General features: G+C 41.6%; 3 protein-coding genes across 5 annotated transcripts in view; 1 reads left to right on the top strand and 2 right to left on the bottom strand.

Annotated features, from left to right (window-relative positions):
- The window catches only part of ntrk2b (neurotrophic tyrosine kinase, receptor, type 2b), a 50,780-nt gene extending 37,384 nt beyond the window's left edge, over positions 1 to 13,396 (top strand). The window contains exons 17-18 of the mRNA XM_060912237.1: positions 8,785 to 8,943; positions 12,880 to 13,396. Of these exons, the coding sequence (XP_060768220.1) occupies positions 8,785 to 8,943; positions 12,880 to 13,065 (345 nt within the window). The 3' untranslated portion in view covers positions 13,066 to 13,396. The remainder of the gene's footprint in view (positions 1 to 8,784; positions 8,944 to 12,879) is intronic.
- An 8,916-nt stretch (positions 13,397 to 22,312) lies between these two features.
- kcmf1 (potassium channel modulatory factor 1) lies at positions 22,313 to 72,106 on the bottom strand. Of its 3 annotated transcripts, none has more exons than XR_009651817.1 (8): positions 71,915 to 72,106; positions 41,756 to 41,923; positions 41,526 to 41,665; positions 39,904 to 40,005; positions 35,820 to 35,997; positions 34,337 to 34,622; positions 31,263 to 31,578; positions 22,313 to 22,385 (listed from the first exon to the last, which is right to left on the bottom strand). XR_009651817.1 is itself a non-coding variant. In XM_060912180.1 (7 exons), exons 1-7 carry the CDS (start codon positions 71,928 to 71,930, stop codon positions 31,317 to 31,319), a joined length of 1,152 nt encoding a protein of 383 aa, XP_060768163.1. In that variant the 5' UTR covers positions 71,931 to 72,106; the 3' UTR covers positions 30,805 to 31,316. The 3 variants fall into 3 exon arrangements, 1 of the variants encoding a protein (XP_060768163.1); XR_009651816.1 differs by lacking the exon at positions 22,313 to 22,385 and adding an exon at positions 30,805 to 30,991; XM_060912180.1 differs by lacking the exon at positions 22,313 to 22,385 and having other exon boundaries at positions 30,805 to 31,578.
- A 10,422-nt stretch (positions 72,107 to 82,528) lies between these two features.
- camk4 (calcium/calmodulin-dependent protein kinase IV) lies at positions 82,529 to 143,096 on the bottom strand. Its single transcript, XM_060913376.1, has 11 exons — positions 142,730 to 143,096; positions 121,236 to 121,314; positions 117,697 to 117,759; positions 115,320 to 115,402; positions 110,059 to 110,131; positions 94,766 to 94,856; positions 94,531 to 94,605; positions 91,787 to 91,862; positions 84,085 to 84,211; positions 83,776 to 83,928; positions 82,529 to 83,685 (listed from the first exon to the last, which is right to left on the bottom strand). Exons 1-11 carry the CDS (start codon positions 142,843 to 142,845, stop codon positions 83,530 to 83,532), a joined length of 1,092 nt encoding a protein of 363 aa, XP_060769359.1. The 5' UTR covers positions 142,846 to 143,096; the 3' UTR covers positions 82,529 to 83,529.
- Between the last annotated feature and the right edge of the window lie 1,083 nt (positions 143,097 to 144,179).

Here is a 144,179-nt window from a genome sequence, read left to right as displayed (position 1 = left end):
AATGTGAGTGTGAATGGTTGTCTGTGTCTATGTGTCAGCCCTGTGATGACCTGGCGACTTGTCCAGGGTGTACCCCGCCTTTCGCCCGTAGTCAGCTGGGATAGGCTCCAGCTTGCCTGCGACCCTGTAGAAGGATAAAGCGGCTAGAGATAATGAGATGAGATGAGCTCTCTCACCTCCTCATCTGTTCACTCTGCTCAAACAGATCCGCTTCCAAAACTTCCACTTTCATTCTGATATCTCCATCGACAGCAACGTGTTCAGTCATCTCTTAGATCGTTAACTTGCCTAGCCAAGTCCTTGCTATAACTGCACTGCATTCTCAAACTTTGAGTCCAACGTTTGCACGACTGTCTCCTCGACTTCTGTGTTCACGTTCTCATTAAAATGAAAACAAATGTACCTAGAAAATGATAAATAAGAAAAGAAGTTCTTGCTCTGTTGTTTTCACAACAAAATCTGATCATAATCACTTATGTCTAAGATCGTTGTGGAAATATTTTCGCCCATTGAACACTACTGTCAGTGAGCGAACGATAACAGTGTCCCATTGTGACATCAGTGAGGCATACAGCTGCTATTATTCTATCCGTATTCACTGGTTATGAGTAATCACGCCCTCTGATTGGCTACTCTACTACAAGGCTACTAGCTCATATACCGTGAGTAGAGAAAAACAAAATGGCGGAGCGTGTTCCTGAACCAACCGAGGACGAAATAAAAACTCTACTCGAAAACAAACCCCCCAAAAATACAAAAAAATCAACAAAATATGGAATGAAAGTATTTGATGGTAAGAATGTATCTTTTTTTATTTTTCAAGAATTATTATTATCGCATTTTTCACAAATTGCTCCCGTTATTTCGCCACTTTGTTTACATTCTAAGCGGAAATTATTTTGTCGGACGTTTTGTATAAAGTTTTTATTTATCGAATTTGCAAAAAATAAAAATGCTCTGTTTCTCAAAATCCAGTGAATGTGGAGAGAATAACAGTTATTCACTCACTCAATCTTGTCGTACATGGATTATAGCCGACTCGGTGCTACGCGCCTCATTGTCTATCAGCTCATGTACGATTCGATCTCATGGAATAACTGTTAAACATCTTATAGGAACAATGAAAATACGGCACCAAACACCAACCTTCATTTAAAAATGGACCCTTTTTACCGTTTTATCTTGTGCATGACTCATCAGTATCAATTCAAACACACAGTTCTTGCCTTTCCGAAGTCCTCCATTAAAATGCAACGATGTCTGATTATTGACTAGCGAAAAAAATCGAACCAATAGGACTGTAAACTAGTGTACTCATTTTCTAATGACCACTATTCACAGTCCAGGGGAAAACACTGGATATGTTTTTTTTCCACTGTTAATATCATTACATTCACTGCTACTCAAAAGTTTTTGAACCCCCTGATGTAATGTTTTTGTTTAAACCTCAGGAAGTAAATGCAAATGAAATTCTCTAGAAATAGAAAAAAATTAAGTGTGAAACTTAATATAACAGTGAACTGAGAAGTGTTTGTGACTTTATTTATTTATTTTTTTGGAAAGGAATTAGATCTCTCTAATTCGATACTTGAGTTACTATCACTAATATCAATTATCAGATAAATCTTGGCTATTAATAACGGTTTCACCAAACAAGATTTTTTTTTTTGAATAGTTGTTGAATTTTTTTCCCATTTTTACATTATAATTGCCAATAATGGGTAAACTGGAATAAAAACATAAACACTCCATGTGTTCCAACATAACACAGCTACAAATCTAAAGAGGTTTAAACTTTAACTTAAAATTTACTTAAGTTTAAATTTCTGTTGCTTTCAATTACATTTTTTGCACATGACTAAACTATAGTCTCACAGGAGTGCCATTAAAAAAAAAAAGAATAAATCTGCAAAATAATCAGAAAATAAATGTTGAATAAGAAAATTAATAAAAAATAAAAGAATATGAAAATAAATACAGAAATAAAAAAAATATTTTTTAATGATTTTCTTATTCTTTTTAAAATTATTTAAAAAAAGAATAAGAAATAAATTCTTTTTTAAAAATTTCTTGAAAAATATATTTTTCTTTAAGAATAAAAATTAAATATGAAAATCAATAAAAATAACTGAACAGAACATTTTTTAACTAATGACAATGTCAGTAATTATAAAAATTTATTTTTATACTACTACTGTTATTTTCATTTATTTTCTTATTCAACATATACACACAAATATATATATATATATATATATATATATATATATATATATATATATATATATGCTGGTCATATAATTAGAATATCATGAAAACGTTGATTTATTTCAGTAATTCCATTCAAAAAGTGAAACTTGTATATTATATTCATTCATTACACACAGACTGATATATTTCAAATGTTTATTTCTTTTAATTTTGATGATTATAACTGACAACTAATGAAAACCCCAAATTCAATACCTCAGAAAATTAGAATATTACTTAAGACCAATACAAAAAAGGATTTTTAGAAATGTTGGCCAACTGAAAAGTATGAACATGAAAAGTATGAGCATGTACAGCACTCAATACTTAGTTGGGGCTCCTTTTGCCTGAATTACTGCAGCAATGCGGCGTGGCATGGAGTCGATCAGTCTGTGGCACTGCTCAGGTGTTATGAGAGCCCAGGTTGATCTGATAGTGGCCTTCAGCTCTTCTGCATTGTTGGGTCTGGCGTATCGCATCTTCCTCTTCACAATACCCCATAGATTTTCTATGGGGTTAAGGTCAGGCGAGTTTGCTGGCCAATTAAGAACAGGGATACCATGGTCCTTAAACCAGGTACTGGTAGCTTTGGCACTGTGTGCAGGTGCCAAGTCCTGTTGGAAAATGAAATCTGCATCTCCATAAAGCTGGTCAGCAGCAGGAAGCATGAAGTGCTCTAAAACTTCCTGGTAGACGGCTGCGTTGACCTTGGACCTCAGAAAACACAGTGGACCAACACCAGCAGACGACATGGCACCCCAAACCATCACTGACTGTGGAAACTTTACACTGGACCTCAAGCAACGTGGATTCTGTGCCTCTCCTCTCTTCCTCCAGACTCTGGGACCTTGATTTCCAAAGGAAATGCAAAATTTACTTTCATCAGAGAACATAACTTTGGACCACTCAGCAGCAGTCCAGTCCTTTTTGTCTTTAGCCCAGGCGAGACGCTTCTGACGCTGTCTCTTGTTCAAGAGTGGCTTGACACAAGGAATGCGACAGGTGAAACCCATGTCTTGCATACGTCTGTGCGTGGTGGTTCTTGAAGCACTGACTCCAGCTGCAGTCCACTCTTTGTGAATCTCCCCTACATTCTTGAATGGGTTTTGTTTCGCAATCCTCTCCAGGGTGCGGTTATCCCTATTGCTTGTACACTTTTTTTTCTACCATATCTTTTCCTTCCCTTCGCCTCTCTATTAATGTGCTTGGACACAGAGCTCTGTGAACAGCCAGCCTCTTTAGTAATGGCCTTTTGTGTCTTGCCCTCCTTGTGCAAGGTGTCAATGGTCGTCTTTTGGACAACTGTCAAGTCAGCAGTCTTCCCCATGATTGTGTCGCCTACAGAACGAGACTGAGAGACCATTTAAAGGCCTTTGCAGATGTTTTGAGTTAATTAGCTGATTAGAGTGCGGCACCAGGTGTCTTCAATATTGAACCTTTTCACAATATTCTAATTTTCTGAGATACTGAATTTGGGGTTTTCATTCGTTGTCAGTTATAATCATCAAAATTAAAAGAAATAAACATTTGAAATATATCAGTCTGTGTGTAATGAATGAATATAATATACAAGTTTCACTTTTTGAATGGAATTACTGAAATAAATCAACGTTTTCATGATATTCTAATTATATGACCAGCACCCATATATATATATATATATATATATATATATATATATATATATATATATATATATATATACACAGTGGTGCTTGAAAGTTTGTGAACCCTTTAGAATTTTCTATATTTCTGCATAAATATGACCTAAAACATCATCAGATTTTCACACAAGTCTGAAAAGTAGATAAAGAGAACCCAGTTAAACAAATGAGACAAAAATATTATACTTGGTCATTTATTTATTGAGGAAAATGATCCAATATTACATATCTGTGAGTGGCAAAAGTATGTGAACCTCTGGGATTAGCAGTTAATTTGAAGGTGAAATTAGAGTCAGGTGTTTTCAATCAATGGGATGACAATCAGGTGTGAGTGGGCACCCTGTTTTATTTAAAGAACAGGGATCTATCAAAGTCTGATCGTCACAACACGTTTGTGGAAATGTATCATGGCACGAACAAAGGAGGTTTCTGAGGACCTCAGAAAAAGCATTGTTGATGCTCATCAGGCTGGAAAAGGTTACAAAACCATCTCTAAAGAGTTTGGACTCCACCAATCCACAGTCAGACAGATTGTGTACAAATGGAGGAAATTCAAGACCATTGTTACCCTCCCCAGGAGTGGTCGACCAACAAAGATCACTCCAAGAGTAAGGCGTGTAGTAGTCGGCGAGGTCACAAAGGACCCCAGGGTAACTTCTAAGCAACTGAAGGCCTCTCTCACATTGGCTAATGTTAATGTTCATGAGTCCACCATCAGGAGAACACTGAACAACAATGGTGTGCATGGCAGAGTTGCAAGGAGAAAGCCACTGCTCTCTAAAAAGAACATTGCTGCTTGTCTGCAGTTTGCTAAAGATCACGTGGACAAGCCAGAAGGCTACTGGAAAAATGTTCTGTGGATGGATGAGACCAAAATAGAATTCTGGTTTAAATGAGAAGCGTTATGTTTGCAGAAAGGAAACCACTGCATTACAGCATAAGAACCTTATCCCAGCTGTGAAACATGGTGGTGGTAGTATCATGGTTTGGGCCTGTTTTGCTGCATCTGGGCCAGGACGGCTTGCCATCATTGATGGAACAATGAATTCTGAATTATACCAGTGAATTCTAAAGGAAAATGTCAGGACATCTGTCCATGAACTGAATCTCAAGAGAAGGTGGGTCATGCAGCAAGACAATGACCCTAAACACATAAGTCGTTCTACCAAAGAATGGTTAAAGAAGAATAAAGTGAATGTTTTGGAATGGCCAAGTCAAAGTCCTGACCTTAATCCAATCGAAATGTTGTGGAAGGACCTGAAGTGAGCAGTTCATGTGAGGAAACCCACCAACATCTCAGAGTTGAAGCTGTTCTGTACGGAAGAATGGGCTAAAATTCCTCCAAGCCGGTGTGCAGGACTGATCAACAGTTACCGGAAATGTTTAGTTGCAGTTATTGCTGCACAAGGGGGTCACACCAGATACTGAAAGCAAAGGTTCCCATACTTTTGCCACTCACAGATATGTAATATTGGATCATTTTCCTCAATAAATAAATGACCAAGTCTAATATTTTTGTCTCATTTGTTTAACTGGGTTCTCTTTATCTACTTTTCAGACTTGTGTGAAAATCTGATGTTTTAGATCATATTTATGCAGAAATATAGAAAATTCTAAAGGGTTCACAAACTTTCAAGCACCACTGCATATATATATATATATATATATATATATATATATATATATATATATATATATATGAGTGATTCCACACTTATGGGTACTGAAATGGGGACATGAACTTTTTCACCTAAAACCATTTCTTTTTTTACCATCAGGTCACAAAACATGTAATCTTTAATGAATGATATGTTAAAAGATAACTTTAATTTTCTGAGATGTAATAAAAACATATTTATATGCCAAAGTCAAGCCTATGAGTTCCAAAATGATGTCTGTTACATTACTTCTGTTACGATTGTCCATCTCGCGTCTGTTACAAATTAATTACAATCTAGCTCTATACCATGTTAATCTTATTGAAAGAATGTGTATGTTTATTCTACTACACATGTTTATTAATTATATTTGCTAAAACATCACCTTCCTATGTTTCAAAAAGTAATTCTACATTGTTAAAATTGAGAATATACAGTGGTATGCAAAAGTTTGGGCATCCCCTGGTCAAAATTGCTCTTACTGTGAACAGTTAAGCAAGTTGAAGATGAAATGATCTCCAAAAGGCATAAAGTTAAAGATGACTCATTCCCTTTATATTTTAAGCAAAAACTTTTTTTTTTTTCATCTTTTACATTTTCAAAATGACAAAAAAGGAAAAGGGCCCCAAGCAAAAGTTTGGGCACCCTGCATGGTTAGTACCTAGTAACACCCTCTTTGGCAAGTATCACAGCTTGTAAACGCTTTTTGTGGCCAGCTAATAATCTTTCAGTTCTTACCTGGGGGATTTTCACACATTCGTCCTTGCAAAAGGCTTCCAGTTCTACAAGTTTCCTGGGCTGTCTTGCATGCGCTGCTCTTCTGAGATCTATCCACAGATTTTCAATGATGTTTAGGTCAGGGGACTGTGAGGGCCAGGGCAAAACCTTCAGCTTGTGCCTCTTGAGGTATTCCATTGTAGATTTTGTGGTGTGTTTTGGATCATCGTCTTATTGTAGGACCCATCCTCTTTTTAACTTCAACTTTTTTACAGATGGTGTGATGTTTGCTTCTAGAATTTGCTGGTATTTATTCGAATCCATGCTTCCCTCGACCAATGAAATGTGCCCTGTGCCACTGGCTGCAACACAACCCCAAAGCATGATCGATCCACACCCATGCTTCAGAGTTGGAGAGGTGTTCTTTTCCTGGAATTTGGCACCCTTTTTTCTCCAAACATACCTTTGCACATTGTGGCCAAAAAGTTCTATTTTGATTTCATCAGTCCACAGGACTTGTTTCCAAAATGCGTCAGGCTTATTTAGATGTTCATTTGCAAACTTCAGATGCTGAATTTTGTGGCTAGGACGCAGGAACGTTTTTCTTCTGATGACTCTCCCATGAAGGTCATATTTGTTCAGGTGTCGCTGCATAGTAGAACAGTGCACCACCACTCCAGGGTCTGCTAAATCTTTCTGAAGGTCTTTTGCAGTCAAACAGGGGTTTTTATTTGCCTTTCTAGCAATCCAATGAGCAGTTCTTTCAGAAAGTTTTCGTCATCTTCCAGACCTCACCTTGATCTCCACTGTTTCTGTTAACTGCCATTTCTTAATAACATTACAATCTGAGGAAACAGCTACCTGAAAACACTTTGCTACGTTCTTGTAGCCTTCTCCTGCTTTGTGAGCATCAATTATTTTATTATTCAGAATGCGAGGGAGTTGCTTAGAGGAGCCCATGGCTGTTGATTTTAGGGACAAGTTTGAGGAGTCAGAGAATTTATACAGCTTTGAAATCTGCATCATCTGACCTTTCCTAATGAAGAATTTGAACAAGCCACAGCTCAATAAGCTAATTAAGGTCTGGAAGCTTGGTAAAAGTTACCTGAGAACTCAAATGTATTGGGGTGCCCAAACTTTCGCATGGTGTTCCTTTTCTTTTTTCACTCTCCAATTGTACAAAACAAAAATAATACACAAATCTTGCAGAAAACGCTGAAAAGAAATGTCTCGTCTTTACCTTTATGCCTTTTGGTGATTAGTTCATCTTCTGCTCGCTTAACTATTCACAGTAACAGACATTTTCAGTAAGGGTGCCCAAACTTTTGCATGCCACTGTATATGTCCACAACACTTCTGTTACGTTCTGACTTTGGCATATAAATATGTTTTTATTACATCTCAGAAAATTAAAGTTATCTTTTAACATATCATTCATTAAAGATTACATGTTTTGTGACCTGATGGTAAAAAAAGAAATGGTTTTAGGTGAATTTTTAAAAATAAGTTCATGTCCCCATTTCAGTACCCATAAGCATGGAATCACTCATATATATATATATATATATATTTTTTTTTTTTTTTACAGCTCTCGTGTGACTCCATAGTAAACCTTAAAGTAGGAAACTTAAAAACACAAACTCTAAAATTAATTAGTTAATTAGTTAGCTAACTAGACACTTAGTCCTAGTTAACAATTTTCTGCTTTTTGTTTGTATTTTTTAACAGAAAAGGCTGTTATATGATGCTAAAACAGATGATTAATGCTGATGAATAATGAATGCGCGATTTAAAAAAATAAAAAAATAATCTCCTCCTGCAGTTAGTTGTTCCAAAAAAAGCTCAGACCATCTGACACTGAAGGGCTCTCCCAGATCTGCCCCATGCTAACACTGCCAGGAGCACACTGTGTTTTTTTTTGTGTGTGTGTGTCTCAGCCCTTAGACTACCAGCTCCCTCTCCTGTCAAATACCAGACACTAAAACAACACTTAAATATCTCATCTCATCTCATCTCATCATCTCTAGCCGCTTTATCCTGTTCTACAGGGTCGCAGGCAAGCTGGAGCCTATCCCAGCTGACTACGGGCGAAAGGCGGGGTACACCCTGGACAAGTCGCCAGGTCATCACAGGGCTGACACATAGACACAGACAACCATTCACACTCACATTCACACCTACGGTCAATTTAGAGTCACCAGTTAACCTAACCTGCATGTCTTTGGACTGTGGGGGAAACCGGAGCACCCGGAGGAAACCCACGCGGACACGGGGAGAACATGCAAACTCCACACAGAAAGGCCCTCGCCGGCCACGGGGCTCGAACCCGGACCTTCTTGCTGTGAGGCGACAGTGCTAACCACTACACCACCGTGCCGCCCACACTTAAATATGAGAGACGAATTGTTCAGTTTAAACAAGCTCTTGCATGCAATCCAAATATTACATTGAAATAAAGCCACAGTTGAACAATCTGGTCCTGTGTGTGCTCTCAGGTGGGTGGTCACACCATGCTGCCCATCCGCTGGATGCCTCCTGAGAGCATCATGTATCGGAGGTTCACCACAGAGAGTGACGTGTGGAGTTTGGGCGTGGTCCTATGGGAGATCTTCACCTACGGCAAGCAGCCCTGGTACCAGCTCTCCAATAACGAGGTCAGTCTGAGGGTCAATGATCAACTTGATACACCCATACATCCACCTGCAGCGGTTTGATGCAGTTCTCTAATCAGCCAATCCCTGGACAGCAGCACAATCATGCAGATCCAAATCAAGAGCTTCAGTTAATTAATGTTCAAACATCAGAACGGGAAAATCGTGATCTCAAAGTGTGACTTTCTTTCACTGTGGCATGGGTGTTGGTTTGAGCCAGATGGTTTGAGTATTTCAGAACCTGCTGATCTCCTGGGGTTTTCACACACAACAGTCTCTAGAGTTTACACAGAATGGTGCGAAAAACAAAAAACACAGTGACTGAGTGACAGTTCTGTGGGTGGAAACAGACGCCTTGTTGATAAGAGAGGTCAGAGGAAAACGGACAGATTCAAGGCGGTTCGAGCTGCTAGGAAGGACACATATAGTAACTCATATAATCACTCTTTACGACCGTGGTGAGCAGAAAAGCATCTCAGCATGCAACAGCAAAAAGAAGAGCACATTGGGTTCCGCTCCTGCAGCCAAGAACAGGAATCTTCGAATCAAGAACAAGTTCCTATTCAAGTGGCCAGTGAGTGTATAGATATAAATGCTATACATTCATAATATACACTCATTCATAAGATTTTTGGAAATGTGAACAGGTTTTTGATATCTGGTTTTCCTTGTTTATTGGTCTTGGCATTACAGTAATACGGCAATATTTTCAGATTATTTTCTGCCACAATCTCAACTTCTCAAATTCAGCTCCTACTTGATTTAACCAAAAATTATTTTCCTGAGAGCCGTTTTTATAATCAGGCTTCTCCAGACCCTAATCAGTTCCCAGCAAAACAAAATATGGAATGAAAGTATTTAATGGTAAGAAGGTAACTTTTTTATTTTTCAAGAATCATTATTATAGCGATTTTCACAAATTGCAACTGTCGTTTCACAGCTTTGTTTACATTCTAAGCGGAAATTATTTTGTCGGACGTTTTGTATAAAAGTTGTTATTTATCGAATTTGCAAAAAATAAGAATAAAAATGCTCAGTTTCTCAAAATCCAGTGAATGTGGCTAGAATAAAACAGGCCTCGTTGGCTGTTAGCTCATGTACAACTCAATTTCGTGGAATAACTTGTTTATTTATTTGTTTATTCATTCATTCGTCCATAATAGTCCAGAAATCAAACCTGAGATTTGTGTCTTTCTGCTGCCAAAAATTACCTTTTGAGATGGAAATGAACTGTGCAGAATTTCAGAGCTACAGGTCATAAACTGGGCGTGTTAGTTATGGTGAGAAGACACATATCTAGTCCTGTATTTCTAAAACTGACCACCTTTCTTATCGTCCACAAGAGTGAGGGATACAAAGTGAAACACTGTTGAAATATATGTGACGTACAGTATGTTAAGCACAAATTTTCAAGTCCTGTGAAGCGACGTTTGTACACGGTGGTGACTGTAATAGCAACTGAAGCAGGGATGATCCTTGTGGTTTTCTGGAGAGGACACTTTTTGATGGAATCATGTTTCAACCACATGTGAAGCTCCGCTGCAAATGTGTCTCACATCTCTTTCAAGTCCTGTTTTTTGTTTTACTGTGCAACAACAGAGTATTCTGCTTCAAAAGAGACAAACATTTTCTTTTAAAAATCATTTACAACCTCACTACATGGCGAGTGATTTCCGGAGAGGGCATTTTTTGACTGACAAAGGATTCTGTTTAGAAAAAAAAAGTAACTTCCAGTTAAATATCTTTCCATTGTGAATGAACATATATATGTATACATCCCAAAGTAAAACCTAGTGCTAAAAAATGCAGCTCTGAATTTAACCAGTAAAAGTGTTGAAATGTAATAATTAAAACAGAATTAAATTAAATGACCACAAGGTCAAAACTGAGCTATATTTGACTCTTAAACATATTTATAAGAACTTATAAGAGACATTAGTGCTGTCGGTAGGGCTGTAGGCGCATCCCTGTAAAATAAGGTGTGTGTATATATATATATATATATATATATATATATATATATATATATATATATATATACACACACACACACACAAAACCCCGATTACAAAAAAGTTGGGACAAAGTACAAATTGTAAATAAAAACAGAATGCAATGATGTGGAAGTTTCAAAATTCCATATTTTATTCAGAATAGAACATAGATGACATATCAAATGTTTAAACTGAGAAAATGTATCATTTAAAGAGAAAAATTAGGTGATTTTAAATTTCATGACAACAACACATCTCAAAAAAGTTGGGACAAGGCCATGTTTCCCACTGTGAGACATCCCCTTTTCTCTTTACAACAGTCTGTAAACGTCTGGGGACTGAGGAGACAAGTTGCTCAAGTTTAGGGATAGGAATGTTAACCCATTCTTGTCTAATGTAGGATTCTAGTTGCTCAACTGTCTTAGGTCTTTTTTGTCGTATCTTCCGTTTTATGATGCACCAAATGTTTTCTATGGGTGAAAGATCTGGACTGCAGGCTGGCCAGTTCAGTACCCGGACCCTTCTTCTACGCAGCCATGATGCTGTAATTGATGCAGTATGTGGTTTGGCATTGTCATGTTGGAAAATGCAAGGTCTTCCCTGAAAGAGACGTCGTCTGGATGGGAGCATATGTTGCTCTAGAACCTGGATATACCTTTCAGCATTGATGGTGTCTTCCCAGATGTGTAAACTGCCCATGCCACACGCACTAATGCAACCCCATACCATCAGAGATGCAGGCTTCTGAACTGAGCGCTGATAACAACTTGGGTCGTCCTTCTCCTCTTTAGTCCGAATGACACGACGTCCCTGATTTCCATAAAGAACTTCAAATTTTGATTCGTCTGACCACAGAACAGTTTTCCACTTTGCCACAGTCCATTTTAAATGAGCCTTGGCCCAGAGAAGACGTCTGCGCTTCTGGATCATGTTTAGATACGGCTTCTTCTTTGAACTATAGAGTTTTAGCTGGCAACGGCGGATGGCACGGTGAATTGTGTTCACAGATAATGTTCTCTGGAAATATTCCTGAGCCCATTTTGTGATTTCCAATACAGAAGCATGCCTGTATGTGATGCAGTGCCGTCTAAGGGCCCGAAGATCACGGGCACCCAGTATGGTTTTCCGGCCTTGACCCTTACGCATAGAGATTCTTCCAGATTCTCTGAATCTTTTGATGATATTATGCACTGTAGATGATGATATGTTTAAACTCTTTGCAATTTTACACTGTCGAACTCCTTTCTGATATTGCTCCACTATTTGTCGGCGCAGAATTAGGGGGATCGGTGATCCTCTTCCCATCTTTACTTCTGAGAGCCACTGCCACTCCAAGATGCTCTTTTTATACCCAGTCATGTTAATGACCTATTGCCAATTGACCTAATGAGTTGCAATTTGGTCCTCCAGCTGTTCCTTTTTTGTACCGTTAACTTTTCCAGCCTCTTATTGCCCCTGTCCCAACTTTTTTGAGATGTGTTGCTGTCATGAAATTTCAAATGAGCCAATATTTGGCATGAAATTTCAAAATGTCTCACTTTCGACATTTGATATGTTGTCTATATTCTATTGTGAATACAATATCAGTTTTTGAGATTTGTAAATTATTGCATTCCGTTTTTATTTACAATTTGTACTTTGTCCCAACTTTTTTGGAATCGGGGTTGTGTGTGTGTGTGTATATATATATATATATATATATATATATATATATACACACATACATACATACATACATACATAGAGTACCAGACCTAGTTGGTGTTCTTCAGAAAGACAACCATGATTGTGAAACAGCTTGTCTGTAGATAATAAACGCTGTATTTATGTACATACCTTATATATCGAGACAAGGTTTGAAACATGCTGTTTGTGTGAGCATCATGTGATCTTGTTGAATATACAGTCGAATAACATTGTCTGTATTCCATGACTCCCCCTGTAGGTGATCGAGTGTATCACACAGGGCCGGGTTCTGCAGAGGCCTCGTACCTGCCCCAAAGAGGTGTACGACCTGATGCTGGGCTGCTGGCAGCGTGAACCGTACATGAGACTCAACATTAAAGAGATTCACAATCTGCTCCAGAGCCTGGCCAAGGCCTCACCTGTTTATCTGGACATCCTGGGCTGAACGTCTACGTGTGCGTGCGTGTGCGTGTGTGTACAAAAAAAAAAAAATCAGGCTTAAATGTTCTTGCTTGTGCTTCTGCCTCTTTACCACATAGACTAAAGGCCTTAAAGTTGATCGCATACATTTCTGCAAATTTTTTGGGACATCTATAATCCTCCCTGCTTCAAATTGTGCTTTTTTGAGTTGTGTGAATTTCGACGGCAAACAAACACAATCAGGCCCATTGTTGTAAATACTCCTGGACATTTTAGGAGGTTTTCGTTTTTTGGGGTTTTTTTTTCCTCCTCATCGCAGTGACTGGAGGAACGGTTAGCCGAAGTGCAAGCAAAACTAAAAGCAAAAAAATAAATTTAAAAAAAAAATTACACACATTTATACAGAAAAGGCTTAAGTGTCAGAGATGATGGACATTTGTGAAACCTGGACAGTTTGGAAAAAAAGGGAAAACATTTTTGTAGAATTTAGCTTCATATGATCCTTTGTTGGCACCATGGTGCCATTCTTTTTTTTTCCTCCCTTTTGCTGATTTACACATCCAGGAAAAAAATTGAAAAATGGAGAAATCTCAATTTCGAGTCCTGAAAGACTCATTTATTAGCACAACTTTGTCGCTGTCTTGGGCACAAGTACGGACTGCAATACAACTGCTCAAGCTGGAAGGCCACCAGAATACATTCTTTAAAAAAAAAATATATCATTTGGATGAAGAAACAAATAATGAAGAAGAAAAAGTGAAGCTTTGTTTGTTTGGTTTTCTTGTATTTTTAATTGAAGCACAGTGGGAAAATGCTGAAAAGTGTGAGGAATTCTGGTTAACTGTCACCCGAAAAGCAGTTATCCAGATGTCAGGACGGTGATCATTGTCTTTTTCTTGTGGTTTCGGTGAGAGCACAGTGACAAAAGTCACCAGCAGTGGAACTCCATATGAATGGTGAAGGAACTGACCCTAAACACAAGGGCATTTTTTCCCCCCTGACTAAATCATGGTCGTGGTCCTGGTGGTTACGACAATGACACGATGGCCTTCTGAGTGGCAAAAAATGACCACGTTTATATTCATGGTGTTGCTTTTGATTTTAGGAGTCAGGGGAAGCCATGGCCTAATGGTTAGAGAAGCAGCTTTGGGACCAAAAGGTTGCTGGTTCAATTCCCTGGGCTGGCAGGAATAGCTGAAGTGTCCTTGAGCAAGGTACCTAACCCCCAACTGCTCCCAGGCTGCTCTGGGTTTGTTGGACGTCGCTCTGGATAAGAGCGTCTGCTAAACGCTTGCGATGCAATGAGTCGAGGTGAGTTTTGATGGATGACGGATGTGTCGAACAAACACAAGGCGATGGATTTCATTTGCACTTAGGATTATAATCAAAGAATTATCAGTTTTTATATATATGCTCTTATTTACGATGAAAAATAACCTGCTTTAAATGTTCCCTTTGTCGTGTATGTGGGTTTTTTGGTCATGATTTGAAAGCAGGCAGTTTGAAAATATTTGATTTTGGTGGGCACGGTGATGATGTGACACGAGCTGGCCTTCCCTGAGGTCGCCACCAGAACAAAGACCCTATGAAGGGAGCCAGGATCCAGTGTGTGTGTGTGTGAGAGAGAGAGAGAGAGAGAGTCCCACCTGCTTTGTGAAAAGAGATTATTTCCAGGAAGACTTACTAACCCTACTACTCTCGTAAATCGAAATGATTTCATTGGTTAGTTCTGAATAAATTCCGCCTCCTCCTGGTAATATTTCATGAACTCACAGTAAGTCCTCCTGTACACACATCATCTAATCTTCTCTAATTCGGTGGGCGTCCTCTCCGCTAGCGATGTGTGCAATCAAGATGTAAATGCTCATCAGCTACATTTACTGTCCTTTGTACTCTGATGTCGAACTATTTCTGGGCGATAAAAGTCGAATTTATTTTTTTCAGCACTGTAAAGAGAGAGAGATGCACAGAAAGAATGCTTCGTTTCATAATCAGGCGGATAATAATAATAATAATAATAATGAGCGCTTTATTTCAATATCATTCCTAAAATGTTTATTTTATCAACATTTGGATCTGTAAAGAAGTAAATAATGTCTAAAAGTCTATTACAAAATAAATAAATATTCCAGAACTATATTTGATCCAAATCTCCCATTTAAAGTTTTTATTTTTTAAGATTATTTAAGACGAATTTTAATTTTCTGTCCTAATATAGACACACAGTATACATCTGCTCTAACTAGCCAGCCTGTATTTCAGAGTCCATGCTGTACAGATGAAATCTTTGTCTATATGAATATGTTTTTTATCTTGTTTAAAAAGAGCTATCATGTCAAACGTGTGACACGGATCCTAAAAGGGGCCACAGGGGTGTAAATACAAATACATAAAAGTTCTGTCTGATAAAATGTACTGTACAACCTTCACAGTATCAGTGACCATAGCATCCGGGGCTCGTTTCTTTTTTCTCTTGTATCTGAAAAATCTAATTTCCATCCCTCATCACGTTGTGATGTGATGGTATTGTGAAGCAAGGTTGCCATGGAGATCAGCATCCACATCCAGGGTGATTTCCTCCATCTTCATCTTCCCTATATGACTTATGTCCTTATCTACAGCAAAAATATATATAACACACACACATTTTCTTTTCCAAATAAAGACTGTGACTGGGCACTACTGTATTACTTTTTCGTTGAATGTATTTAAACAGAATGGGGAGGGTGGTTTTTTTTTTTTAATTAATGTAACCCATCCTGGGTTCAATTTTATTTTCTTCCAAATTCTGGAAGTTTGCTATTTTTTATTTGGACTAATCTTTTTGAGAGAGAGAGAGAGAGAGAGAGAGAGAGAGAGAGAGAGAGAGAAAGGTGTGTGTGTCCTGGCAAAAAAAAAAAAAAAAAAAAGTGCATAGTACGTGCATGTATGAGAGTGTTAAATTGCCTCAGTTTCTTTTGCTCCTGGCAGATTCAATCTCACTGCTTCGATTCGATCAGTATTCTCTCCGCTTTGTGCATCCTGAGAGCAGCTTCTCTGCAGTCAGTGGAAATGTTCCTTGTACTACTGTGCATTTAATAAAAGTGGTATGTCTTACAGCACTGCGTTTATTTCTACAACCTACACCCAAGTATCGCAGCAGAGTTATTCAGTAAGACGAGATCCAACTGATTTACACGTGAATATCGAATTTTCAAATCATTCGAGCATGAATAAACAATGGAAAAAAAAACCCCACAACACTAATGTTCACAGAACTACGAAACTTTTATAAGCCCTTCACGACTTGTGCGTTTGCCAATTTTGGTGTCAAGCAACAGATTTATTTTTATTATTATTATTATTATATTTTTACTGACATGAGGTTCAGGTCATGGGACTTTTTCCTGATCCGAGTTACATGAGAACATCACGACAAACTGACTTAATTTCTTAAACCCAACAGACCCAGTACCGGGTCCAACAGAACGCTACTATAATTGCCTTCTGGTAAAAAGTTAAAAAAGTGCTAGTCTTACAAAAATGGCATCACAAAATCCCAGGTGTTCTGTGTGTGATATGCTCAAATAGGTTGTAAAGTTTACCGATCGATACATTTTTTAAAAAATGGTTCGAAAAAATTGTTTGCATCTGAATTCTCATCTCATCTCATTATCTCTAGCCGCTTTATCCTGTTCTACAGGGTCGCAGGCAAGCTGGAGCCTATCCCAGCTGACTACGGGCGAAAGGCGGGGTACACCCTGGACAAGTCGCCAGGTCATCACAGGGCTGACACATAGACACAGACAACCATTCACACTCACATTCACACCTACGGTCAATTTAGAGTCACCAGTTAACCTAACCTGCATGTCTTTGGACTGTGGGGGAAACCGGAGCACCCGGAGGAAACCCACGCGGACACGGGGAGAACATGCAAACTCCGCACAGAAAGGCCCTCGCCGGCCCCGGGGCTCGAACCCGGACCTTCTTGCTGTGAGGCGACAGTGCTAACCACTACACCACCGTGCCGCCCGCATCTGAATTCTGTTTAAAAAAAAAAAAAAAAAAAACACTAAAAGCTTGTCTGCCCTTAGATCGCAGTGATTTATTGGTCAGCGGCGCTGTATGTTTGACATCATATGCACCACTGCCTTCTTTTGTAAAGCTTTGTACGCAACTTTACGGCAACAAGGACGAAGTAGTAGTGACTCAGACTGAATAAGCATGCTTCGGTTTGCTTTTAGGTGACTAATTGTCCGTCGTCTATCTAAGAATTATATTTGGCCACATAGAAACTACCTTAGAACGTTATTGATCGGACTAAGGACCAAGGGAGTAACTTTGATTTTGACATTGGTGGGGACACAAAAGTGATCCAAGGCAGTTACCAATATTCGTCTGTAGGTGGCAGTAAAGGACCATGGATTTGTTGTATCTAGCCTAGCCTAGTAGTAGTAGTAGAAAGAGGTCTCTGTAAAACGGTGAACGCAGCAGACTCAGGCCCTGTTTACATTATTTCGAATCAGCGGATCATCAGATTAACGTTTTTAAAACGATTCGCGTGCACACAGCAATGCCAATACACGGATACGCTAATCACATGACTAATTAGATGGCACGTCACACGATCCCAGTGCATATCGGGCATGCGCAAGTCACTCACCACTTGCAAGTGGAAGGATGGCAAGCGAACACCTTCTCCAGCAGATAAACACACCTGGCTGTGATGTTCATGTTCTCACCGAGTTTAAGCGCCTGAAGGAGGTTGAAATGTGTAAATAAACCTCAGTGCGGTTCAGCGCTTCCTCCTGCGCTCCAAATCACTCCGCCCTGAACAGCGAGTGCCCTCTGGAGGGTGCGCACTCCGGCCCTGCGCAGCTCACAGAGCGCGCGAGTGAAGCGCACGAGCAGTGATTCGGGACTGAGCCGCTGTGTGTGTGATCCCAACGCCAGCGAATCAGGAAGGTGGATGTCACAGTGACGTTGTCCAATGACGTCAGCTAGAGCTCAGCACAGCGTATCCGCGTATCCTCAATGTTTACACAGCAACGGTTCAAATACGAACTGGGTTGAATACGTCGGCCCTGGCGGATTCCCGTTTCCCGGCGTTTTAATGTGAACGGACAGTGCATCCGCGAAGAAAACGAGACAGATACGGTCTAATGTAAACTTGGCCTCAGAGGCAGACTCAGCGGCTGTCACGCTGTTGATTCTGAAATGCAAGTCGCACATCTGCATGGCCATGCAGTAGCCTACATCTGACTACTTACATTCTGTAAAACCATTAGGTCTATAAATTTAACATTCATTCATCGAGGATATTATCTAACACCAAGTTACATTGCTCCAGCATTCCTTTTCTCTGCAGCTATGCAGTAGCCGAGCTCTGATGCGTCCTGTCACGTTGCTAAACCTGCCTAAGGAGCCGCAGCAATACTTTTATGAAGGGTTTCCATACATCAATAGGATTTCGTCGAGTTTTTAAAGCTCGACGGAAACCCTGCACTTACATTCTTGACTTTGAAGAAGAATGAACGAATGTCTCGTTTCTTGGGACGGGGGCCGTCGTCCATGATACTCAAGTCAGCATGCGAGTCGTAGGGCAAGCATGCACGGACATCGAAGTCCAGCTCAATTTGTAGGCTGACGGAGAGTGGGGGGTGCGTGGGGTAGGTCAGGTGTGTACGTGTGAGATACGGGGGGTTGATGGGCGGGTAGTCACGGCTGCTGTGGGAAGTGTGCTGCTTTTACAGCAGATGGAGTGACAGCTGGGATAGCCAACCATATAAGTTAGCGAGAAACAGGTAGCTAATCAGAGAATGATATCTACGTTAGAGGGGGGATTATTAGCAGTGTAACCCTTTGTGTGCCATATAATCATTGCTCAGGTTAGGACATCGGTTTTATTGATCGTGATTACACAGTAGCGGCTGAATATTGGTAGGGACACGTCCCTAGCGTCCCTGACCAAAATTACGCCCTAGCTAAGGACAATTAAGAAATTCAAGCAAGAGACGAAACAAGCTCGACCCTTCCTGTACGACGGTGCGCTCTTTGGGACGGTGCTTCTGACTTCTGTTTCCAGATCATAGGAACTGCTCTGCATCCCAGATGTCGTTCAAATCCTCCATGAATCTGCCTCACAAATTTATATCTTTTTCAGAACGTATGGAGCAGACACCAAACCGTCCTATCAGCTTGAAGTTAACGCTCTTTGCCTGTACAAATCAAACCCATTCATTCCGTAAGTGTCGTCCTGACTTTGGGCTGTAACGGATCGAAATTCCGGGGGTTTTTTTTGTTTTGTTTTTTAAAAATCAGCTACACTTGAACGACACACCTCTTAGGAGGCATGCTTCGGTTTTAATTTTGTTTTGGAATAAAAGAATTATTAAAGACGTGCTACATTTCGCAAAGCAGACAAAGCCAGAAATGCAGCGAACTTTCAAGCGTTGCACGTATGACGTCACTTCCTTTGAATTAACAATAACTTACCAGGAACGCGTTTGTGTAATGGCGAACTCAAAGAGCCAAACTTTACCAGCGAAATAGAACATGTTCCCGGTCTCGTATTAAAATACAATTTAGACAGTAAACTATTTAACATGTCTAGTTTTACAAGGTATAATTTCTAGCGGTGAGGTCATTTTCGTAAGACTAGCACTTAAAAAAAATAAAAAAATGCTGTTTTGCTAAGTTCAATACTTCGTAAAATTTTGTAGTACGCATGTATATATTTTATGGTATTTCTATGTTTTTTGGGTCCAGCTGTAGTCACATTGTTGCTGAATGAAAAAAAAAAAAGGCATCTCTATCCTTGAGCTCATGACCATCATGGTGTTATCCTTTGGTTTATATATTTCCGACACTGGAAATATATTCTCCGAGCTCTTATACATATCCATACAGACCAAACTGTATATTGACCTGATAATTATGGCACTATTTTTGATTAATTTTGGGTGTGTCGGTCTAGGTGAGCCACACCTCAGGGCTTAAAAGGTTAAAGGTCTTTACATGTACAGCATGACATGAAATGATGTGGGGGGAAAAAAAAAAGTGTCATTGAGAAATTTAACACCACATTAGTCTTCACGTTAAACGTGACACGATTATGAGAACTACTACTTCTACGGACATCATCTTCCACTTCTATGTGGGGTCGATGGATTTGCCAAGTCTCTTCGATACTTTCTAACCATCTTCATTTCAGTCTTCCTCTTTTCCTTTCCATACTCCTCCTCTCTCATCACATGACCATACCACTGCAACTTCCTGTCCTGTACTTTCTCGGATATCTTCCCCACTGGGCGGCACGGTGGTGTAGTGGTTAGCGCTGTCGCCTCACAGCAAGAAGGTCCGGGTTCGAGCCCCGTGGCCGGCGAGGGCCTTTCTGTGCGGAGTTTGCATGTTCTCCCTGTGTCCGCGTGGGTTTCCTCCGGTTTCCCCCACAGTCCAAAGACATGCAGGTTAGGTTAACTGGTGACTCTAAATTGACCGTAGGTGTGAATGTGAGTGTGAATGGTTGTCTGTGTCTATGTGTCAGCCCTGTGATGACCTGGCGACTTGTCCAGGGTGTACCCCGCCTTTCGCCCGTAGTCAGCTGGGATAGGCTCCAGCTTGCCTGCGACCCTGTAGAACAGGATAAAGCGGCTACAGATAATGAGATGAGATCTTCCCCACTTTCGTTATCCCTCTAGTTCTTTCGTTTCCAATCCTGTCCCTCCTCAGCATCCACATTTTCGCGACATCCAACAACTTCTCACGAACCTTCTTCACAGGCCATGCTTCTGCTGAATACGGCATCGCTGGTCTAATCACTGACTTGTACACTTGTCTGATTTTTTTTTTTTGTGTGATTATGAGAACATTCCACAAAAACAAAATCACATGGTGATGGAGGAGTCGACAAATGAAGATACACCATATCTTGAGAAGCAGGTAAGAACGTGAGGGGTTTCACGGCTCGGTTCAGGAGGCACTGAGACTGATGGGAAGCTTCACCACATCACAAAGTAGGCTCTGGAGCATGGGCTGTAAAACGTACATCACCGTTTTCACCTATTTATTTTCTTCTCTTCCCCAGACATCGTCTTTAAAGTCGTGATCTTGATCAGTTTTGCTTCTCTTCTTAAACATTGCTAGGTTTTGATACAAAGGTACCATTCGATTACTATTAAACGCCTACTGAGGATTCAGACACCCTACATACTGCTCTTTGTGTACTAATAGTATAGAAGTAGTAAGTGTGAGTATTCGGATGAGACTCCGCCGAGCCTGCAGCAGCGTCATGACGTTTCCAGAACCTTCACCCTGATTGGTTGAATGCGTTCCATTTGCAGACAAAATATTAGAAATATCAAACCTGCTGTGAAAAAAATAAAAAGCCACTTTTCACACACATTCACCTTCTCATCATCTGTAGCCGCTTTATCCTGTTCTACAGGGTCGCAGGCAAGCTGGAGCCTATCCCAGCTGACTACGGGCGAAAGGCGGGGTACACCCTGGACAAGTCGCCAGGTCATCACAGGGCTGACACATAGACACAGACAACCATTCACACTCACATTCACACCTACGGTCAATTTAGAGTCACCAGTTAACCTAACCTGCATGTCTTTGGACTGTGGGGGAAACCGGAGCACCCGGAGGAAACCCACGCGGACACGGGGAGAACATGCAAACTCCACACAGAAAGGCCCTCGCCGGCCACGGGGCTCGAACCCGGACCTTCTTGCTGTGAGGCGACAGCGCTAACCACTACACCACCGTGCCACCCACATTCACCTTATGTTTAAAAAAAAAAAAAGCTCATTTATGTGAGAGTTGTCCAAAGAAAAATTTGGGGACGAAAAAAAAAAAAAAACAATTCACACTGTATAAGTATAGACCTTCATGCTGGGATCAGATTACACAAACTCAACCCCATTTTAACACAGTTTTGTCGAGGCTGGCAATAGTAAAGCATCAGGCCTGAATATGAATGTCAGGATTGATGAATGACCGCCACACTACAAGACCCAAATCAATCAAAGAACAGCAGCGTGATTTCTGGGACGTCCAACACCACCCTGACGTAAAAAAGCTTTTTGCATTTTCTTGCCGAGTTTGAGAACTCCTCCTTTAGCTTTAGATTGACAATTTCTTGACCCTCCTCCTCAAAGACATGCAATGACATGAATGATGATTGGTCAAAGTCAAACTTAGAGCGTTTAATTGCCTAATCTGACATGGTGATCATCATGAAAGACAAAAACGTCAAGCGTCTCATGACCGTAATGATGCGATGGAGCCTGCTGTCTCATTAGAAACATGAACAAAAGGTGACATTTCCAAAATATTCTCGGAAGCATCTCAAGAACTCTGTGGGAAGAAACATAAAACCTGGTTTATAACACTGAAGGTTTCAACAGTCAGTTATATACCCACACACTTTCGAACAAGAAAATCCAGAGAGATTAATTTTTTTTTTTTTTTTTACCACAAACACCAGAGTGCATGTTGGTAACTCAAGCAACAGTAAGAAAATTGAGCTTAAAATTAAAAGTACTTACTAACCAGCAGCGCCTCCATTTAATCCCCCCACCCCAGACACTACAGTCCCACCCACTTGTTTTTTATTCGCTCAAGGGCAACACTCATGAAAATCAGTTACAAATTGACCTGAAACTTAAAGTGCCATTCCACCATTGGATGTATTCTTTGGCATAAAGTACAATATATTTTATGACATGACTAGACAGAGAAATCTTTTAGCTTCAAAATGATATATCAAACAATTTTTTGACAACGACAAGTATATTAATTTTGCGACCAAAGTCACCTACCCTTTTAATTTCCGCGCGGTAGTGAAACGTGATGTCATCGGCAGGTTCCCCTTCTTGTGTACCACGTGTCGGTCTATTTTTAGACCAGGAAACCCCCAAAGTGAGAGAGTCATTTCTCCTCGTATATGGGGGCCAAAAAAATTGCGAAAAATTGAGTTAATCTTTCAGTTAGCTAGATTTATTGGTATTAGCTAGATTTATTGGTATTATTTTTATCGCGTTCTATCCGCCATTGCTGATAATATGTGCCACGTCACACGGTACACAAGAAGGGGAACCTGCCGATGACATCACGCGCGGAAATTAAAAGGGTAGGTGACTTTGGTCGCAAAATTAATATACTTGTTAAAAAAATTATGTTTGATATATCATTTTGAAGCTAAAAGATTTCTCTATCTAGTGATACCATTTATATATGTTGTCAAAATATATTGTATTTTATGCCAAAGAATACATCCAATGGTGGAATGGCACTTTAAGGAAATGGCAGGCATGACAACAGCAAATTCTCATTTCAGCTGAAAGTGAGCCAGGGGTCTGGGGGGCCACAGAGGGGCCAAGCCTCCTGAAGCGCCGAGGTTTTAGGAAATTTTAAGGGCTTTCAAAACCTCCATTTTGAATAAAAATTTCATATTTCATGCAGATTTAAAATAAAAATAAAAATCTCACATACAGTACAAGAAAGTGACTCAACATCAAACCCACATTTTTAGAGTAGGTTATTCCCAAAATGATAAATTTTTCCATATTCATTAAGCACATTATCAAATACATTTTTAAAGTTTGTCTCAGATAGGTGATATTGCATGGAATCAAGCGATGCCCTTAACAGCGAGGCCGCTGATTGGTTCAAAGATTAAAAGATAGTTTGGGTCAGCCAATCGCTGCATGTTTTGCAAAATTTATGGCTTTCAGGAGGTTTCCCGGTTATGGAAAGAAGCGATTTGCGCCGAATGTTCCGCGGTTCACTTCTCCACTGAAACAGACTCAGTAAAAATAAATAAATAAAAATAAAGTAAACCCCGAACCTCACCCCTCCCCCTAAAATTCTGTCCTTGGATTTGGATGATTTATAAAAATTGGCCATTTGGCTAACAAAACCGCGGAAATCCATAGAAAATTGTCATCCCTGAATTGGTCTCATTACACATATTTAAAGCCATATTAAATGATTTGCAGACAGAACATCCAGCTGTAGACGTTTTGCCTGACTTTCTGGTACATGGATTTTTAATCAACTTTTGTTGATTACTTTTAAAATTCTCTCTTCCCTGTGGAACTTATTTTGTAAATTATTTAATGTCTGTATGGATGCACGTACTGGCTCTATGCTTTATTAACTGTGCTGCTGCCTGTCTTGGCCAAGACGCTCTTGTAAGAGAGAATTTTAATCTCCGTGAGTCTTTCCTGGTTAAATAAATAAAAATAAATAAATAAAAACTCAGGTCACCAGATAAATGCTGCTCTCGAGTCCTGTCAGAAACATCGTAATTATGACGTGAGCAGACTTGAACTCCATCACGTCGTAATTATTACTTGGGAACTCGTGAGTGGGACTCAACCGATAAATCGACATGCCGATATGAGCCAATTGCTGAAAAATGAGCATCAGCGTTTAGAAAAGGAAGATGGATCCTTTTATCATGTTGTCATTGTGCAGCTTGTCCACCAGAGGGCAGACTGCAACTCCACTGTTGGCACGACGCATTTCACAACAATCAGCTGACCCAAGCAGAGTTGAAAAAGTGTTTCAAACAGATGTTCAGCTATTAAATAAATAAATAAAATTTCGGCTTCAGTTGTACACAAATTCATGGCAGGCATGTACAACACGTATTTATTAGGTTTTTAATTTAATATTTTAAGTGTTCCAGGTACTGTAACATTGCATATATTCTATATTTCCAATGAAGATGGATGAACCTTTTTTCTAAGCAAGTAGGCTATACCTTAAAACACAATGATTCAGTGTTATAATATTGTTGGTATTAGTACCAACAATCCCTTATTTGAAGATAAAGCTGAAAAACCTTCTTGTCATCAAAGTAACAGCTACCAGAAGCTAATCTGCGTCTTTTGTCCACCGTCCTTTCCCCTTCAGTGAACTGTTTTTTGCTGAAGCAGCAGAACAGCGTAGTCATCATGCGGTTCCTGTATCACCATAGCAACAGGTTAATCATCATAAACGGTATAGCTAAACCAGAGATGTTAGCGTCTCTGTATTTATATTTTTTCATTCATTCATCTTTAGGACGAAACCAGAGAACCTGAAGGAGAAACCCACACAGACACTGGGAAAACAATAACCTGGGTATCGTGACGGTGTGCTAAAGAGGAATCAGTCGGGGGGGTTTGTACTAACAATCGTATGTCAACAAATCGTACGTCTACTCAACTGACTGAAGCATTATTGCAATAATACTGACAAAATATCTTGATGCTGGAATGCCGCTATAAACGTTTCTCTCGGCTTACATCGCTTGCTATGAAGGCTTTATGCAGATGATAATACTTCCTTTAAAGTAGTGCTGATTATAAAAAGATAGTGAAATGCATCTGAAGGTCATGTACAAGTCCAGGAGGGAGCAGGATTTAATGGCGAAGGCTGCGGAAGCTAAACCATGTACCGTTTGTTGAGACAGATTAACATTAATTCTGAAACATTTAGCAGTTATTCCACAAAATCAAGTCGTACATGAGCTGATAGCCGATGAGGCGCGTAGCACCGAGTTGGCTATAAGCCACGTACGACGAGATTGACTGGAATAATTGTTTTATTCTATCCACATTCACTGGATTTTGAGAAATGGAGCACTTTTATTTTTTGCAAATTCAATAAATAAAAACTTTATACAAAACACCCGACAAAATCATTTCCGCTCAGGCAGACTTCTTAAAAACCTATCGATGGCTGCATGAATTGACTTGTGGTGGTGTTGTTTTTTTTTTGTACTAAGTGCCGTCTTGCTGTTGTGTCGAGGTATAGAATAGCGCGAGACATTTATTTAATTCTTCCTTGGACATTTCAGTGTCTGTAATTCTCAAACTTTGAGCTTTTGAACCAGTCTTAAATAAATTTTAATGCTTAAAAGATGAATGTAAACAAACCAGTGGAATGACAGGAGCAATTTGTGAAAAATGCAATAATTAATAATAATAATTCTTGAAAAATAAAAAGATATGTTCTTATCAAATACTTTCATTCCATATTTTGTTGCTTTATTTTTGGGGGTTTTGTTTTCAAGTAGTTTTTATTTCATCCTCGATTGGTTCAGCAACACGCCGCCAATTTGTTTTTCTCTACTCACTGTATACGAGCTGATATCCTAATGGCAGAGTAGCCAATCTGAGCACGCGATTGCTCAGATCCAGTGAATGTGGATAGAATCAATACATTTATCCCTGTGAGAAACAGGAAATGTGATTATAGTTCTATAGTTACAGTGGCATGCAAAAGTTTGGGCACCCTTGCTGAAAATGTCTGTTACTGTGAATAGTTAAGCGAGCAGATGATGAACTGATCACCAAAAGCTATAAGGGTAAAGACGAGACATTTCTTTAATATTTTCCGCAAGATTACATTTTTATTTCCATCATTTACAGGTGTAAAATACAAAAAAAAAAAAAATGAAAAGGACCTGAAGCAAAAGTTTGGCCACCTGACATGGTCAGTACTTAGTAACACCCCCTTTGGCAAGAATCACAGCTTGGAAACACTTTTTGTAGCCAGCTAATAATCTTTCAGTTCTTACCTGGGGGATTTTCACACATTCATCCTTGCAAAAGGCTTCCAGTTCTACAAGTTTCTTGGGCTGTCTTGCATGCGCTGCTCTTCTGAGATCTATCCACAGATTTTCAATGATGTTTAGGTCAGGGGACTGTGAGGGCCCGGGCAAAACCTTCAGCTTGTGCCTCTTGAGGTATTCCATTGTAGATTTTGATTTTGTGCATTTTAGATCGTCTTATTGTAGGACCCATCCTCTTTTTAACTTCAACTTTTTTACAGATGGTGTGATGTTTGCTTCCAGAGTTTGCTGGTATTTATTCGAATCCATGCTTCCCTCGACCAATGAAATGTGCCCTGTGCCACTGGCTGCAACACAACCCCAAAGCATGATCGATCCACACCCATGCTTCAGAGTCGGAGAGGTGTTCTCTTCCTGGAATTTGGCACCCTTTTTTCTCCAAACATACCTTTGCACATTGTGGCCAAAAAGTTATATTTTGATTTCATCAGTCCACAGGACTTGTTTCCAAAACGCATCAGATGTTCATTTGCAAACTTCAGACGCTGAATTTTGTGGCTAGGGCGCAGGAACGGTTTTCTTCTGATAACTCTCTCATGGTGGTCATATTTGTTCAGGTGTCACTGCATAGTAGAACAGTGCACCACCACTCCAGGGTCTGCTAAAGCTTTCTGAAGGTCTTTTGCAGTCAAACAGGAGATTTTATTTGCCTTTCTAGCAATCCAACGAGCAGTTCTTTCAGAAAGTTTTCTTCATCTTCCAGACCTCACCTTGATCTCCACTGTTTCTGTTAACTGCCATTTCTTAATAACATTACGATCTGAGGAAACAGCTACCTGAAAACACTTTGCTACGTTCTTGTAGCCTTCTCCTGCTTTGTGAGCATCAATTATTTTATTATTCAGAATGCGAGGGAGTTGCTTAGAGGAGCCCATGGCTGTTGAATTTAGGGACAAGTTTGAGGAGTCAGAGAATTTATACAGCTTTGAAATCTGCATCATCTGACCTTTCCTAATGAAGAATTTGAACAAGCCACAGCTTGATAAGCTAATTAAGGTCTGGAAGCTTGGTAAAAGTTACCTGAGAACTCAAATGTATTGGGGTGCCCAAACTTTTGCATGGTGTTCCTTTTCTTTTTTCACTCTCCAATTGTACAAAACAAAAATACACAAATCCTGCATAAAACACTGAAAAGAAATGTCTCGTCTTTATCTTTATGCCTTTTGGTGATCAGTTCATCTTCTGCTCACTTAACTATTCACAGTAACAGACATTTTCAGCAAGGGTGCCCAAACTTTTGCATGCCATTGCATCTGTAAATTAGTGATTTAAATAACCTATAAATAAGTGATAAGTATGGAATACATTTCCGTATATAATAATAGGGCCATTAACTGGTTTACTTAAAGTCACTTACATGGGTACAAAAATAGGAAATGATAATCGTGCCACAAAGACTACGTTCAGACTGCACCCTGAAACGACCCATATCCGATTTTTTTGCCCATATGCGACCTGTATCCGATTTGTTATTGACAATCTGAACGACACAGATCCGATTTTTTTCACATGCGACCCAGGCCGCTTGGATATGTGGTTCTAATTCCGATGCATATCCGATATTTTCACATGCGACTGCAGTCTGACCGGACAGGTCGCATTCATGCGACCTACACGTCATCAACAAGAGACAAACGTCACTATTCTGCGTTGGCTAAACCCGCCTCTTTGGTGGAAAACAACATTTGTACAGTTTTCAGAATTTAAATAGACTTTTATAGAATTGATCAAGCTAATGGTGGATTTGGTAGGGACCTGGATGTTGATCTGTTAGCCTGATTAAATAAAACAGTTTCTATAACTGATTTATAACTTAAACCATCCTGTATTACAAGATTGTTCTGGAAATTTCCAGTAATTTGACACCTTCGGTCTCATTACTCTGCTGCCCACATTAATCAGATTATTGTGTGAGTTCCGCCGCCGCCACAAAAAGCACATCGCCAGGTCTCGCTTCATCTCCATAGCAAACTGCACTGGTGTTTCTGCACCTTGAGCCAGCGCTGAGAGAAGTTGCAGAATTCAGCTGGCTATAAACAATCTAAATAAACATTTATAAAAATGTAGAAAAAGTTTATTAATATGACGAAATAAATATGTGCAAATTATTAAGCCTGAATTAAGAGTTTGGTAATACAGCGGCCGTATCCCAAATGACTGCCTACTGAAGCTCGAGTGCACTATATAGAGTTTAAAAATCCATTACTTCCTAGTAACATGTAGTCCACTTATATAGAAATTAGAGAGACATGTTACACGTTTTCATTTCAGTTCAGAAACAAAAACACGAGACCTCACACTTTAACACTAACCAGATAATTAAACAAACAAACAAACAAACAAACAAACAAAAAAGAAATCATTAAACTTGAAGAGTGCGTTTTTTTGTTTGTTTGTTTACGTATTACGTAGATGTGCTTATTACGTGTCAATTTGCGCATGCGGGACACTTTTGGGTCGTTTTCCGTTCACATTGGAGATCGCATACAAGTCTCATATAATTGGTAATGTGAACGGCCTAACAAAAAAATCGGATTTCGCAACAAATCGGATATGGGTCGTTTCAGGTTGCAGTCTGAACGTAGTGAAAGATTTAAAATTTTATAATTCTGCTTTTTTGAGATTTACTCAATTTCATTTAAAAAAAAAAAAAAAAAAAAAAAAAAAAAACTCAGATATACAAAATTTGTGGCAACAACGCAGTTCAAATTCAGAAGCAAAGAAACACCAAGGCAGCACGGTACGATGAATCTGTACTTAATGCACCGAATTTGAAATGCATCGTGCCGCCATTTTGAATTTTGTTCATCAGTCAAAAATGTTTTTTTAAAACATTTAATAGAATTCAAAAGGCTTCACTACACATACACACTTCATAATCCTCACAAAAAAAAAAGATTTAAAAAGTTCAACTTGAAATCCTAGCAGCACAAATACCAGCTTCTCCTTCCTTCCTTCCTTCACGACTCTGCACATAGACCACAGCTACAAAGAGCGAGAGGACGATGGGTTCATTTTCATCAAAAGCTGTGCGCCGTTTTTATTGTAGTATTCTAAATTTACATTAAAAAAAAAAAAAGAAAGTCTGCCCATGTCCTAGAACCATTATGAAAGTTAACGCACAAATTCAATATACATCTCATTGTAATTTACATTGAGGCTAAAAGTATAGGCATGGAGGTGGCATGATTCAATCACAAGGCTTAAAAACGAAAAAAAAAAAAAACTCAAGAATTTAAAAAAAAAACCTGAATAAATAGAAGGTGCTCTCTTTCCCCCCCCTCATTTCATTTTAGCAGAGCAAAATTGAGATTTATTTTTTGCCATGTTGAATAAAAACTAAATGTTGCAAAGTCTCCTGCTCTCTTTCACCAACTGAAGAAAAGAAATTGAGCTTTAGGAGTAGGAAAGCTGATACAGGCGCAGATTCCTCCTGTGTACAGTGATTTTAATTGGCCAGGGAAGGAAGAAAAACAAAAACAAACAGATCGTCTATCTGTACTCCGGCTCAGAGGATTCGTTCAGGAGCAGCAGGCGCTACTGGAAGAAGCAGAGCAAGATGAAGCATGGAGAGGCTAACTGTACTGTACAGGTGCAAAAGTTAGAAAGTACATCTGGATGATTACACAGTTGTCACAAGAAAACATTGTCCTTTTAAAAAAACAAACAAACAAACAAAAAACAGGAGGCAGGTTATATTTTCGCCTGGATAGATTTTGTTTAGTTATTGGCAAAAATGAAAGACTATTGTATTAACTTGCAAATTTTTCCTTCCCCCCCCACCCTTTTCCGTTTTTTTCCTTTTCCTTTTTTTTTTTTTTGCAGCACTGGATGTTAGGTTATCATGGGTCGCCTGAAAGCGAGGGCAGATTGGAGCAGAGACAGAACGTTGCGTTGCTTTCTTATGAAGCTACTGCAGATTTCCAAATTTTCGCTTTTATTTCCTTTTATAAAATATTTAAATAAATTCTGATGATTCTATAATATTCCATAGATTCAAAACACTTTTTTTTTTTTTAAAGTTCAGCTCAAGTGTAATTTTTTTGTAAAAAAAAAAAATTTAAAGAAAGCTTTGGGATTTTTTTTTTTGCCATTTTAATGACAAGGTCATTAAAAATCATGCACACTGCAAATAACCTCATGCAGTAGTTATGGTAAACCATCCAAGCACTTTTTATTAATTACTATTCATAAATACACACAGCAGCTTCATTAGAGAAGGACTCTGTCTTCAGTTTTAGAATGTGGAGTATTTATAAGGAGAGCCTTTTGTTTTTTTTTTTCTTTTTTGTTAGACACAGGAAGCTGAAGGTCTGCCACAGCTACCTACGCTCACCTGCTAAAGGAAAAAAAATTAGTCATGTGGAACTGATTATCAACACACATACATCATACACTTTCATTGTCTCTTGCACGCTTGCTAACTTCTCACACACTTGTTCTTTTTTTTTTCTCTCTCACATTCGCTCTCGTTCTCATTCTTGCTCTTTATGGATTTTTACAATGTAACAGGTGACAGACCTGAAAAATCACAAAAAAAAAGAAAAAAAAAAAAGGAAAAAACCAAACAGAAAACCAAAAAAAGTGAGAGCTGTGTGTTTGCCCACCGTCATTGGCAGTTACAGCACAGAGGACATTGTCTGCGTGGTGGTGGGATATCATCAAAGAGGAGGAGGTGGAGGCTCTTTGCCTGCAGAGCTCTCCTTCAGGTTCAGGCTCTCCAGTGCCACGTCCAAAGGCATGATCTCCACACAGCCCATGGCCCCGAAGTCGGCGAAGTCTCGCCGCTCGTCCTCGTCAGAGGAGGAGCTCTCCTCGCGCATTAGCGTGGACAGCAGCAGCTCCTGCACGAACAGGCTCCGATCGGCACGCTCGCTCTCCAGAGCCTGACGCTCCGCCTCGGACATCTTCGGCTCGTTCAACCTGCCGCGCAGAGGAAAAGGAGGCAAATTTCACTGGGTCAGAAATGCATCATATGATATGACGTGCTCCAAAGAAACTCGGAGCGCGCCAGCAACCGACGATTTTCTCCGCCTACTTAACTGCAAGGGGACGACCCTTACCTTACAGTGTTCAAGCTATTTATATCATCTTTGCTGCCCATAATTTGTTGTAAATCCAATTATTTCACCACGAAACTGTCTTCAATTTTGGTCTAGGATGACCAGAAACACCATATTTGCTGATCGATTCTCAGGCTCTGATTGGCTGAGCCGGATCATGTGACCATGCTGTAGCAGACGACGGTTGGTTGCTGCAGATGATTTCACTTGATTTTCACAAAATATTTTAGAATGTAATTTACACATGCACCAAATCAGCTCACCATGTTACAGAGTCAGGCAGTGTACTACACAGGGTAACTGAGAAAGCCAAGCACGCGCGCACACGTATATATGAAATTTCCCTCCAGATATTTTGCAAGTATTTTACAGGGAAAAGTAATTTATTAGCCAAGAATGTACCAGAAGGCATGCAAATTTCAAAAATTTTCATGCCACCAGACATTGCTGCTACAAATTCCACAGCCACCTACTTTTTTTTTTTTTAAAGTGTTGGCTACTTCAGATTTTCTGGAGGACCCGGAAACTCTAGCTTAGCTAATTATTTTAAGGTAATAAGTAATTCTGTGGGTATGACTGTTTATAAAACAATCACTAAAATCAAAAGTCTCATTCCGTGCGATTCAAGAACAGTGTCAAATCTGCAGTATTTGCTCTCAGGCAACCATTAAATAAATAAATAAATAAATCTGAGTGCGGTCACTCCTCCTTTCTCCTTTCACACGGAGACACAATCCTTGACCGTATCTAGTAGTTTCTTTTTAAAGTGCCATTCCACCATTGGATGCATTCTTTGGCATAAAATACAATACATTTTATGACAACATGACTAGACAGAGAAATCTTTTAGCTTCAAAATGATATATCAAACATAATTTTTTGACAACGACAAGTATATTAATTTTGCGACCGAAGTCACCTACCCTTTTAATTTCCGCGCGGTAGTGAAACGTGATGTCATCGGCAGGTTCCCCTTCTTGTGTACCAAGTCACGTGTGACGTGGCACAGATTATCAGCAATGGCGGACAGAACGCGATTTCCACTTGTCGATTGCTGTGCCGATATTCACCATCGACCGTCTCCTTTGGGCATCACTTGCTATTTTCCTTCGCTTCTTTTCCGAAGCTGACAATCGCGTTCTATCTGCCATTGCTGATAATCTGTGCCGCGTGACGTGGTACACAAGAAGGGGAACCTGCCGATGACATCACGTTTCACTACCGCGCGGAAATTAAAAGGGTAGGTGACTTCGGTCGCAAAATTAATATACTTGTCGTCAAAAAATTATGTTTGATATATCATTTTGAAGCTAAAAGATTTCTCTGTCTAGTCCTATTGTCATAAAATATATTGTATTTTATGCCAAAAAAATGCATCCAATGGTGGAATGGCACTTTAAGCATATTAGACAATTCTAAGTGCAAAACCTTTAGTTTTAAATTTATTTCTCCAGTTATTTTTCCTTTATACAACTGAGCCACTGGGAAGCAAATTTGTTATCAGGTGTTTCCGTGTGTGTATTAGACATGTAACTATATATCGTGTGACGATAAATCATGATACAAATTTATGGAGATTTAAATCCATGAAATAAAAAATTAATAGTGATTATCATCGGGGGGGGCGGCACGGTGGTATAGTAGTTAGCGCTGTCGCCTCACAGCAAGAAGGTCCGGGTTCGAGCTCCGTGGCCGGCGAGGGCCTTTCTGTGCGGAGTTTGCATGTTCTCCCCGTGTCCGCGTGGGTTTCCTCCGGGTGCTCCGGTTTCCCCCACAGTCCAAAGACATGCAGGTTAGGTTAACTGGTGACTCTAAATTGAGCGTAGGTGTGAATGTGAGTGTGAATGGTTGTCTGTGTCTATGTGTCAGCCCTGTGATGACCTGGTGACTTGTCCAGGGTGTACCCCGCCTTTCGCCCGTAGTCAGCTGGGATAGGCTCCAGCTTGCCTGCGACCCTGTAGAACAGGATAAAGCGGCTAGAGATAATGAGATGAGATGAGAATGAGATTATTATCAGGCTGTATAATCTCCTAGGTTTCCAAGCAGTAATTGCATTGTTTAGACAGCAGAGTGAAATAATGTACAATAGCAGGAATACACCTGACTTCAACGTAGCCGGAAGTAATGCAGGTCTAAATGCCATGAAAACACAAAAAACAGATCTCAAATGATAAAGCACTGTTGTGTGATTGACTGTACAAATAGATTTAATAACAAAAATCAGCTCTTTTTACAGACTGCTGAAAGATTAAAAAAGAAGCAAACAGAAGTAGAACAAACGTTTATTAAGAAAAGGCCAATCTGTTAACCTTTCAATTTATTCCTTACAAAGGAATTTAATATAATAGGTTATTATATTTCAGTCCAACCTTTCTAAATGTTGGTAAATAATTACTGCTGTTAAGAAAAAAAAATATATTCCTTTTGTGGAATGCAATTTAAGTTGATAAAGAATAGGAAAATAAATGTTGAATTGTTAATTTAAAAAAAAAAAAACACATTTAAATCTATTTTCAAAAATATCGTGGGAAAATTGATTTATGAACCCGATACTGTGAGTCAAACTGAATTGTGAATTACAATTATAATCAATACAAGCCCAGTGTCCATGTTCTCACCGTGTGAGGAGGAACTGGGAGCTGTGGGAAGCCATCGAGTTGCTCTCGGTTATGGCTGTGTTTGTTGCGGTGCTGGGTGGTGGCACGCTGGCGCTGATGTTGCTTGCGTTGCTGCGCTGGCGTGTTGCATTGCGTGCCGTTTCCAGTTGCTGACGTGCCGCTTGCGCCTGCTGCCGTTCCAGCTGCAACTGCATCTGCAACTGCTGTAGCTGCGAGGCCGACGGGCCTGAAGGGTTCAGCTGACCGCCTGCCGAGCGCCGAACTCCTGACAGCTGAGACAGCAGCTCTAAGAGACGATACGAGAGACAAAATGTATCGACACTAAGCAAAACACTGCACAAGCTCGAGCTTATAAACAAACCATTTGGACTGGATGCTAAGTTAAGTCACATGATAAAAACATCATTTAGAATGTCAAGGTTTCATGATCACATTTACCTCACTGCTGACTTCTGCAAAATGCCAATTAAAACACACATTTCCATCTCGTTTTCATCTGATAAAATTTTCCTAAAAAAAGTTCCGTAACTGAAGAAATGGCTTACGTTTTAAAATGTCAAGGGACACTATAGACCAGACCTGGGCATTTTACGGCCCGCGGGCCGCATCCGGCCCTTTGGTTCATTCTGACCGGCCCGCATAAGGTTAATGAGAAATTACAAAATAAACGTATTTTCTAATTTTACCTCATGCATGGACTGAATGTGCATTGCTTTTATTTTGAAGTTGTGTTCAACAAAAACGCAATGCGCGCGACATGAAAATGACATGAAATCCCACGAAACCTAATCCCGCGATAACTACTTCCGTAATTTGTCCAGACCAACCACAAACTTGTACGTCATCCTTCAAACGGTCCAGCCAATCACATCGTGTGACGTCACCAGCAGGCGCCGGAGCCGATCTCCGGTAGCCTGGGCCCGCCCATCCTAAGTGTGACGCAACACGAGGGCCTGTTGCGAGCAGAGCTTTGAAGTCGCGTTAGCCAGACTAGATCTCCGGCGAAAAACACCAAATGAGGTGATTAAACTACAAATGTGGGCATCATTATTATAATATGATGCATCTTGCTTGATATTTGGAGTAGAAAGACAATATTGTGATGTCTTTATTGTGTTTTGGGGTGAATGTGACCTGAAAGGAGGGAAAAAAAAAATTGGTACAAACGTTCACATTTTGTTAACCACTGTTTTGGGAAATTTGATTGAATAAATGACATTTTTTGTAAGGCAACCTCGTTTTTTCCATACTCTTACCAGTCTTAGCAGCTTGTAAAAACAATGTTATTTATTGCTTTATATAAAGAAATACAATTAATATTATGCAGAATTTAGTTCAGCCTTTTGGTCCGGCCCTCCACAAAATTTTCTGTTTCTCATGTGGCCCCATGGAAAAAATAATTGCCCACCCCTGATATAGACTACATTATACTGTTACATTTTCAAACTATATAAAAAAAATTAAAAAAAAAACCCACACACACCTGCTATAGGGTCCATGGCTTCCCGATTGCTCGGGGAGTAAGAGGAGCTTTGTGAGGATGAGAGCCCCCCAGTGGAGCTGCTGGTAAAGTGCATGTTAGTCCTCCTTGCCCGAGGGCCGCCCAAGCCACGCCCAGGGTGAAACATCCGGCGCACGTGCCGCACCCCGCTGCTCTCATCGTACACACATCACCGTTAAGGACCAAGGAGTAAAATCACACATGTTCTCATACATACATAGTGCAAATCACCTAAACCTGTGGACTCGTGACGGACGAGGAGTCGACTACTCTAAATACACAACGCCAGGGTTTTGGGCTGGACATGAAAAAATGTTTATTTTATGTTAAAGTGTGTGGACATCGTCTCACGTCCCCATCACAGTGTGTCTGGGATGCCAATACTTTAATCTTCACAAGGATAATCGACATTGCGTGCAGTGTCAAAGGATTTTCAACTACAAATCAATACACAACGATTCACTTATAATCAGTGACCGAATCCCAAACGGTACAATACACGAGAATGATGTGATGCGAGCCTGTATAGAGGTTTCCGACCTGACGTCATAGGGTCACGTGATACTGTTTACACCGGCATTTTGGAGGTCAAACAAAGCCACGCTTATCAGCAAACAACGCTTGTAATATCCATCTTCTTCTTCACTTACTTTTATCGTAGAATGCCCGATACGTGTTGTGCAGTTAGCTGCCACAACAGAAGAGGGGATAAACCTGGATTAACGTTCCATAGGTTCCCGGCTGATCGACAGCGTCGCGAAAAGTGGATCGCGGCGATCAGGCGAGAGAATTGGCAGCCCACTGAACACGCGCGTTTGTGTGGTGAACATTTTGTCTCAGGTAACTTTTCCAAAAGTTGAAAGATATCGTATACGAGATAAATGACAAATTATACATGTAGCCTAGCACCTAGCCTACATGTAAGCTCTGTTAGGCGGTGTTCAGGCTACCTGGCACCGAGCCCCACTAGTCAGGCTATGATGGTTTTATCTTTATACATCCGTGGTTTTATATACGTGAGACGGGGACCGCTCGGCCTCATCAATGGGGCGACCTGGCACCGGGCTTCTTACTAGTGTTTGGGCGGCTTACATGTAGTCTAGGTTTAACATACACGGTGCCCTCAGGCGAGGCAGAGCCATGTTGTTGGGTGGGTTGTACTTTTTAGATGTGAATATGCAATGGACAAAACTAGAATTCGATACTAGACATATTAATTATTATGCATTTTTCTATATGATTAATGTAACTCTCTGTCAACCTGGACACTATTTTTCTAACTGCAATGAATTTACTTTTATTTGGTATCACGTTGAAGTCGACTGTTATGGAATTTTTTTGCCACAAAATGTTGTTGGAAATCTTTGCATACGTTGTCAAGGCAACCATTCAAACAATGCATGCTGTGAAAAGGGAAAATACATATTTTTTGACAAATCTCTGACATGTTGGGCTAGCGGGAGTCACCATTGTTGTGACCGCCAAAATGGTGCCATCTACTTGTTGACATGGCAACGGTCATGTGGGTCGAAAACCTCTATGGACCCTTTTCACGTGACGTCACGACAAACGCGGCCGCCATTTTGGACATGTACTACCAGTAGTTTACCACAGCCAGCATTGAGGAACGGCAGCAAAGAAAGTGTTTATTTTCAGCAAGACTTCCATCATGCCACTATATTGTTGTGCACCTGGATGTAGTAACCATCAACAAACAAGGCAAGGGTTATCATTTTATCGGATCCCGACAGAGAAGATGGATAGCGGCCATTAACAGATTGGCAGCCCTCGGCATACCAGCGCTTGTGTAGTGACCACTTTGCTGGAGGTAAGACGAATAAAATTAGCCAGAAAAGGCATTACATTGCTGTTAACATTCTGTGGCGGCAAGTGTGTAACCAAATAGGCTAAAATAACCCATTGTAACCTCTTTGTTCTTCTGTTGTAGCTATTAGCTAACGACATTAGCTAGCGTTGTGTTCTTTTGCTGTTGGTAGACTGTAGGACAGATCAGAGGCAGTGTCCTACAAACAGCGCTTAATTTGAGGGGGAGCAAGCCGGAGCGCGCTCCGGAACCTCGGGCGTTGGCTCCAGCAGCTATTTACACTGGATCCGGTGATCCGACACCTCTTTTGACTATGTAACAAAAAAAAAAAAAAAAAAAAAAAAAGATTGTCTTTAGGCTTGCCATCCTTCCACTTGCGAGTGGTAAGTGATCTGCGCTGGGATCACACACACAGCGGCTCAGTCCCGAATCGTGGCTTGTTCACTTCACTCGCGCGCTCTGTGAGCTGCGCAGGGCCGGAGTGCGCACCCTCCAGAGGGCACTCGCTGTTCAGGGCGGAGTGATTTGGAGCGCAGGATGCCTGCGGAGCCGAGCGTATCCGTGTATTGGTGTTGCTGTGTGCAGACGAATCGTGTATTAGTGTTGCTGTGTGCACGCTAATCGCTTTTAAAAACGTTAATCTGATGATCCGCTGATACGGTCTAATGTAAACATGGGCTAAGTGTTCAAAACAAGAGGAACATGTATTTGTCTCTTAAATCCAGGCCGTTCCCTGTAATCTAACACTGGGTTGGAGAAAGTAATGGCAAATAGTGAGTGCACAAGCCATAGAAGGTAAACTGTACACAGCGCCAGGGCAGTGTGATGGTATGTCTACTTCTAGATTGTGTTAGCTTATCGATGAACACACTCGTCACTCGACGAGTTTCACGTCTTTACGACGGATACTTAAATGTGTGTTAGGCATTATTGTTGCAGTCTAAGCAGTCATTGTAGCAGCTAGATGAGCGAGAACCGAAAGGGTCTGTGCCATAAACCGTTATTTCTGTACGGCGTTGCTAATGTGTCGTTACTGTTGTTATTTCTCCCTCTGCTCGCCCTGTAAATGCCCTACGTCGCTGGATAGCGAAGGTGTTTCTGTATCTCGCTCCTTTTTCTTGTATGTTCTCCGTTTGTCGCCTTCCTTGCATTCAAACCAATTCGAGCCGAAGTCCGCTACATGTCCAAAATGGTGGTCGCGTTTACGAAGGTCACGTGACTGAAAAGGGTCTATAGTGAACAGGGAGCGGTTTGGAATTTGGCCTACGTTATTCCTGTGTGAATACGCAGATTTGCGGGTGGAATAATAATAAGTAGTTCAATTTATATAGCGCCTTTCACAAACCCAAGGACGCTTTACAAAAGAATTACCACCAAAGAAAAAACTAGGAAGAATAGTGTGAGGTAAAGAGAAAAGTTTTCAAGTTGGCTTTGAAGGAAGAGAGAGTGTGGAACAGTCACGAAGTGATTGTGGTAACGAGTTCCAAAGTTTAGGAGCAGCAACACTGAATGATCTGCCACCCATAGATGCCAGTTTAAAACGTGGAACAGTCAGAAGTCCACAGACAGAAGATCTGAGGGAGCGGGAGGGACAGTACAAATGAATTAGCTCACAGAGATAGGAAGGAGCGAAAGCATGAAGAGCTTTATAGGTTAAAAGCAGGATTTTGTATTTGATCCGAGAGATAACTGGCAACCAGTGCAGTTGCTGTAAAACAGGAGTGATGTGAGCAGCGAGTGAGAATAAAAGCTTCGTAATGTGAACGCTGCTATAACGTCAGAGACTCGCATTTAAATTAATTTCTTCTTTCAGCTACTCCCGTTCGTTAGGGGTCGCCACAGGAGATCTGTTCCACATATTTGATTTGGCATAGGTTTTACTTCCTGACGCAACCCTCCCCAATCTATCCGGGCTTAGGACTGGCACCAAGTATGCACTGGCTTGTGCAACCCTAGTAGCTGGGTATTTTTACCCAATCTATTTAAACATGAACACTGAAATATTTAAATTAATTTAAACAAAATCAGTTGCTTGCTAGTTTTTGTGACTTGGCTTTAAAAAGGTAAATGATGTTTTGCGATCAAATTGGTGCTCTTAATTTAAAGCAAAATCATTTCATGGATGTCACTCTTTACTTGATACATCTTTGTGTGTGTGTGTGTGTGTGTGTGTGTGTGTGTGTGTGTGTGTGTGTGTGTGTGTGTGAGAGAGAGAGAGAGAAAACAGAACTGAAAGGATATTAAATCTCTTGGTGCTCTGTGTTCAAGTGTGAGATGAGCAGCGAAGTCGTCCGTCACATGATTGGGGTCACCTCCGGGCAAAGCTGCACATATGGGGCAGATCTGGGGGAGGGGAGGGGAGGGGAGGAAGGGAAAGACTTGTTGAACATGTACACCACTCTTGTAGCCCTCTCTGACCACACAAAATGAAAGAAATCATCCTTAACAACTTGGAATTCTGACTCGGAAAGTCTTCTCAAATTCAAGTTCAACACATGACCTCACATCAACAGTGAACAAAACATTGCTTCGTTAATTTAAAGCTGATGTGCAGCGCTGATTAACAGTTTTAATTGCAGTTATTGCAGCACACGAGGGTCACACCAGATACTGAAAGCAAACGGTCACATACTTTTGACACTCACTGATCTTTTTCTTTAACCTCCTAAGGCCCAAGCTGTTTTTTTACATGCATTTTGTATTTCTCTTTGCTATTTGGGCTTATTAGAACCTGATTAGAATAAAAACTAAGCATCATCTTTTGATAAGATGTACTTTTAGAGAAAAAGTATGTCCACATATGTGGATTCTTGTTCCGAATTTCCATAAAGTGCTGTCCACGCATGTGACCGCTAAGCCCTAGGAGGTTAAAGGGGAACAGAGGGCAATATATAGAGTAAATATAACAATAAAACACACATTAACGAACCTTATTCAAGACTTACAAAAGTTTTTTGTTCTAAGGTTGGAAAGTTATAGTGTTTTGAAAGTAGCTCGAGCGAACTATTTCCGCAGTTTGAACAGCCCGCCATGATATTAATTTTATCCAATCAGAATGCACGTTCATTTTCTCTGCGTAACACTCATGACGTATGTATGTGCCCAGTTGTGTTGGCTCATTGAGGTTGGGAATAGCACGTGTGAAATACCTGTTTCTGCCTCTTGCGACGATTTCGCAAGTCCACGGGTGGCGCCTCTCTCATTGCAGCAAATAAATTCTGCTGGACTCGTGAGCAACTCCACGTTACATTTTCCGCACGAGCGCCACGCCGTGTCACCTGCACGCAGACGCTCTGCCCCACGCTCGCCACGCCCATGGTCAGCATCAGTCTCATCCTCGCCGTCATCCGAGCTTTCTTCTCTTATTTCATCACCGGAGTCGAGAGTACCTCTCCTAGGTTCAAACTGGTATCCTTCTAAGCCATAGCCTGCTTGCAGTGTGTCTTGCGGGATCTCTTCATATGATTCAACAGAGCTGTCGCTTTCACTTGATGCGCCCGACGCCATGATTACACGCTTCTCTCCTCTATTTCGGAGAGTTCCGCTAGTGCAGTGGGTAGCGCTGACGTCACGGTCTTTTAAAAATGGCGACTCTTGTGCGGTTTAGCGTATAAAGTATTATATTTATAATTACCAAGATATTTCGTTGCTTTCTAGTATATAAATTTGATAGAATACTTAAGAATACGTTACTTTGTCACATCAGCAACCGTATATTATATTATATTTTGTACCTCTTTAATAAACAAACCATCAAGTATAAAAATTGTTTGTTTAACTGGGATCTCTAGAAATACAGAAAATTCTAAAGGGTTCACAAACTTTCAAGCACCACTGTGTGTATATATGCTGTAAATACTCACCACCTCTGTGGTAGTCTCTGCATGCTCCGAGGTGACGTGTTCCTGTAGAGACGTTTCTGTGTAACCCATTTTGCCGCAGTAGGGACAAGTAAACGACTGGGGCTGCTCTACTGAAAACGCCTCTCCACCGTAATACAGATCTACAGACAGACAGGTAGGTCATTATACTCAACCCGAGAACACACACACACACACACACACTCATTGACTGACCCGAGGGAGGCTCTTACCAAAGTCTACCCTGGTTAGTATGCACTGCATGGGGTGTTCCGTGGTGTGTCGGGTTGTGGTGGCTCCACTTTCGTAACACGACGCACACAGGTCGTAGTCGTAGCAAATTAAACACTTGTATCGGCGCCCCCTGAAGTTCCCTTTTAAACACGCGTCACAGCTCACACCTGCAAAACAAGAACATACACGGACACACTTTCTCAAGGGTGCACTTCGTTCTTTCCTAAAGTCTCATTTTTATTCGCAAATCGATTTCAAGTTGCACTGCACAACCGCATTTTAATTGTGAACACGTTGCTACAGGCTGTGATGGTTTAAAGCTTGGAAATAATAGCAGTGTGATAAGATAAATTATTGCTGAATAAACCTTAAAAGATTCATGTTATAAATGCAACATCGAGTTAGGGACATTAACATATTCTAGTCATCTCATAGGAACCTGTTAATAACCCTGTAGTTCAAGCAGAATTTACCGACCTATACGATGACGTACTATTAAAGTGATGTAGACATGAGATTTTAAAAAGGTGCAGTAGGTAAAGTTTAGCTACCGGAAAGATGAACTGCAATGATGACCTTTATCTTCCCCTTCGCCCTTTACGCTAAATATTCCTCAAAATGTGTTCATTAAAACACAGCAGTGCTTTCAGCATCTGGTGTGACCCCCCCGTGTGCTGCAATAACTGCAACTAAAACTGTTGATCTGTCCTACACATCGTCTTGGAGGAATTTTAGCCCATTCCTCTGTTTTCCGAAACTCTGGGATGTTGGTGGGTTTCCTCACATGAACTGCTCACACACCACACATTTCTATTGGATTAAGGTCAGAACTTTGACTTGGCCATTCCAAAACATTACCGTTATTCTTCTTGAACCATTCTTTAATACAACCCCGATTCCAAAAAAGTTGGGACAAAAAGTACAAACTGTAAATAAAAATGGAATACAATAATTTACAAATCTCAAAAACTGATATTGTATTCACAGTGGAACATAGACAACATATCAAATGTTGAAAGTGAGACATTTTGAAATTTCATGACAGCAACACATCTCAAAAAAGTTGGGACAGGGGCAATAGAGATCTTGCAGTCACGTGACCGGAAAGTACACAACCCCCATCTTGTCGGTCAAAAAACACCGCTGAATACTGCTGCACTCGTGTACAGAATGGATCAATTTCAACCGACGGACTACACGGCTCATTTTTCTAATGAACAGATAACTAGATATATGTCTAAAATAAACGATCTACAGATTAGTGACCCTTATGGCTTACCGGACGGAGTTTTCACGACCGGATTTTGAACTGTCAGCGGAATACCCGGACGTGTATAATTACCTCATTAACTTTCCCTCGCTGTTCAGTGGTGAAGCACTGCGTGCTTATAAATCTCTGGACAGTTATCTTTACAGAAATTCAGGATTTGTCAGCGACTCAGATGTGGCATCTTGTAAACAAGAATCCTCATTGGATGGGTAAGTCACTTAAGTATTAAGTATAGCACTGACCAGCCGATTATAGAATAGAATAAGGTAATTCCAAATCGTCCGTCTTGTTTACATGGATCTGGCGTTGGAGAGGTAGAGGCTTGGCAGTGGAGGTTTGAGTGGCTGTTTTCTGAGCTTAGTCAACAGGCCGGCTCTGCAGCCTCGCTTTTGCTTCGGCTCCCGGCACCGCCTCCTTCGCTTTGCTTCCGATAACAATCCACGGAGACCCCGCTGGTCTCGCTATCTCGTCCGGAATGTTTTTTTTTTCTCGTCCGGAATGTTGTGCATGCGATGGAAATCGCTACAAACCGTCATTTTCTGCTGGAAGCCAATGTCCAGTAAGTCCATACGGTTGTAGTGGATATTGAAGTCCGGTACAGACGAACAGCACGCAAAAATACACACAAAAAACATAAAAAACATGCACAGGTAGGGAGAGCTTGTAGCCGCAGCCGTTGTAGTAGAATTGTATATAGTAGGGTTTTCCAGAAGAAAAGGTAGAAGTAAAAGTAGAAGTAGAACCAGAAGTAGAAGGCGGAATATGGCGTTTGACCGACAAGATGGCGTCTGTCACAATCTGGATCGGCTGTGACGTCACATGCAAGTGCTCCATAAGAGGCTGGAAAAGTTAAAGGTGCAAAAAAGGAACAGCTGGAGGACCAAATTGCAACTCATTAGGTCACTTAGCAATAGGTCATTAACATGACTGGGTATAAAAAGAGCATCTTGGAGTGGCAGCGGCTCTCAGAAGTAAAGATGGGAAGAGGATCACCAATCCCCCCAATTCTGCGCCGACAAATAGTGGAGCAATATCAGAAAGGAGTTCAACAGTGTAAAATTGCAAAGAGTTTGAACATATCATCATCTACAGTGCATAATATCATCAAAAGATTCAGAGAATCTGGAAGGATCTGTGCGTAAGGGTCAAGGCCGGAAAACCATACTGGGTGCCCGTGATCTTCGGGCCCTTAGACGGCACTGCATCACATACAGGCATGCTTCTGTATTGGAAATCACTAAATGGGCTCAGGAATAGTTCCAGAGAACATTATCTGTGAACACAATTCACCGTGCCATCTGCCGTTGCCAGCTAAAACTCGATAGTTCAAAGAAGCCGCCGTATCTAAACATGATCCAGAAGCGCAGACGTCTTCTCTGGGCCAAGGCTCATTTAAAATGGACTGTGGCAAAGTGGAAAACTGTTCTGTGGTCAGACGAATCAAAATTTGAAGTTCTTTATGGAAATCAGGGACGCCGTGTCATTCGGACTAAAGAGGAGAAGGACGACCCAAGTTGTTATCGGCGCTCAGTTCAGAAGCCTGCATCTCTGATGGTATGGGGTTGCATTAGTGCGTGTGGCATGGGCAGCTTACACATCTGGAAAGACACCATCAATGCTGAAAGGTATATCCAGGTTCTAGAGCAACATATGCTCCCATCCAGACGACGTCTCTTTCAGGGAAGACCTTGCATTTTCCAACATGACGATGCCAAACCACATACTGCATCAATTACAGCATCATGGCTGCGTAGAAGAAGGGTCCGGGTACTGAACTGGCCAGCCTGCAGTCCAGATCTTTCACCCATAGAAAACATTTGGCGCATCATAAAATGGAAGATACGACAAAAAAGACCTAAGACAGTTGAGTAACTAGAATCCTACATTAGACAAGAATGGGTTAACATTCCTATCCCTAAACTTGAGCAACTTGTCTCCTCAGTCCCCAGACGTTTACAGACTGTTGTAAAGAGAAAAGGGGACGTCTCACAGTGGTAAACATGGCCTTGTCCCAACTTTGAGATATGTTGTCATGAAATTTAAAATCTCCTAATTTTTCTCTTTAAATGATACATTTTCTCAGTTTAAACATTTGATATGTCATCTATGTTCTATTCTGAATAAAATATGGAATTTTGAAACTTCCACATCATTGCATTCCATTTTTATTTACAATTTGTACTTTGTCCCAACTTTTTTGGAATCGGGGTTGTAGAATGACGTGTGTGTGTGTGTGTGTGTGTGTGTGTGGTGTTTAGGGTCGCTGTATTGCTGCATGAACCACTTTCTCAAGATTCAGTTCATCGACAGACAACCTGATGTTTTCCTTTTAAATTCTCTGGACTAATTCAGAGTTCATTGTTCCGTCAACGATGGTAAGCCGTCCTGGCCCAGACGCAGCAAAACCATGATCCTACAATCACCGTGTTTCACAGATGGGATAAGGTTCTTATGCTGGAATGCAGCGTTTTCCCTTCTCCAAACGTAACGCTTCTCACTGAAACCAAAATTTCTATTTTGGTCTCATAGTCCACAAAATGTTTCCACTAGCCTTCTGGCTTGTCCATGTGAGCAATGTTCTTTTAGGAGAGCAGTAGCTTTCTGCTTGCAACCCTGCCATGCACACCACTGTGAGAGAGTTGCTTAGGTTCCACTGTGACCTCACGGACTATTACACGCCTTTCTCTTGGCGTGATCTTTGTTGGTAGACCACTCCTGAAGAAGGTAGCAGTGCTTGTGTGCTCGGTGCTCCCTCCATCTGTCTGACTGTGGATTGGTGGAGTCCAAACTCCTTAGAGAAGGTTTTGCAACCTTTTACAGCCTGATGAGCATCAACAACACTTTTTCTGAGGTCCTCAGAAACCTCCTTCGCTCATGCAATGATAAACTTCCACAAACGTGTTGTGAAGATCAGACTTTAACGGATCTCCGTTCTTTAAATAAAACAAGGCAAACACTCACACCTGATGGTTATCGCACGGACTGAGAACACCCGACTCGAATTTCACCTTCAAATTAACTGCTAATCCTCGAGCCTCACATCCTTTTGCCACTCGCTGATGTAATACTGGATCATTTTCCTCAATAAATAAAAATGACCAAGTATAATATTTTGTCCCACTTGTTTAAACTGGGTTCTCGTTATCTACTTTTAGAACTTGTGTGAAAATCTGATGTTTAGCTCATATTCATGCAGAAATAGAAAATTCTAAAGGCTTCACAAACCTTCAATCGCCCCGTACACGAGTCAAAGCTCAGCTAATTTATTTAAGCAACCATTCAATGACGCAAAGAATCTAATATGAACTTCTACATGACTATTTTACATATCTGAAGTGATGCGACAAATAGATTATATAAAACCGGTTAGGGGCGGGGCTTTGTATGAGCTCAGACTATGAGGTCACAACATTTACTCTGCGTCTTTGAACTTGTAATTAAAAGAATAAGACATGGCAACCGGAAACATTAAACCACGAGGCTTTAGACGGTTTTTGTAATATCGTATAATGAGGGATGTCTGGTTAGGGGTTGGGTTTGGAAACGGTGCATGCAAATTGAGCTGTTTCCAATTTGCATATTCATGTCAGGTTATAGTGTCACTCTTACCCCTTTTCCACCAAATCAGTTCCAGGGCTGGTTCGGGGCCAGTGCTGGTGCTGGTGCACAACTTGTTCAACTTGCGAGCCAGCTGAGAACCAGTTTGCTTTTCCATAGCTCACGGTGCTAAGGGAAGCCACGTCAGTTACGTCGCTGTATACGTCAGTTACGTCGCTACGTTTACATAAACCTTGGCACGAATATCGAAGCAAAAACAACACGGAAGAAGCAGCAGCAGCAACAACAATAATAATAATGGATGACTTCGCGTTTGTACAGCTGCTGCTTCTCGTCGCTTAAAAATGGCGATCTTTCGTGGTCTTGTTATTGTTGTTGGTCTTAACAACTCCACCCCCCCCGCTGACGTAAGCGGTTCCTTCCTCTAGCCCAGCAGAGAGTTGGTGCTAGCCTGGAACCAGTTTTTCTGGCCCCAGAGCCAGTTCTTTGTCAGTGGAAACAGAAAATCCGGTTCCAAACTAAGCACGGGCCCCGAACCAGCCCTGGAACTGCTTTGGTGGAAAAGGGGCATCTGTGGCAACTGGTTTCTCGGGACTTAAAGAACAATTTAATTCTTAAACTGATTATTTTAAATGTTTTAGTAATAGCACCTCTGTCAGAGGAGACATTTAAAAAAAAACAAACAACTATACCCAAAGCAAGAAAACTCATGAAGTTCTGATCTGGCGAGACGGAGCTCCACAATTTAAGATCAAAGCATGCTAGGATACCAAAAGGGCGTCTTTTCAACATGATTATTTCAGGCAGTGTTGTCTCCACTGAGAACCTGTTCGGCAATTAAAAAAATAAATAAATAACAGTTTTTGCTTGTTCCTTGGAATTTGCAAACCAAATCTTCACCTGGGTCGCATGCAAAAGATGCAGGTAAATAAAACGAGGGGAGGTAAAGACGTGTCAGAGACCAACACAGCTAGATTTTAAAGTGGTGGTATATGTTACGAGTTATTTCCAGCTCGAGACCTGTCACTGTATTGAGCAGAACGTTCAGCGAAAATTATTTGCCTTCCATCAACAAGATGAAACCGTCTTTCAAATCCTCCTCGTTTTCATTCAGTATGTTTTGACAGACTTTTGCTGAAATTTAGATGAAATTAGGGATGTGCCGGCTGGCTACATATGCTTTCCAAATATCTGCACAGGTTAATGAAAGGATGTTTGTTTGCATGGTAACAACGCTGTTGCTAATTAGATTCTTATCACATCACATTCTATTCCTCTTATAACAGCAGTTTGCCAAGAAAATAAATTTTAACCGAAGTGTGAAAGTTTCATTGGACTAAAACTTCGTGTCAATCACAGCAGCCTTTCAGAGGCAACGTTTAGAATAAACTGACCGCCAATCCACATATACAGTACTTTTTCCATCCAAATTTTGTTACAGATTTCTATTTTACGACTTCTACATTATCAAGTCGGTACAAAAACATGCGAGAGTTCCAAAACGCACACATTTTCCAGCACAAAACTTAACAGAAAATAAAGGGTTGTATCTGAGCAGCATATTGCATAAGAGACCACTTTTCAGATTAAACTAGATAGAACTCAACGCCAACAGCGTCGATGGGGACGCCTCCGCCCGGTAGACTACACGCCTTATTAAGTTGTGATTTGGGGATGGACATTTGACCTCACAGTAATCGTGACCTGGTGAAATGACTTGTATCAGCCTTGGAGATATTGTGTTCACAAGGTTTTCGGACAGACATTTGACCTCACAGTGACCTTGACCTTAGACCTTTTGATCTCAAAATCTAATCAGTTCATGTTTGTCCCAAAGCGCACAAATGGTGAAAGTTTGGTGAAATTCCTTTCATTAGCCTTTGAGATATCGCGTTCACAAGGTTTCGGGAGGGATGGACGCACGCACGGACGGACAACCCGAAAACATAATGCCTCCTGCACCCTCATCATGAAGGCTGCTGGGTATTGGTGCAAAATTAAGAAGCAAGTGTGACAAAGTGCCCAGAAGAACTGGGGCTGGTTCTGTAAGATTTCCTTATCAAACTGCACTCACTGTACCCGAGACTACTATGATTTTTTTTTTTTTTTAAAGCAAAGGGTCGTTTCACACAAAATATTGACTTTGTTATATAGATTTATTATTGCTTACTGCCGTTTATAGCATTTTTTATTTTTTTTAAATGTTGAAACATAGGGCGGCACGGTGGTGTAGTGGTTAGCGCGGTCACCTCACAGCAAGAAGGTCCGGGTTCGAGCCCCGTGGCCGCGAGGGCCTTTCTGTGCGGAGTTTGCATGTTCTCCCCGTGGGTTTCCTCCGGGTGCTCCGGTTTCCCCCACAGTCCAAAGACATGCAGGTTAGGTTAACTGGTGACTCTAAATTGACCGTAGGTGTGAATGTGAGTGTGAATTGTTGTCTGTGTCTATTGCCGCTTTTCCACTACCAACGCGGCTGAGTCGGGCTGAGCCGTGCCGTGCTGAGTCGAGCTGAGTGGGGCTGTTGGCGTTGCATTTCGACTACAACCGCGCTGAACCGTGCTGGCTGGAAGTGGGTGGACACATTGGGTGGAGTTAGCAAAAGTGGGTGGACGTCACGTGATGTCGTTAGGCGGCGCAAACAGTGACATCAGTGAGCTTTTAAGCGGTAGTCTCACGACCCGGATAGTAAACAATAAACATGGAGGACATGGAGTCGTTAGTGTTGCTGGTCTTGGTGCTGTGGCTTGTTGTCACCGACAACGCCAACAGATACTGGCAAGAGCGTATAGATGAGGCAAGGCACATAAGGCTTCATAATTCTCGTAATTCTTCTTCTTCCAGGTTTACAGATCCCAGCGTGCTCGCGGGGCGTGTGTGGGCGTGTGAGGACACTCCTCCTCACCAATCAGTGCACAGGGGAGTGTCTCCTCACGCCCCTAGCCCCACTCGGCTCGGTTTGGCTCGCTTCAGCCCTACTCCAAAACCGTGCGAGTTTTGGGTGCTGAGTAGGGCTGAAGCGAGCTGAGTCGTGCTGCTCTGAGGTAGTCGAAACGCGAGCCGTGTCGGGCTGAAGTGAGCTGAAAAAGGGTAGTGGAAAAGGGCCATATGTGTCAGCCCTGTGATGACCTGGCGACTTGTCCAGGGTGTACCCCGCCTTTCGCCCGTAGTCAGCTGGGATAGGCTCCAGCTTGCCTGCGACCCTGTAGAACAGGATAAAGCGGCTAGAGATAATGAGATGAGATTTCCAAATCCAATTCCATTTATCAGAGCATCAGAGATCACATTTTCTCCCATACCCAATCCATTATTTACTAGCATCAGCTCAACACCGATACTGGGTGTTAGATCGGTACCTTTTCGAATATTTATTAAACCAGTGAATGACAATACAAATGGAAGCTTGGTATAAAGTGAAAAAAAAAAAAAAGTGTCAGTAAAGTATTTCAGCTGGATTTATTTGCAAACCTGAGCTACCTGATTTGCGACTGCTTTCGTTTAAGACTTTTCATGAAGTGTGCTCACAGTTACTGTAATTATCTTTCATTAAGAGAGAACTCTCTTTTGTCCCTGCTTCATATCCGACTTCTTGCTCCAAACATCACATTTGGCTTTTCTTTTCTCCTCACTACATTCACACACGAATCCCCGAATATTTATTGCTGGTACCTCAAGCGACGTTACCAGGTATCAGGGATCGAAACGGGCGGTCGCCCACTCGCCAATGCGAGTTGGAAAGGGTACGGGTGACTAGTGACAACATGTACTCGACCGAGTGGGCGACTGGCTCGCCACGCTATATATCAAACTACTCACTGCCTCGATGGTTTCTATCAACGATTCTCGCCCATTTTAAGCAGAACTTGGTCTATTTTACCGTTTTTTACGATAATTTCAATAGATTTTGTGAGACATTTGTCAAGTTGGCATAGATGCAGGCGCAGCCATATTGTTTACGTGCGCAGTATACACCGCTACATGCAGCATGGCTGCACAAAGTTTCGTTTCTTCCCGTTCATTTTCATTGCTGCCAGTGAAGACAAATGTAACTTGAACCGCTATTGGTCAGATAGATTAGACCCCCGCGAAGTTTAAAAGTCCTTGGCTTGACATTTCTGACAGCTATCAAAACAAACGGATATCGCTCAACAAGCATGATGAGCCAGAGCAGCCTGCAGGTGATGAGAGGGAGTATGTGGCAGGAGATGTAGAGCCCCAGGAGAGACAGAATGAGGAGGTGGAAGATGAAGATGACGAGGAGGCGCAGCATGATGTGGTGTATGACCCAATAGATGATGATCTGGATGAGGGTTTCGAAGATCGTGATGATAATGAGATGACTGAGGAAGAAGTTTATAGACAGTTGAAATTGATCACTCATGTATAATATGGTTGTATTATATGAATAAATCAAATTTCAAGCCGATTTTATAAATACGGACCAGTGCTACTCCATTCGGACCAGTACCTCTGAGAGGCACTGGTCCAAATGGACCAGTGCTCCCAAATTCCCGTTTCGATCCCTGAGGCAGCGCTCGAAACTAACGGTGTCCCGACGTCCCGGGGACCATAAAAAATGTCATCGGGACACAAAATTATATCTGGGACAATCCCGGGACAATGGAAAAAAATAGATCTAGAAAAAAAGTTCTACATTAATATTATTTACAAAGCCGTAACACATACGTAGACAGACATTCACCTAATTTGTCAATTTTAATTTTAAAACGTTAACAGCGAAAAATACATAGTAGCTACACTTTCGATGCACCTGCATCCGTAGGCTACAGAGCAGCGCATCCTGTTCTAGAATCTTCGGCCGGTGTCCGCATTATATGGACTTGGAACGGAATTGCTACCGCACACGCTGCGCTGACTCTTGCCAGAACAAAAATGCTGAAGTGGTTGAAGCGGACCGACCGCGGGGAAGAAACTGAAAGCCCAGACATAACGTCTCCGGGACCTTCAGGATCCAAAGTGTCATCGCCTGGTCTGCAGGCAACGCTAGCAACTGAATGAACTTAATGAACACTGTTAGACACGTTATAAAATACAACAGGAATGATGTGGATGATATTGACGGAAGATACCGTTCAACAGAATAAGTGAGTTTTCTTGGTGTCTTTCTAGTTCAGAAAGTTTAGTCAGTCAGCAGCACAGCTAGGCTCGGACCTGGCACTATGCTGATGTTGCTAACATTTGCACCCACGTTTCAGCAGCGAAAGTTCATAAAAATGGATAACGGAAAGTTCATAAAAATGGATAACGGTAATGGTGAAAATTATAAGTTGGCCTTATAAGTGCCAACAGATATTCAAGGTATAAGTAGATGAAATGAACATAAAAGGGGTCTTATTTTCAACTAAAGTGTACTGCAGATGTAGGGAGTTGAAACATTTTCTGAATGAGCTAGCTGGCCCCTTTAAATAAACGGGTATCTATTCATATAGCAAGATCGCCAAAGTTTAATAAACTGAAAATGCAATAACTGTAATTTTGAAGTAGATGATGTATAGGACATGTGTCGCTTGTGTCTTGCGACTTATTGTAAAAATGATATAAAGGGTTCAAAATCGCATAGTTACAAATATAATAGTAACTTCATATGATAATATTAACCACTGGTTATTTCAGAGAGGAAAAAAATGGGGACACTATTGCTTCCATTCGGGACAATACAACAGAATTCGGGACCACTGGGGGGGGGACAGAAAAAAAAGTTAATTTCGAGCCCTGCCCTGAGGTATTCTAATATCCCTGCATGTCCCTATGACGCTCCGTGAACCACCGGTAGTGAAACTGAAATCACGATGTGACCCTTGTGCCTTGCTTGAGTCACATGATTCCTGGTTGTGATACTGTATTTTGTGAATGCGAAGAGGAGGAGGAGGAGAGACACACCAGTCTCTGCGGTGTTCTTCAGCTCTGGCATGCGTTACATGTCCTATATATAACCTGCACAAAACATATGCTGCAGTGTAGCTCTCGCATGGACCGCGAGCCAAAAGCTCATGTTCAACACCAAGGCGATTTCTGAAATTTCAACTGCATTGTCTGTGAACCCAGTCGCGTGCCAACAGTATCCCATGGACACAAAAATCAAACCTTGGAAGATTAACCTTGCTCGAGTTCATGCAGCGCTTGACAAGTTAAATATCACAGACAGCAAGCTGGAGATGCAGACCGCCAATTATAGGCCTGTGCACACAACGTCCTCTTATCGCAAATGGCTGCAGATGTTTACCTCAAAAAATATCATCTGCCACAATAACCACGAGTACAAATCTGTCTTCGTACTTCAGTCCACATCTCCTACGAGTCTGATGTTTCCAAGGAATGTCACCGATCTGTGTGTAAAGTATTGCGGCTTTGAAGTGCTCGTTTTTCGTTCTGTGGTGCTGAATTTATAGATAACCGTGTGTTAAAAAGTGTCAGAAGCCACTCGAGTGTGACACACTGAACAAAAAGCTCTGTACTCATTAGCTACGTTATCTTCAAACCCTCAGACATCACATCTTTACTTTTGCTCAAACTGCTCCTTTAGGTTAATAATCATAGCACTGATGTTACAAAAGTCTTCACAGGCCGAGTACAAGTACCAGCACGAACAGTTAAAGGGGAATTGAACTCATTTTTAAACTTACTTTATTTCTTAATTAACGTGTTATTCGATTACGTTTTCGGTTTTAGTAACCTTATATCGTGACTCGTATCGGCAACTAATTGCAGTTAAATGTTATACTTCTCAGCCTATTCGCCGTTTAGCCGTGTTGAATTTAGTTCGTTTGGTCCACGGCAGGCGTCGCTTACCCGCGCGATCTTCACGAGACTTGTGCGAGACTTCGAAACGTGAAGTGTCAGCGCCGCCATTTTGAAAACTGTTTTCCAAACGAAATATTGCACAAAAACGAGTTTAAATGACGATTGCTGCCTACTTTTTTCAAACTTCCCTGATTGCTATCAAAACAAACAAAACTTCCAGCTTGATTACATCAGCGTTCGAAAGAGGGCGCGCGCGTCTTTTGACGACGTTGGCAGATGACGGTCACTTTGATTTCCGCTGTACGTTTTACTTCTGTCCGACGATGTCTCACACAGGTCTCAACGAATCTCGTTTATGGCCGTTGCTTTGACATATGGACTTGTATATTACACAGCATATTTCAATATTTCACTCATAATTTGCTACAGCAGTGACAAAATAGTGATCAAAAATGCATTCCTATATTTAATAAAATGAGATAAATAAAATTGATGATAAAATTTCAGTTGTCCTTTAAGCTTGAAGACTTTAGTCTATTCTTTGAACTGAAAGCACCACATCTTTCAATTCAATCAGTGCACCAGAAATTTTTTTAAAGCGAGGTGTATTTACCATCCAAACCCTTCTGCAATCCTGTTTTGCCCCTTTTCCACCAAAGCAGTTCCAGGGCTGGTTCGGGGCCAGTGCCTAGTTTGGAACCGGGTTTTCTGTTTCCACTGACAAAGAACTGGCTCTGGGGCCAGAAAAACCGGTTCCAGGCTAGCACCAACTCTCTGCTGGGCCAGAGGAAAGAACCGCTTACGTCAGCGGGGGGGCGGAGTTGTTAAGACCAACAACAATAAGACCGCAAAAGATCGCCATTTTTAAGCGACAAGAAGCAGCAGCTGTACAAACGCGAAGTCATCCATTATTATTATTATTGTTGCTGCTGCTTCTTCCGTGTTGTTTTTGCTTCGATATTCGCGCCAAGGTTTAAGCAAACGTAGCGACGTAACTGACGTATACAGCGACGTAATGACGTGGCTTCCCTTAGGCAAAAAAAAAAAAAAAAAAAGCGTGTTTCCGGTAACCCGACCAATCGAGAATTTCCGTGTCGAGATTGCCGACCGTAAAGTTTTTATTACAATATTTTAGTGTAAGCGGCGTTAGTTTGTCATAATTTTTTGTTTCAACGCATTCAAGTTGTGAAAGAAACAATAAAAAGTAAAATGTTTCGCCACTTCTATCAGCCCTCCTGCATAAACATGGAAGCGCACTTGTATACTGAAGGAAGAAGGGAAAACTGAGCCGAGCCGCCATTTTGAATCCTCATTCACGGCTGTAATGCAAATTGCTTCCTCTTCAGTATACAAGTGCACTTCGATGGCAGGGAAAAACACTACATTTTGCCGCCTATGTAGTCCCCTATTTACACAAATAAGAGTCATTCAGGATTCAGCCACGTTTTTGCTCGACCCAAGTTCTACAGTAGGCTAGGCCGTCTGCTTTTAATGGAAGTAGCCTTGCCTAGGACGTTATTTTCACGTTATTTCTTGATAAGGTGTTATCATGAAATAACGTGATAATTTCGTATCATGAAATTACGTGATGTTATTACATGATAAATATATTGTAAAAACGTGATAACTTTGTTAACAATATCTTTTCACGTAATTACTTGATTCTACACCAATTTTTTTTTGAGTGTGGCAGCAATACGCTTCCGTAGATCATAATTCGAACTCTTGCGATTTTTTTTTATTAGTTTAAAGATTTAAAACACTTATTTTATTATGATGTGTGGTATAAAGGATTCTGTGCCAAAATACTATTTTGTAAGATGTTTACTTGTGTTAATTTTTTCGAACAAAAAAAAAAAAATTAAGGAAAAAAAAATTTCCTACCTACCGACCTTATTTTAGCATTTCATGTTACCTGAAAAACACACACTTTTTTTTGCCTTAGCACCGCGAGCTATGGAAAAGCAAACTGGTTCTCAGCTGGCTCGCAAGTTGAACGAGTTGTGAACCAGCACTGGCCCCGAACCAGCCCTGGAACTGATTTGGTGGAAAAGGGGTATAAGTGTTCTCTGCTGTAGGCTAGAGCTCTATTTATTGCAAGACACTACATTTCAGGAAAGTCTCACAAGCCAGACTTCAAGCATTCACATAAAAATCTAACATGTCAATAAACATGGCCAAGACCCGCCTACTTTCATGGAGTCAGTCTGATTGACATGGCAGGTCCACAGACCTTTTCTCACATCCCATTCGCAAACACAGGAGATTAGATTTTCTTGTTTACTCACCAACGACTGCTTAAACAAAACTAACAATGCTGTGACATTTGTGCCTAAAAACAAACAAAACAAAAAAATTTTTTTAAACTGGCTCATTACAAAAACTTTCCAGCTGATTTTTTAGGTAAACAGGTACTTTGAAGGTAACATGACCCTTTCAGAAGCCAGAGCTGTATCTATAGAGATCTTGCAGTCACGTGACCGGAAAGTACACAGCCGCCATCTTGTCGGTCAAAAACACCGCTGAATACTGCTGCACTCGTGTACAGAATGGATCAATTTCAACCGACGGACTACACGGCTCATTTTTCTAATGAACAGATAACTAGATATATGTCTAAAATAAACGATATACAGATTTGTGACCCTTATGGCTTACCGGACGGAGTTTTCACGACCGGATTTTGAACTGCCAGCGGAATACCCAGACGTGTATAATTACCTCATTAACTTTCCCTCGCTGTTCAGTGGTGAAGCACTGCGTGCTTATAAATCTCTGGACAGTTATCTTTACAGAAATTCAGGATTTGTCAGCGACTCAGATGTGGCATCTTGTAAACAAGAATCCTCATTGGATGGGTAAGTCACTTAAGTATTGAGTATAGCACTGACCAGCCGATTATAGAATAGAATAAGGTAATTCCAGCTGTAATTCCAAATCGTCCGTCTTGTTTACATGGATCTGGTGTTGGAGAGGTAGAGGCTTAGCAGTGGAGGTTTGAGTGGCTGTTTTCTGAGCTTAGTCAACAGGCCGGCTCTACAGCCTCGCTTTTGCTTCCGCTCCCGGCGCCGCCTCCTTCGCTTTGCTTCTGATAACAATCCACGGAGACCCCGCTGGTCTCGCTATCTCGTCCGGGATGTTTTTTTTTTTTTTTTCTCGTCCGGAATGTTGTGCATGCGATGGAAATCGCTACAAACCGTTATTTTCTGCTGGAAACCAATGTCCAGTAAGTCCATACGGTTGTAGTGGATATTGAAGTCCGGTACAGACGAACAACACGCAAAAATACACACAAAAAACATAAAAAACGTGCACAGGTAGCGAGAGCTTGCAGCCGTTGTAGTAGAATTGTATATAGTAGGGTTTTCCAGAAGAAAAGGTAGAAGTAAAATCAGAAGTAGAAGGCGGAATATGGCGTTTGACCGACAAGATGGCGTCCGTCACAATCTGGATCGGCTGTGACGTCACATGCAAGTGCTCCATAGTTCGTGTCTCTGCACTTTTGGTCTTTTCACTTGGCCAAGAGGAGACGAGATTGACGACACAACGACCAACAACTTTCCTGATTTTAACAGAATTTCCTTTTCTGCCAGCAAGCACTTCTAACAAAACCCTGGACTATCTTAACTTTTTTTTTTTTCCTTCCTCAGGAAAGTTCACTGTATCCCAGTGTTCAGAAGTTAACATGAAATTGTTGCTCTGCTAATCAGATCGCAACTCCAAGTGTACAAGAAATATCTAGCACTCCTGACCTAGATTCTTGTTTGTTTATTCATTTTATTAGCTTTGCCATCAGTACTTAACCCTCTGGGGCAGGGGTCACCAAACTTTTTTCTCTGGGGTCCACATTGTTGTTCCTGACTGTGATGGGGGGCCGGGCCAGCTATAGAACATAGAATTGTATGACCCAGACAAATATGACCACCAGCAGGCCTCATTATGTAGTAGAGATTACTAGCCTGGCACAGCCATCCACACTACTATACCCACACTACTATATCCCACACTACTATACCCCACACATTTGTTTATCTTTACTAGTGGTTTGCAAAAGTAGTAATCGAGTCTTCACACTTTGTTTTAATTTGAAATACCACAGATATTCCATTTATTTTCTAATAAAAATAACATCAAAGCTGTCAAGGTAAGAAACATCTGCCTAGTTGAGGTGATTGACACTGGCAAAGGTGAGTGGAAAATTATAAATTGTAGGTAGGCCTGTTGATATTATTAATAATATTACTAATAATTGTGTGCAGCACTTAAAGGGGTACCAAATATAATATATACAGTTGCTGATGTGACAAAGTAACGTATTCTTAAGTATTCTATCAAATTTATATACTAGAAAACAACGAAATATCTTGGTAATTGTAAATATAATACTTTATACGCTAAACCGCACAAGAGTCGCCATTTTTAAAAGACCGTGACGTCAGCGCTACCCACTGCACTAGCGGAACTCTCCGAAATAGAAGAGATAAGTGTGTAATCATGGCGTCGGGCGCATCAAGTGAAAGCGACAGCTCTGTCGAATCATACGAAGAGATCCCGCAAGACACACTGCAAGCAGGCTATGGCTTAGAAGGGTACCAGTTTGAACCTAGGAGAGGTACTATGTAGTGGAAGTTCATTATGTCTAACTATTAAAGCTATTTTAAGTTCGTTTCTTAAGACAAGGATTTTTTTAAGATGTTACCTTGTTGACAATTTCGGCGAGAATCTTCCGCCTTCTTCAAAACAGTCGCCAGATGTCGAGTGGTGACGTGCCTTATCAGCTGATGTTACGCTACGGAGGCGTGAACGTCCCGCCCAATTTGACAGGTAGTTCACGCCTCCTGCTGTCAGGTCGCTCCCCCAGGACACATCTGGTGACTGTTTTGAAGAAGGAGGAAGATTCTTGTCGAAACTGTCAACAAGGTAACATCTTAAAAAAATCCTTGTCTTAAGAAACGAACTTAAAAGTAGCTAGGAGAGGTACTCTCGACTCCGGTGATGAAATAAGAGAAGAAAGCTCGGATGACGGCGAGGATGAGACTGATGCTGACCAAGGGCATGGCGAGCGTGGGGCAGAGCGTCTGCGTGCAGGTGACACGGCGTGGCGCTCGTGCGGAAAATGTAACGTGGAGTTGCTTACGAGTCCAGCAGAATTTATTTGCTGCAATGAGATAGGCGCCACCCGTGGACTTGCGAAATCGTCGCAAGAGGCAGAAACAGGTATTTCACACGTGCTATTCCCAACCTCAATGAGCCAACACAACTGGGCACATACATACGTCATGAGTGTTACGCAGAGAAAATGAACGCGGATTCTGATTGGATAAAATTAATATCATGGCGGGCTGTTCAAACTGCGGAAATAGTTTGCTCGAGCTACTTTCAAAACACTATAACTTTCCAACCTTAGAACAAAAAACTTTTGCAAGTCTTGAATAAGGTTCGTTAATGTGTGTTTTATTGTTATATTTACTCTATATATTGCCTGCTGTTCCCCTTTAATAAAGGTCAAATAAATAGGCCTATAAAATAAATACATTTTAAAAAACAGTGAAATTATAATAATATGAGCAATAGATCAATAGATCACAGCAGTTGTGCTGTGTCCTGCACGTCATTGCTCTCATCCATGGCCAAAGCAAAAAACTCGAATTCTGACGCTCTCTCATTCAGCTGTTCATACACGTCGTCCCCCAAATCTTCGGTTCGCCTGGTCATAGTAGGTGCGGAGAGACTCACCGCGTTGAGCGCATCCTTCTTGTCGGGACACACCTTCTCGGCCACAGCAAGCATGGATACTTTAACAAAGTCCCCATCAGTAAACAGCTTTCCGTGGGTAGCTAGTAGGTGAGCTACCTTATAGCTAGCTCGGACAGCAGCCTGGTTGATCTGGGTTTGGTGAAGGAATACATTCTGTTGTGCAGCCAGTCCGCGTTTCATCCTCCGAATCCTGTCTTCTCTTGTTTGCCCTCGCAAACTAGCATACTCTTTGTGGCGGGTTTCGTAGTGACGACGCAGATCATATTCTTTGAAAACCGACACACTTTCTTTACATACAAGACAAACTGCACGGTCCTTACACTGAACGAAAAAATAATCGGTGGTCCGCTGTTCTTTAAAAACTCTGCACTCTGTCAGCTTTTCGCTGACCGCTCGCCATTTTGCTGTCCTGAACACTGACAGTTCTCTGCGCGTGCGCTGCCTGTCACTGCTTGATCACGAGCATATGACGAAAATTCGGAAAATATGAATAGTTCATTTTATAACCAAATATTAATTTTAATTGATAAAATCAACAAAATACAAGATGCAGACATGTTATTTGCCAAAAAGCAATTTTAAAAAATAGGCCATGACCACTTTTGGGGATTGCCTCATAGGGCCAGTTCAAGTGGTGGGGGGCAGAGGGGCTGGTCAAAGGGGGGTGGCGGGCCGGAGTCGGCCCGCGGGCCGTAGTTTGATGACCCCTGCTCTGGGGTCTGAGGGTATTTTATGGCACTAAAGATTTTGGTATGCTCTGATTTTGTTGCCAATTTCAACAAATCCAAGCAGAATTTTCAAAGTCATATGACTTTTTTTGTATTCAGCACAAGTTCAGCAACAATAACATCTCTGTAGTATGTATCTATGTATGTATGTCATGATTGTACTTTAAAAAAAGGAACATAAATGAAGATGTTATAAAAAGCAGTTTTAGAACCGTGTTGAAATGTGTAAAAAACCATGACCTTACCCATTGTGACAAACCGTTTTGGTCACTTGAGGTGATTCTGTTCAGTCTTAGGAATGGATCAAGCACAAAAACTTAAATCTGCTCCATTGATCTGGACAATTAACTGGCCATCAAAAAATGTGTCCCCTACTGTTTTGGGATAAAGGGTTGGCAGTGGGACGGGCATTCAATAAGAAGGGTAAAAATTCCCATTCCATTCAATGAGGAGCGAAAAGTCCTCACACTGCCAACTCTTAATCCCATCAGGTAAGGTCATGCTTTTTTTTCTCCACACATTCCAACACTGTTCTAAAACTGCTTTTTACACACACCTTCATTTATCCGGTATTTGACTTTATTTTGGTATTTGACTCTATTCAGTGTGTCTTGAAATTAACTCTTGTACTATCTTACTCAGTTCAGAGCCACAACCCTGTGCAACCCTGTTACACGGTAACTCTGTAATTTTGCTCCCGCTCCAACTTTTACTCTCGAAACTCAAAATAGAGCAAAATTAATTATTTTGAGGAAAATACTTTTAACTCTGGAAAAACTACTCAGTAATTTTTCCAGTGTACGCACTACAGCGCACGCATATCAACTGATTTGCTCATCTGAAATAGAAGAAATATTTACACTTGAGTTGATCTTTGGCTGGATCAAGTAGAAGTTTAAAAAAAAAAAAAAAAAAAAATCGCTCATCAGTGTCACGGTTCTCAAGATTGAATTGAATCATGAACTGAATTGCTGTCCTGAATCATCCGAAACGCATAAAATCCGTGTGCCATCTCGCAACAAGTTTTACCTCCAAAGAGCCTCAACTATGTCTAACAGATTTTATCCTGTTTACGGTGGGCGTTCCCACTGCGAAAGAGAAACCAATCACAACCGAACGAGTGAAAGTGATTATCATGCCGTTACCATGTGAACGGTCTTTTATGAACGTGTAAGTGCACGCTCAGTGCTCCGACTCCAGTGTGACTGAGGAAGGTGACAAGTTTTATGTTTCATCTAATTTAGGTAATTTTAAAAAAATAATAAACATTTGGCAGTGGACACATAGGAAAGTGTAAAGTTTGTCAATATGTTTATATGATAAACTCAAAAGACATTTCTCTCAATACATGACCTACTCATTCTTCGCCAGCAAAGCTCTTGACCCCAAAGGGTTAAAGCAGATAAAAATAAATAAATAAAAATAATAATAATAATAATAATAATAATTCAACATGGTAGATTTGAAAGAACTGTGATTGTCTGTTCATATTCAGTTCATCAGAATGGGCGTTTCAAATTCTTGCAGGGTTCCTGCTGTCGCTCATCATTGATGAACATAATCCATCAGTGACGAAGAGAAAATTACTAGCAGTCAACACAGGCAACAAATGTATTTATCATCTTCATCATAAGTCATTTTTTGTAGAAATCCCTCGACAGGCCCCTCCGTTTGCTGAAATCCAACCCCCGTGAAGAGACGGCGGGAAGCCAGAGTGTAAACAATGAGCACGTACTTGTGACCAATAAAGATCGACTACACATAATTCTAATTATCTCTGCGTGAACCAAACAATGGCGCAGTCTGAACTGAGGAAGTTTTTTGGGCAAACTTCTTCAAACACCGAAGATGATTTAAGGGCTGAAACACCCACCGAAAAGCCCCTATCATTTCCAAGCACATCAGACAGTGTCAGTAATACAGGGATTGGTTTTAAACAAACGAACAACAAAAAAAAAACCTAAGTGAAAGTGTTGTCAGCCAGCAAGCAACTGAAGGGAGTTATGTTTCAGGTGGTGTGTTGAGTCCCCGCGGTGAACGCATGATGAAAAACGCGGCGTCATTCCGTGTTCGGTTTGTAAATCGACAGGAAATTCGAATTCCTTCACTGTTGTTAGTTGTTCCCAGACTCTCTCGACTCTGTTCAATTGTAAATCAAGTTTTGTGTTGAAGGCTAAACGGAGTCCGAACACCTCTTTTGAATAATTCCATACTCAAATAACCTTCAGTAAGCTCAAACTAAAGAGGTTTATTTTAGCTGGATGGTGCGCAGGGCACCCAATATCAAGTCTCTCTTAGAGGCTGGAATGGAGCTCAAATTTTATATGTAATTGAGATGCCTAAGTGGATCTGTACAAATATTTGAACTGTGCCAATTTGGTTGGTATAAACCTGTATTAAGTCCACATTGATATGCCATTAGCGGGGGGGGGGGGGGGGGGGGGGGGGGCAACAGACTATGAGAAGAATACTTCTTTGACTTGATTTTTCAAGGAAAAAAGTGGAGAACATTTTTCAGAACCCAGCAGGAATGCTGTTCTTGTAGTTCAAACAGTGAAAGATTTCTGGTAGGTTGTGGTTTTATACATACGGACATTGTACTTAACGACATTACTGCTCGAGAATCCGTTGATCTCGAGCAGCGAGGAACAGGTTGCACTGAAGGAGGCACGTTTACTCGACCAGGAGACATTTTAAAAAAAAAAAGAAAAGAACTGGTTCCTTTTGTTACTCGTTTCTGAACTGAACTAAACACCAACAAACACCCTCCCATTACATTACAAACAAGGGGCCAAAACCAAAACACACAACAGATTGACTTGATGTTCCACCTTAAAGGTCATAGGCAACAGTTGGAGGTGAAACGTAGAATATCAACTTTGTGTAGAAGAACGACCCAAAAAGCGAATTCAATCTTCCTAGTGTCTAATTTGCACCCTAAAATTGAATAAAACGGTTAAAATATACTGTTTTGCCAAATTTCCGAAGGTTTGTTTACATCTCACTTACGCGCACTTTCACCGCCAGGGGACCGTCGTCGTGACATCATTCAAGCCAAACAGACTGGGAGCAGCTCTGTGTTTACTTGCGAACCGAGCACACGTGTACGGACTTTGGTCGTGAGAGGTTGCGTAAAATGTCTGAAAGCGATAGCGATTTTGAAGCAGGAACTCTCCAAATTAAATAAACATCGAGAGGTGAAACCATATATGTATGAACCTATGGCCGTTGCGAAGCAATCGGTGAATGTGGCTCACCGGTTTGACCATCTGGCCTAGGAATTGGACAGCGACTCGGCCGACTCTGATCGCGGTGACCCCGGACCTCAAGACTCGCGCCCAAACGATTCATCCTGGTAGTTATGATAAATTCTTACTTTCTTCGTAATACTAAATAAGAGCCCTTTTGAAGAATAATTAAACCGCCCTCCCTAGTGGATATCGGTAACGATTACTTGACAGTGCACCGGTCGGCCACATTAGCCTGCCATCAGCGGCATTATACTATTTATAGCCGACTCTAAGCGAGGAAATATCCCTTTGTCTCATTTCCACAATGATTGTACAGGATCCCTCAGGATTCTTGACTTGTCAATTGCAAGCAAAAGTAAAAATGTTTACCTCCAGTCTTCTTTTTGCTTGAGCGTTGCTGCTCCGTTTCTTCTTTGACTACGTGATTTTGTTTCACGCGCACAATCCACTCTCTCCGCCTCGTCTCCTCTTCCGGAAAAAAACAACCCTCTGGCTTCACGCGCACAATCCACTCTCTCTGCCTCGTCTCCTCTTTCGGAAAAAGCCAACCCACTCACGCCGCCTCTTCTCCTTTTTCGGAAAAAGCCAACCCTCTCGCTCCACCTCTCCTCTTTCGGAAAAAGCCAACCCACTCGCTCCGCCTCTTCTTTTTCAGAAAAAGCCAACCCACTCGCTCCGCCTCTTCTTTTTCAGAAAAAGCCAACCCACTCACGCTGCCTCTCCTCTTTCGGAAAAAGCCAACCCACTCGCTCCACCTCTTCTTTTTCAGAAAAAGCCAACCTACTCACTCCGCCTCTTCTTTTTCAGAAAAAGCCAATCCTCTCGCTCCGGAAAAAGCCAATCCACTCTCCCTGGCTCTTCTCCTCTCTCGGAAAAAGGTAAAAACTTCTTCCTGAACTGGTCTCGTTGTTACAGTTCACTGCACAACAATAAGGCATGGTTTTTCTTTGGAAATTCCTGAACGCACGTCTGCACTCAAGCCGAACGGCAATACAAGTAAACAGAAGTGGATTAATCTCGAGTGGCTTGTTCGTCTTGAATGACGTCATGCGCCGAGTGGTCATAAAAAAAAAAAAAATAATAATAATAATAATCACAGAACAGAAACTCGCCGCGATCCACACTAACTTATTTTAATTATTACTTAATACTTCTTGGGACCAGAAGAAAATTACAGAAGGTTTTTTTAAACATGTAAAGTTTCAAATGTGCATAAATTGAAAACCGTTGCCTATGACCTTTAAATCCACAACCCTTTTAACCCCCGCGTCCATAGATCCTGCCAACTCAAATAGTTTTTTTTTTTTCCCCTCCTCCTTCCACCAACACCAGGCCAACAGTTTCTTGTATTTATTGCCGTTATACTCTCAATTTTCATTGGCTGTTAGCGGACATGGTCCATATTGGAGTCCTGAAGCAGCCTTTGCTCTTGGATTACATCTAGAATCCAGAGGACAATCCTTAAAATATCTAATACTGACCTGAAAGTCAAGAACAGAAATTCTCTAAAAATAATCCAGTCTTGGATGAAACAGAAGAGAAACCATCCAGCTATGAATTGTATTGCACTTTAATCACGGTCCAAGACGCGTCATGGAAACCTGGCTGAAAACGTAACTAAATAAAGTGTTTTGAACACTGGGGAAACGTTACGTGTGGAACAATGGCACTGCTCAAAAAAAAAAAAAAACTTGTCCCGATATGCAATTGTGAACGTTCCCTATAAACAGAAGTGATAAGTGATGCAGGGCTGGAAATTGGTGTGGAACGTGTACATTCCAGGACAGTGATGCTTGTGCATTAGTGTGCTATGGAAGGAAAATCAGAAGGGCGACTGTTATTCAGGTGAAACAGAACATCAGTGCAGGATGTAATAAGAGCCACAACTACACAGAGAGGAATAAGATGGTACGGTTGCAGTTAATGGACCCTCGCACAGATTTGAGAGTGTACAAACCACAGGCCGCAGTCTACAGTGATCTGGTCAGATGTGTCATTCCTCAGCATGTTCTTGACAAGTGTGTCTTTGGCGTCCACCTGACCCAGTTCCTCCTACCTCGGCAGAGTTCAAGCAAAAGTCCTATTGTGGAGACAACTGTGTTTTTTTTTAGTCTTGATAATTGTGTTTGTTGTTGTACAGCAGCTCATGGCTTGGGTTGTCAAGCCATGAGATGCTTGACAACCCAAGCCATGAGATGCTGTACAACAACAAACACACTTATCAAGCCTAAAAAAAAACCCCACTGCAACCATACCAACCTGATCCAAGCAGTTGGATCAGGTCCAGGTCCAGCTCCGGCTCATTTGGTTCTTCAGAAAAGACACGCTCTCGGCTTGTCTGTGTAAAGAGACGCGTCACTGCAAATCAATCCAAAGTTACTCTGACTCATCACTTTATGCTACGATGCAAGACTTTGATCCTTATGAGGAAGCCATGGCCTAATGGTGAGAGAAGCAGCTTAGGGACTAAAAGGCTGTTGGTTCGATTCCCTGGACCAGCAGGAATGGCTGAAGTGCACTTGAGCAAGGCACCTAACTCAAACTGCTCCCCAGTTCAACTGTTCTGGATATGTTGCTCTGGATAATGGCCTCTGCATGCTCTTGCGACAAGGCTTTCGCAGATAGCTTTTCGCAGACAGTTGTAATTTATCGTTGAGCGGGGAGTAATAGGCATGCGCGATGTTATTCACCGCCACAACGCAAGGGGGCGCGAAGTCGCTAGGAGTAGTTGGTGGGTGTGGTTAGTGGAGTGTTTATCCTCCGGTTACTTATAATGACTAGAACTGGAGTCGTATAGATGTCCGTACTTCCTCACTTCCTCGATCAACCGCTCTTCGTGCTGCTCCATCTTCGCTCGTGTTTTTAAAAATGGCAGTCGTGAAAACAAAAACCGGGAAAGTAGGGAAGCGGAAGTGCGTGTACAGCGGATGTAGAGTGGACCAATCAGAGCCCTCTTGTCTGCGAGGCTTCTGCGGTGGTCACAATTTTTGGGAGGTGCGCGCAGAGCGTCTGCGAAGGTGGGGGGGCTACGCAGACGCTATCTGCGATGCCGTCTCCGAAGACTGGGTTGTCAGCATAAATTGGCCGTAAGAGCACCTGCTAAATGATGGGCGCGGTCTCTTCCAGGATGGCTCCGCCCCATCCACAGGCTCATTGAATTGTTTGATGATGAAAAACGAGCTAAACTGTACGCTATGGCCTTCACAGTTGCCAGATCTCAGCCCAAGAACAACACCTGAGGTATACTTTGGCATGATCTGCTGAAAGCCGAACGGTGTTCATTGCGCAGAGATGTGTAAAACATGCGCCAAAAGACAGCAAAGCTATTCTGCAAAAGCTATTCACTGTAGCCTAACGCCACGTTGGTTTTTCCTCTAATTTGTCAACCGTCAACATCGGGGAGACATTTAAATCCCATCTTCACTGTCTTTGAACGATCATTACTGAAAATTTTCCTGAAATTCTCTCTCTCTCGACACCTGCCTCTTGGATATGTCCACAAAGTCCTTTAAAAAAAAAAAGTTACTGTATTATCACCAGGTTTTATAACAGGGAAACAGACACAATACAAAAGCAAATATTCATTACATCTAGTGGACCATTAACAACTACTAAAAGATAAAGACTCTGGTTTATCAGACCTCCAGGACTCCACACTATCCCACAATTATGAACAGTTCAGTCAGAAGAGTAGTGGTAACTGCGTAACATCTGGATAAATATATACTACTGCCTACAACGTACTATGACGCCATTTCCATACTTCCATTGAGAGAGTGTACAGTTGTTTATGACACGCACTTTCTGTCACATGAATCTCTCATCAGCTGCCATGTGACATCTGATTCCAAATACTTTAAATCACTGACTGTTTACACCATTTTTTTATCCACTTGGAGGAGGAGGCTGGTGGGAACTGAACAAAAGTAGTTAAAAAAAAAAAAACACACACATTCCATCACTGTTCAGTTTATCCACACGCAGCATAAGAACTAGTTTAGTACAACCAAGAAAAAGGATGCTTTCTGGAAACCAATCTAACTACGATAGCAGAGACGCAACTCAATACGACACAGTTATTTAAATTTAAAAAAAAAAAAAAAAAAAAAAGAGGAAAACATACAGTAAGCAATAGAGCAAATTTTATTTTATATATACACTACAAATAATCTGATTGTGTTTACATGCCCTTCATTAATCTGGTTTTGTCCATACAGTGGAGTGCTGAGATCATACGGATTGCTATTACACGAAAACCGTTGTAACACAGTCAGCTTATGGCTCCCAAAATTTAAATTTAACTTTATGCCGCTGCATTCGAGAACTCAACAGTCTCGGACTCGGAAGAAGAGTTACCTGAAAATACTTTAAGACGGTTTGAATGCAACGATGCTTACATCTACAAAACAGGTTTCATTTCATCCGACGACAGACTCACTCACATAAGATTTCAACAAACGAAAGTTCCAGACTTCTTCAGGAAAACCAAGGACTAAAACATGCTGTGTTATGCACTATGCCTGAACTGTGTTTGCTGCATGATAATCACCGTTCTATTCTTTTTACTCTTCTCATTTACTTGTTATTACATGCAGTTAATTATTACACGATTGTCCATATTCTTCTCACGGCTATTGTAATTTTATAATAACTTGTAATTAACTCAGCGGTGCTACGACGCTAGACAGAATTATGCTTACGATTGTTCGGAGCAGGCCGAAACTTGCATTTTTAATCCCTTGCAATGCAAATACAGGATGTCGCTAGAGAAAAAAGTTTTGTAAAGAATAAGTTTTTTTATACATGCAAATAAAATGTATTTAAATAACATACATAAGCATCCACTGCTCAAATCCCTGACAGGTGCAGGTCATCGGTCTTTGAGGTGCGCGCTGCTCAGGTGTGAGTGAGAGTTCGAAGCGCATGAATGTGACGGATAAAAATATTTTTGCATATTATTTGATACGCTGACAGTCAACGATTCATTTTAAGTGAGTTATCAGCATGGGAAAAAAAACAATCATAATCTGTGCAATTTCTTCAGGGGACTGGTTTAATCTTTAAAAAAAAAATAATAATAAAACCACCCTCATACGACTCGAGCCGTGCCAAATTTCCAACACCATTATAACACAGACGGATTCTTTGGATCTCAACCACTGTTATAACGGTGTTCCAGGGTAATCTGATTAACGCGTTTACACGCACTTCAATAATCTGATAATAGGGAAAAATCCCAGTCTATACAAGTAACTTTATCTACAAACATTTGATGAAGTCTTAAAATTCATTTTGTCAATTAGTTAAACTACTCCAAGTCATTAAACTACTGATCATCTTTTATTGTGTAACGCTCTTAACCTACACAAATTTTATATATTACACACACACACACACACACACACGCGTGTGCATATATGATGCTGATTTTTTTGGTGATTTGTCCAATTGCTAATCATCATTACGCACAATACAATACGCCACCAAACTGTATTTTAAAATAGACGTAGATCAGATTTTCCAGTTCAGTGTAGACATTATAAAAATTTACAGTATACATGCGTTTAAATCACTACAGGTGTGTCCACAAGATTTCTTAAGATGTATATGATTATTCAAGCGATGTAATCAGGTTACTGCCGTGCATGCAAACTTAGTCAAAGGAAACTTTAAAACGATAAACCCAAGCCCAAAAAGGTGACTGACTGTCTTCTATCCAGTTCAGTTCGCATGGATGGGATAAAAAGCTTATTTCAAATGCACAGTATACATGCTTAATGTACCTGTACGTCTATCAGATTTCTTGAAATGAAGCAGATTGGGACCCTAATCCAATTCAAGATGCAAGATAACTAGCTTTGGTGCCTATTCCACCTGCCAAAACGAGAGGAGCGTGGAAGGAAGTTCGAACCAAGGACCGGTGGGACGAAGTTGTCCGACATGAATTTACAGACGTTGAACTTCAAAATGACAGGTTTTATTACCACACGCCGTCACGACTGAACACGTGCACGAGGCGATCCAACAGAGCATTTACATCGCTAATCAAACGGATTATCAGAGGTAATCGCTTTCAAGCCTCTTTCGAGCGCTAATCTCAATCGAAATATATTTCGTTCCGATCGAACTTGAACCCGATCATATAAACATAGCTAATATGTTGTTTCGACTTCCACCTGAATAATCCGAATTGTCCAAATCAGATCAGCGTGATTAGTCCGAGTATGCACAGGTGTCTATTGGATTTCTAGAAACAAGATCAGATTATGACCCAAATCCGATTTATTATATCGTTCCTTGATTGTAACTCCTTGAATAATCCGAATGATACAAATCTATGGAATCAATTTTGTGCCAAAATGTTTATACAATACTTTTGAAATATCAAACAAAAACGACAAATCAAAATACAAAAAGTCAATTTTTTTAGACTGGCAAACAAATTGTGTGTGTAACCGTGCAAAATATCAGTCCATTACTCTTCAGAAACCTTTTATTTTTGTTCCGCGTCTTTCTCAGTTTTGTTTGACGCAATTTATTTTGGTTGCGATTCCAGCTTTCTCGTTTGCGCTCCCTGACTTTTTGCTTGCAGTTTTGGCACAAACTTGACGTGTGGGTGGGCTGTCCAGGAATGCATTCCCATTGGCTAACTTGTGTTTGACTGACAGCTACGCTCAGCCATTCCCTACTCGGATTCTGGCGGACTGTTTGACGAGTGACCGATCCATTGACGGTACACAAGGATCGAGTGGACTTCAGTGGCGACTATGATATTGAATTTACACTTTGTTGAATTAATTCAATATCATAGTCGCCACTGAAGTCCACTCGATCCTTGTTTACCGTCAATGGATCGGTCACTCGTCAAACAGTGGCCGCAACTAGTCTGGTTAACACCAGACCATATCACAAGTGAAATATGGTCTGGAATCCGCCTATTGAATTTCTCGTAGGGGAGGTGTGGTTTACGATTGTCAACGGCCGTTTATTGGCCGTTGCGAATGTCTATCATTTGGCGTATACGTAGCCCACGGCCAATCATGGCAGTTGTACCCGGTGACGTAGTTAGAGCGACGAAGAGGCGAAGGAAAGAGAAAGAGAAGGCACAGGAAAACAATGGCACTGAACGATTACTGCCGTTTGTGCAAGACAAATATGGGAGAAGCTGGTTTGGTTCGTATCGCTCGCCGCCATGTTAAACGTGATCCATAAACAGTCCCAAATAAACTACAAGCTTCCGTTTGTCGAGTAGTACGCGTCACCGTCTTTCCACCCCTCCCCACTCTCTGATTGGCTCCCTAACTCAGGCGAGCCTTTAGACCATAGTTTCCATGCTGTCTTTTCAGATCGGAACGATTGTGCAAAGCAGCATGGGATTTCCCAGGCTAGGCCGCAACAGCTTCCGGGGGAATGGCTGAGCGTAGCTGTCAGTCAAACACAAGTTACCCAATGGGAATGCATTCCTGGACAGCCCACCCACACGTCAAGTTTGTGCCAAAACTGCAAGCAAAAAGTCAGGGAGCGCAAACGACAAAGCTGGACTCGCAACCAAAATAAATTACGTCAAACAAAACTGAGAAAGACGCGGAACAAAAATAAAAGGTTTCTGAAGAGTAACAGACTGATATTTTGCACGATTACACGAATAATTTGTTTGCCAGTCTTAAAAAATGTGACTTTTTTGTTTGATATTTCAAAAGTATCGTATGAACATTTTGGCACAAAATCGATTCCATACAAATCAGATTATTGGTGCACATGTAAACGCGGTCAAAGGAGATTTTGAGTAAAATGACCAATAAAACAAAACTGCTTAATGTGAAAGATTAAATGAAAAGTTAATTTTGAAGAAATTACTTCACGTTTCCTTTCAGACTGCATTTCTGGTTGTGTTAGGACTTGTAACAGTCAGTCAGTTTGCTAGTCTGAATAGTAAAAGCCCAGTACTAGGTAAGCTAGTCAGACAGGTAAAGTTAGCTAGATTAGCATGTCTCCCTGACTAGAGTAAAGAAGATGATACACCTTGACGGTCACACAACTAATATAAAATGAATAACCAATTTACGTTTCTGGTAACAAATGACACGTTTTAAAGGAATTTTACTCGACGTGTTTATAGCTAATGCTATAAACGTGCATTAGTCGTCTTGCTAACACACCAGGTGTAGCCTAATGCTAATTCCAGACGTGCAAGTCATTCACTTTTACAACAGATTAGCGTGACTGAAAGCTAAAGCGAGCTAACCTGAGCTACACGAGCAGCAAAGGGCGGCCCAGGTTCATCTGACTTGACCGCCACATACCGGCGACTAGCCCGGCTCAACTTAGCTAGCGTGGCTAAGATTTGCTGGATCATCCTGCTTTAGTAGCCTCGCTTTATTTCAAAAGGAAAAAAGGAAGACATTTTGATTTGAATTAGCGCTTCTTCCAAAGCAGGGCACTGACATGATGACACTGCGGTCACCTCTGAAGCCTGAAGAGACTAAAACATTTCCCTCCGCTCTCCGGTTCGCCCTCTACACCACCAGGCCACAAGCTAAGCTAAGCTAAGCTAAACTAGCAGAAGTTAGCATGCTAAATAAGGTCCTTAGGGCAAGACTGACTAGCATTAGCGTTTGCCCGAATTGTGAATTTTCTCCACAACGGGTTTATAAGAGCCAACAATGAAGGGTAGGTTATAAAGAAAGGTAGGAAGTGAATTAAAAAAAGGTTGCAAAATTCATGGCGGCGGCCATCATGAGCCTTTCCCAATGCATTTCAATACAAAACATGGCAACCCGCGGCTGCTAAAAATTCTTTTTACGCAGCAATCGACTAATTTTTTTCCCCCCAACTTACCTTCATGTCGGGACATCCTACAGACAATAACACAGCCCCCCACCTCGGGCTCCCGGACACGTATTTACAAGGAAAGATGCCGCTTAAAAAAAACCAAATAAAAGTGGTGGAAACGCGGTCTCTTTCCTATTTTCTCTTGAAGATGGATCCGCGGCTTCCACTTCTTCCTTCCCCCTCCCCGCCTGTCATGAGCCGCCGCCGCCGCCACTGACGGAACGCTTACACTCTGAGGCCTGCAGGGGGCACCAAAGGCAACACGCAACTTTCTTCTTCGTGAGCGGTGATTAAACGGCGGCAAACTTTAATCAAGACTGAACACGGATACATTATGCTTGAAGGCTGAAAGTTTGTGTCCACCTACACCTGATTATCACACCATTTGTGCTTTTGAACATCCAATTCCAGGTTTTGCTCTTGTAAGAACGTGCAGTCTTCTGGGAAAAGGCTTTCTGTTGGATTTTGGGATGGCACTGTTGCCTCACAGCAAGAAGGTTCCAGGTTTGAACCTCATGGCCGATGGGGGCCTTTCTGTTCCTCCTGTGTCTGCACGGGTTTCTTCCGGGTGCTCCGGTTTCCCCCAAAGTCTAAAGACATGCAGTTAAGGCCAATTTATGCTGACAACCCAGTCCTCGCAGACAGTGTCTGCGTAGCCCCCCCACCCACCCACCTTCGCAGACGCTCTGCGCGCACCTCCCAAAAATTGTGACCACCGCAGAAGCCTCGCAGACAAGAGGGCTCTGATTGGTCCACTCTACCCGCTGTACACGCGCTTCCGCTTCCCTACTTTCCCGGTTTGTTTTGTTTTCACGACCGGCATTTTTAAAAACACGAGCGAAGATGGAGCAGCATGAAGAGCGGTTGATTGAGGAAGTGAGGAAGTACGTACATCTATACGACTCCAGTTTAGTCATTATAAAAAAAAAGTTCTAGTCATTATAAGTAACCGGAGGATAAACACTCCGCTAACCACACCCACCAACTACTCCTAGCGACTTCGCGCCCCCTTGCGTTGTGCCGGTGAATAACATCGCGCACGCCTATAACTCCCCGCTCAACAATAAATTACAACTGTCTGCGAAAAGCTATCTGCGAAAGCCTTGTCGCAAGAGCATGCAGAGGCCTTTAGGTTAACTGGCTACTCTAAATTGCCCATCGGTGTGAACGTGTGCGTGAGTGTGCAGAAAGGGTACCCTCCTGGGGCAGTTTTGGCCAAGTCAACCAAACATGGTTCAGCAGTGACGACAACGACCCAGCCACTGGGGCTGCATAAGCCAGTGCATACTTGGTGCTGGTCCCAAGCCCGGATAGATTGGGTAGGGTTGCGTCAGGAAGGGCATTCGTAACGTTACATTAATGGCATTTAGGAGACGCTTTTATCCAGAGCAACATACAATGTACTCAGTTGGGGGTTAGGTGCCTTGTTCAAGGGCACTTCAGCCATTCCTGCTGGTCCAGGGAATCGAACCAGCAAATATTTGGTCCCAAAGCTGCTTCTCTAGCATCTGGTGTAAAAGTTTGTGTACACCTACACCTGGTTATCACACCATTTGTGCTTTTGAACATCCAATTCCAGGTTTTGCTCTTGTAAGAACGTGCAGTCTTCTGGGAAAAGGCTTTCTGTTGGATTTTGGGATGGCACTGTTGCCTCACAGCAAGAAGGTTCCACGTTTGAACCTCATGGCTGATGGGGGCCTTTCTGTTCCTCCTGTGTCTGCATGGGTTTCTTGCGGGTGCTCCGGTTTCCCCCACAGCCCAAAGACATGCAGTTAGGTTAACTGGCTACTCTAGATTGCCCATCGGTGTGAACGTGTGCGTGAGTGTGCAGAAAGGGTACCCTCCTGGGGCAGTTTTGGCCAAGTCAACCAAACATGGTTCAGCAGTGACGACAACGACCCAGCCACTGGGGTTGCATAAGCCAGTGCATACTTGGTGCTGGTCCCAAGCCCAGATAGATTGGGGAGGGTTGCATCAGGAAGGGCATTCGTAACGTTACATTAATGGCATTTAGGAGATGCTCTTATCCAGAGCAATGTGCAGCGTACCCAGTTGGGGGTTAGGTGCCTTGTTCAAGGGCACTTCAGCCATTCCTGCTGGTCCAGGGAATCGAACCAGCAAATCTTTGGTCCCAAAGGTGCTTCTCTAGGATCCGGTGTAAAAGTTTGTGTACACCTACACCTGATTATCACACCATTTGTGCTTTTGAACATCCAATTCCAGGTTTTGCTCTTGTAAGAACGTGCAGTCTTCTGGGAAAAGGCTTTCTGTTGGATTTTGGGATGGCACTCTTGCCTCACAGCAAGAAGGTTCCAGGTTTGAACCTCATGGCCGATGGGGGCCTTTCTGTTCCTCCTGTGTCTGCATGGGTTTCTTCCGGGTGCTCCGGTTTCCCCCAAAGTCTAAAGACATGCAGTTAGGTTAACTAGCTACTCTAAATTGCCCATTGGTGTGAACGTGTGCGTGAGTGTGCAGAAAGGGTACCCTCCTGGGGCAGTTTTGGCCAAGTCAACCAAACATGGTTCAGCAGTGACGACAACGACCCAGCCACTGGGGTTGCATAAGCCAGTGCATACTTGGTGCTGGTCCCAAGCCCAGATAGATTGGGGAGGGTTGCATCAGGAAGGGCATTCGTAACGTTACATTAATGGCATTTAGGAGATGCTCTTATCCAGAGCAATGTGCAGCGTACCCAGTTGGGGGTTAGGTGCCTTGTTCAAGGGCACTTCAGCCATTCCTGCTGGTCCAGGGAATCGAACCAGCAAATATTTGGTCCCAAAGCTGCTTCTCTAGCATCCGGTGTAAAAGTTTGTGTACACCTACACCTGGTTATCACACCATTTGTGTTTTTGAACATCCAATTCCAGGTTTTGCTCTTGTAAGAACCTGCAGTCTTCTGGGAAAAGGCTTTCTGTTGGATTTTGGGATGGCACTGTTGCCTCACAGAAAGAAGGTTCCACGTTTGAACCTTATGGCCAATGGGGGCCTTTCTGTTCCTCCTGTGTCTGCATGGGTTTCTTGCGGGTGCTCTGGTTTCCCCCACAGTCCAAAGACATGCAGTTAGGTTAACTGGCTACTCTAAATTGCCCATCGGTGTGAACGTGTGCGTGAGTGTGCAGAAAGGGTACCCTCCTGGGCAGTTTTGGCCAAGTCAACCAAACATGGTTCAGCTCAAACCTGCATTGGGTTCAGCAGTGACGACAATGACCCAGCCACTGGGGTTGCATAAGCCAGTGCATACTTGGTGCTGGTCCCAATCCCGGATAGATTTGGGAGGGTTGCGTCAGGAAGGGCATTCATAACGTTACATTAATGGCATTTAGGAGATGCTCTTATCCAGAGCAATGTGCAGCGTACCCAGTTGGGGGTTAGGTGCCTTGCTCAAGGGCACTTCAGCCATTCCTGCTGGTCCAGGGAATCGAACCAGCAAATCTTTGGTCCCAAAGCTGCTTCTCTAGCATCCAGTGTAAAAGTTTGTGTCCACCTACACCTGATTATCACACCATTTGTGCTTTTGAACATCCAATTCCAGGTTTTGCTCTTGTAAGAACCTGCAGTCTTCTGGGAAAAGGCTTTCTGTTGGATTTTGGGATGGCACGGTGGTGCAGTGGTTAGCACTGTTGCCTCACAGCAAGAAGGTTCCACGTTTGAACCTCATGGCCGATAGGGGCCTTTCTGTTCCTTCTATGTCTGCATGGGTTTCTTCCGGGTGCTCCGGTTTCCCCCACAGTCCAAAGACATGCAGTTAGGTTAACTGGCTACTCTAAATTGCCCATCGGTGTGCATGAGTGCGCAGAAAGGGTACCCTCCTGGGGCAGTTTTGGTCAAGTCAACCAAACATGGTTCACCTCAAAGCTGCATTGGGTTCAGCAGTGACGACAACGACCCAGCCACTGGGGTTGCATAAGCCAGTGCATACTTGGTGCTGGTCCCAAGCCCGGATAGATTGGGGAGGGTTGCGTCAGGAAGGGCATTCATAACGTTACATTAATGGCATTCAGGAGATGCTTTTATCCAGAGCAACATACAATGTACTCAGTTGGGGGTTAGGTGCCTTGCTCAAGGGCACTTCAGCCATTCCTGCTGGTCCAGGGAATCGAACCAACAAATCTTTGGTCCCAAAGCTGCTTCTCTAGCATCCGGTGTAAAACCTATGCCAAATCAAATATGTGGAACAGATCCGCTGTGGCAACCAGAAGCTGTGGGGTTTTGTGCTCATTCAGCCACAAGAGCATTAGATCTTGTTTATACACCTTTGGTGATCGGGTCACAAGTGGACAGCTGAGACACATCACTGTTTAGACACGTGTCTCTCATATGTTTTCAAGGTGTCCAGCTGATGACATGTTCTGATTTCATTACTGCCTCCATCAGTTCTGCTAGAAGGTCAAAGGGCCCCTGGTACAAATGTTAACCCAGCAACATACCTCTAGTATTTTCTTGCATCTCGACCATGTACGCCAGTGGTCCTTTAAATTTTTTTCAAGAATGTTGTCACCAAAACAATCACCATGTCTTGCATTAATGATGTATTCTCCTGTTACACCCTTGTCAAGTACTGCATCTTGGTGTCTACTTGTGATCGGCCAAGACACGTTTTAAATCCAAGTGTAAACAGGGTTTGATTAAGGTCAGGCACCGATGTCAGGTGGGGAGGCCTGGGGTGCAATCAGCATTCCAGTTCATCTCAAAGGTGTTCAGTGGGGTTAAGGTCAGGGCTCTGTACAGGATATTCGAGCTCTTCCACTCCAGCCTGAGCAAACCATGGAGCTTGCTTTGTGCACAGGAGCATTGTCATGCTGGAACAGGTTTGAGCCTCTTAGTTCCAGTGAAGGAAATCTGATAACTATGGCATACAGAGACATTCTATACAATTGTGTGCTTCCAGTTGTGTCAGTTTAAGGGAAAACCATATATGGGTGTGATGGTCAGGTATCTATGGACTTTTGGCTGCATAATAACTCTCTAAGCTATCAAGACCTCAAATGTTGAGGACATTTAACAATACACTTAAGCTACAAGATTGTTTATTTATTAAGTTGTACATTTTTAATCCTGTTCAAGTTTATTTGAGCAAAAAATGTTGGGGAAAACTTGGTATACTAATACTACATCCTACATACTATACAACATACTATCCATGTGAATATTACACAAAGTGTGACTGTCTGTGAAATTCACTTGTAAACACAAGTATGTACCTTGAAAAAATACTGGCCTGCTTATGTTTTGTGCATAATTCTCTTACTGGTGCCATGACCCTAAATTTGTAACTCTAAATCATTAAATCAAGTGAAAGCACAAGCACAGCCACAGAATAATGCTCTGGGTTGCATACTTGTATACTGTACTATGTAAACCCAGCAAGACCCTTTCTTTTGCATAAATTCCAAAATAAACTTGATAAATAAGCAATTACGTGGTTTTTCACAAACTGCTGAAAATGTTCATGCTGACACCTTTCTGCCTTAGCCAGCATTAACTTTTTCAGCAGTTTATTACAGTTGCTCTTCTGTGGGATAGGACCATATGGGCTAGCCTTCGTGCCCCATGTGAATCACTGAGCCTTCGATACCCATAACGCTGTCGCCGGTTCACCGGTTGTCCTTTGGATCCTTGGACCACTTTTGGTAGGTACTGACCACTGCATCCCGGGAAGATCCCACAAGATGTGCTATTTTGGAGGAGATGCTCAGACCCAGTCATCTAGCCATCACAATTTGGCCCTTGTCAAAGTCACTCAGATCCTTACGCTTGCCCATTTTCCCTGCTTCCAACACAACTTCAGGAACTGACTGTTCTCTTGCTGCCTAATACAGTATATCTCACCCCTTGGCAGGTGCCATTGAAATGAGATAATCAATGTTATCCACTTCACCTGTCAGTGGTCTTAATATTACGACTGATCGGTGTATATCAGTACATACAGTATCAGTATATATTATTTATTCTGTCCACATTCACTGGATATGAGCAATCGCACACTCTGATGAGCTATTCTACTACTAGGCTATCAACTCGTATACCGTAAGTAGAGAAAAACAAAATGGTGGCATATGTTGCTGAACCAACCGAGGGCAAAATAAAAACTCTACTCAAAAACAAAACCCCAAAAATGATCAAGTATTTAAAAGAAACAGAAATAGCTAAAATAATATAGTCCCCCCTCCATATCTTCTGTTCCACACTCCAGCCAGGTCGGTGGTGGTAATACATCTTTAAGTTGGTTTGCCAACCGTCAAAAAACCCTAAAGAAGAAAATGCAAAAAAATTAAAACAAAAGCAACAAAATATGGAATAAAAGTATTTGATGGTAAGAACATATCTTTTTATTTTTCAAGAATTATTATAGCACTTTTCACAAATTGCTACTGTCATTTCACCGGTTTGTTTGCATTCTAAGTAGAAATGATTTAGTCAGATGTTTTGTATAAAGTTTTTATTTATTGAATTTGCAAAAAATAAATGCTCGGTTTCTCAAAATCCAGTGAATGTGGATAGAATAAAACCGTTATTCCACTCAATCTCGTCATACATGGTTTATAGACAACTCGGTGCTACGCGCCTCTTCAGCCATCAGCTCATGTACGACTCAATTTCGTGGAATAACTGTTGAATATTCTATCCACATTCACTGGATATGAGCAATCGCGCGCTCTGGTTAGCTACTCTACTACTAGGATATCAGCTCATACACCGTGAGTAGAGAAAAACAAAATGGCAGAGCGTGTTGCTGAACCAACCAAGGATGAAATAAAAACTCTACTCGAAAACAAAACCCCAAAAAATACAAAGCAACAAAATATGGAATAAAAGTATTTGATGGTAAGAACACATCTTTATTTTTCAAGAATTATTATCGCATTTTCACAAATTGCTCCTGTCATTTTGCCGGTTTGTTTACATCCTAAGCGGAAATGATTTTGTGTGATGTTTTGTATAAAAGTTATCAAATTTGCAAAACCTAAAAATAAAAATGCTGTTTCTCTCAAAATCCAGTGAATGTGGATAGAATAAAACAGTTATTCCACTCAATCTCGTCGTACATGGCTTATAGCCGACTCGGTGCTACGTGCCTCGTCAGCTATCAGTTCACGTACGACTCATTATTCGGTTTCATGGAATAACTTATTTTGTACACTGTTGCGCGATACAGAATATATTGACACTAGTGCTTATGGAAAATCCTAAAAGACTTTGACACCAACATTTGAATCTGTTTGAATTTGTTTAATGAGCTGTAACTTTTCATCTCATATCATCTGTAGCCGCTTTATCCCGTTCTACAGGGTCGCAGGCAAGCTGGAGCCTATCCCAGCTGACTACGGGCGAAAGGCGGGGTACACCCTGGACAAGTCGCCAGGTCATCACAGGGCTGACACATAGACACAGACAACCATTCACACTCACATTCACACCTACGCTCAATTTAGAGTCACCAGTTAACCTAACCTGCATGTCTTTGGACTGTGGGGGAAACCGGAGCACCCGGAGGAAACCCACGCGGACACGGGGAGAACATGCAAACTCCGCACAGAAAGGCCCTCGCCGGCCATGGGGCTCGAACCCGGACCTTCTTGCTGTGAGGCGACAGCGCTAACCACTACACCACCGTGCTGCCCTGAGCTGTAACTTTCCTTATCTAATCTGTAAGGTAGATTTGAGGACATACTGGTGTTTACACATGTTTAAATGTTGCCGGGTTTTTTTATGTAACAATATCCACCACACTATGAACTCTGAACAGAGTACTTGCAATCAAATTGCTTTTCGGATTCTGTACCCAATATCTCCTTTTTCTGCTATTAAACCAGTCAATTTAATCATCTCTGATTCCAGACAGAGATTTTGCCAGATTAGAGAGATAAATCGCATTTAAATAGTCCAAATTTAGTCCAAAATTAAGCTCTTATTTCAGACACGTTATGTAAGCACTTGTTCCGAGCAGAGAGAACACATCTCCGTTATTGCGTTTATTAGCTTTTATTTCTGCAATTAATACACAGTATAATTTCCATCGTTTTAAAATTGAAATTTGAAGATAGAAACAGGCAGATATACAAATTTGACCTCTGAGTCTTGTACAATGTGGCCCTCAAACAGCCTGTAATCATACTGTAGAACACATAGGCATTAATATTAGTAAAATATGTGCACTTTAAGAAGACATTTGGAGCTTGAGAACATTCCTACATGCAATGCAACCTTTAGAGTACACCCATGCTACATTCCTTTCCGTACGTCTTTAGTGAACATTTCCGAAACAGCACTTGCTGATATTTGTACATAAAAACATGCTATAAACGTGAGTAACATTCATTTAATCAATACACTTTTAAACTCCCTTTTCTGAAGACTGAAGAACTGTGACTGGTGAGTTAGCCTTATAGCTTTCAGATATAAAACAAACTTGTAACTTTAAAGCCTTAAAACCTGAATATGCAGTCAAGTCCAGAATTATTGGCACCCTTGGTAAAAATTGAATTTAAAAAAAAAAAAGGTTATGGGGGGAAAGTGTCTTTTTTAAAAGGAGCGTAATCTCACACTGAAAATACTGTGAGAAAAAGAATTTATGCTAAAAAAAGATACCCAAAAGCGTTATTGACAATACACACACGCACAATTATTGGCACCCCTAGACATTCTTATGGACAAAATGTAACTGAAGCATGTTCCATTTAAATTGTGTTCTTGTGGGGTTTTTTTGGTTCATCTGAGTGTTGAGAAACTCTTAAGCAGTAATCCATGTTTTACTAGAGTGTGAATGTGAGAGGACACAGAAGCCAAATTCCTTCCTTCAAGGGAAGATTAGCAAATACCAAACTAATTGAGTCAAGACAGCTTCAAAGTATGTATAGATAGATAAACGAAGTGTATTATTTCACCCTTGCACACAGCGAGGAGAGACAAATATTTCTGAAAAAGGACACCGACTGAGATTTGCACAAGATGGCAGCAGTTTAGGGTCACCAAATGTCCAAATCTACAATTACACACCGATAAACTATTTGGAAGGCGTGCCAGAAGAAATTCTTGTCTTTCATCTAAACCACAAACAAGCACTGGAAGTTCACTAGACATTACTGGAGCTTTTTCTGGAACTTGGTTTTTAAGACATTGAGTGATTTTGCGGACACTCAAGGTGGCTTTGATGTAAAATGAAGGACTGTTATACAGAAAAGAACCCAATCTCAAACTATCAGGTACACTACCGTTCAAAAGTTTGGGGTCACCCAGACAATTTTGTGTTTTCCATGAAAAGTCACACTTTTATTTACCACCATAAGTTGTAAAATGAATAGAAAATATAGTCGAGACATTTTTCTGGCCATTTTGAGCATTTAATCGACCCCACAAATGTGATGCTCCAGAAACTCAATCTGCTCAAAGGAAGGTCAGTTTTATAGCTTCTCTAAAGAGCTAAACTGTTTTCAGCTGTGCTAACATGATTGTACAAGGGTTTTCTAATCATCCATTAGCCTTCTGAGGCAATGAGCAAACACATTGTACCATTAGAACACTGGAGTGAGAGTTGCTGGAAATGGGCCTCTATACACCTATGGAGATATTGCACCAAAAACCAGACATTTGCAGCTAGAATAGTCATTTACCACATTAGCAATGTATAGAGTGGATTTCTGATTAGTTTAAAGTGATCTTCATTGAAAAGAACAGTGCTTTTCTTTCAAAAATAAGGACATTTCAAAGTGACTCCAAACTTTTGAACGGTAGTGTATGTTATGGTGTTATGTTGGCAAAAAGAGGTTGCACAAAATGCAGGTGCCAATAATTGTGACATGAGTTTGTTTTTAAAAGTACACACACACACAGAGTACTGTGCAAAAATCTTAGGCACCCTATAGAGTTCAGTTTTATGACTTCTACATTATCAAGTCAATACAAAAATATTTTAGAGTTCCAAATGTTCGCTTTACAGCACAAAATTAAAAGTTTGTATCTGAGCAGCATGTTACATAAGAGCGCACTTTTCAGGTTCAAAAAGAAAACATAATGAAGGCTGCTGGGTTTTGGTGCAAAATGAAGACGCGAGTGTGACCGTCAAAGTGTCCAGAAGAACTGGGGCTGGTTCTGGAAGATGCTCAGTAAAACCTACAGATCACTTCCTTATCAAACTGCACTCACTGGACCTGAGACGACTATTTTTTTATTATTTTTTTTAAAGCAATAGGGTAATTTCACACCATATATTGACTTTGTTATATGGATTTATTATGGCTTACTGCCGTTTATAGTATATAATGTTGAAACATTTCATTTCATTATTTTAAAGCCATTTTTACTCTACAGCATTTCTTTACATGTGCCCAAAACTTTTGCACAGTACTGTGTGTCTCGTCTCATCTCATCTCATTATCTCTAGCTGCTTTATCCTTCTACAGGGTCGCAGGCAAGCTGGAGCCTATCCCAGCTGACTACGGGCGAAAGGCGGGGTACACCCTGGACAAGTCGCCAGGTCATCACAGGGCTGACACATAGACACAGACAACCATTCACACTCACATTCACACCTACGGTCAATTTAGAGTCACCAGTTAACCTAACCTGCATGTCTTTGGACTGTGGGGGAAACCGGAGCACCCGGAGGAAACCCACGCGGACACGGGGAGAACATGCAAACTCCGCACAGAAAGGCCCTCACCGGCCACGGAGCTCGAACCCGGACCTTCTTGATGTGAGGCGACAGCGCTAACCACTACACCACCGTGCCGCTCTGTGTGTGTGTGTGTGTGTGTGTGTGTGTGTGTGTGTGTATTTTTTTTTTTTTTTAATGGGCATTTAACCCCTTTGTCTTTAATTTTTTTTTTTACCAAAAGGTGCCAACAATTTTGGAGCAGACGGTTGGATGTTCTGAGGGTGCTAAAGGTTTGTTTTTGGTACTGCTAACAAGCATTAATTTGTGCATAACTTCTTTTCTTTTTGTTGATTTTTTTTTAAACCATGCATCATGTACTGTACTTGATACTGATTCTTAGAAAAGTAGAAAATAAGCTCTTCAATTTCCTCCTTCGACAACACAAACGTTTTTCTAAGCCCTTTCAATTCGGTAAAACTCTCAGGACGTAAAGCGACACTGTTTTAGCTTATTCCTATGGTAGGAGATATCTGTCGAGAGTAAACAATAAGACCCTGGTCAATAATAATAATAATAATAATAATAATAATAATAATAGGACATCTACAGCCCAGGTTGTTTGTTTAAACTGTATGATTTGTAAAACGTATGCATTTAAAAGTATGCTTGTAATAAAGCAGCTCAGTGTTGCGTCTTTATGTTTTAGTTGTCTTCAGTTGGCGATATGGTATATAACTCAAAAATAATCAGCTAATATCTGTTAATGGAAAAACATTCATTCGGTTTACCTTCATTTGGTTCACATACAGCTTTCAAATACATTATACAGATATCAAGATGCCTTGTATTAAATGGCATGATATTTTTTTTAGCCTAAAAATCACTCGCATGCATGTCACCACAACCCAAATCCCTCAATCCTGTCGTGACCCTGTCAGGACCCCATGGTTTCAGGTCGAAACGAGCCCATCAGAAAAAAAACCCTTTTCCTTTTGTAAACTTGTTCCCTTTGCAAATCCAAACAAGTCTACGAGTCTTCGAGTTCGTGGACGTCTTTTCCAGGCTGCTCGTTTTCCGTGTCCTGCTGCTCAGTGGGATGAGAGTTTGCCTTGCTTGCGAACGAGTTGCTGTGGCTGCTGGCACTTCCCAGCCGTGTCGAAGCCACCACCGCTTTAACGGCAGCCTGCAGAGACCACAGCATCACTACTGATCTACAGAAAGCCAGTGTATTTCCATTGTACACGTCTTATATTAGAGCATGAATTTCCCCAACCTTGAGCTTTCTTCTGGCGTTGAACTCCTGGAGCTTTTTCTGAGCCGTGTCCATGTGGGTGAAGTTAGCGGCTTTCCCGGTCACCCACGGGTGCTGCAGGGCCTGCTGTGTCGTCAGGCGCTTCTTTGAGTCCTTGACGATCAACTTCTTCACCTGGAAACAGGAGAAAGACGACGGTGACTTAAAAAAAAAATAAATAAATAAATCAGTTGATTGATTGTTAGGTTTTACTGTTAAGCTACTCGAATGTATCTGTACTCAGGAAAAAAAAGGTAGTTCGAGGTAGCTTCCATGAAGTGTTTCACTCACTAGATCCTTAGCATTAAGAGACACATTGTCCCACCAGGGGGAGACAAACTCATATTCACAGTTCAGGATGCGCTTGAACATGTACTGATCCCCTCGGTCATCAAAAAAAGGCTCAAAACCGCATAGTCTGGAAAAACAGAAATGAACAAAGGCATAAATCATGACTAGAACCAAACATGTACCCATTTCTCATTATGTTCTAGCCTTGTAGCCTCAGATTCTTGTTCTTGGCTGAAGGAGTAGATTCCGGCGTAATCTTCTACTGCTGTACCGCCATCCACCTCAGGTTTCAATGTGTTGTGTGTTTTGTGATGCTTTTCTGCTCAACACGGCTGTAAAAAGTCATTATTTAAGGCACCATAGCCTTTCTATCAGCTCAAATCAGTATGGCCATTTGTCTTTGACCTCTCTCGTCAGCAAAGCCTTTCCGCCCACAGAACTACCGTTCACTGGAGGGTTTTATTTTTCAACCATTCTGTGTAACTCTACACAGCCATGCAAAAAAAAAATCCTAGGGGATCAGCCAAACACTATATTGCCAAAAGTATTTGCTCACCCATCCAAATTATCGGAATCAGGTGTTCCAATCACTTCCATGGCCACAGGTGTATAAAATCAAGCACCTAGGCATGCAGACTGTTTTTACAGTTTGGAGCTGGCCCCTTCCTCTTCCAACATGACTGTGCACCAGTGCACAAAGCAAGGTCCATAAAGACATGGATGACAGAGTCTGGTGTGGATGAACTTGACTGGCCTGCACAGAGTCCTGACCTCAACCCGATAGAACACCTTTGGGATGAATTAGAGCGGAGACTGAGAGCCAGGCCTTCTCGTCCAACATCAGGGTGTGACCTCACAAATGCGCTTCTGGAAGAATGGTCAAAAATTCCCATAAACACACTCCTAAACCTTGTGGACAGCCTTCCCGGAAGAGTTGAAGCTGTTCTAGCTGCAAAGGGTAGACCTACGTCATATTGAACCCTATGGATTAGGAATGGGATGTCACTTAAGCTCATATGTGAGTCAAGGCAGGTGGGCAAATACTTTTGGCAATATAGTGTATACAGTGGTGCTTGAAAGTTTGTGAACCCTTTGGAATTTTCTGTATTTCTGCATAAATATGACCTGAAACATCATCAGATTTTCACACAAGTCCTAAAAGTAGATAAAGAGAATCCAGTTAAACAAATGAGACAAAAATATTATATTTGGTCATTTGTTTATTGAGGAAAATGATCCAATATTACATATCTGTGAGTGGCAAAAGTATGTGAACCTCTAGGATTAGCAGTTAATTTGAAGGTGAAATTAGAGTCAGGTGTTTTCAATCAATGGGATGACAATCAGGTGTGAGTGGGCACCCTGTTTTATTTAAAGAACAGGGATCTATCACAGTCTGATCTTTACAACATAAGTTTGTGGAAGTGTATCATGGCAAGAACAAAGGAGATTTCTGAGGACCTCAGAAAAAGCGTTGTTGATGCTCATCAGGCTGGAAAAGGGTACAAAACCATCTCTAAAGAGTTTGGACTCCACCAATCCACAGTCAGACAGATTGTGTACAAATGGAGGAAATTCAAGACCATTGTTACCCTTCCCAGGAGTGGTCGACCAACAAAGATCACTCCAAGAGCAAGGCGTGTAATAGTCGGCGAGGTCACAAAGGTCCCCGAGGTAACTTCTAAGCAACTGAAGGCCTCTCTCACATTGGCTAATGTTCATGAGTCCACCATCAGGAGAACACTGAACAACAATGGTGTGCATGGCAGGGTTGCAAGGAGAAAGCCACTGCTCTCCAAAAACAACATTGCTGCTCGTCTGCAGTTTGCTAAAGATCACATGGACAAGCCAGAAGGCTATTGGAAAAATGTTTTGTGGACGGATGAGACCAAAATAGAACTTTTTGGTTTAAATGAGAAGCATTACGTTTGGAGAAAGGAAAACACTGCATTCCAGCAGAAGAACCTTATCCCATCTGTGAAACATGGTGGTGGTAGTATCATGGTTTGAGCCTGTTTTGCTGCATCTGGGCCAGGACGGCTTGCCATCATTGATGGAACAATGAATTCTGAATTATACCAGCAAATTCTAAAGGAAAATGTCAGAACATCTGTCCATGAACTGAATCTCAAGAGAAGGCGGGTCATGCAGCAAGACAACGACCCTAAGCACACAAGTCATTCTACCAAAGAATGGTTAAAGAAGAATAAAGTTAATGTTTTGGAATGGCCAAGTCAAAGTCCTGACCTTAATCCAATCGAAATGTTGTGGAAGGACCTGAAGCGAGCAGTTCATGTGAGGAAACCCACCAACATCCCAGAGTTGAAGCTGTTCTGTACGGAGGAATGGGCTAAAATTCCTCCAAGCCGGTGTGCAGGACTGATCAACAGTTACCGCAAACGTTTAGTTGCAGTTATTGCTGCACAAGGGGGTCACACCAGATACTGAAAGCAAAGGTTCACATACTTTTGCCTCTCACAGATATGTAATATTGGATCATTTTCCTCAATAAATAAATGACCAAGTACAATATTTTTGTCTCATTTGTTTAACTGGGTTCTCTTTATCTACTTTTAGGACTTGTGTGAAAATCTGATGATGTTTTAGGTCATATTTATGCAGAAATATAGAAAATTCTAAAGGGTTCACAAACTTTCAAGCACCACTGTATATATAAAATGTGTGTCTCTAGAGTTTACACAGAATGGTGCAAAAAACATCGAGTCAGTGAGCGACAGTTCTGTGAGTGGAAACAAACGCCTTGTTGATAAGAGAACTCAGAGGAAAATGGACAGATTTGAGGTGGTTCGAGCTGCCAGGAAGGATATAGTAACTCACAGCAACTCTTTACAAACGTAGTGAGCAGAAAAGCATCTCAGCATGCAACAACAGAAAACCACATTGGGTTCCACTCCTGCAGCCAAGAACAGGAATCTTAGAATCAAGAACAAGTTCCTATTAAAGTGGCCGGTGGGTGAACAAATTTGGGGGGGAAGATTATATATCCCCAAGATACAGCAAAGCATTTAAGGTAAATATTCACAAATGCCCTTCTCCTTCATGATAAGTAGTGTAGACTTGAGCATCAACTAAGATATTAATAGTGAAAAACAACAGAAGTATATTGGGTCAAATCTTTGAAAAATGTCCAACAACTTGCCTACAGATTGCCTTTAGAACAGCCTCCGATATCTTTCATATCCACTGAACATCATCCAGATCCTCTCATTTAGAACACTGATCCCCTGCCTCATATTCTGCGTCATCTTATTCCAGGATACACCCGGGTTTCATTGTTAAAATCTTTTTGGGGAGAAATTAAAGGTCGAAAAATAGAGGCACGTTTTCTCCATTTTCTTTCAAAACCCTTAGGGCATGTCAATTTTTTCTCGTCTTTAAAAATTAAAAAAAAAAAAAAGAGGTAATACAAGCACTTAATGAGAACACGTACGCTGATGACCTGTACCAACTCGTATAATACTGTATATTAAAACATATGAAACTAACAGCTTGAATATATTTTCCTCACATATTAGTGAAAATGTCGAGGGAACAAAATGCTCATCGTTTCATTTATTTTTGTACCTGGAGAGCAACTTCTACTCAGATGGGCATCAGCCGTGACTCATCGCCATTAACGCACTACAGTAATGAATATACGAGTCTAAATGTAAAAGAAAATGTCTTTCAGTGATCTGTACAGTCATGTGAAAAAATAAAAGTACACCCCATGGAAACTGTAGACTTTTACAGTGTGGACAGAAAATGGTGATATACTCCAACACACGACACATAAAACTGACATTTTGTAGTCTCATCTCATCTCATCTCATCTCATTATCTGTAGCCGCTTTATCCTGTTCTACAGGGTCGCAGACAAGCTGGAGCCTATCCCAGCTGACTACGGGCGAAAGGCGGGGTACACCCTGGACAAGTCGCCAGGTCATCACAGGGCTGACACATAGACACAGACAACCGTTCACACTCACATTCACACCTACGCTCAATTTAGAGTCACCAGTTAACCTAACCTGCATGTCTTTGGACTGTGGGGGAAACCGGAGCACCCGGAGGAAACCCATGCGGACACAAGGAGAACATGCAAACTCCGCACAGAAAGGCCCTCGCCGGCCACGGGGCTCGAACCCGGACCTTCTTGCTGTGAGGCGACAGCGCTAACCACTACACCACCGTGCCGCCCCATTTTGTAGTCATTTTCGTAATTGAAAAAAAACTAAGTACACCCTGACATATTTTACACTTTCAAGTCCAGATTAGGTGCCATTGATCAGAACCTCTTGCAGGTAGAGGTGCAGGAGGAACCCATCTTATTTAAACCTGACATCTCGGGTCTGGTGATGTCTTTGCTCTTGAAGTGTGTGGTGTCCTGATGCCAAGAACTAAAGAGCTCTGTAAGGACCTCAGAAAACAAGAGTGCTCTGAGAACACAAGATCCCCCACTACAATACAGGGGGTTTCAAAATTTTTGATATCATTTCACAGTCTAATAACTTTGCCAATTCTCATTCAGTTGACCTCAAATTGTAACAGCATGTGTGGAAACCGGTCAAAATTTTATGTTTTTAATCGTTTTAGGTATAGAAATGGCATTCACTGGAAAAGAAAAGGCATTGTGCGTGTTAGAGTACACTCGAACAAAACTGTGCGGCGTGCGTTTACGAAAGAATTCTCTAAAAATGCACCAACTGCAATGCAGATTTGGACATGGCACAAAAAGTTCAAAGAGGAAGGCTGTCTGTGCAGCGCGAAAGGATCTGGACGACCACCAGCCTCAGAAGAGATGGTCAAGCGGGTTGGCGAAAAACTCTTGTGAAGCCCCAAGAAGTCCATGCCTGGAGACCTAGATTCCTCCAACAACAGTTTGGCATGTCCTGAGGAAACGTTTGCGAATGAAACCCTACAAGTTGCATCTCGTTAAGTGCCATGTCTCAGGCGGCAGGCATACTGAAAGTTTGTGAAATCGTTCATGGAATCCACATACCTTTGAATTTATCATTCAAATTTTGAGGAATAACTCTTATATTGCTCAACATTAAGCTTGTTCAGTTTCATTTGCCTCGACTATGTAGTTTCTGGGATATCTCATCTCATCTCATTATCTCTAGCTGCTTTATCCTGTTCTACAGGGTCGCAGGCAAGCTGGATCCTATCCCAGCTGACTACGGGCGAAAGGCGGGGTACACCCTGGACAAGTCGCCAGGTCATCACAGGGCTGACACATAGACACAGACAACCATTCACACTCACATTCACACCTACGGTCAATTTAGAGTCACCAGTTAACCTAACCTGCATGTCTTTGGACTGTGGGGGAAACCGGAGCACCCGGAGGAAACCCACGCGGACACGGGGAGAACATGCAAACTCCGCACAGAAAGGCCCTCGCCGGCCACGGGGCTCGAACCCGGACCTTCTTGCTGTGAGGCGACAGCGCTAACCACTACACCACCATGCCGCCAGTTTCTGGGATATTTACATCTCAAATAATATAAAATTTTTTGAAACGCCTTGCATATTGCAAAATGCATATTACTGTCCTATAACAAAGGCTTTTGCCAAGTTTCGTGAAATTCCTCCAAAAATTGTGGGAGGAGTTGATTTCAGAAGGCGAGAACCCTTTCCGGGACGGACGGACGGACTTCGTCGTGACATAATCCCCCTTTGGGCCTTTCAGCCACCGGTTGTGGATGCCTACGATTCTGGCAAGGGATTTCAAAAGCTCTCCAAGTTCTTAGAAATAAAATCATTCCACTGTAAGGCAACTCATTTACAAGTGGCATAGATTTCAAACAACTGCCAATCTGGCCAGGACTGGCAGCAAATTCAGCCCAAGAAAGAACAGACTGTTTGATGCCAAAAGAAGTCTCCAAGAACCCCAAAATTTCATCACTGGATCTGCAGGTAACTCTTGCAACTGTAAAAGTGCATCCATCTACAATCAGAAAGAGATTGGACAAGTCTGACCTGCATGTGTGGTAGGGTGCATCAGTTGCCCTCACTTTCATAAAATCTGATGCATTTTTGTTTGGGTGTTCCTTTTCACCAATAAAGACATCCTGTAAATTTTTTTGACCATATTCAAAAGTCTAATGGTGGCACCATGAGGTTCATTTTTTCCCAAAAAAAACGCTTATTTTATGTTTTCGCGCAAGGTTTGAATCACAATGTTGGACTCCATTTATTGATTTCTTGTGAGCCAGAGATCATGTTAAGAACCTTTGCAAGGGATTGAGAAGCATTAATGTGATTCATAATACATTTGTATTGTTTAAAAGTAGTTGAACAATGATTCAATGAACAGCTAAAACTCAAACTGTGCTTGATAATATATTTAGAATATGTACTAAAAATGTGTATCTAAGATATTTGGTATACTCTATAAGGTGCCATAATGTTTCATGAAAAGTGATCGAAATTTTGTCATAAAAGTCATAAAATAGCAGCTTTTTCCATAACTTTGAGCTCCTGGTGCCACCATTAAACTTTTGAATTTTGTCAAAATATTTCACCCAGTGTGTTTTCTTACCAAAAGGAACATGAAAACAAAAATGCATCATGATCGGAGGAACTTTTCATTTTTAGGGGGCAACTGATGCACCCTAATGGGAGGCGTGCCAGGAAAAAAAAAAAAAAGCCTTTGCTGTCCAAAAACAAGATTTCAGTTTGCTAATGAACGTGTCGGCAAAGACCAGGCCTTTTAGAATAACATGCTCTGGACAGACGAATCAAATGTGTCGCGCAGACCAAAGACGGCTTTTCAGGAGAAGAACCTCATACCATCTGTGAAACATGATGGAAATGTTATGGTTTAGAGTTGCTTCGCTGCCTCAGAGACTGGGAAGCTTGCATTCATTGATTCAGCTATGAATTCTGAATCAGATGCTTGAAGATAACATGAGGCCATTTGTTCAAAAGTTGAACTGGACCTTTCAGCAGACGCTCTTCTCCAGAGCAACATACAACAGAGGAGCCTGGGGAGCAGTTGGGGGTTCGATGCCCTTGCTCAAGGGCACTTCAGCCATTCCTGCTGGTCCAAAGGAATCGAACTGGTGACCTTTTGGTCCCAAAGCTGCTTCTCTAACCATTAGGTCATTAGGCTTCTCCGAATCCCTGAAGAAGTGAAGGGTTACGGAATGGCCAAGACAAAGCCCAGATTTGAACCCCACTGAACTGTTGCAGGGCGATTTGAAAAGCGCAGTACCGTACGTGCAAGAAAACCCTCAAACGTCTTGCAACTGAAGACATTTTGCATGGAACAACGATCAAACATTTCAGCAAGCCGATTCCGAGACTGGTGAACAATTATACAAAACGTTGGAGGTTATTTCTCTTAAGGGGGGGGCGAGACTAGCTCCTGAAGCCAAGTGTGTACTTTCTTTCTCCACAGAAGAATTACATCTATTGATCTTTTTGTTGAATAAATGACTGAAAGAGCTACTTTTCCTTGCTGTATTGTTCACGTAGATCACCTTTATCTGTAGGCACTGTATCAAAAAGGTGAAAAGTTTGCTTGTTTAAATATTGAGAAAAGTCTACAAATTTCCATGGGGTGTACTTATTTATTTATTTTTTTTCACATGGCTGTCAATATAATGAGAGGCAAAGCTACAGTACATAACTTAGCCTACATGTCCACATGAAATCATTATTAGAGAATAATAAATTAAGGCGAGTCACTTACAGGATGTACGTGATAACTCCTACAGACCACATGTCGACTTCGGGCCCGTAGGCACAACCCCGGAGGATCTCTGGAGCTGGAACAGATGGAGGCAGAGGTAAGAGTGAGACAGAAGCTGTTCAGATCATAAATTGATGACCTCGACCTGCAACTGAAATCTCCAATGTGCTCACACAAGGATTAGAAACAATTTCTTTAAAAACGATTCCAGCTCCAGTGCGTCACGTCTCTTCTTTAATCAGAAACTGCTTAGAAATAAACGAACGGTTAATAATGTTATTGACGAACGACTGCCTACTCTTTTACAGGAAGCCTAGGAAGCAAATGCACTCACCGGCCACTTTAATAGAAACTTGTTCTTGATTCTAAGATCCCTGTCCTTCACAGGAGTGGAACCCAATGTGGTCTTCTGTTGCATGCTGAGATACTTTTCTGCTCATCACAGTTGGAAAGAGTGACTATATGAGTTACTATAAGAGTCCTTCCTGGCAGCTTGAACCACCTCAGATCTGCCCATTTTCCTCTGAGCTCTCGTATCAACAGGGCGTCTGTTTCCACCCACAGAGCTGTCCCTCACTCAACTCAGAGGCTGTCCACACGGCAACGGATTCAGGTGAATCTGATAAAATTGTTTATCGTTTCGGCCTGGCGTCCACACGGCACCGGCGTTTTGGGTGCCCCAAAACGAGAACGGGTTCCAGAGTGGAAAAATCTGGCAACGGCACCGTTGCGAAGTCGTCTGGATGAGTAGAATGGATTTGTTTACGATGACGTCACAACCACATGACTAGAACAAGCAGCACTCTCGCTGTTTTGTATGAACCACTGCATTGCATTCACTTTTGTATACAGCTTTTCTTTTAAATAAACAAGCAACTGAACCATTTCTTGAATTTCTTTTTTTATTGGATAAGACTGCTTTTCAAAATGTTCACACACAATATAAAAAGTTATATAAATTATATAAAAATGCTTTTCAAAATGTTCACACACAATAAGAAAATTAAGTTATATAAAACTATGCACACTAATAAAACTAATTTGTACGCACAGAAGGCACGATTTCCTCGTGTAGTCGCAGCCATCTTCTTGTTGTTGTGTGCTTGTTCCTGTGAGTGCTTCACACCGGGTAGAAGAAGGGGTTTATGCGCATGCGTCCTACTTCTTCTATTGTTCTGGTGTCTCCGATGGGACCGTCTTACAGCGCACGTAGAGGTGTGGCATGTGTATTGCATCGTTTTCAGCAAGCGTTGCGTTGCCATATGTACCTGATATTTTACTGATCCGTTGCCCATGTGGACGCGATATTTTTTGTAATAAAATCTCGTTGCCGTTGTCGTGTGGATGTAGCCTCAATGTTGTTCGCACCATTCTGCGTAAACTCTAGAAACTGTGTGTGTGAAAACCCCAGGAGATCAGCAGTTTCTGAAATACTTAATCCTTCATGCTCCATCTGGCTCAAACCAACACTGTGGCTCAGGTGGATAAGGCACCATACCATAAATCCGGGGACCCGGGTTCGATTCCGGCCCGAGGTCATTTCCTGATCCCTCCCCGTCTCTCTCTCCCGCTCATTTCCTGTCTCTACACTGTCCTATCCAATAAAGGTGAAAAAAGCCCAAAAAAAAATCTTTAAAAAAAAACGATTAAACTTTTTCCCCATCCAAAGTGTACCACATTTTAACGATATGACTGAGTAAAATCTCCATAAATTTAAGATTGAAAATTTAAGACCACGGGGTTTGAAATTTAAGACAGTTTAAGACTTTTTAATGGCCTTATTTTAGGAAAATTAAATTTAAGACTTTTTAAGACTTTTTAAGGACCCGCGGCCACCCTGTTCTAGACAGGAATTGTGGCCTATTATGAAGACGTTTACATTCAAGCTATGTTATCTTGAAAAATCACACAAACTTTTTTTTAAATAACTTTTTCCAGGTTGGAACAATTTTTTTTTGGCATTTTCGATGGAAAAATTTTCATTTTCGTTCCCTGTAACGTTTCTAATCGCTGATTACAGCATCATGGTCGGCGACGTCCAATATGTTTTCATTAATTTGTGTTCTTTTTTGAAAGAAAGACAGACTTTTGTTTTGAATTTTGTTTTTTGTACAAGAGTGAAAACGCTTGTAACAGCTACATGTCAAATCATATCAATAGTCTCTTAACCTGCTTGTCCCTGGAAAGTGATTTCCACCCTTGAGCTTTCTTTCTGTACATTCAATATTATTCTCTCCACGTTCACTGGATATGAGCAATCGTGCGCTCTGATTGGCTGCTCTACTACTAGGCTATCAGCTCATATACCGTGAGTAGAGAAAAACAAAATGGCGGAGTGTATTGCTGAACCAACCGAGGACGACATAAAAACTGCTCGAAAACAAAACCCCAAAAATTACAGCCAAAAAAAAGGGAATAAAAGCATTTGATGGTAAGAATCCAAGAATTATTATAGCATTTTTTCCACAAATTGCTCCTGTCATTTTGCCGGTTTCTTTACATTCTAAGCGGAAATGATTTTGTCGGATGTTTGGTATAAAAGTTATTTATCAAATTTGCAAAAAATAAAAATGCTCAGTTTCTAAAAATCCAGTGAATGTGGATAGAATAAAACGGTTATTCCACTCAATCTCGTCATACACGGCTTGTATCAGTTCATGTACGACTTGATTTCGTGGAATAACTTAAGTGTATCGAGGGTCGTAGATGGTCTAGGAATATGCAGACAATATTAACAAGCTCACCACAATATCCCGGAGTCCCACACACCGTTTTCATGGTCACCTGGTCGTCCATGATTTTCGACAGCCCGAAATCAGCTTAAAAAAAAAAAAAAAAAGATCAAACCCACATGACAAAAGTCTGACAGGTATCCTGTCCATAAACAAGGAACCGGTAAAATCCATAAAACATTTCCGACCAAGGATTATCCCATCAAGATGCAAGTCCTAAACAGGAAACAGAGAGTGATATCCATACCTATTTTGAGAGGAGCATCTGGTGCTGAAGTGGCGTACAGGAGGTTCTCGGGTTTCAGGTCGCGGTGCACGACACCGTTTTCATGCAGGTACTGCACACAGAGACAGACGGGCGTAAATATTCATCACATCCAACCGTTTCGACAGCAGCTGCCTCTGCGACTCCAAGTTACAAACTCAATTGTCCTCTTTAACCTGAAGGAATGATTAAAATTCATAAGAAAGGTGTTTGTCAGGTTGCAGTATCAGTCCAGAGAGTGAACTCCAGGTGGGACGGATGGGCTTTCCTCTCTCACAGTCAATCATCAGAATCAGCCAATCATAGAAATCCGTGAGATCAAGTATGCGGACGAGGGCAGTTAGCATCCCCTTGAAGTGTGTTTAGCTGCCATGGGCTATCTTGCTTATGTGGTTCGAAAAGTTTTGCACGGATTTCATGAAAGCATGTGTTGACTTTCACCCTTCCAGAGAGACCACTGATTTACCGCAATTCTTGTATGAAATTATATAAATTGAATGTTTGTTCCTATTGGGAAACACTAAAGTTCCATGTAGGACCCTACAACAGAGGAGTTTCCTGTTCAGAAAAGGTTCCAATAAAATGTTTTAAAAATACTAGAACTCTTACCCACCCAAAGTATGCTTGTAATATAAACCTGACAAAACAGGCAAGGGTCTAAACCAGGAAATACTACTACGAAACAAAGAAACGAGTCAGAGCTTAAAGCAGAACCTTTATTTTAAATAAATTTGAGTGGATAGTATCGCCATCCTTGACTCTTGTATGCTGCATAAATGGGAATTTAAAAAATAATTATAAATATATATGGCGGCACGGTGGTGTAGTGGTTAGCGCTGTCACCTCACAGCAAGAAGGTCCGGGTTCGAGCCCCGTGGCCGGCGAGGGCCTTTCTGTGCGGAGTTTGCATGTTCTCCCCGTGTCCGCGTGGGTTTCCTCCAGGTGCTCCGGTTTCCCCCACAGTCCAAAGACATGCAGGTTAGGTTAACTGGTGACTCTAAATTGACCGTAGGTGTGAATGTGAGTGTGAATGGTTGTTTGTGTCTATGTGTCGGCCCTGTGATGACCTGGCGACTTGTCCAGGGTGTACCCCGCCTTTCGCCCGTAGTCAGCTGGGATAGGCTCCAGCTTGCCTGCGACCCTGTAGAACAGGATAAAGCGGCTAGAGATAATGAGATGAGATATTATATATAATGTAGAATAAAAACATTTCACTCTGACACCCATCTTTTGAACATTATTAAAAATTTATTCTAGACAAACGTTTCGGCCTTCAGCCTTCTTCAGTGTCAAAAACTTTTGACAAAAAATTTTGACACTGAAGAAGGCTGAAGGCCGAAACGTTTGTCGAGAATAAATTTTTAATAATGTTCAAAAGTTGGGTCTCGGAGTGAAATGTTTTTATTCTACATTATCTATATCTACACTGCTGGGACCCGTGGCATCCTTTGGATCCTTTTGGACAGACTGGTTGTTGGCTGACAGAGACTTTTTACTCTACTTTATACAACCCCGATTCCAAAAAAGTTGGGACAAAGTACAAATTGTAAATAAAAACAGAATGCAATAATTTACAAATCTTAAAAACTGATATTGTATTCACAATAGAACATAGACAACATATCAAATGTCGAAAGTGAGACATTTTGAAATTTCATGCCAAATATTGGCTCATTTGAAATTTCATGACAGCAACACATCTCAAAAAAGTTGGGACAGGGGCAATAAGAGGCTGGAAAAGTTAAAGGTACAAAAAAGGAACAGCTGGAGGACCAAATTGCAACTCATTAGGTCAATTGGCAATAGGTCATTAACATGACTGGGTATAAAAAGAGCATCTTGGAGTGGCAGCGGCTCTCAGAAGTAAAGATGGGAAGAGGATCACCAATCCCCCTAATTCTGCGCCGACAAATAGTGGAGCAATATCAGAAAGGAGTTCGACAGTGTAAAATTGCAAAGAGTTTGAACATATCATCATCTACAGTGCATATCATCATCAAAAGATTCAGAGAATCTGGAAGAATCTCTGTGCGTAAGGGTCAAGGCCGGAAAAACATACTGGGTGCCCGTGATCTTCGGGCCCTTAGACGGCACTGCATCACATACAGGCATGCTTCTGTATTGGAAATCACAAAATGGGCTCAGGAATATTTCCAGAGAACATTATCTATGAACACAATTCACCGTGCCATCCACCGTTGCCAGCTAAAACTCTATAGTTCAAAGCAGAAGCCGTATCTAAACATGATCCAGAAGCGCAGACGTCGTCTCTGGGCCAAGGCTCATTTAAAATGGACTGTGGCAAAGTGGAAAACTGTTCTGTGGTCAGACGAATCAAAATTTGAAGTTCTTTATGGAAATCAGGGACGCCGTGTCATTCGGACTAAAGAGGAGAAGGACGACCCAAGTTGTTGTCAGCGCTCAGTTCAGAAGCCTGCATCTCTGATGGTATGGGGTTGCATTAGTGCGTGTGGCATGGGCAGCTTACACATCTGGAAAGACACCATCAATGCTGAAAGGTATATCCAGGTTCTAGAGCAACATATGCTCCCATCCAGACGACGTCTCTTTCAGGGAAGACCTTGCATTTTCCAACATGACAATGCCAAACCACATACTGCAACAATTACAGCATCATGGCTGCATAGAAGAAGGGTCCGGGTACTGAACTGGCCAGCCTGCAGTCCAGATCTTTCACCCACAGAAAACATTTGGCGCATCATAAAACGGAAGATACGACAAAAAAGACCTAAGACAGTTGAGCAACTAGAATCCTACATTAGACAAGAATGGGTTAACATTCCTATCCCTAAACTTGAGCAACTTGTCTCCTCAGTCCCCAGACGTTTACAGACTGTTGTAAAGAGAAAAGGGGATGTCTCACAGTGGTAAACATGGCCTTGTCCCAACTTTTTTGAGATGTGTTGTTGTCATGAAATTTAAAATCACCTAAGTTTTCTCTTTAAATGATACATTTTCTCAGTTTAAAAACATTTGATGTCATCTATGTTCTATTCTGAATAAAATATGGAATTTTGAAACTTCCACATCATTGCATTCCGTTTTTATTTACAATTTGTACTTTGTCCCAACTTTTTTGGAATCGGGGTTGTATATATATGAGAGTTAAAATCGACTGCAAAGTTGGCATTGGAGCTGCCCCGCTGAGCCAGCCAGCCCTGAGTGCGTGACGTCACAGCGGTAACCGGTTTTAAGGCCGACGCCTTTGACAGCTATAGACCAAAGTCATATAAATAAAATTAATGGTGAAAGTATGAAATAGCGTTACCGACTTGCTCAACTAAGACTGATTTGACTTCATTGATTGTGGGTTGACTCTCATTAAAACAGGATAGGTGTTATAACTTATGCAACATACATGTACATGCATGCATTTTCACTGATAAAACGTAAAAGGCTAATTAAATAATCAGATGAACTGAAACAATCACATTCTGAAGCAAATTAAATAATCTTATACCGGTAACTTAAATACAAGTTCCGTGTATTAATCTAAATGCAGGTAAACAACGTGTTTTTGTTGTTTTATATCCAAATGAGAGTCAGAGTTTACCCGTCTGTGTTCTCGCTTCTTGAAGGCCGACCTTGTGGCCGATTGTTTTGAAACAATCTGACTTTCAGTTGTTCGTTCAGTTCTCCGTTCATTCACTTCTTCTACGTAAGGGCGAGACGGCAGCAATATCCAGTTTAGAAATAAGACCGCTGCGACACTCATTCTCCGTATGGAGTACTCCGCCATTACTGCTTGGCTCAGGCAATTACTAAAACCCAGAACGGAACGTCACTGGGTTTTAGCAACAACTGCAGGGAGGTCACTGCCCAAGCGATGAAAAACAAATAAACACTTCCCTTTTCTTGTTTTCTTTTCCTTTAATTATTGGTTCTGCACCCTCTTTCAGTACGGCCTTATAGCTAATGCTCCTAAACAGATCAGAGGTTTTGTAAGAGTCTTCAGTAAAATGTGCAGAGCAGAGACCACTTCGTAGGCACCCAATATGCCCGTGAACTTCTCACAAAACGCATCCAAATCTTTGCAGTTTGAACATTCTTGGGCCATGAATGCAACGTAAATCCACCTTCTGTCATGCTGCTGGCACATCTACGTGGCATGGCGATAAATTAGCTCAAAATGGAGGATCGGAGTTGCAGTCAGCTCTATGTTTTAGTATAGTGGAAATGGCGATGAGACCGATAGACTTCCTGCTGTGACATTACAGACATCAAGGTCATTCACTCTGACCGCTACCTATATGAATCACTTTAATCATAAAAATTACTACATTAGATTTGTTGTTAACACTTAAAACCATTCTTGTGCCATTCTTGAGGTCTCAAAGCATTTATAAACGAAAGTGAGGCCATGGCTCTGCCTATATGCTTTAACAAGATGAAATCAAAATGCTTGGTAAGACTTCGCAAGTCAACAAGACAACAGGGTTTAACAGGTGAGTACAACCAGAGAACACATGGGGGGGATCTGTGACAACACTTAGCTTCATAATTATTGGCACCCTTGGTTCAGATCTTAAAAAGAATGGGATGGAAAAAAAAATTGTCATTGTGTAAGATAATTAGCTGAAATTATAAAAAGAAATCTGATTGTAGATAATAAAAAATAGTTTAAGTAGCACTCAACACATCAAATTTCACAAGCCAGATACGTATCTGCTCCTTTTTGGCTTTTCCCCCCCTTGCTCTTCTCTCATCTGTCTGGTGATCCTTTAAAATCTTTCCTCTCAGCCGCTTTAACCTCGTCACAGACTCATTTCCTGCTTTACACATCACCAATTGGATGTAACTGTCTTCCTGCTGCCTTCCTGTGCTTTCAGAATGATCATTAATTCTAGTTCGGTAATGAAACACTGCACATGAAAGTCCCTTCAAGTCACAATTTCAAGTGGGCACATAAATCGTTTTGATTCTTGAGTTTCCGACAACGGAAAAAGTGGGCACATTATGTTCATTTTTACAGGAATTGTAAATTGAGGATCCCATAATGGATGGAGGTCTGAGTTTCCCAAATGCATCAGCATCGTTTACTCAATTTCCCCCCTGGGATTATTAATGTATTTCTGATAAATGGTAGAGCTAGCATCACACTGAGCACTATCGATACCACATGAGATGAACTTAACCTTAAGGATCAATGTCCACCTCGGGTTAATTTTAATGATATAGGAAAGAGAATTCCAAATGGTCGACTCTACATCAGCATTGGCCTTGCAAGGTTCAGGACAATTTAAACCAGTAGATGGCGTTTTGAGACATTTTCAACCCATAAAACACTAATCTTTATAAAAATGGTAATTGTGTCAATATTAACATCAACATTGATGTGTTTCTTCACAGTCATATATATCATTTAGACTTTAACACAATAAGAATTTGATCCACTCTGGGGGTTTTTTCCGTCACCTAGACTGCACTAGGACCAAAAACCACAACAAACAAGCATGTAGGCTGGAGTAGCTAGGACATTAACATATCCAGTTACACGGGTTTTAGATTACCTGCTCTGGTTCCCTTTAGTACGTGTTGCTTCGTTCCTTCCTGACTGCCTAATAATGCCTGGTAATGTTCCAAATCACGCTTTAAAACAGAAATTCTGTTCATCTCTACATTTCAAACACGAAGCAGTTATCTTACATGTGTTTATACTACATTATTATAACCTGACATCATTTATAAAATGTTGAACAAAATTTATTTTATACGCCATTGTATTTCTGGTTTGTGTTCAAACTGAGTTCCAAGGGTATAAAACCAAGGCAAGATGCAACAAAATGAAAAATTCTGGCCAAAAATTAAAACAAAAACCAAAGCCCCAAACATGTGCTGGATTAAATAAATAAATAAATACAACCCCAATTCCAAAAAAGTTGGGACACTGTGTAAAACATAAATAAAAACAAATGTGAAGATTTGCAAATCATGGAATCCCTATATTCCACTGAAAATAGTACAAACAGAACAAATGTTAAAACTGAGAAATTGTATTGTTTTTTGGAAAAACATGCGGTCATTTTTAATTTGATGACAGCAACACATTTCAAAAAAAGTTGGGACAGGGGAGTGTTTACCACTGTGTTGCATCGCCTCTATTTTTAACACCACTCTGTAAATGTTTGGGAACTGAGGAGACCAACTGCTGTAGTTTTGAAAGAGAAATGTTGTCCCATTCTTGCCCGATATACAGTTTCAGTTGCTCAACAGTTCAGGGTCTCCTTTGTTGCATTTTGCGCTTCATAATGCACCAAATGTTTTAAATGGGAGACCGGTCTGGACTGCAGGCAGGCCAGTTTAGCACCCAGACTCTTACTACAGAGCCATGCAGTTTTAATATGTGCAGAAAGCAGTTTGGCATTGTCTTGCTGAAAGTAGGAAGGCCTTCCCTGAAAAAGATTGTGTCTGGATGGCAGCATGTTGCTCTGAAACGTATATATCATTCAGCATTAAGGATGCCTTCCCAGATGTACAAGCTACCCATGTCATGTGCACTAATGCCCCTTCATACCATCTCTCTCTCTCTAGCTCAAATTCAAAATAAGCATATGTTTTTCAAAAAACAATTTCTCAGTTTCAACATTTAATATGTTGTCTTTGTACAATTTTCAATGAAATGTGGGGTTTCCATGATTAGCAAAATTATCAAACTCTGTTTTTATTTACAGTTTACACAGCGTGCCAACTTTTTTGGAATTGGGGTTGTAAATAAAAAAAACATTTTTAAAAAATAATTCTCAATTTATTGTTGGATATTTTGCTTTCAGTTCTTTTAAAAATCAATAATTATTAATTAAATATTATTCAAGAAATCGACAAAGTAGTGACAATCCTTAAGAAGTTCATGGAATGAATTTAAAACTATTATACATGATCTGTATATTGACCGTGATGTAGTGTTTCAAACCATTAGTGGAAAAATTATTGGACAAAGCAGGCCAATTGGTTCAGTTGGATATTTTTATGGCTGAAAAATTGGGTGTATCCTGAAGAGGAGGATGATAACAACAACAATCATCTGTTTTTGGAGAAAACAAATGTCGTCAACCTGCTACTTTTGTAACATAAGGTTAAGTATAATGTATTAAAAGAACAATAACGGGGAAGATATCTATACCTTTCTATAAGCAATGCCTCAGGTAAGAAGGTTACCACGGAAACTCATTAAATACAGCAGTGTGGACCAGCAGAAGTCTGCCCGGTTACAGTAGAACCATGCAGCTGCCCACACACACACACACACACACGGGGGGGGGGCCCGCTCAGCCGGAATTAGCTTCTTCATCATGCTTTGAACATCAGAAGAGAAATGTTAAGTGAGCACATCATGCAAATGATATGTTAATGATATGTTAATTAACCCTAAATTATGAAAGCTCTGTACTTGACATGATTTTCAACTTTTGACTTTCAGAGGCAAGCACTGTATTTCAGCCCAAACAGTACAAGTGTAAAAGCATAATGACCAGAAACACAAATATGTATTTTTTCCAGGCTTTGTCTGATATTTAAAAAAAAAAAAAAAGCCAGCGTTTGTCTCCATCCTCACCAATTAGGCAGACATGCGGGAGCGTTATCTTTGTGGACTGTCTGAGGGGATTTCTTCCTGTGCAATGCACAGTGGAGCTGACATACATACTGTATCTCATTTTTTCCCCTCTCTCTCTCTCTATCTCTCTCTCTCTCATGGTTAATGGACCAGTGCAGCTCATCAGCACAACAGAAGCTGCATATGAACCCTTATAAACTCTGCCCAGGCCAAAAACACAGGAAAACAGAAAACAGTAAATGCCACATTAGCTCCTGTTTCTCAATACTGCAATAAATCAACCCATCTACATTTAATTTAAAAGCCAATCAAAGTCTATGGAGAGATGGTGGTCTACCCTGTCACTTTAAAAACTTCACAAGCATAAATACTAAAGCTAGACGGCCTTTCGATTTCATAAAATCGGTGAAGTTTAGTTCCATCTGAAATGTGGTCATTGTGATTTTGTGAGATATTACAGAAATAAAACATATATATCAGGCCATTCTGTGGCTGGGAAGTTATTTAATTTGAGGGGATTAATGCAAATAATGTGCATGAAATTGCTCGCTTCGCGCAGTCAGGCAGACAGAGAAAGTCCGTGTGTGCATGCACAGGTTTACCTTCTTCTTCTTTTGGGTTTTACGGCAGCTGGCATCCACAGTGTTGCATTACTGCCATCTATAGGTTTTATCTTTGAGCGTGCACTGACAGTTCCATCATTCTGTCGCTAAATGAACAGCTGATCACACCGAGGTGCTCGCTGACCGCCGATATTTATTAGTTTGGTCCTGCGTTTCCTTTCCTTCATTACATAACGTCTTTTCTTCTCACTTTCCGTTACTGTAGTCGGTCTTTCACGTTTCATTCGCACACTCACGTCCTCCATTTTTCTCTCCTGTTTCAAATTTGTATCCCACAATCCCTTGCGCGAACAGGGAAAACCCACTACGTAATGCGTAATGTAGTATCTTGAATTGGGTCATGGTGAAGCAGGAAAAAATAGTGGAGAATTTAGGGCCACTATTTTTGTTCCACTAAATTGTTCCATTTAAAAAAAAACAACAACAAAAAAAACCCACTAATAAAACTGGGTGTCAAGGAAAATTCTTTTTATGACCTACACTTGAAAAATCTGAAAGACAGTCTCCCTTTAACCACAAGAGTGGGTGGGGTTGATCAGAGTTCCTTCTAGAGTGCCAGGAGTGGTCAAGATTGGCCAAACTTTCTCCAGGAACTGTTGGGGTTGGTCAACCTTTCTCCAGAAGCAGGCAGGATTGGTCAAATTTTCTCCTGGAGCAAGTAAGATTGGTTTAACTTCATGCAGGAGTGGGTAAGATTAGTCTAATGTTTTCATGCGGAAGTGGATAGAGTTGTTCAAACTTCTTCTGGAAGCAGTTTGGACTGGTCAGTATCTCATTAATGGGATAAATTGAGGATTCGGAGAGGTCACGATTGGTCAATTTTTCTCCAAGAATGGTTAGGGTTGGTCAAACTTTTTCCAGGAGTGGAGGAGATTGGTTAGACATCCTCCTGGAATGGGTCAGATTAGTCAAACTTTCATTGGGTGTGGGAAGGATTTGACAAAATTTCTCTGAGTGAGATTAGGATTGGTCCAACTTATTCCTGGAAAGTTGTGATGGGTCAAATATTCCCTGAGATTGGGAGAGATTTGGTCAGAATTTCTTCAGAAGCAGTGTGGATTGGTCAAATTTTCTCCAGGAGTGGTTGGGATCAAACTGACCTTCTCCAAGAGTGGGTGGGATCAGTTAAACTTCCTCCTGCAACGGGTGGGATTGGTCCAACATCCAGGAGTGGACAGAATTGGTCAAATTTTATCTGGGACCAATCTGGATTGGTCAAAGTTTCTTAGTAATGGAATGGATTGGGGATTCAAGAGAGTTCGGGATTGGTTAACCTCTCCAGGGTTGAGAGGGATTTGGTCAGAATTCCTTCAGGAGCAGTGTGGATTGGTCAAACTTTCTGTGGGAGTGGGCAGTATTGGTCAAACTTTCACTAGGAGTTGTTGGGATTGGTCAAACTTTCTCCAGGAGTGGGTAGGGTTGCTCAAATTTTCCTTATGAGTGGGTGGGATTGATCAGAATTCCTTCACAAGTTGTCAGGAATGGCCAAAGTTTCTCTGGGAGCAGGCAGAACTCGTTAAAAATCCTTCAAGAGCAGGCGGAAGTGGGATTTATAAAATAACTAAAAAATAATTTAAAAAAAACAAAAAAACCCTGCAATGATGCATCATGGGCTTCCTTTGGCATCTAGTCTGTTCAACACAGAGGTGTTTCTCTGTACACACACACACACACACACACACACACACACACACACACACACACACACAGAATGTGTGGAAACTCCCAGCAGAAGTACACAGGGCAAAACTGTGTGGTGTGATATTTATATATTTAAAAAAAATAAAACAGGCGACACTTCTAAAGGGGGCGGCAGCATTACGCTCACTGTTCTTCTACCCGGTGAGATGTGGAGAGTCTGTGTTTACTTATTGCAGCCTGCCAACTCTGAAAGCCATGCATGAGAAATGTGCCCACCGTCCTGCTATCTCCTTGGCAACAGCGATCCTTGGTGAAATGAAGGCCAAGAGGCGAGAATACACTTTAAAAAAAAAATCTAAAACTATAGAAGCTACTGTACACCCATGAGGACAGACCCTGTTTCTGTGACATGACATCTGTCTCGGTTACTTAACCAGGGCGATGGATGGAGTGGTTGCCAGACTTAGTGTTGTGGTTACTGAAAAAGATGCAATAGGTGAGAGAACAGCTTTGATAGTAAACACGTGGGGGGGAGAAAGAGACTGAGAAAGAGAGACAAGACAGTCAGTGGGAAAGAAAGAAGCGAGAATAGCCATCTGTGACCTCTCTGTGGGGTCTCGTGTCTCCTGCTGGCTTTAAAGCCAAACAGTGAGAGCCCTAAATCTCACTTTAAGTCTCTCTGGAACTGGATCCAAAGCACACTAAAGCCCATTCACGACTGCAGACCTGAATAATTACCACAGCTATGAAAATAGAAGTGTGTCGAATGTATAGAGGGGGAAAAAAATGAACAGGAACTAGAGATGGGTGGATTTTTTCATTTTGAACTCGTCTCAATAAAATCACCACATGGTAATTATTTGTATTTGGTATTTCTACATTTATATATTCCTATCAAATTACTGTAGTTAGTTAGTTAGTTAGTTAATCCGGGGAGGGGGCGCAACAGTTGTTGCGTTATATCAGTGAACAATATATTGTACTTTTTATCCATATATAGTTACATTTAAATGTTGTATAACATCCACAAAACAAATTACAGTACTTCCTTTTATCACATTATAGTAGCTATAAATACACACACCTCTCTTTCCCCCCCACATTTAAATTTAAAAATGTAGCTTGTGATGTTACAGATAAACTGCAAACCACAAACTCGGTCCTGAAGACTTTCCTATGGTGGAAAACCTCAAGTTACAGCTTTGCTGCTGACTGCTACAAAGCACTGACATTGGAGACTCCTTCCAAATATATATATATATTTTTAAAGTTTGCTTACAGAAAGTGAACTCAAATTATTTTTCATTTGTTTATCAATAATTAGGATTAGCTGATGTGTGATGTTAACCATGCAAGTCCTTGTGAATTAGCCGATTTAGCAGGTAATGTGGTATAACAGCATTTAACAATACTGGTGCAGGTAAAATATATTTTGAAACGAAATGTTTGATATAGAAACTACCACTAGTTATTTCGTGAACTATCCTACTAATGTAATTGTTTGAAATCAAATAGAATACTTTTAAGAAATAAATAAATAAAATTGTAATTTACCTTAGATCTCACTTCTTCCTCTTCTTATCAAATGTTTCTCATCTCATTATCTCTAGCCGCTTTATCCTGTTCTACAGGGTCGCAGGCGAGCTGGAGCCTATCCCAGCTGACTACGGGCGAAAGGCGGGGTACACCCTGGACAAGTCGCCAGGTCATCACAGGGCTGACACATAGACACAGACAACCATTCACACTCACATTCACACCTACGGTCAATTTAGAGCCACCAGTTAACCTAACCTGCATGTCTTTGGACTGTGGGGGAAACCGGGGCACTCGGAGGAAACCCACGCGGACACGGGGAGAACATGCAAACTCCGCACAGAAAGGCCCTCGCCAGCCACGGGGCTCAAACCCGGACCTTCTTGCTGTGAGGCGACAGCGCTAACCACTACACCACCATGCCGCCCATCAAATGTTTCTTTTTAAAGAAAATGTTCTTCAAATGTTTCTTTTTAAAACCGGCCTTGGTTCAGGCCGTTGCTGAGGCAACATTTCCCCCTGAAGGTCACTGCCGGGAGACACTCTTGCATTCCTTCTCTAACTCTCTGTGGTCGCCATTTTTACCCCCAGTGTGACAAGCGGGTGCGTGACCAGTGCCTTCATGGCTGCAGGAGTGGACGGCTGCTTGCTTGCGCTGGATTACCTCCTCCCCTCCCCCCCTTACCCCCTACCCCTGATTCCCCCCCTCAAGTCCCGTGTTTAAAGTGCACTTGTGTTGTTGTGTGCTTTGTGCAAAGGTTTTTTAAATGTTCCCACACTGTACTCCTGACAAGAGCATAGTGGGGGGTGTTCTTTTTTTCCTTATCTCTCCTCATGTTGTGCTTCCTTTTTATCTTTATCCCTGTCTTCCTGTCCTGTCTACCCTACGTCAATTGTATGTTGTATATGTACGGACAGGTTGACGGCTAATTTTGCTGGTACATGTGACTAGTGACAATAAAGGGCATCATCATCATCATTTTCATAGGGTTTCTAAAAATTCCCACTGCGTTTGCCAGATGTACTCTGGATGCAGTTTGAGATTACTTCCAATAAAGCCAGTATCTCACCGAGCTGCGACAGCTTGCGACAAATTGCAAATATCATTCGCAAGAGAGTTTCAAAAGTGTTTTGAAACATTCACGGGGCTTCTCAATTTCCTCGCATGAGTCATAAAGTGTCACTCCTTCATCGCTGAAATTCTGAATATGTTCAAAAAATTTGTGCGACAAAATTTCTCTCAAAATCACCGCAAATGCGTCGCTGGTGTCACAAAGCTGTCACGAACCCTTCTCAAGTCAGTTTCCGTGAGACAGGAAGTGCGAGTGTATCTCACTGGGCTGCGACAGCCTGCGACTAGTTGGAGACGCACAACAATTGTGATAAAATATGCGAATATCAATTCAGTGTGATTCCAAGTGAAAATTGTCGCTAATTCGCATATTTTATCGCAATTGTTGTGTCTCCAACTAGTCGCAGGCTATCGCAGCCCAGTGAGATACTACCCTAAGCAGGAAAGGTTTTTAAACAGTTGACCCTATCTGGCAACCCTAACTTCTCTATAAACCACCTTCTGTACAGGTGTATGGATGATTTAGAGATCCTAATATTGTTAGCTTGATATGAAAAATCCTGATTACATCCACAGGAACAGTGGTAATATTTAACAGTTATTCCACGAAATTGAGTCGTACGTGAGCTGATTGCTGACGAGGTGCGTAGTACCGATTCGGCTATAAGCCGTGTATGACTAGCTTGAGTGGAATAACTGTTTTATTCTAGCCACATTCCCTGGATTTTGAGAAAAATGGAGCATTTTTATTTGTTGCAAATTCGATAAATAAAAAAGTTTATACAAAATGCCTGACAAAATCATTTCCACTTAGAATGTAAACAAACCGGCGAAATGACAGGAGCAATTTGTGAAAATGCTATAATAATAATAATAATACAACCCCGATTCCAAAAAAGTTGGGACAAAGTACAAATTGTAAATAAAAATGGAATGCAATGATGTGGAAGTTTCAAAATTCCATATTTTATTCAGAATAGAACATAGATGACATATCAAATGTTTAAACTGAGAAAATGTATCATTTAAAGAGAAAAATTAGGTGATTTTAAATTTCATGACAACAACACATCTCAAAAAAGTTGGGACAAGGCCATGTTTACCACTGTGAGACATCCCCTTTTCTCTTTACAACAGTCTGTAAACGTCTGGGGACTGAGGAGACAAGTTGCTCAAGTTTAGGGATAGGAATGTTAACCCATTCTTGTCTAATGTAGGATTCTAGTTGCTCAACTGTCTTAGGTCTTTTTTGTCGTATCTTCCGTTTTATGACGCGCCAAATGTTTTCTATGGGTGAAAGATCTGGACTGCAGGCTGGCCAGTTCAGTACCTGGACCCTTCTTCTACGCAGCCATGATGCTGTAATTGATGCAGTATGTGGTTTGGCATTGTCATGTTGGAAAATGCAAGGTCTTCCCTGAAAGAGACGTCGTCTGGATGGGAGCATATGTTGCTCTAGAACCTGGATATACCTTTCAGCATTGATGGTGTCTTTCCAGATGTGTAAGCTGCCCATGCCACACGCACTAATGCAACCCCATACCATCAGAAATGCAGGCTTCTGAACTGAGCGCTGATAACAACTTGGGTCGTCCTTCTCCTCTTTAGTCCGAATGACACGGCGTCCCTGATTTCCATAAAGAACTTCAAATTTTGATTCGTCTGACCACAGAACAGTTTTCCACTTTGCCACAGTCCATTTTAAATGAGCCTTGGCCCAGAGACGACGTCTGCGCTTCTGGATCATGTTTAGATACGGCTTCTTCTTTGAACTATAGAGTTTTAGCTGGCAACGGCGGATGGCACGGTGAATTGCGTTCACAGATAATGTTCTCTGGAAATATTCCTGAGCCCATTTAGTGATTTCCAATACAATAAAGATTCTCTGAATCTTTTGATGATATTACGCACTGTAGATGATGAGATGTTCAAACTCTTTGCAATTTTACACTGTCGAACTCCTTTCTGATATTGCTTCACTATTTGTCGGCGCAGAATTAGGGGGATTGGTGATCCTCTTCCCATCTTTACTTCTGAGAGCCACTGCCACTCCAAGATGCTCTTTTTATACCCAGTCATGTTAATGACCTATTGCCAATTGACCTAATGAGTTGCAATTTGGTCCTCCAGCTGTTCCTTTTTTGTACCTTTAACTTTTCCAGCCTCTTATTGCCCCTGTCCCAACTTTTTTGAGATGTGTTGCTGTCATGAAATTTCAAATGAGCCAATATTTGGCATGAAATTTCAAAATGTCTCACTTTCGACATTTGATATGTTGTCTATGTTCTATTGTGAATACAATATCAGTTTTTGAAATTTGTAAATTATTGCATTCCGTTTTTATTTACAATTTGTACTTTGTCCCAACTTTTTTGGAATCGGGGTTGTAATAATAATTCTTGAAAAAAAAAATCCATTCTTATCAAATACAGTCATTCCATGTTTTGTTGCTTTTTTGGTGTATTTTTTGGGGTTTTGCTTTCAAGTAGTGTTATTTCGTCCTTGGTTGGTTCAGCAACATGTGCCGCCATTTTGTTTTTCTCTACTCATGGTATACGAGCTGATATCCAGTGAATGTGGATGGAATAATAAATGGTAGCTGTATCGCATAAATGGCATAAATCCAAATAGGATGGAAGACAGACAGCAGCTTCACAAAACAAAAAAACAAAACCCCACAATCCAAACCTGATCCAGCTCAGCTCATTATTCATCATTATGGATTTCTCCAGTCTGGTCTTGATGCTTGTGTGATGGATGCCAGGGAACCAAATCAGATCACATGGAACAACACAAGCCAGTAAATCAAACTTAGCGAATGAAGACTCACCGCGACGGCCTCCAGCACCTGTTTGATCGCGTCTGCTGCATCTCGCTCGCTGTAGTAGCCCTTCTCCACCACCCTGCAGGAAGGAAAACCTCATCTGTTATGTTTCAATGACGCCACAGTGAGCAGCAGGGGAGCGCAAAAAAGGGCTGGCTGAGAGCTTTATCATTTTCACTTTATGATTCTCCAGCTTTAGCGCAAGCTGCTGACTCAAATACAACTTGGCGCTCACAAAGAGGTGAACAGAGACACTTCCACTGATTAGTCATTGCTTATGGGGAAAAGCCTTTTGGAAGAAAACAGACATCACATCACTTTTATGCTTTGAGCTGCAGCTTTCAAGAAATTAAAGAACACTGTGGTTTTGGTGCAGGAGCACAGTTAAGACTTAAGTTGTAGGCAATAAAACCTTTATTGGAGTGGAGTGGTGATATTGTTTAATAATGTAAAAGCAGGTATAAATTAAAAAAAAGTGTGTTTTGTTTCTTATACACCAAAGCAATTTTCTAATGAGTATAATTTTTAATTTATTAACAAATAAATTGGCCGTCATTCTGGTGGCATCTAGGGCTGATTTAGCCATCTTGCCATGTGGAAAGCACAGAGCCCAAGGTAGAGACTTCTCCAAAGTGCTGACACTGGAGACGCTTTCCATCTCCTTACAGAAAACTTCACCAATGTTCATGATATTCATTGCAAAATTAGCATATTAGCAATCCATTTATCATTAGACTTCGACCTTGAGCTGTTACTATAGAACAGTGATTCCCAACCACTGTGCCACGGCACATTAGTGTGCCGTGAGAGATCATCAGGTGTACTGTGGGAAATTATCCAATTTCACTTAATTGTTCCGAAAATTATTGATTTATTTACTGCAAATAATTTGTCTTCGTTCATCTATGCCAGCGACCTATAGTAACAGGCAGAACAATTAAATACTCTTCCACTAGAAGGCAACAGGTAGCTAATTAACCTGTGTATCTACCTGTTGCCATTCAAACAATAGAATTAGTAATGCTTTGGGTGTGACCGCGGTGATGGCGATGGATAAATATTTGAAAATAAAAAAAAAAGTGCACAATCCAAACTGGGGCCTGGAGAAAATTCTAACCCAGATGAAGGCCCTAGTATGAGTAGAGGTCAGAAGAAAGCAAAGAAAGGTGATTTTCCACAACCTATCTATGCGAGCTGGGCTTTTCAAGCATGACTGCTATAAAAACTAAAAAAGGAGAGAGACTCAGAGCTGTTGAGGAAGATCTTCGTGTGTCTTTCTTCAATTCCTGCGAGTATATCAGCTTTGTGTTCAATTAAACAGGCCCAGGTTTCACACTGAGTAAGTAAATTGTGAGTAAATTGAGATAGATAGATAGATAGATAGATAGATAGATAGATAGATAGATAGATAGATAGATAGATAGATAGATAGATAGATTGATTGATTGATTGATTGATTGATTGATTGATTAAACAGGCCCAGGTTTCACACTGAGTAAGTAAACTGTGAGTAAATTGAGAGAGAGAGAGAGAGAGAGAGAGAGAGAGAGAGAGAGAGAGAGATAAACTAAACAGGCCCAGGTTTCACACTGAGTAAGTAAATTGTGAGTAAATTGAGAGAGAGAGAGAGAGAGAGAGAGAGAGAGAGAGAGAGAGAAACTAAACAGGCCCAGGTTTCACACTGAGTAAGTAAATGTGAGTAAATTGAGAGAGAGAGAGAGAGAGAGAGAGAGAGATAGACAGACAGACAGACAGACAGACAAAACAGGCCCAGGTTTCACACTGAGTAAGTAAATTGTGAGTAAATTGAGAGAGAGAGAGAGAGAGAGAGAGAGAGAGAGAGAGAGAGAGAGAGAAACTAAACAGGCCCAGGTTTCACACTGAGTAAGTAAATTGTGAGTAAATTGAGAGAAAAAGAGAGAGAGAGAGAGAGAGAGAGAGAGAGAGAAACTAAACAGGCCCAGGTTTCACACTGAGTAAGTAAATTGTGAGTAAATTGAGAGAGAGAGAGAGAGAGAGAGAGAGAGAGAGAGAGAGAGATAAACTAAACAGGCCCAGGTTTCACGCTGAGTAAGTAAATCGTGAGTAAATTGAGAGAGAGAGAGAGAGAGAGAGAGAGAGAGAGAGAGAGACAGACAGACAGACAGACAAAACAGGCCCAGGTTTCACACTGAGTAAGTAAATTATGGATGGATGGATGGATGGATGGATGGATGGATGGATGGATGGACTTTTTTGTGACATTTTTGTTTGGTGGTGTGCCATGAGATTTTTCAAATGTAAAATATGTGCCGTGGCTCAAGAAAGGTTGGGAAACACTGCTATAGAAACAGTCCCGTATTAGAATGAGCGCATTAATACACCGATTAGTCATAACATTAAAACCAATGAGTGTAGACGTGAATAACACTGATTATCTCATCACAATGGCACTTCTCAAGCGGTGGGACATATTAGGCAGCAAGTGAAGTCAGTTCTTGAAGTTGATGTGTTGGAGGCAGGAAAAATGAACAAGTGATAGGATCTGAGTGACTTTGATAAGGGACAAACTGTGATGGCTTGATGACAAAAATGGCAGATGGCAGGTCTTGTAGGGTGTTCCTGATATGTAGTGGTTAGTACCTACCAAAAGTGGTCCAAGGAAGGAACCGGTGAACTGGCAACGGGGTCATGGGCACTCAAGGCTCAGTGATGTACGTGGGCAGCAAAGGCTAGCCTGTTTGGTCCGATCCAATCCTACAAATGAGCTACTGTGGCACAAATTGCTGAAAAAGTTAAATGGTGGCTATGATAAAGTGTCAGAACACACAGTGCATCGCAGCTTACTGTGTACGGGGCTGTGTCACTGTGGGCCAGTCAGTGCCCATACTGACCCCTGTCCACCACTGAAAGCGCCTACAATGGGCACATGAGCATCAGAACTGGACCATGGCGCAATGGAAGAAGATTGCCTGGTCTGATGAATCATGTGGACAGCCACCAGGTGTGTGTGTGTACACATCACTCCCTGGGGAAGACGTGGCACCAGGATGCACTATGGGAAGAAGGCAAGCTGGTGGAGGTAGTGTGATGCTCTGGGCAATGTTCTACTTGGAAACCTTGTGTCCTGGCAGCACGTGGATGTTACTTTGACACGTCCCACCTTCCTGAACATTGTTGCAGACCAAATGCACCTCTTCATAGCAATGATATTCCCTAACAGCAGCAGGATAATGAGCCCTGACGCACTGCAAAAATTCTTCAGGAACATGATAAAAGAGCTCAAGGTGTTGAAACCCGATGGAGACGTGTTGGACAAACAAGTCCGATCCATGTAGGCCCTACATCACAATATGCAGGACTTAAAGTGCATATTCTGGACCAATTTTGTGTGGTTTTTTTATATGTAAGAATGTCCCTTTACACACTCATCCAGAAGGGTAATTTTGCACAAGGCCATCTGTCTATAGCAGAAAAAAAAATAAATAAAAAAATAACAAAACACGTCTGGAAAAATCCCAAGGGAGTCTGGAGCCAGATTCGTGACTTTATCTGCAGAAGCGCGAGCAGGCTGCGAGAGCTTTGCACGGTTTCAGTGCACAGCCTGTGTAGACCAAGCGCTCCCATTTCTCTCTCATTGTCCGGTCTTTTGGAAAACGATGAGTACTAATCCCATCGAGATTGGTGTTGCTACTAGGGATGTTAACCGATGACCGTTTGACCGGTGGTTGACCAAATCAACGTCAACCGGTTAATTTTTTTTTTGGTTGTCGGTTAAAAAAAAAAAATCAATCGTTTTGAAGCTGCCGATTTTGGAGCGGAGAACCTGGAATTCTGTGTTGTAAACACTTGGGGCATGCCATGCGGTGTAAGGACGACAGCTGACAAATCAGAAACACCTATTCAGTCATGTCCCGCCCTCCCGCCCCAGTTGAAGACAGCTGACAAATCAGAAACACCCATTCAGTCATGTCCCGCCCTCCCGCCCCAGTTGAAAACAGCTGCCACTCGGCGAGAGAAAAGTGTAGACACAGGCTTTTTAGCTTACAAATTACTATTCTGTTTTTTTTTTTTTTTAATTATTATTAGAAGGCACATCGAGTTTAGTCCTGCCTTGGCCAGTGCATTCTGAAAGTATGTTTCGGTCTGTAGCCAACAATGCATGTTATTGCAGATCATATCTCGCCACACAAACTAAAGGTGCAGATGCCGACTTTTTCACGGCTGAATTGTGCAGATCCGATTTCTTTTTTAGGGGGGGCGTTGGAGTGTCTGAATAATTTCATCAGAGTAAATTCTGTATTAAAATTACTAAATAAGCAAATGCTGTTGAAATTATTCAGACACTCCAACGCCCCCCCCCCCCCCAAAAAAAATCGGATCTGCATGATTCAGCCGTGAAAAAGGCAGCATCCGCCAAAAGGCACGCCGTTTGCATCCCTGTTTAAACTCATAGGTTAACCAACTTTAACCGGCTAATGAGGCTCGGTGGTCGGTCAAGATTTTTTTAAATTTTCGCCATCCCTAGTTGCTACACGCTCCTACGATACATCTGTTAACCATTTTAATAATTACGCGATAACGTTGAAGAAATTTGCAGAAAACCACCAGGTCGTTTTCTCATAAACAAACCAGCGCTGACGTAGGATTCAGAGGGAGGCGTCCCGCACGCGACATCACGAAAATCAATGTTTCCCGGAAAATCCAAATGCAAAGTTTTTTCAGAGGCGGACCAATTCGCCTCAAATGGCTTGATTTCAACTGAATTTTTCTGGTATTGCGCAAGGTAAAAAAAAAAAATTGCAGAGAATGCAGAATGTTACAGATATTTGACCAAAGTTTAATATAAAATAGGAGAATTACATTGATCTTGCTCCTGAATTTACCCGTGATATGCACTTTAAAGGATCTGCTGCTAACATCTTGGTGCCAGATCCCACAGCACACCTTCAGAGGTCCTGTGGAGTCCAGGCCTCGATGGATCAGAGATGTTTTCTTGGCACAAAGGAGACCGACACAATATTAGGCAGGTGGTTTTAATCTTATGGCTGCTCGAAGAAGATATAAACCTGACCAATCAATCAAATTGGAGAATTAAATAGCACTGTGGTATGTGTAAGCTATTTAAGTCATGCCATAGCCTACAGTTAATTTGTCAAGTCAAATGCAAGATCTGATAGACTTGATATTATTATATTATCATCATCATCATCTCTACTATTAAAACGGTTTATACACACGATCACTAAATTGCAAGAGCGTCTGATTCTCCTCAATTATCAACTGACCTGTCAAATAATTCTCCTCCAGTGACGAGTTCCAGGACGAGGCTGATCTCTGAGGGCGTCTCGAAGATCTCCTTCAGCTTGATCTGCCATGAAATGAAATGCGTGTGTGTAAGTGAGGGCGAGAGCACGAGAGAGAGAGAGATGCAGTTTAACAATGACATAATTAAAACACCGTAATAAATAAGGACTGCTGGGAGACTATTAACCAAAGCTGCACTTTTATTCCAAGCTCCGAAGGCACAGCCATTTAATCAGAAGCCCTTAAATCACTCTTAAACAAAATGAACCAATCAACTGGATCTTTATCTTTTGTTTCACACCGGTTTTATAGAAAACCATGATGAAGTGGTTCAACGTCTACCTCTACCTCATCCAGGGACCTGTTTGAGTGTAAATAAATCATGGACAGCCTTATAATTACAACCCCGATTCCAAAAAAGTTGGGACAAAGTACAAATTGTAAATAAAAACGGAATGCAATAATTTACAAATCTCAAAAACTGATATTGTAATCACAATAGAACATAGACAACATATCAAATGTCGAAAGTGAGACATTTTGAAATTTCATGCCAAATATTGGCTCATTTGAAATTTCATGACAGCAACACATCTCAAAAAAGTTGGGACGGGGCGATAAGAGGCTGGAAAAGTTAAAGGTACAAAAAAGGAACAGCTGGAGGACCAAATTGCAACTCATTAGGTCAATTGGCAATAGGTCATTAACATGACTGGGTATAAAAAGAGCATCTTGGAGTGGCAGCGGCTCTCAGAAGTAAAGATGGGAAGAGGATCACCAATCCCCCTAATTCTGCGCCGACAAATAGTGGAGCAATATCAGAAAGGAGTTCGACAGTGTAAAATTGCAAAGAGTTTGAACATATCATCATCTACAGTGCGTAATATCATCAAAAGATTCAGAGAATCTGGAAGAATCTCTGTGCGTAAGGGTCAAGGCCGGAAAACCATACTGGGTGCCCGTGATCTTCAGGCCCTTAGACGGCACTGCATCACATACAGGCATGCTTCTGTATTGGAAATCACAAAATGGGCTCAGGAATATTTCCAGAGAACATTATCTGTGAACACAATTCACCGTGCCATCCGCCGTTGCCAGCTAAAACTCTATAGTTCAAAGAAGAAGCCGTATCTAAACATGATCCAGAAGCGCAGACGTCTTCTCTGGGCCAAGGCTCATTTAAAATGGACTGTGGCAAAGTGGAAAACTGTTCTGTGGTCAGACGAATCAAAATTTGAAGTTCTTTATGGAAATCAGGGACGCCGTGTCATTCGGACTAAAGAGGAGAAGGACGACCCGAGTTGTTATCGGCGCTCAGTTCAGAAGCCTGCATCTTTGATGGTATGGGGTTGCATTAGTGCGTGTGGCATGGACAGCTTACACATCTGGAAAGACACCATCAATGCTGAAAGGTATATCCAGGTTCTAGAGCAACATATGCTCCCATCCAGACGACGTCTCTTTCAGGGAAGACCTTGCATTTTCCAACATGACAATGCCAAACCACATACTGCATCAATTACAGCATCATGGCTGCGTAGAAGAAGGGTCCGGGTACTGAACTGGCCAGCCTGCAGTCCAGATCTTTCACCCATAGAAAACATTTGGTGCGTCATAAAACGGAAGATACGACAAAAAAGACCTAAGACAGTTGAGCAACTAGAATCCTACATTAGACAAGAATGGGTTAACATTCCTATCCCTAAACTTGAGCAACTTGTCTCCTCAGTCCCCAGACGTTTACAGACTGTTGTAAAGAGAAAAGGGGATGTCTCACAGTAGTAAACATGGCCTTGTCCCAACTTTTTTGAGATGTGTTGTTGTCATGAAATTTAAAATCACCTAATTTTTCTCTTTAAATGATGCATTTTCTCAGTTTAAACATTTGATATGTCATCTATGTTCTATTCTGAATAAAATATGGAATTTTGAAACTTCCACATCATTGCATTCCGTTTTTATTTACAATTTGTACTTTGTCCCAACTTTTTTGGAATTGGGGTTGTACAATACAGGTTTATGTTTTATGAACATTTTCACATTAGGCATTGTAGATAAATATGTAGCATCCGATTTATTGCCTGGAGCCATGACACTTTTTTTTTTTTTAATTCCTGAACTTCCTCGGCATAAACCCCAAACACAGTTACCCCGAGTTAAAATATCGATTTAAAATATTCTACGTGACAGGAAACGGCTTTTTTTAAGCATCTTTATGAAAAGTGCAGCGTTATTTCTTTGCTTAAAATAGATTCAACAGATTCTCTTCGCTGCAGGTCACCATAAGTAGAAACAGACTCACATCCTCCATAATCCTGAATATGTAGATGTTACAATGCGTTTTACATCCAGACTTACTATATTAGGATGAGAGAGGCGCAGCAGGACTCCGATCTCGGTTCGTACAATCTTCTTATCAACCTGGCGGAAAAAGAGCAGGAGTTATTGTTCAAGAAGAGCGAAAGGATGTGGATGAGGCTCATGAATACAGTAGAAGCTCAGCATCTTAAGTGTCTTCAAGTGTACGTAATGCCTTTTTTGTAATGCTTTAAAATGAATAATGACCAAAATGAATTAATAAAGCGGGGGGAAAGATAATATTAATTACTTTATTTTTTTTATCAAGCATGAAACTATCAATAAATAGCGGCTTCCGGATCCCGGGAAAAGGTAGCCTTGGCCCAGAGCTAATCTCGCATGATGTCAGACGTGGAACCCCGGTTATCTGGGTCATTTCCGTTCGTCTGACTCCATGCTTGTTTACTCACTGAAATTGGATATTATTTTTGGACTCTTACAAAAATAACAATGGGAAAGCACTGCGTTGTGTTTGGATGTTCAAATCCATATACAACAGGACATTCAGTTCATGAATTTCAGAGAAATGACACTAATCTAAAGCAACAGTGGGTGACGTTTATGCAAACGAAGTGGGCAGATTTAATGTCGCCTACTAATAATAAATCTGATTCATCAAGTGTTCATAACCACCACCACCATCAGAACGACCACATGGGAATTAAAGGAGCAAAAAGAAACCCATTTATTTAATAAATGACATTTGGATGGTTCATCAATTCCCCCATTATCACGCCCACGCACACAGTGCACCAGACGCAGAATTATGAGCAACATTTACATGCTTGTGACATCCGATCTGATCGTATCTGATGCACTTTAGCAGGAAGAAAAACACGCACGCGCAATCATTAATTATTAACTGAAAGATGTTAAATACTGCAAGACTTGATTTGTTTTTAGTTTTGTTCAGGAAAACATGATGAAAGGTAACCACTGTGTTCTGCACATATCTCTCTCTCGATCCATCTCGTGCATGTTACAGAGGAAGACCGTCGTGAACTGGCAGTTTCTTGACTTGGGGGCTCGAAAAGATAACCCTTTACTCCGGAATATCCTTGATAATCTTCTGCCCCTTCATCCGACATATAAGAATCCCGATTGCTATCAGAATTCTCTCCAAAACGCGATTCCATATCGAGACTGGTCTAACCACTGCTGCACATCGGAATGAAATTGATATCTGGATCTTTGTTACACGTGTGACGTCACGCACCCCTTCGGGATCTTCCGGATGAGTCTTGGCAGATTCCATGAAAATCGGCTGATCGTATTGATTTTTCATCAATTTATGGCCTTTTGGATCAGCTATGGTTCGAAAACACATGGTCAATCAACATAATGATGGTTGCTTTGTACAAAGGGAAGGGGGGAAAAAAGGTGGTTTAGAGACATTACATATACTTTAACTGAAAAAATAAGACTATGAAGTCTATATTACATGCTATACTTGGCTATATTACATGCTAGGTTCTAAATAGATCTGGTTAATTGTGGTTCTGACATAATTAGTTTTGTCCAGGCACCACCCAAACTGATAACCACATTAGCAGTTTTTCTATGGCTAAGCAGACACAAGACACCACTCTTGCCAGAGCAGTTGGGAGTTTGGTGCCTTGCTCAAGGGCACTTCAGCCATTCCTGCTGGTCCAGGGAATCCCTTTTGGTCCCAAAGCTGCTTTTCTAACCATTAGGGCCATGGCTTCCCCAATGTCCCTCTCCCTGGTCTTCCCAGGCAGTCTCCTGTCCCAGTACCTGAAGGTGCATTGGGCAGCACCGATCTCCATTTCTGTGGCCCTCAGCCTCTTGCCTATTACTTAGCTAGCAGGGCTTTCCCCAGAAAAAAAAATAAATCAATCATCAGAACAGTGCTACTGATGTGGAGCCCAGCCAGGAGGGCCCCTGAAGGCTGCTCAGGGGGTCTGGGGGCATGCTCCCCCAGAAAATTTGGAAATTAGAGACTTCAACTGAGGCTGGCACGGTGGTGTTACCAGTGGGAGGCTGGTCCTCTGGTAACCACGAGAGTTTGACTCCCTACTCACCAGATGGTAGTAGGTACCATGTTTATGATGATCTTTGTTATGACCCGACCATGGGTAGAACTCATGAGCTCCTGGTCAAGAGGCAGACACGCTAACCACTAGGCCAACTCGCTTCCCCAATGGGGGGGGGGGGGGGGGGAGTCTTCTCTACCTGTCCCCTTATACCCCTTTTCCACCAAATCAGTTCCAGGGCTGGTTCAGGGCCAGTGCTGGTTCACAACTCGTTCAACTTGCGAGCCAGCTGAGAACCAGTTTGCTTTTCCATAGCTCGCGGTGCTAAGGGAAGCCACATCATTACGTCACTGTATACGTCAGTTACGTCGTTGTATACGTCAGTTACGTCGCTACGTTTGCATAAACCTTGGCGCGAATATCGAAGCAAAAACAACACGGGAGAAGCAGCAGCAGCAACAACAATAATAATGGATGACTTCGCGTTTGTACAGCTGCTGCTTCTCATCGCTTAAAAATGGCGATCTTTCGCGGTCTTATTGTTGTTGGTCTTAACAACTCCGCCCCCCGCTGACGTAAGCGGTTCTTTCCTCTGGCCCAGCAAAGAGTTGGTGCTAGCCTGGAACCGGTTTTTCTGGCCCCAGAGCCAGTTCTTTGTCAGTGGAAACAGAAAACCCGGTTCCAAACTAAGCACTGGCCCCGAACCAGCCCTGGAACTGCTTTGGTGGAAAAGGGGCATTAGAGGGAAATGTTACTGCAAATCAATACAAAGTTCTGACTGATCACTATGAGGAAATGTCTCGGCCCTGATGGGTGTGGTCTTTTCCAGGATGACTCCGCCCATATTCACTGAGCCCTCGTTCCCTGCGACTAGTGTGATGAGGATGTAAGTCATATGATACAGACTTAAATCTTACCAAATCTCAACCCAATGGAACTATTGGAGATTTTGGAGCAATGTCTTAGATTGCGCTCCCTACCACCATCACCAACACCACCACCATCAATACATCAAACCATCATTCTCAGCAGAATGGTGTCCATTGTTCCAGAAACGTGCACTATCAATGCCCTGGCACACTGAAGCTGGTCTGGCGGCTTGTTGTCACCCAACACCTTACTAACAGAATGTTCTGTTGGGTTTTCCTTTCATTTTGTGTATACAGTTGAATGACAATGACTTGCCGTCATGTCAGAGAGAAAAGTGTGGAAGTTCTTGAAGTCCTCCAGTCCTAGATTGAGGAAATGTGAGAAACTGGGGGAAGCCATGGCCTAATGGTTAGAGAAGCAGCTTTGGGACCAAAAGGTTACTGGTTTGATTCCCTAGACCAGCAAGAATGGCTGAAGTGCCCTTGAGCAAGGCACCTAACCCCCAACTGCTCCCCAGGCTGCTCTGGGTATGTTGTGCGTCACTCTAGATAAGAGCGTCTGCTAAATGCCTGTAATGTAATGTGAACTGAAGCTTCTCAATCCAAGAAAAATGAACAAACACAAATAGAAGAAAGCCTTCATGTTCGATATCAAGATAGCAATCAGGAGTCTCACGGTTTTCTTCAGCTTCTTCACAGCGTAGGGTTTCTGGGTGCCTTTCTGCCGACATCGAAACACCACTGATGTGGCTCCCCTGGAAGCAGAAAAAGAAGAAGAAGTGGGAAGCCCACCCCACACATCAGTCATGTGATGAATTTTTCATGTAAACACTATAGAATTAAATGTCAAATATATAGTACCAGTCAAAAGTTTGTACACCCCTACTCATTCATCAGTTTTTCTGTCTTTTGGTATTTCTGTTTTCTACATTGTAGAACAATCCTGAAGATATCAAAACTATAAAATAACATACAGAACACATGGAATTACGTGGTAAAGTGGTTTAAAAAAAATTCATATTTTAGATTCTTCACAGTATTCAGCGTTTACCTTGATGACGCTTTGCACACTATTGGCATTATCTTAAACAGCTTCATGAGGTAGTCGCCTATGGAATCAATGTGGTGCCAAAATGTTCATACAATACTTTTGAAATATCAAACAAAAATGACAAATCAAAATACAAAAAAAGAGTCAATTTTTTTAGACTGGCAAACAAATTATTCGTGTAATCGTGCAAAATATCAGTCTATTACTCTTCAGAAACCTTTTATTTTTGTTCCGCGTCTTTCTCAGTTTTGTTTGACGTAATTTATTTTGGTTGCGATTCCAGCTTTCTCGTTTGCGCTCCCTGACTTTTTGCTTGCAGTTTTGGCACAAACTTCACGTGTGGGTGGGCTGTCCAGGAATGCATTCCCATTGGCTAACTTGTGTTTGACTGACAGCTACACTCAGCCATTCCCTACTCGGATTTTGGCGGACTGTTTGACGAGTGACCGATCCATTGACGGTAAACAAGGATCGAGTGGACTTCAGTGGCGACTATGATATTGAATTTACACTTTGTTGAATTAATTCAATATCATAGTCGCCACTGAAGTCCACTCGATCCTTGTTTACCGTCAATGGATCGGTCACTCGTCAAACAGTCCGCCAAAATCCGAGTAGGAAATGACCGCAACAGCTTCCGGGGAATGGTTGAGCGTAGCTGTCAGTCAAACACAAGTTAGCCAATGGGAATGCATTCCTGGACAGCCCACCCACACGTGAAGTTTGTGCCAAAACTGCAAGCAAAAAGTCAGGGAGCACAAACGAGAAAGCTGGAATCGCAACCAAAATAAATTACGTCAAACAAAACTGAGAAAGACGCGGAACAAAAATAAAAGGTTTCTGAAGAGTAATAGACTGATATTTTGCACGATTACACGAATAATTTGTTTGTCAGTCTAAAAAAATTGACTTTTTTTTTCTTTTTTTTGTATTTTGATTTGTCGTTTTTGTTTGATATTTCAAAAGTATTGTATGAACATTTTGGCACAAAATTGATTCCATAGTCGCCTGGAATGCTTTTCAATTAACAGGTGCCTTGTCGGGCGGCACGGTGGTGTAGTGGTTAGCGCTGTCGCCTCACAGCAAGAAGGTCCAGGTTCAAGCCCCGTGGCCGGCGAGGGCCTTTCTGTGTGGAGTTTGCATGTTCTCCCCGTGTCCGCGTGGGTTTCCTCCGGGTGCTCCGGTTTCCCCCACAGTCCAAAGACATGCAGGTTAGGTTAACTGGTGACTCTAAATTGACCGTAGGTGTGAATGCGAGTGTGAATGGTTGTCTGTGTCTATGTGTCAGCCCTGTGATGACCTGGCGACTTGTCCAGGGTGTACCCCGCCTTTCGCCCGTAGTCAGCTGGGATAGGCTCCAGCTTGCCTGCGACCCTGTAGAAGGATAAAGCAGCTACAGGTAATGCGATGAGATGAGGTGCCTTGTCAAAACTTAATCAGTGGACGATTTTCTTGCCTTCTTAATATGCAATCGACATCAAACACTACATAATAAAAATACAGTAAATACAGCCCTATTTAAACACCACAACTGTAGGAATCCATACTGCGTCAAGAAGCGCTCAACTAAGTAAAGAGAAACGACATCCATCATTACTTTAAGACATGAAGAAGTGTCTTAATTCATAAAAATAAAGAACAAACATTGCATTCTAAATTCTCATCGGTAAGAAGGTGATTATTAATTTTCTATAACAGCAGCTATGGTGATCACATTGGCTGTAATTCAAATCACAGGTTCATACCGTATTAACGCGTTCTAACGTTCTACTAGGTCATTGTTTTAGTTGTATTGTGGTCACTGCATATAAACAGATTGAAAATATGTGATTGCTGATATGGTGAACATTTTAAAGAGGAGCCTTTTTTTTTTTTTTACAAATTTTGGAAGAGAGTCTCCAATGTCAACAATTTGTAAAAAGCTGTTATTGCAAATTATTATACATACAGGACACTTTTTCGATGGAATAAAAACGTGTTCTATTCCCTTCTAGCGGGTTTCATTCATTTGGTTCGATAGCATGCAATATTGCTAGTGTATCGCTTATCCTACATGTATTACGTCACTCTACCCATGAGCGTTGAATATGGTTTACGATATTGCATGGTTGGCAAGACAACATGACGTCACACGTCAGAGATGTAAAACTTCCGCACTACGGAGCGAGTGTGACAGTTTGTAAACAAACATGGCCGCCAGGTTTGCTTTGTTAAATACGGAAGATTTTGAGAAAATTTTGAAAGAGAAAGACGCATTGAACACCCAAAAGGAATGTGTATATTATAATAATAATAATAATAAACAACTTTTTGTTCGTGGTCTATCAGATATATTCCACTCAACTAGTATGATCTTGAACTCGAAGACTGAATGGAATATATCCAATATACCACAAAAAAAGCCAGCCAATATTATTTAAACAGTCAATTTCGGGTGGCCCAATACGAACCCCATCACTGATTAGTTGTTTTGTTTTTTTTAAATAACATCATGATGTCCCATTGTGTTTTATTCCTTACCTGATCTATATCTTATTCCAGGTCCAGCAACACAACAGCTTGCGTCCTAATTTACATATCAACATCAGGTGAGCTTCCCACTTATTAGACCTACAGTGGTGCTTGAAAGTTTGTGAACCCTTTAGAATTGTCTATAATTCTGCATAAATGACCTAAAACATCATCAGATTTTCACACAAGTCCTAAAAGTAGATAAAGAGAACCTAGTTAAACAAACAAGACAAAAATATTATACTTGGTCATTTATTTATTGAGGAAAATGATCCAATTTTACATAGCTGTGAGTGGCAAAAGTATGTGAACCATTGCTTTCAGTATCTGGTGTGACCCCCTTGTGCAGCAATAACTGCAACTAAACGTTTGCGGTAACTGTTGATCAGTCCTGCACACCGGCTTGGAGGAATTTTAGCCCGTTCCTCCGTACAGAACAGCTTCAACTCTGGGATGTTGGTGGGTTTCCTCACATGAACTGTTCGCTTCAGGTCCTTCCACAACATTTCCAATGGATTAAGGTCAGGACTTTGACTTGGCCATTCCAAAACATTATTATTCTTTAACCATTCTTTGGTAGAACGACTTGTGTGCTTAGGGTCGTTGTCTTGCTGCATGACCCACCTTCTCTTGAGACTCAGTTCATGGACAGATGTCCTGACATTTTCCTTTAGAATTCATTGTTCCATCAATGATGGCAAGCCGTCCCAGCCCAGATGCAGCAAAACAGGCCCAAACCATGATACTACCACCACCATGTTTCACAGATGGGATAAGGTTCTTTTGCTGGAATGCAGTGTTTTCCTTTCTCCAAACATAACGCTTCTCATTTAAACCAAAAAGTTCTATTTTGGTCTCATCCATCCACAAAACATTTTTCCAGTAGCCTTCTGGCTTGTCCACATGATCTTTAGCAAACTGCAGACGAGCAGCAATGTTCTTTTTGGAGAGCAGTGGCTTTCTCCTTGCAACCCTGCCATGCACACCATTGTTGTTCAGTGTTCTCCTGATGGTGGACTCATGAACATTAGCCAATGTGAGAGAGGCCTTCAGTTGCTTAGAAGTTGCCCTGGGGTCCTTTGTGTCCTCGCCGACTATTACACACCTTGCTCTTGGAGTGATCTTTGTTGGTCGACCACTCCTGGGGAGGGTAACCATGGTCTTGAATTTCCTCCATTTGTACACAGTCTGTCTGACTGTGGACTGGTGGAGTCCAAACTCTTCACAGATGGTTTTGTCACCTTTTCCAGCCTGATGAGCATCAACAACACTTTTTCTGAAATCTCCTTTGTTCGTACCATGATTCACTTCCACAAACATGTTGTAACCCATATGATTTTTAGACGCCTCTAACTCATTCTGATGCACTGAGAGTTCGCTGATAGGCCCTAGAGCATGCGCCAGAATGTTCACTCAAATAATAATAAGCAACTGCCGCTTTAAAACCAGACTTGAAATCAAGAAACTGGATAGACACGATTACCTTCGATACAGAGAGAGAGAAACTGACATCTAATCTGTAAATAATAATAATAATAATACTTCTTGAATTTCATCTATACTTCTAATCAACTAGATAATAAACACTTCTATCAATCAACTCCGTATTCCCTTGAGCCCTTCGTCTAGATCCTTATCTACAATCAAGACCCCGAGATCGTCGGAGATCTTGATTAAGAGCAGATATCCTGGTGAGCTAATGTTTTAGCATATGGCAACTGTCAATTTTATACGTATACGCTAAGCAAAGTCATCTCAAATAGGTTTTAGATGTATTTATTAGACCCGGACATGCTTCTTTGACTTGACATCCATTTAAAACCCATCAGGATAACCTGTAGAAACTTTGATTTTATGACTTAGTAGGGTTATGAGCATTTTAAGACTTTAAATATTATTAAATGCTTTATTACTGTGGGTCAAGGAAAGTTACGTTATTAGCCACCTAACTTCCAGCTAGCTTGGTCTCCCAGCAACCAAACGAACTCACAGCAATCTAGCAATCTCATCTCATCTCATTATCTCTAGCCACTTTATCCTGTTCTACAGGGTCGCAGGCAAGCTGGAGCCTATCCCAGCTGACTACGGGCGAAAGGCGGGGTACACCCTGGACAAGTCGCCAGGTCATCACAGGGCTGACACATAGACACAGACAACCATTCACACTCACATTCACACCTACGGTCAATTTAGAGTCACCAGTTAACCTAACCTGCATGTCTTTGGACTGTGGGGGAAACCGGAGCACCCGGAGGAAACCCACGCGGACACGGGGAGAACATGCAAACTCCGCACAGAAAGGCCCCTCGCCGGCCACGGGGCTCGAACCCGGACCTTCTTGCTGTGAGGCGACAGCGCTAACCACTACACCACCGTGCCGCCCCAATCTAGCGATCTCCAAGCGTAACTGAATTAACGGAGATTTAAACTTTTTTTTTGTAATTTAATAGACTGTTTTGTATACTGCTGTTTTAAGCAGTTGCAATAAGGGTATCATTGGAGCAGTCAACAGCAATATGCTGTGGTTTATTCTTGCTCATAGGAGCTAGTTTTACTGGAGGTCCATACTGGTTATTGTATGGACAGTTTAGTTACAGTTTAACTGCAATAGTATATTGAATTGCCATATTGTAAATAGAATTATAAGGATAAAGATTTATTAAATTGAATAGTCATCTGTGCAATTGTGTGCAGACTGTTTTTTTGTACACCTGGAAACCCTGGGTCACCGTCGTCTTTGTCTGTGGATACCTTGGAGTCCCCCACCTCTCTCGTGTCACCATTCCCCCTTGCATGCCTCCTCACATCTCCTGTGGCTGATCTCCCTGAGCTACTTGCCACCATCTCTTGCCCTGTGACTATGGTAGGATCAAATTTGAACACAATACACAGACTTGGATCGGAAATCGGACTGAGCCACACATTTAACATCCCCACTCCATTCTTCTTATTTTATTTTCATTTTTTGGGTGCACTCAGTTTTCTTTGGGCTTATTTTTAGTTAGTTACTTTTTGTTTTTCTGAGATCTCAATTGGGTTTTATTTAATATTTTGGTTGTTTCATTCATTTCTTTTATTTACTATTTAGAACCATAGTGCCGGCACTAATAGTATATCGGTATTGATATATATTTTTTTACATCGAGTTACAATTTAACATTAGGGGTGTTCACACGGCACATATTTGCATCGATGCTGCACCGATGTATTTTGTTGCGATATATCTTACACCGGTGTAAATTTTGTGGAGCGTTCACACGTCACAAACCTGCTTACTAGAGAGAAGCGTGTTAGCACCGGTGCAGCCCCACTTGCGTTCACACGGCAGTTTTTGCGACCGTGCTATACGATAGTAATAATGCGGAAATTAAATATGCGCATGCGTGAAAATGTACTTCCTTTTCTCGGTTGTCATGGCATCACCAAGCGCCGGGAAAACAACGTGGATGAAGACACCAGTGTTGCCAGATACTGCTGACGTTTTCCAGCCCAAAATATGTTCAAATCCGCCAAAATGCACTTAAAACCGCCCAATCTGGCAACACTGGAAGACACGCAGTTCTGTTGTTGTTGATATTTGCCATTTTGGAAGCGCAAAATACCAGGATGCAAATTATGCAATGCCCGTATGTAATCAACTCTCCTCACGCGTAGCGAGTCTACCCCTGTAGCGTTCAGACGTCCCATTTTATATCGGTGCTGCCCCGCAAACTAGCATTTACTCCGGAGTAAATTTCTTAAACCACCTCTCGAGCAAGGTTAGATTTGCACCGGTTTAAGCAGCTTTCAGGGGCTACACCGCTATAACTTTGTACCGTGTGAACGCTCTAGCGGGGCAGCCCCGGTGCTACACCGGAGTAAAAGTTGCCGTGTGAACACCCCTAGTGTTTTGGGTACACTTGTATCACATAGAAAACCCTAGGAAACAAAAGTAGCTTACCATTCACAACTTAATAATTTAACTGAGTTAAATAGATTTTTAGTAGGAATTAAATAAGTCTTTAAATAGTTATTGATAAATACAGTGGTTATTTATTCTTCATATTGACACCTTTACTAACTGCACTTAGAATACTGTTTACATGATTGATAATTTGCACAGAGTAAATGACTTTTATTCTCTTTAACTTAGTGTCTAAATACATTTTTATTGTATTTTTTATCCTTATACCAGTGAGCATTAGGGTGCATCAGTTGCCGTCACTTTCATAAAATCTGATGCATTTTTGTTTGGGTGTTCCTTTTCACCAATAAAGACATCCTGTAAAATTTTTTGACCATATTCAAAAGTCTAATGGTGGCACCATGAGGTTCATTTTTTGCCAAAAAAAGCTTATTTTATGTTTTCGCGTAAGGTTTGGATCACAATGTTGGACTCCGTTTATTGATTTCTTGTGAGCCAGAGATCATGTTAAGAACCTTTGCAAGGGATTGAGAAGCATTAATGTGATTCATAATACATTTGTATTGTTTAAAAGTAGTTGAACAATGATTCGATGAACAGCTAAAACTCAAACTGTGCTTGATAATATATTTTGAACATGTACTAAAAATGTGTATCTAAGATATTTGGTATACTCTATAAGGTGCCATAATGTTTCATGAAAAGTGATCGAAATTTTGTCATAAAAGTCATAAAATAGCAGCTTTTTCCATAACTTTGAGCTCCTGGTGCCACCATTAAACTTTTGAAATTTTGTCAAAATATTTCACCCAGTGTGTTTTCTTACCAAAAGGAACATAAAAACAAAAATGCATCATGATCGGAGGAACTTTTCATTTTTAGGGGGCAACTGATGCACCCTAGTGAGCGTTGTGTGTTGTTGGGGTGAGTAATTGATTGTGGTCTAGCCTAACCTAAACCAGTGAACCTAGAACTTAGAATTAGACTGTTCCTGCACAAGCACAGGCCCCTCCCTCGTCATACGGGTTACAATGTGTTGTGAAGATCAGACTTTGATAGATCCCTGTTCTTTAATTAAAACAGGGTGCCCACTCACACCTGATTGTCATCCCATTGATTGAAAACACCTGACTCTAATTTCACCTTCTAATTAACTGCTAATCCTACAGGTTCACATACTTTTGCCACTCACAGATATGTAATATTGGATCATTTTCCTCAAGAAATAAATGACCGAGTATAATATTTTTGTCTCGTTTGTTTAACTGGGTTCTCTTTATCTACTTTTAGGACTTGTGTGTAAATCTGATGATGTTTTAGGTCATATTTATGCAGAAATATAGAAAATTCTAAAGGGTTCACAAACTTTCAAGCACCACTGTAATCCCACTGCTGGCGTTAAGTGACCAGGACCTCATCTGAGTGTTGTAAAAGCTCAGATTATTTTCAACCAGTCAGCATCTTATGTAGCATTAGTGTTTCGGTTCTCCAGTCCAACACATAATCAGCTTAGGCCAGCAATCAGACCAGGCCTCGGGCCAGGAACAGAGCCTGTCGCAATCGGGCGTCTCAGCCAGAGACGTGCAACGTGGAAATAAATGAAATGTAGCTAATGCAGTAACAGTGGAACAGCTACGGTACCTCACTGCTCTAGAAGCACCATCTTGATTCTGGTTTGGGGGTTTTAGTGGAAATGTAGTGGTGTCTGGCTTTTTGGCCATAAACTACACTCTGCTACACACACACACACACACACACACACACACACAATGTGGAAATGTGAGCAAGCATGAGTGCCAGATCAACAATCTGCTCCTTATAATTACTATAGATCCCAGAAAAAAAATTTAAAATTAAAAAAAAAAACCTGAAGTTTACCCCCCCCCACCACCACCAAAAGGATTTCACTGAATGGTTCCACTACAGGAAAGCACTAACACAAATACAAAATCAGAAAGCATTACACGAGGAATATTTATTTTATGGGGTGGAGACACCTCAAGCAGACGCTATAGTTTAGACAATTCTCCCACGGTGTCTCCGTCTTCAGCCTCGTCTTGTGATTGTAGCTAGAATGCCTCATTTCATTTCATCATTAAATGTTAACAAAAGGCTCTATATTAATGAGAGAGATCTGTAAAGCGTGATGGAGAGGAAATGAGAGGGACACTTCTGTTCCAGCACTGTAAATTGTAAAACGTAGTACATGTTATATGCAACATGACTTCCTGTCCTCTTGAAGGAAAAAAAAAAAAAAGCAAAATTGATGGTGGGAAAAAAAATTTTTTTTTCTTTTTCGGCATGGTTTACGGAAGCCGCGAGAGGCCCTTCATATAATCTTTTTTTATTCACCCTGTTATCCTGAGATGACGACATAATTAATTCAGGATCTCGAGAAAACAACACAACTAATTCGAGATCTCGAGAAAACAAAACCGTTATTCCGTGATCTCGAGTAAACAGCTGAGAAATGGTTCATTCAGGTGCGCCAAGAGACTTGTGATATGCTGACTTTGGGGCTATTTCTCATTCTGTATAGACGCAACTTTGGTCATTAGAATGTCTGGAATAATCGATCACCTAATAAGGCAATATTTTGATCAGGGGTTGACGCAGGGAGAGATTGCATTAAGTCTTTTAATAAAGGATAATTTCAAAATTAGTCCGCGGCACCTGCGCAGAAGACTGGCCCCCTCTCTCTCAAGGCATCGTAAAAAGCCATTTCTGCTCTGTTACGGTACATGTCCGCCAATTTCTAAGTCTTCGTTGTCTGACCCACGGGGGGCAGCTCTGCTAGAAATCTCAGCTGTTTTCTCGAGATCATGAAATAATTGTTTTGTTTTTTCGAGATCACGGAATAATTGTCTTGTTTTCTCGAGATCCTGAATTAATTATGTCGTTATCTTGGAATAACGGTTTTGTTTTCTCGAGATCTCGAATTAGTTGTGTTGTTTTCTGGAGATCCTGAATTAATTATGTCGTTATCTCGGGATAACAAGGTGAATAAAAAAAGGATTATATGCAGGGCCTCTCTCGGCTTCCGTAATGGTGTAATATACAAATCCTCAGTAAATATTTATACAAGACCGTCAATGACTGCATAATTCACTCCGGCCCCGTCTAGTCCAGAAGGAACGATCTAAAGTGGGCCACCTTGTGCAATAAATGTTGCAAGCTACATCCAGAAGCGATATCCACCCTAGGAATACCGACCCATTTGCCAGAAAGAATCCAAAACGGCGAGGAATTGACCGAGAAGCAGCGATTTTTGTTGAATTGCTCATTAAGGCTTAATTAGTCCATAACTTCATTAATAATTGTAATTAAGCAAATCTGGGTAGAAGTTATATGCACCCTAGGTGGCCCTACCTTCAAGCCAGAAAGAATCAAAATTGGTGAAGAATTAAGGGAGAAGCAGCAATTTGTGTGGGAACTGCTCGTTAGGGCTTAATAATGAAGATGTGGAGTAATTAATTGCAATTATGCAAATTTGAGTAGAAGTTATATGCACCCCAGGCAGACCTACCGTCCTGCCAAAAAGAATAAAAATCAGTGGAGAATTGAGAGAGAAGAAGCGATTTTCGTGAAACGTGGACGTCGCCGGACAACACACGATGGCATAAACTCATCACCTGTCAGCCGGATGAGCGAATAATAATAATAATAATAATAATAATCTACACATTAGGGTTGTAAAAGAAAACAAATACTGTATGCTAATCAGAATGAATAGATGTTCTAAACAAATACAAACCGATATGAATAGGAGGTGCACTATGTTTTTAGAAAGCTTGCCAGAATGGTTCATCTGTTTGAGATTAGAGGTGTGCACTGGGATTCTATGGAGCCCCCTAAGGGTCATGATGGGTATTTTTTAAGCTACTTTTGTGAGGCTTTGCACCGTTGCATGACCCCCATTGCAATGGTAACTATGCCGCCATGACAGGAGGCAGCTTGGAGTGCTTCATTCAGCCAAGTTCGTTGTTACTGATCAGTATGGGAAGGTTTTGCTGTGTTTTTAGATGTGCAAATCGTTTTGAATGAAACGAAAAGACATCAGATTTGTTTTAAATTTCATCTCATCTCATTATCTCTAGCCGCTTTATCCTGTTCTACAGGGTCGCAGGCAAGCTGGAGCCTATCCCAGCTGACTACGGGCGAAAGGCGGGGTACACCCTGGACAAGTCGCCAGGTCATCACAGGGCTGACACATAGACACAGACAACCATTCACACTCACATTCACACCTACGGTCAATTTAGAGTCACCAGTTAACCTAACCTGCATGTCTTTGGACTGTGGGGGAAACCGGAGCACCCGGAGGAAACCCACGCGGACACGGGGAGAACATGCAAACTCCACACAGAAAGGCCCTCGCCGGCCACGGGGCTCGAACCCGGACCTTCTTGCTGTGAGGCGATAGCACTAACCACTACACCACCGTGCCACCTGTTTTAAATTTACCAAAAGTAATTCATCATCGGGGAAAAACTAGCAAGATTTCTAAACATAGAATGAAAAAATGGCTTGCAAACATACAAAGTGCAGCAAGGTGATCATTCATATACAGTGAGCATGAGAATTACATTAATGGCATTTAGCAGACGCTCTTATCCAGAGTGATGTACAATATTCCCAGAGCAGCCTGGGGAGCAGTTGGAGCCAAGACTAGTTTCTGAAGCCAATGGTGTACTTACTTTCTCCACAGAAGAACATTAAATCTATTGAGCACCTCGCTGCACTTTGTCCCTTACGCTCATGTTCACTTCTTTGTACAAGAATGAGCACTTCGCTGCAGTTCTGAAATTTAATTTTTTTTCCTTACCTTCATGGAAATGAAGTGAGCATACCATTGGATTTTTTACCTCTCCATTCGACACCGTTTTAACCTGTACTCAGAGCGAATCATGCGCGAAGCATTGCAGGATTTCACCGGTGAGATCTATGTGGGAGGCAGGCGTATCACCAACTTACACTATGCGGATGACGTGGCTCTGGTGGCGAACTCTATGCGCGAACTGGAACAACTACTGAGACGTGTAATGGAAGCCAGTGAAAAAGCTGGTCTGTTCTTGAACGTGCAGAAGACGAAATTGATGGTGGTCGGCAAGGATGAGAGCACTGATGACAATGACAGTTTTGTACCGGAGACGCTGGTGGTTGATGGCGAGGTAGTGGAAGAGATCGAGGCTTTTAACTAGCTAGGAGTGATGATCAACCCAGACAGCAATGAGACAACCGAGATACGGCGGCGACTTGCTATTGCGAAGACGGCAGTTATCAGCCTAGCCCCTGTATGGACGGACAGGAACATCCATCAACGCACAAAGCTACGCCTCCTCTGGTCACTGGTGTTTCCGATTGCCACCTATGGGGCTGAGTCTTGGGCGCTGAAAAAGTCTGATTGGAAGAGAATCGAAGCGTTCGAGAACTGGTCTTACCGCAGAATGTTAAGGATTAGCTGGACTGAGAAGAAATCGAACATCTACGTGAGGCAACAGATTGGAGGCAGCTGGAATCTGATGAAGTATTGTGACAAGCTGAAGTTGCGGTATTTTGGCCATGTTATGAGAGCGGAGGGAACAGTGGCCGATTTCATCACTGGCATGGTCTTCGGAACGCGACGAAGAGGCCAGCAAAAGACGCGTGTGATGGACGGAGTGGTGGCCTTGACCGGGATGGGGCTTTCGACTGCTGCCTGCACGGCGAAAGACAGAGAGGGCTGGAGGGATATTGTGCGATGGGCCACGGACGCTCAGCCCCCCTGAGTCATCCCACACCACGACGACGTTCGACACCGAGTCCCGCCGAATGTTTGCAAGCCATTTTTCCTATCTATGTTTAGAAATCTCTTTAGTTTTGTCCCCCGATGAGGAATTACTCTTGGTAAATTAAAAAAAAAAAAAAGTCTGAGGTCTTTTGTTTCATTCAAAACAATTTGCACATCTAAAAACACAGCAAAACCTTCCCATACTGATCAATAACAACTAGTCTGAATGAAGCACTCCAAGCTGCCTCCTGTCATGGCGGCGTAGTTACTGTTGCTATTGGGGGGTTGTCATGTGACTGTGCAAAGCCTCTATACTTTTGCTTTACTTTGCGTTAACCCTAACCCTTCTTGCGAGGGAATGCAAAAATATTACGAGGGAACACACATTGGCATGCCGGTTGTGTAGTGGTTAGCACTGTCACCTCACAGCAAGAAGGTTCCAGGTTCGAGCCCAGTGGCCAACGGGGGCCTTTCTGTGCGGAGTTTGCATGTTCTCCCCGTGTCTGTGTGGGTTTCCTCTGGGTGCTCCGGTTTCCCCTCGCAGTCCAAAGACATGCACCATGGGGGTGGCCTTGGCCTGAAGTGTCCTTGAGCAAGGTACCTACCCCCTAACTGCTCCCCGGGCGTTGGGTATGTGTGTGTGCTCACTGCTTCAGATGGGTTAAACGCAGAGGAGGAATTTCACTGTGCTCGAGTGTGCATGTGACAAATAAAGGCTTCTTCTTCGGAGACAGCTCCATCTCCAGAGGAGACCAATTACAACCTTGAACCCCTTCTGGTTTAGGCCACGCCTACATCAGGTTAAAATCTGAACACCGATACTGATTCCATTCCACCCCTAGACGCCCATGTAATCAATCAAACACTGATCCCCACCCTTTTATTAAATTAGAGACACGTTTTCCATTCTTTTCCTTTCCACACACACAAACTATTTAGCTTTGTTTTAGCTCTATTTACCGCGCAAACAATTTGACACATTGTTTGGATGCTTCTGAAGCACCATGAGGAGTCGTTTTATTTTAAGGCGGTTACATAAACACAGAGTGGGACTCGAGGAACAAGTCAACCCTGATTCCAAAGCTGCCAGGAAAAACAAGAAAAACGTGGTCGTTTAATACAGGTTCAGAGCATCACGCAGGTTGAAAGAACAGAACTAGAACACAAAGTGCATATTTACGCTCATAAAAATGAGATGACGTGAGCAATGGTGGCCCAGAAATATCTCATCTCATTATCTCTAGCTGCTTTATCCTTCTACAGGGTCGCAGGCAAGCTGGAGCCTATCCCAGCTGACTACGGGCAAAAGGCAGGGTACACCCTGGACAAGTCGCCAGGTCATCACAGGGCTGACACATAGACACAGACAACCATTCACACTCACATTCACACCTACGGTCAATTTAGAATCACCAGTTAACCTAACCTGCATGTCTTTGGACTGTGGGGGAAACCGGAGCACCCGGAGGAAACCCACGCGGACACGGGGAGAACATGCAAACTCCACAAAGAAAGGCCCTCGCTGGCCACGGGGCTCGAACCTGGACCTTCTTGCTGTGAGGCGACAGCGCTAACCACTACACCACCGTGCTGCCCTGGCCCAGAAATATGAAAAGAAAAATACAAGTACAAATCAGCTAAAGAGAAGGCAGATGGGTTCATCATCCAAAAGCGAGATCACAAGCCTCTCCTCATCAACAGTAATGCACCAAATCCAAATCAATATTCATATACACACACCCTAATGGCGGAATCCTACAAAGGCAGATCAACAATAATAGTGAAAATGAGGCACCGTTGCTCATTAATAGCACTCACAAAGCCTCCATTAGTGAATCTGACCGACAGTGACTTATCAGGACTTCTTGATCTAACCACTCGAACCATGTCATCAAATACGAGTTGAAATACAGTGAGGCGAAATGTGACACTTTTGAACATCTTCATTAGTTTTTATCCAACGTAATTAAATTCCAGATGAATGTACATTATATCCCGCTGAAGGTGGTTTATACACGTTTTTAATCCAACACATTTATCCCCTGATTTGATTCACGTTCAAAATATTGAATAAATTGAAAGTTTACACCAATATACACTCACCGGCCACTTTACTAGAAACTTATTCTTGACTCTAAGATTCCTGTTCTTGGATACAGGAGTGGAACCCAATGTGTTCTTGTGCTGTTGCATGCTGAGATGCTTTTCTGCTCACCACGGATGTAAAGAGTTGCTGTGAGGCACTATATCCTTCCTGGCAGCTCGAACCACCTCGAATCTGTCCATTTTCCTCTGACCTCTCTTATCAACAAGGCGTTTGTTTCCACCCACAGAACTGTCGCTCACTCGTCAATGTTTTTTGCACCATTCTGTATGTGTGTGAAAACCCCAGGAGATCAGCAGTTTATGAAAAACTCAAACCAGTCCATCTGGCACCAAGCGAAAGTCGCATTTTGAGATCGCAATTTTCCCCCATTCGGATGTCTGAACATCGTGAACATTAACTGAGGCTCTTCGTTTGTATCTGCATGATTTTATGCCTCGTGTTGCTGTCAAGGGATTGGCTGATTAGATAACTGCATCAAACAGCAGGTGGATGGGTGGTCCTAATAAACTGACTGGCAAGTGTACGGTAGATATTGCCACAATCTGCTTCTCGTTTGCATGAAGCTGCTAAATCATCGACTTTTCTTCCTGCTCTGATCGCACTCAGTGCGTTTACATGCACATAGAGAAAATCGAATTTCTGCCGTTGCTCGACTGAAATCGAAGTTCTAAATGCCATGGAAACACCTTAGCTAGGCTGAAATCGAACCGAACTTGATTTCTCGTAATCGAGCTACACGACCTAGATTATGCGATTGTAGCCGAGCTACTTAGTGAATGTAAACCCTATCGAGCTACGTAGTCGAGCAACTTACTTCAGCACTGCCCCTTCCGGAAGTGACGAGTGACGAGACCACAAGCGGGAAACACAACAGCCTCGGTCGGCATGACAACGAATCATGACAACGGCATGAATCTTTTCTTTTTGTGGCATTGTTTGCACTGTTAAAATTTAGCTCACTTACTGTATCACCAAATACATCTGTACAGCTGTTGCATAGTTGTGAATTGTGTACATAAACAAGTCACTGTATGTGTGTGTGTGTGTGTGTGTGTATATATATATATATATATATATATATATATATATATATATAATGTCCAACATCTGAAGAATGTCAATAAAAACAAAACAATTGAACTTTTTGTGTGTTTATTAAGACATAAGTTAAATTGTAAGCAAAAAATGGACTTTAGAAAAATATACAATTGTGCAAAATAAGTTGTCTTACAAAACAGTGGTCTGCGCAGGACAGTTTGTAGCCATACAGTCTGTTAGAGCAAGCCTAACAGCTTGAGCACGGAACTTGTGAACACGGAACTGCCAGTGTTGCCAGATTGGGCGGTTTTAAGTGCATTTTGGCGGATTTGAACATGTTTTGGGCTGGAAAACGTCAGCAGTATCTGGCAACACTGATGATAACTTTGTTTATACTCTTGAATAGCTCTTCTGCATGACGTCAACCGGAAGTGTACCAACACGATGGGGCGTGTAGCCCCACCTGTGGCTCGGGTGCACAATGTACCTCACACAATAGCTCGATTTCCTTGTGTGCATGTAGGATTGGATTTCTCTGGCACCCCTGCTGGGACCCTTAGCTCGATTACCGACAGTAGCTCGATTTGGATGTGCATGTAAACGCACTGAGTGTTTCTTACGGTTCTTGATGCCCAGGATGTTCACCTGTCTCTTTCAAAAATTAATGTCCCCAACACTATTTGCTCTGCGAGAATCCATTTTCCACAAGTCATCTTCCGGGTATTTATTGGAGCCTTAGAGCTTTTCAATCCCTGAACTTTATACCAAGTCAGCACCATTAGGTCCAAGTTAACATAATTTCTAAACTTGCTTGCGTTTTTTTTTTGTTCACGTCAGATTCAACCCGTTCAATTAGTCACTGCAATGTGATTAAAAAAAACATTTAAATAAAAATACATATCTCTTGGCTGTGCTTCCCAAACCCGACTTGGAGAACCAGTGCCTTAAGGCATTTTTCAGCACTTTCTCCCAGACAGATAGCTCTGCAGTTGTAGCTGCCAAAAGCTCTAATTCTGTATCATCTTGTGATCCTTCCTTCATCAATCATTCCACAAACCTAATCCAACTTTTGATGATCGTACAACATTTTGCAAAAGCTTAGAGGAGTAGCTAACTCAATAAATGTCTATCATGGTAGTCACTCAGCAGTAATGGATTTCCCAGCTCTATTGTTTCGACGCAGTTAATGCATAGTTGACGGGGAAGGAAGTGAAGCGCAGGAGTGCGTGGTGTGTGTGTGTTACCCAAGCTCCTTGTTCTGTTTCTGTTTTCTGCTTGCCCGGTATTATATAATCGCAGGCAAGTAAAAGAGAGCGAGAAAGAAAGACAGAGACAGAACGAACCTCTCACTAGTTTCATTACAGATTCACCTTGCTTTGCTGTATTTCGGACCCAAGGGCTTTACATTTGGCACAGCCGATGAGAGCTCGGTGTTCCTTCCAAGGCTTTCTAAGTGATTCATCACCTTGTGCTCCTGTATATGTAAAATCCAAATATTCAACACTCTAGCCAAGCAATAACCACTTTACCAACAGATCTCATCTCATCTCATTATCTCTAGCCGCTTTATCCTGTTCTACAGGGTCGCAGGCAAGCTGGAGCCTATCCCAGCTGACTACGGGCGAAAGGCGGGGTACACCCTGGACAAGTCGCCAGGTCATCACAGGGCTGACACATAGACACAGACAACCATTCACGCTCACATTCACACCTACGGTCAATTTAGAGTCACCAGTTAACCTAACCTGCATGTCTTTGGACTGTGGGGGAAACCGGAGCACCCGGAGGAAACCCACACGGACACGGGGAGAACATGCAAACTCCGCACAGAAAGGCCCTCGGCGGCTACGGGGCTCGAACCCGGACCTTCTTGCTGTGAGGCGACAGCGCTAACCACTACACCACCGTGCCGCCCCACTTTACCAACAGATATCGACCCAAATGCATTTTATTTTTTCCTAATTTAGGGATTAATTGTACATCCTAATTGAAGGAAAGTTCCACAAATCGCCTCGTCAGTAAACCTCATTCCTGCAGATTTCCGTTGGCCGTCCTGCCATACGCACATATGGGAGCATTTTGCTCTAATTTCTCATTATTCCACGCACTCGTTTTTCCCCCCCTCCCTTCTCTCTCTCTCTCTCTCTCTCTCAGATGAAACAGCTCTGATTATAATTATAATCCAGTCTGCCAAACCTTTTCACTTCACTACAAAGCTTTAGTGGAATAAATGCATCAAAGCCACTCTGGAAGCAACACAAATAGAAAATTCACATTTAACATCTTCACCATGCGTAGTCGTAATTTAACTAGGATTGGACAATGTGCTACAGACCCAGGACCTGGAGGCCTGTGTTCGAGAATGTGTCGAGTGTCTATTAAGCTAACTACTTGGAGAAAACTTGTGCGCAGTCGATGTATCCTAAATAACTGAGTTCGGGTTAGAGTGCGTGTGCAGAGTTTCGATTGTTTTCCACGTGTCCGCCCAGCTTTCCTTCAGGGTCTCTGGTTTCCTCTTTCCTCGCAAAAACATGTTCGTAGGTAGATTTGCGACTGTGTTTTTGTTTGTGTGGTGCCCCAAGATGGGCTGTCGTCTCATCCAGGGTGTGTTCCCGTCTCTCACCCAGTGTTCCCAGGACAGGCCCCGGATACGCCACAAAGCTCACCAAGAGAAAGCGCTTACTTCAGATGTTGGATTCCACCTTTTTGTGATTAATGCATACTGGAATTGAAATGCTCCATTATTTATGTTTTCATGGTGTAGATCTCACCTCGTCTCACCATCTGTTCTGAAATAGTGAGCAACAAGGAATCTCCCGATTTTTTTTTTTTTCCCGTATCAGCTCATACTGTGATATCCTCTCAGGCACCCCGAGCATGGTGTGGGTTTTTTTTTTGCACAGAAATTTGCGCAACGTCAAAGAGATGAAGCACAAATAAAGGAAAATTATTTAAACTAATTCCAATACAAAAAAGGCTGGCAAGGATCTTTACAGGGGCATCCCAGAGCATCACTACCATGAAAATGTAGATGTAATTCTAAATCCGTAAAGAGATATGACCCAAAACACGTTTTTGCTCATTGTGGCGCCCCCTAGTGGCCAAATGACACCAAATTTGATGAGGATGCATGAACTGGTGCTGAAAGTCATCTCAACAAATACGGTCTTGATACGTCAAAGCGTTTCTGAGGTATGAGCCAAAATACGTTTTTGCTAATTGTGACGCCCCCTAGTGGCCAAATGACACCATATTTGATGAGGGTAGTTTGGATGGTGTCCAAAGTCATGCCACTAAATATGGTCTTGATATGGTCAAAGTGTTTCCGTGATATGAGCTCACTTCCTGTTTGGTGGCTTCGCCATCGATTTTGATTGGCTGCCACGGGCGAACGCTTCGACGTATGAGAGCGAAACGAATATTATTCATTAGGCATGGACTGGAGATCATGGTGCCAAGTTTCGTGATGATCGGACAAAACATGCAGCCAGGGTCACTCTACCTTCACTTTGGACAAAATTCAAAATGGCGGAAAATCTAATTAGGTGGAGAATGACATCATAGGGTGCGTTGGAATCGTCTAGCTCCAAGAATACCAACGGCACCAGACTTATGAAAATCGGACGCACGGATCAAAAGGTACGTGCATGAACGCATGTAAGACTGTGATCAGTTGGTGGTGCTAGAGCGTGAGACGTACCAACATGAAACTTGATGAACTCAATCAGGGTCCACTCCTCTATCAGTATACCATGTTTCATGACTTTACACCTTACGGTTTGGCCTACAGAAGGAAAAATCTGTTTTTTGCGTCGCGCGCCCATTCATTTCAATGGGGAAAAAATTAATCCTTTAAAAAAAACCCGGGATCCAGAAGGTGATCCGGATCACCGCCAAAATTTAATGGATTGTTACTTGTGCCCAGTCACATCTCTGGAAAAAATTTCAGAGCAATCCGTTCATTACTTTTTCCGTAATGTTGCTAACAGACAAACCAACAAACAAACCAACGGTACCGAAAACATAAAATTAACTTCTGATTTTCAAACAAGAGACATACAAAACATAAAACGACATTCAAATAGAGAAAAATAAGCTCTAAAGAAAATAATTTACATTTAATTGTTCTAAAGAAAGAGACATGATAAATGTAACCATATTTAATTTAAAATAAATAGCTTTAAAAATAGTCATTTCATTCAAAATTTTATTCTGCTCTAAAAATTACAAATTAAATAAAATATAGACTTAAAGAATCTAATTTTATCAGGAATTAAAATTTAGCTTCAGATTCTTCAAGAAAAAGATGTGCTGAAAGAATTTTTTAAAAATTATAGACAAAATAAAGACTTGCACAAATGACCAAGAGACATAATTAAAGGGTAACAATATCAAAAAATAAGAAAATTAACTACAATTAAATAATAAAAAGATGTAGCCTTAGCACATTAGCCTAACTTCATGAGAAACTTCTGAATTTCCAAAAAGAGGCATGATGAACATATTTTATTTAATAAATAAATAAATATTCAAAAATTAATGAAAACTATGATTGGGGAAAAATTATATATGTACACTACATTTCACTTGAAATGAAAAATTAACTTAAATACATAAAGGAGTAAAATAATGTTTTTAAAATGTGTATAGAAATTAAACAATTAATTGTACATTCTTCTCATATTAATGAAGGGTAATTTAAGGAACTGACAGCTGCTGAGGGCTATTAGAAGGTACTGAGGGGTACTGAAAGGCATGGAAAGCTACTGAGAGGTACTGAGGGGTACCAAAAGGCACTGAAAGCTACCAAGAGGTACGGAGGGGTATTGAGAGGTACTAAGGGGGTAGTGAGGGGTACTGAAAGCTACTGAGGGGTATCGAGAGGTACTAAGGGGATATTGAGAGGTACTGAAAGCTACTGAGGGGATACTGAGAGGTATTGAGAGGTACTAACGGGATATTGAGGGGTACTGAAAGCTACTGAGGGGATACTGAGGGGTATTGAGAGGTACTAAGGGGGTAGTGAGGGGTACTGAAAGCTACTGAGGGGATACTGAGGGGTATTGAGAGGTACTAAGGGGGTAGTGAGGGGTACTGAAAGCTACTGAGGGGTATTGAGAGGTACTAAGGGGACATTGAGGGGTACTGAAATCTAATGAGGGGATACTGAGGGGTATTGAGAGGTACTAAGGGGGTAGTGAGGGGTACTGAAAGCTACTGAGGGGATACTGAGGGGTATTGAGAGGTACTAACGGGATATTGAGGGGTACTGAAAGCTACTGAGGGGATACTGAGGGGTATTGAGAGGTACTAAGGGGGTAGTGAGGGGTACTGAAAGCTACTGAGGGGTATCGAGAGGTACTAAGGGGATATTGAGGGGTACTGAAAGCTACTGAGGGGATACTGAGAGGTATTGAGAGGTACTAACGGGATATTGAGGGGTACTGAAAGCTACTGAGGGGATACTGAGGGGTATTGAGAGGTACTAAGGGGGTAGTGAGGGGTACTGAAAGCTACTGAGGGGTATCGAGAGGTACTAAGGGGATATTGAGGGGTACTGAAAGCTACTGAGGGGATACTGAGAGGTATTGAGAGGTACTAACGGGATATTGAGGGGTACTGAAAGCTACTGAGGGGATACTGAGAGGTATTGAGAGGTACTAAGGGGGTAGTGAGGGGTACTGAAAGCTACTGAGGGGATACTGAGGGGTATCGAGAGGTACTAAGGGGGTAGTGAGGGGTACTGAAAGCTACTGAGGGGATACTGAAAGCTCCGGAGAGGTACTCACCGTCCCAGTTCCGACTCCAGCTCGTAGAAGTCCTCCAGCGTCTCTTTCTTTGAGCCATCAATCCAGTATTCCGGAGCTGCGCCTGGCCTGGAGCTGATCATACTCACTTTGAGCATCTCAGACGCAGTAATCCTGCCTTCCCTGATCTCTCTCTCTCTCTCTCTCTCCCTGCGGTGTGATTTCCCTGCTTCACTTCAGTGTGGAGTTGCCTTTCCGTCCCCTGAGCTCAGGTTCACGGAAAACACACACACAGGCTCGGAGAAGTGTCCGAAACGGTACTGACAGAAACAGCGAGCACTTCGCGGGTTTGCTGTGAATGCGCGACTCTGAGGCTACACGCCTTCACCCATAGCAGCGCATCTCCCTGCTCTCCCCCACAGCAGCGCATCTCCCCGCTCTCCCCCGGTGTGAAGGGGCGGCCGCTGGGCTTCCACTGGGTCTTAATGTCGCTAATGTTCCGGGGATTCAGCGCGCGTCACTCCACCGGCGTTACATAACACACCGAGCACCGAACTGCACTGCACTGCTCTCAGCTCACACACACACAGCATGGCAGCAGCAGCATAACAATAATACATGAACATTTAAATGTAAAAATAATTGTGCGAAAAAAACTCACTTGGGAAAATAAAGTGTAATCACATACTGCATTACAATTAAATGGCCTAATGACAGTTTAAACCCCACACCATCTCTGATCAGATACTAATGTTTTATTTGTGAACCTCTGTACAACAAACTACTGGGGTAATTAAAGCCAATTTATCCAGTCTAAGTGTTTTAAAGGTTTTTACAGTTAGGAGTCATTTTGCAGAATAAAAAAAAAAGGAGAGAGAGAGAGAGAGAATGCCTCTGCTTTACTTAGCAGTTTGAGTAAACACTACTGAGAACAGGCTTGAAGCCTCCCCCCTTCTTCTTGGACTCTAATGTGTCTTGGCTTGGACCACTGCTCTGGAGCTTCCCTCCACAGTGCAGCCCATCTGTTCTAGACCTGCTCCTTACCAAGCATCAACCTGCATGTTTCCTCATAACACACACACACACACACACTCCTTCTCTGCCTGCCCCAAGCTTATCTATCCATACACCCACATATGAGCTTTTTTTCCCCTTGGAATATGGATATACAGCTTACTTTAGTTTGCTGAAAGGAATACTTCATATTTTAACCCAATTTCTCTGTAGCTTACAGCATGTACACGACCGTTCAAAAGTTTGGGGTCACCCAGACAATTTTGTGTTTTCCATGAAAAGTCACACTTTTATTTACCACCATAAGTTGTAAAATGAATAGAAAATATAGTCAAGACATTTTTCTGGCCATTTTGAGCATTTAATCGACCCCACAAATGTGATGCTCCAGAAACTCAATCTGCTGAAAGGAAGGTCAGTTTTATAGCTTCTCTAAAGAGCTCAACTGTTTTCAGCTGTGCTAACATGATTGTACAAG

The sequence above is a fragment of the Neoarius graeffei genome, chromosome 28, assembly GCF_027579695.1.
Source record: "Neoarius graeffei isolate fNeoGra1 chromosome 28, fNeoGra1.pri, whole genome shotgun sequence".
Classification (NCBI taxonomy): Eukaryota; Metazoa; Chordata; class Actinopteri; order Siluriformes; family Ariidae; genus Neoarius; species Neoarius graeffei.
Note: the sequence above shows the minus strand (reverse complement) of the source record. Positions and strands in the feature narration are given on the sequence as shown.

What these genes read in the sequence shown, in the direction of transcription:
- camk4 (XM_060913376.1), bottom strand. Translation starts at nt 142,845, where the DNA reads ATGCTCAAAGTGAGTATGATCAGCTCCAGGCCAGGCGCAGCTCCGGAA. An exon ending in TGAAGAAGCTGAAGAAAACC is followed by an intron (nt 117,760 to 121,235) that starts GTGAGACTCCTG and finishes TTTTTCCGCCAG; the next exon opens with GTTGATAAGAAGATTGTACG. An exon ending in GGAGGAGAATTATTTGACAG is followed by an intron (nt 110,132 to 115,319) that starts GTCAGTTGATAA and finishes TCCTTCCTGCAG; the next exon opens with GGTGGTGGAGAAGGGCTACT.
- kcmf1 (XM_060912180.1), bottom strand. An exon ending in AGCCATGGACCCTATAGCAG is followed by an intron (nt 34,623 to 35,819) that starts GTGTGTGTGGGT and finishes ATCGTCTCTTAG; the next exon opens with AGCTGCTGTCTCAGCTGTCA. An exon ending in TCCCAGTTCCTCCTCACACG is followed by an intron (nt 31,579 to 34,336) that starts GTGAGAACATGG and finishes TCTGCGCGGCAG; the next exon opens with GTTGAACGAGCCGAAGATGT.